The sequence below is a fragment of the Pipistrellus hanaki genome (genome assembly GCF_964339955.1).
Source record: "Pipistrellus hanaki genome assembly, chromosome: 14".
Classification (NCBI taxonomy): domain Eukaryota; kingdom Metazoa; phylum Chordata; class Mammalia; order Chiroptera; family Vespertilionidae; genus Pipistrellus; species Pipistrellus hanaki.
The window spans coordinates 53,514,353-53,648,690 of NC_140516.1; the positions used below are offsets into that span (position 1 = coordinate 53,514,353).

General features: G+C 60.2%; 10 protein-coding genes across 13 annotated transcripts in view; 5 read left to right on the top strand and 5 right to left on the bottom strand.

Annotated features, from left to right (window-relative positions):
• Nucleotides 1-11,077: 11,077 nt before the first annotated feature.
• On the bottom strand, nucleotides 11,078-27,585 carry ACADSB (acyl-CoA dehydrogenase short/branched chain). Its single transcript, XM_084904562.1, has 11 exons — nucleotides 27,437-27,585; nucleotides 21,196-21,355; nucleotides 20,924-21,024; nucleotides 20,038-20,244; nucleotides 18,674-18,844; nucleotides 18,003-18,128; nucleotides 16,579-16,671; nucleotides 14,563-14,652; nucleotides 12,865-13,002; nucleotides 12,242-12,341; nucleotides 11,078-11,581 (listed from the first exon to the last, which is right to left on the bottom strand). Exons 1-11 carry the CDS (start codon nucleotides 27,476-27,478, stop codon nucleotides 11,511-11,513), a joined length of 1,299 nt encoding a protein of 432 aa, XP_084760688.1. The 5' UTR covers nucleotides 27,479-27,585; the 3' UTR covers nucleotides 11,078-11,510.
• A 130-nt stretch (nucleotides 27,586-27,715) lies between these two features.
• On the top strand, nucleotides 27,716-35,248 carry IKZF5 (IKAROS family zinc finger 5). The gene is made up of 5 exons (XM_084904563.1): nucleotides 27,716-27,869; nucleotides 29,117-29,265; nucleotides 30,558-30,738; nucleotides 32,434-32,616; nucleotides 32,870-35,248. Exons 3-5 carry the CDS (start codon nucleotides 30,606-30,608, stop codon nucleotides 33,808-33,810), a joined length of 1,257 nt encoding a protein of 418 aa, XP_084760689.1. The 5' UTR covers nucleotides 27,716-27,869; nucleotides 29,117-29,265; nucleotides 30,558-30,605; the 3' UTR covers nucleotides 33,811-35,248.
• Nucleotides 35,249-37,001: 1,753 nt separating this feature from the next.
• PSTK (phosphoseryl-tRNA kinase) lies at nucleotides 37,002-43,030 on the bottom strand. The gene is made up of 6 exons (XM_084904588.1): nucleotides 42,807-43,030; nucleotides 39,598-39,892; nucleotides 39,241-39,439; nucleotides 38,957-39,032; nucleotides 38,593-38,686; nucleotides 37,002-37,481 (listed from the first exon to the last, which is right to left on the bottom strand). The coding sequence occupies exons 1-6, from the start codon at nucleotides 43,020-43,022 to the stop codon at nucleotides 37,285-37,287; spliced, it is 1,077 nt and encodes a 358-aa protein (XP_084760714.1). The 5' UTR covers nucleotides 43,023-43,030; the 3' UTR covers nucleotides 37,002-37,284.
• Nucleotides 43,031-43,496: 466 nt separating this feature from the next.
• LOC311632740 (ATPase PAAT-like) lies at nucleotides 43,497-49,115 on the top strand. Of its 2 annotated transcripts, none has more exons than XM_084904547.1 (6): nucleotides 43,497-43,745; nucleotides 44,616-44,819; nucleotides 45,651-45,723; nucleotides 46,227-46,433; nucleotides 46,765-47,222; nucleotides 47,379-49,115. In XM_084904547.1, exons 1-6 carry the CDS (start codon nucleotides 43,594-43,596, stop codon nucleotides 47,623-47,625), a joined length of 1,341 nt encoding a protein of 446 aa, XP_084760673.1. In that variant the 5' UTR covers nucleotides 43,497-43,593; the 3' UTR covers nucleotides 47,626-49,115. The 2 variants fall into 2 exon arrangements, with proteins under 2 accessions (XP_084760673.1, XP_084760674.1); XM_084904548.1 differs by lacking the exon at nucleotides 43,497-43,745 and adding an exon at nucleotides 43,890-44,505.
• LOC311632784 (protein FAM24A-like) lies at nucleotides 47,733-53,002 on the top strand. Of its 2 annotated transcripts, none has more exons than XM_084904641.1 (3): nucleotides 47,733-47,880; nucleotides 52,089-52,209; nucleotides 52,691-53,002. In XM_084904641.1, exons 2-3 carry the CDS (start codon nucleotides 52,100-52,102, stop codon nucleotides 52,878-52,880), a joined length of 300 nt encoding a protein of 99 aa, XP_084760767.1. In that variant the 5' UTR covers nucleotides 47,733-47,880; nucleotides 52,089-52,099; the 3' UTR covers nucleotides 52,881-53,002. The 2 variants fall into 2 exon arrangements, with proteins under 2 accessions (XP_084760767.1, XP_084760766.1); XM_084904640.1 differs by having other exon boundaries at nucleotides 47,749-47,880; nucleotides 51,987-52,209.
• Nucleotides 53,003-54,034: 1,032 nt separating this feature from the next.
• Nucleotides 54,035-59,033, bottom strand: LOC311632722 (ATPase PAAT-like). 2 transcript variants are annotated; one of them, XM_084904476.1, is made up of 6 exons: nucleotides 58,708-59,033; nucleotides 57,619-57,822; nucleotides 56,718-56,790; nucleotides 56,012-56,218; nucleotides 55,223-55,680; nucleotides 54,035-55,066 (listed from the first exon to the last, which is right to left on the bottom strand). In XM_084904476.1, exons 1-6 carry the CDS (start codon nucleotides 59,016-59,018, stop codon nucleotides 54,820-54,822), a joined length of 1,500 nt encoding a protein of 499 aa, XP_084760602.1. In that variant the 5' UTR covers nucleotides 59,019-59,033; the 3' UTR covers nucleotides 54,035-54,819. The 2 variants fall into 2 exon arrangements, with proteins under 2 accessions (XP_084760602.1, XP_084760603.1); XM_084904477.1 differs by lacking the exon at nucleotides 58,708-59,033 and adding an exon at nucleotides 57,933-58,526.
• Nucleotides 59,034-59,714: 681 nt separating this feature from the next.
• LOC311632785 (protein FAM24A-like) lies at nucleotides 59,715-64,727 on the top strand. Its single transcript, XM_084904642.1, has 4 exons — nucleotides 59,715-59,730; nucleotides 60,539-60,587; nucleotides 63,569-63,689; nucleotides 64,416-64,727. Exons 3-4 carry the CDS (start codon nucleotides 63,598-63,600, stop codon nucleotides 64,600-64,602), a joined length of 279 nt encoding a protein of 92 aa, XP_084760768.1. The 5' UTR covers nucleotides 59,715-59,730; nucleotides 60,539-60,587; nucleotides 63,569-63,597; the 3' UTR covers nucleotides 64,603-64,727.
• Nucleotides 64,728-66,011: 1,284 nt separating this feature from the next.
• LOC311632695 (scavenger receptor cysteine-rich domain-containing group B protein) lies at nucleotides 66,012-80,006 on the bottom strand (the record flags this gene model as incomplete). Its single annotated transcript, XM_084904399.1, has 16 exons — nucleotides 66,012-66,366; nucleotides 67,089-67,429; nucleotides 68,498-68,673; nucleotides 69,055-69,087; nucleotides 69,568-69,879; nucleotides 70,125-70,163; nucleotides 71,243-71,281; nucleotides 72,223-72,537; nucleotides 73,888-73,926; nucleotides 74,158-74,498; nucleotides 74,833-74,992; nucleotides 75,203-75,232; nucleotides 76,619-76,836; nucleotides 77,073-77,226; nucleotides 77,407-77,439; nucleotides 79,610-80,006. The coding sequence occupies 16 exons, from the start codon at nucleotides 80,004-80,006 to the stop codon at nucleotides 66,069-66,071; spliced, it is 2,925 nt and encodes a 974-aa protein (XP_084760525.1). The 3' UTR covers nucleotides 66,012-66,068.
• A 23,404-nt stretch (nucleotides 80,007-103,410) lies between these two features.
• Nucleotides 103,411-106,264, top strand: LOC311632764 (uncharacterized protein C10orf120 homolog). Its single transcript, XM_084904603.1, has 3 exons — nucleotides 103,411-104,080; nucleotides 104,654-104,729; nucleotides 105,557-106,264. Exons 1-3 carry the CDS (start codon nucleotides 103,908-103,910, stop codon nucleotides 106,244-106,246), a joined length of 939 nt encoding a protein of 312 aa, XP_084760729.1. The 5' UTR covers nucleotides 103,411-103,907; the 3' UTR covers nucleotides 106,247-106,264.
• Nucleotides 106,265-108,869: 2,605 nt separating this feature from the next.
• The window catches only part of DMBT1 (deleted in malignant brain tumors 1), a 44,741-nt gene continuing 19,272 nt past the window's right edge, over nucleotides 108,870-134,338 (bottom strand). The window contains exons 15-35 of the mRNA XM_084904400.1: nucleotides 131,942-132,271; nucleotides 130,360-130,407; nucleotides 129,645-129,974; nucleotides 128,064-128,111; nucleotides 127,349-127,678; nucleotides 125,768-125,815; nucleotides 125,053-125,382; nucleotides 122,757-123,152; nucleotides 121,176-121,223; nucleotides 120,461-120,790; nucleotides 118,880-118,927; nucleotides 118,165-118,494; nucleotides 116,584-116,631; nucleotides 115,869-116,198; nucleotides 115,460-115,486; nucleotides 114,741-114,770; nucleotides 114,131-114,281; nucleotides 113,003-113,211; nucleotides 111,428-111,612; nucleotides 109,769-110,163; nucleotides 108,870-109,133 (exon numbers count right to left, since the gene is read on the bottom strand). Of these exons, the coding sequence (XP_084760526.1) occupies nucleotides 108,884-109,133; nucleotides 109,769-110,163; nucleotides 111,428-111,612; nucleotides 113,003-113,211; nucleotides 114,131-114,281; nucleotides 114,741-114,770; nucleotides 115,460-115,486; nucleotides 115,869-116,198; nucleotides 116,584-116,631; nucleotides 118,165-118,494; nucleotides 118,880-118,927; nucleotides 120,461-120,790; nucleotides 121,176-121,223; nucleotides 122,757-123,152; nucleotides 125,053-125,382; nucleotides 125,768-125,815; nucleotides 127,349-127,678; nucleotides 128,064-128,111; nucleotides 129,645-129,974; nucleotides 130,360-130,407; nucleotides 131,942-132,271 (4,241 nt within the window). The 3' untranslated portion in view covers nucleotides 108,870-108,883. The remainder of the gene's footprint in view (nucleotides 109,134-109,768; nucleotides 110,164-111,427; nucleotides 111,613-113,002; nucleotides 113,212-114,130; nucleotides 114,282-114,740; nucleotides 114,771-115,459; nucleotides 115,487-115,868; nucleotides 116,199-116,583; nucleotides 116,632-118,164; nucleotides 118,495-118,879; nucleotides 118,928-120,460; nucleotides 120,791-121,175; nucleotides 121,224-122,756; nucleotides 123,153-125,052; nucleotides 125,383-125,767; nucleotides 125,816-127,348; nucleotides 127,679-128,063; nucleotides 128,112-129,644; nucleotides 129,975-130,359; nucleotides 130,408-131,941; nucleotides 132,272-134,338) is intronic.

A 134,338-nucleotide genomic window follows, 5' to 3' on the forward strand; every position in this document is an offset into this window, starting at 1 on the left:
AAAGAGAGGCGGGTTCGAGTGGGAAACAGGCCGAGTCCTTCCTGCCGACGGGGGATGAACGAACCTGCCTGGACCACACGTTTCTGCTCCCTCCCGACTCGGCGATCCCTGGGCAGAGTGGCGCGGCCCGCGTGCCGGGGCCGGGGCTCGGGGCGGCCGGCGGTCCCGAGCACGTGGCCCCGGCCGCGGGCAGCTCCCGCCTCCGCCGCCATCAAGGTAAATCACCCGCGGCCCCCTGAGCCGCCCTGTTGTTGCAGGCGGCCGTTCTGACGGCGAATAAGCCGCCGCACTGCATATGCGAGCGGGTGACACGCCAGCTCAGCTTTGTCGGGAGTGAGGCCTCGGCGACGCCGGCCGCAGCGCGGCCATAAAGCAGGGATGCGCGGGCATGTGTCAGCGCGGGGGCCGCCCTCCATCACCGGGAGGCGCCCATCCGTCCCCGTAATGGATTCCGGTCATGAGTGAGGTGCTCGCCGCGGACCGGCGCTCCCGGGCCCACATCACTCACCGCAATGGACTGCGGGCGCGCTGACAGCTGGAAAAATGCCCCCACTTTTCACTCCGTACAAATGGCGGGCGGACACAGTAAGTCAGCGCCGGACACTTCATTTCAAGTTTGGAGCTAGTGGCCCGGGCTCAAACCATCACTCCATCTTCTTTATTTGTGGGCCATGGTTTTGTACTCTTTAAGAATCAAATAAATACTGGTGTAATGGTTAGCAACTGCCAGTTCCACGAAAAATACTGCGGAATTCGCCAATAAGTCTTTCCCCCACACACACAAATTTATGCCCCGAGAACAGAGCCCATTCCCACCACGGGGCCCGGGCAGTTTTTTAATGGAGAGGGCGACTCACTTTAGTGATAAGAGTTTAAACCTGAACTCCTTTTTCCTCTCCCCTCGCTCATAGATCTCGCGCGGGAACAGGGGGAGGTAAACGATCAATATATGTAAGTGGAGGCCCGTTAGCTCGAGCCAGTCCGCGGCTGGGCAGGACCAGGCAGGGTCTCTCCCCGGCCCGGTGCAGCCCGGTCCGGCCTGACAGGCTCCTGGGACCCAGCGGGCCCTGGTTCGGCACTGGCTGGAGGTTTCCCGGGCGGCCAGAGCTCATGAGTCCCTGTCAGCGTCCACGTAGCATCAATGCTGCTGCAGTGGATAAAACTCTCCCAGCCCTGGCTGGTGTGGCTCAGTGGATAGAGTGTTGGCCGGCAGACTGAAGGGTCCTGGGTTTGATTCCCAGTCCCCGGTGAGGGGTGTGCAGGAGGAAGCTGATCAATGATTCTCTCTCATCATGGATGTTTCTCTCCCTCTCTCTTCTTCTCTGAAATTAATCCTGTTTTTTAAAATATATATATATTTTAAATATATATTTTATTGATTTTTTACAGAGAGGAAGAGAGAGGGATAGAGAGAAACATTGATGAGAGAGAATCATCGATCAGCTGCCTCCTGCACACCCCCCATTGGGGATGTGCCTGCAACCAAGGTACATGCTCTTGACCGGAATCGAACCTGGGACCTTTCAGTCCGCAGGCCGACGCTCTATCCACTGAGCCAAACCGGTCCTGGCTAAAAAAAATATATTTTATTGATTTATAAAACCGGTTTGGCTCAGTGGATAGAGCGTCAGTCTGTGGACTGGGAGGTCCCAGGTTCGATTCCGGTCAGGGGCATGTACGTTGGTTGCGGGCACATCCCCAGTGGGGGGTGTGCAAGAGGCAGCTGGTCGATGTTTCTCTCTCATCAACGTTTCTAGCTCTCTATCTCTCTCCCTTCCTCTCTGTGAAAAATCAATATATATTTTTAAAAATATATATTTTATTGATTTATTACAGAGAGGAAGAGAGAGATAACAAGTTAGAAACATTGATCAGCTGCCACCTGCACACCCCTCCACTGGGGATGTGCCAGCCACCAAGGTACATGCTCTTGACTGGAATTGAACCTGGGACCCCTCAGTCTGCAGGCCGATGCTCTATCCACTGAGCCAAACTGGTTTCGGCTCAATCATCTATTTTTTTAAAAATACCTCCCGTTTGAGTGCTTTTTCTTTTTTACTGTTTAAACAGCTTTATTGAGATATGATTCGCCCACTTAACATGTACAATTCATGGGTTTAATAAACCAACAAGCGTGTGCTACCATCACCACAGTCAGTTTTTTAAAAAGATACGCTTTTTACTGGTTGGCTTCAGAGAAACATCCACTTGCTGTTCCACTCACTGACGTATCCACTGGTTGCTCCTCGTGTGTGTCCTGACCAGGGATCGAACCTGCAGCCTTGCCTCATCGGGATGACACTCTAGCCAACTGAGCTACAGGCCAGGGCCGCCACGTCAACTCAGAACATGAAGCCCCTGCCCATGGCAGTCCCTCCTCGTCCTCCTCCCCCTAGCCTCACACAACCCTCTCCCACGTGTGTCTGTCCACCGCCCGTCTGCGTGTTCCATGGAAACGGAACCGACCAGCATGTGGTCCGTGGTGACTGGCTTCTTCCGTTTGGCATCGTCTTTCTTTCTCCTTCTTTTGTCATCCTCACCCAAGGATATTTCTTTATTGGTGTTTAGAGAGAGTGGGAGAGAGAAGGAAAGACAGAGAAATATCAACGTGAGAGGAACACATCCATTGGTTGCCTCCTGCATGTGCCCCTGACCAGGGCCCAGGCCAGGGAGGAGCCTGTAACTGAAGCACTTGCCCCTGCCGGAACGGAACCCGGGACCCTCAGTCCGCAGGCCGGCGCTCTCTCCACGGGCCTCGCCGGGCCACGCGGCGGGCTGGACGGGTGCTCTCGGCAGAGGCGGCCTCGGGGCCGGCGGTGAAGCACGGGCAGGGCCCCGGCGTGAACGGGTGAGGGACGCACAGGCCCGGGCTCAGCGCTCCTCTCCGTCCCCACCTCCGGGTGACAGCTGGGCTGTGACGAGGTCGCTGCTCTCAGGGCAGACGTCCCACCGGGAGGCTGAGCGAGACCCGGAGCGGCTGCTCCGAGAAGGAAGCCACAGCAGAGCGCCGGGCGCCGTGGCCCTGCCTCCTGTCCGGGCAGAGCGAGCTGGGAATTGTGCCCTGGGCACAGGCGGTGCGGAGCCTGGATTACATCCAGGCATCCGTAGGCCAGCCTAAGGACTACATTTCCCAGCACCCCCTTCTGCAAGGACTGGTCAGTGGCAGGGCAAGGATGATGGGAAATCTCTCTTTGAAACAAACCAGCTCTTGGTTAAGACAGCTGCCAACCATAAAGGAAGGTAGAGATGAGGATAATGAATATCCAGGTAACCCTCACCACATTCACCCCCCACCCCCCAAAAAACACAATGAAAAATAAATAGACATGATGACATTTTACATCTACACATTTCAGGATGCATCTGCAAAAAAGGACATTTTCTTACATACCCACAATACTTCTCCACCTAACAAATCATGGGGATTCCTCGGTGTTGGCAGAGCCAGCCCGGCCACGGAGGAAGAGGGAGGGCAGGTCTCCAGATTAGAAAAACAAGCAAACGAAAAGCCCTCAGCTGACAAGATGAGATACCAACAAGCAAAACAACAGCCATCGAACACACACACACCCCAACTCCGGTTTAACTTGAATTTCAGATAAACAGCTACAGCAGGTTCAGGCCGGGCCGACGGCTCAGCTGTTGAGCATCGACCTAGGAACCAGGAGGTCCCAGTTGGATTCCCCGCTCAGGGCAGGTGCCTGGGGTTGCAGGCTCGATCCCCAGCAGGGGGCGGCCTATCAATGTTTCTGTCTCCTCGTTGATGTTTTTATCTTTCTCCCTCTTCCTTCCTCTCTCTGAAATCAATAAAAACATATTTTTTAAAAATCACAGGTTCAGTATAAGCAGCCGCAGGCAGTATTTGGGGCACACTTACACTTACACCCCATTCACTGCTTCCCCGAGAGCGGGGCTGACTGGCGTCCTCCATGACCCTGTGACGGGCCTGGTCCCGGTGCCGGTGCCGAGGGAGCTGCCCACCTCCCTGCCCTGCCAGACGGAGGCCACACCCCTTCACCCGCAGACCCCCCCCACCCCCTCCTGGCAACAGCCACAGGCCTCAGCTCGGGAGCCAGCTGACCGGAGCCGCAGCGGGCAGATGGGCCGGGCGTCCTGGGAGGATTCTCTCACAGCCTTGTCTCCCTCTCTGTCCCCTGGGCACTGCCCACCCTCCCAGCTGTGGCCACTGCCAGCCCAGGAGGGAGCAGAGGGGGGCTGGGCGGCGGATCGCAGCCTCGCGGTAGGGGCGGTGGCCATGACACCATGGGAGCTGGGGGGAGGGTCCCTCCACCGGGGACGGGCGAGGACAGGCTGGACGGTTCCCAGGGGGCAGCCCAGAAGCGAGGCCCAGGGGACCACTGACCGGCTGGATGGCCTGTTATTTACCCATGAGGCCGAGGGGACAAGCACGGGACAGACAGGGCTCTGAGTGGGGAGAGGCCAGGCCTCGGATCCAAACCCGGAGCCCGTCCCCCTCCCCCTCCCCCTTAGGGCCCCCCTTCACCCCAGCCCTCCCTGAAGGCCGCTCTGCCCGCCGCCCGGGCCTGGCAGCACTGAGACGTCCCGGCCCCAGCGGCACCGGCGTGCGCTCGGCAGGCATCACCCTTCATGGCGCCAAGGTGAACGGAGAGGCAAGACAGATGGCGTTGCGTATGCTAATCCGCCCAGCGGACCAGCAAACGGCCGCTCATTTGCCGCCATCCGCCTCCAGGCGCCCTCAGCTCCCTCCTCAGCGCCGTCCCCGTCCCCGTGCGGCTCCTCGGGGGCGCCCAGCCAGTCTCCAGAGCTGCGGTCCGTCATGGTGTGGGGGTCCTCACAGAGCCGCCCCACCCCCCGGACCCCAGCTTCCCGTGTCCTACAGCCCAGCACCCCTGGGTGCCCTTGGCAAGGGCCCAGCCCCCCTCTGCCTCTGTGCCTCCCGGGCCGCTCTCAGGGCTGTGCAGGGCAGGGCGGGGGCCGGGGGGGGGGGGGCGGGGAGGCAGGACCAGGGGGCAGGCCAATATTGGAGACTGAGGCCAAGCCTGGGGCGGCCTCCTGGGCAGCCCCAGACTTGGGACCCACATCCAGTCCCCTGGCCCCCTCCTGACCGCAGCCACGGAGCTCACGGCCCTTCCCCGTGGGGAGGCCCCCCTGCCCGGCTCCCTCCCACGGACCGCGGGGACGGTCTGGCTGATAGGAGAAGGCGGCCGTTAGCCCGGCCGGTGCTCAGTGTGAGCACTGCCTGTGCACTGAAGGGCTGCCACAGCTGATGGAGGTTTCACTCTATATCGATCTTTCTCACTCCCTTCTTCTAAAAACAATTAAAAATCTTAAGCCCTGGCTGGTGTGGTTCAGTGGATAGAGTGTTGGCTTGCAGACTGAAGGGTCCCGGGTTTGGTTCCAGTCAAGGACACAGACTCGGGTTGTGGGCCCCATCCCCATTAGGGGGTGAGTGGGTGCAGGTGGCAGCTGATCCACGATTATCATCATTGATGTTTCCATCTGTCTCTCCCTCTCCCTCCTCTCTAAAATCAATAGAAATGTATTTTTTACAAAAGGACATTCAGGGCACTGCTCTGGGGGAACAGAGTGGGGTGACCCCGTGCCCTGAGGAAGCTAGGTGAGCAGGGACGCAGCAGCTGAATCCTAGCGCTGAGGGAGGTGGGGGGGCGCGGGCAGGGGGGAAGTTCTCCTGTTCGTATCCAGGTCTTCCTTCCGGCAGAGCCGCTCCCTGGCTCCTGGGCCGGACCTGGGATTCACTCTGCCGACAGGACCGGAGCCTCTGACAGGACAGCCCAGGGCAAACCCAGAGAACTCCAGCACAAAAGCTCCTGACTTCTATTTTTGTTTCTTATGTTTTTATTGATGTCGGAGAGGAAGGGAGAGGAAAGGGGAGAGAGAAACATCCACGATGAGAGAGAATTACAGATCGGCTGCCTCCTGCACGCCCCACACTGGGGATGGAGCCTGCAACCCGGGCCTGTGCCCTGACCGGGAATCGAACCCTGACCTCCAGGTTCCTAGGTCGGCGCTCAGCCCTGAGCCACGAGGCCAAGCCCAAGAAGAGCTCCGACTTAGCCAGAGCCTCCTGGAATGGGGCTCTCGCAGCCGTGCCTCCCGGGGACTCGGGCTACGGGCTCAGGGGTGGGGACCGGCACCTGGGAACCGTTTCTCAAAGCACCTCTGCCTCCCAGGCCCTCGGGCATCACAGTCCGGGAGACGGCGGTCTTTCCGCGCGCCAGGCCGATGGCTGCACAGCGCGAGAGGCCTCCCCGCAGGCCGCACCGGCGGTGACCTGGGGGGACTGCGGGCGGCGGTGGCCGCAGAGCCCTGCCCACAGCGGCATCACCGGACTGGCCTGGCGTTTCCCTGTGGGCTCCCTGATGCGGATGTGCGTGTGTGTGTGTGGGGGGGGGGGGTGCAGAACGGGTGTGAGCGGGTCACCCGCCCCTCTCCCCCGGGATAGGTGCAGCCCGCACCGGGGCCTCCTCACCCCCCGTGGGCTCCGTGTGCGGTTGGGAATCCGAGTGGAAAGTGCTGGCTGTGTCCCCGGGGAGGCGGCCGCAGGGAAGCTGGCGAACCCGAAGAAAGGAGGCGGCTGGGACCCGGAAAGGCACTTTTGGGGGGCTCAGCATCCCTCTGAGCTCACTGCCTCTGAAAGGGCGGCTCACAAGAGCCGGCTCCCGTTCCCGGGGCGGTTTCACGCCGGCACTGTCGCCGGAGAGCCGGCCTGGGCGGCGGGGCGGGCGCCCCCGACAGTGATGGACAATGGTGCCCGCTGGGACCGGGCGGCGGCTTTGTGGCCGCCTCGCCGCCGGCCCGCGGGCGCCTCTGTCCGGACACTTGTTGGCGGTAATTAGAGGCCCGGCTGCGTCTTTAGAGAAACACGTTTCCCGTGTAACGTGTGATCCCCATCGCCGTGCTCTCATCAAAGGTAGCAATTACACGCACACGCCGCCGGCACGGCGCGAGGACACGGAGCGGGGAGTGAATAAAAGCCCTCTCTGCCCCGCCCACCCCCACCCTTTCGACGCGGAAATCCTGGTGAGCGGACGGGAAATGAGGTCCTCCTCACCCTCCGGAGGGAGGCCCGGCGAGCCCGGGACAGTGCGCCCGCACGCCGATACAGGCCTTTCTCTGCCCTCCCGCCGGCGCACGTGCCCGAGCTCAGCTCACGCGGGCGCTGAGCCGCCGGCTGCCGGCTGCCGGCTCCCGGCTGCCGGCTCCCAGGTGGACTTGCTGTTCTCTCGCCCTGAACGGACCGGTTTGTGTTCCCCAAACACAGCCGGGCGCACGCCAGCCCGCTTCGGGGAAATGAGCCCCTGGCCTCTCTCTGACGCCCCTTTCCCTTCTCGTTCAGGCTTCCTGCTCGCCTGCCAGGGAACTAACTCCTCCCGGGGCAGAGCCCCGGCCCTGGAACCCCACGGTGCCGCTGGAGAAGTGGGCTCTGGAAAAGACTCTGTGTGTGTGTGTGTGTGTGTGTGTGTGTGCATGTGTCTGTATATGTGTGCGTGTGCTAGGTGCATGCATGTGTCTGCATATGTGGCGTCTGCCTGTGTGTATATGCTTGCGTGTGTCTGTATGTGTGTGCGTGTGTCTGTATGTGTGTCCTCCAGGCAGATGCTCTGTGTCTCCCCGCCCCCCAGACAGAAAGTCCTTCTGGGAAGATGTCCTTGCAATGCCTCATGGGCTCGGTGATTTCAATTTCCCTCCCGGAGCAGGAGCGCCCAGCGGGCCGGGCAGAGGCGTGGAAACCCCCTCCTCTCGGCACCCCTTGGGCCGAGGCGTCTGCGGGAATGACAGCGGCCGCAGAAACCCATCGGGGCCCCATTCCCGAGATTGGACACGCACGGCGGCGGCGAGAGCCATTCTCTCCGAATTGATTGACCCGAATGTCATGCAGATCCTCCCGGAGCGGAGCCAGGGGCCGCCTCAGCACTCCGCTCCCCACGCAGACACCCACCCCGCCCCCCCCGGCAGGCGTTTGCCCTTGGCGGGCGGCAGGCGCTGCTCTGGCACGGACCTGGCTCCGGAAGTTTCCTCACGTGGCGCTCGGAACTGCGCATGGGCTGCTGGTCTGCCGGAGGAGACGGGACACGGGCCAGGAGCCGGCGGTTAGTAGCTTGTCGATCACAGGTCTGGTTCTGGATCAACTGGGACCAGACGGCGGAGGAGAGGGAGAGGCCGTGGAGGGCGCCTGCTTCCCTCTGAGACCGCCTCTTCCCGGGCCGTCGCTGTGCTGTCACGGGCACCGCGGGCCCAGCCTGGATGGCCCGTGGGGTGGGCAGACAGGACAGCCCGGGCCCAGGGACTGGGTGGAGCTGAGGGGGTGTGGAACGAGCCTGGCCCCCGCTGTCCAGGCTCACCCCCTGCAGATCCGCTGTGTGAGTCTGTACACCGCCCGCCCCCTCCCCCGTTTCTCTAAAACGTGCCTCAGTGTCCCCAGCCACTCCAGCCACCCCCGGGACCGCAGGCAGTGAGGAGAGGAAGGAAGCCATTAGGAAAGGGCTTGTACATCGAAGCTCCAGCAGGACGGACGGCCTGGCCCCACTGCCCTCGGCCCTCCCTCCGCTCTCAGGGCTGCCCTCGGCCCAGCCTCCGCTCTCAGGGCTGCCCTCGGCCCAGCCTCCGCTCTCAGGGCTGCCCTCGGCCCTCCCTCCGCCCTTGGGCTGCCCTCGGCCCAGCCTCCGCCCTCGGGGCTGCCCTCGGCCCTCCCTCCGGTCTCGGGGCTGCCCTCGGCCCTCCCTCCGCTCTCGGGGCTGCCCTCGGCCCTCCCTCCGCCCTCGGGGCTGCCCTCGGCCCAGCCTCCGCCCTCGGGGCTGCCCTCGGCCCAGCCTCCGCTCTCGGGGCTGCCCTCGGCCCTCCCTCCGCTCTCGGGGCTGCCCTCGGCCCTCCCTCCGGTCTCGGGGCTGCCCTCGGCCCAGCCTCCGCCCTCGGGGCTGCCCTCGGCCCTCCCTCCGCCCTCGGGGCTGCCCTCGGCCCAGCCTCCGCCCTCGGGGCTGCCCTCGGCCCAGCCTCCGCTCTCAGGGCTGGCGTGGGCGGCGTCACAGTCTGTTGGGACGAACGTGGGGGCTTAGAGCACGAAGGCTCGTCACTCACGGTTCTGGAGGCTGGGAAGTCCAAGGTCATGGGTCGCGGGGCTGGGTGGGCTGCTCCCCATGCCAGTTGCTCTCCGGGGGCGGAGCCTGTTCAAACCCGCACCGCCCACGCACCCCCCCGGCCGCCCAGCACAGCCCTCCCTCCACTCGGCACGTGTACCGGGCACAGTCAGTCCGTCTGCAGCAGGTGAGAAAGATTCTCTTACCCAGACCCGCTGATCCCACAAGGCTGTTCGGCTCTAGGCCCCTCCCTTCCGGAGCCCCTGCCTCCCTCCTTCAGAGAGAAGCAGCGCCTCCTGGCTCAGAGCCTCCCGCTCACCTGACTCAGCCCCCCGCCCTGATGTGCTGGGCCTGTGGATGGACCAGCCTCCCCCTCCTCCTCCCCCTCCTCCTCCCTCTCCTCTCCCTCCTCCTCCTTCTCTTCCTCCCCCTTCTCCCCCCATCAGGGCGTGGCTGCGGCCGCCCCGCAGCGGGCTCCCGGGCCAGGGCTGCGGGCCTCGCCTGGGCTCTCCTCGCTCCTCTCACCCATGTGCATTGCCGGGCCCTGCCAGGGCTCGGGTCCCGAGGTGGCCTCCTGCCGTCTGTGGTTCCCTGCCACCCGCACCTGCAGGCCGGGCTGACAGGCCTTGGCTCCAGGCCCCGGCCCTCCTTCCCTCGGGGAACAGATCCGCCTCCTTTCCTGGGGCCTGAGCTGGTTTCGGGGCGCAGCTCCCGCCCACCGGGCAGAGCCTGCCCTCCAGCCTTCTCCCTGCCAGAACGGAGTCCCCATCACACCTGCAGCTTCCATTGTATTTTCTGCTCTCGAACGCTCTGAATGCAATTATTTCTTAAAACCCTGTGGGTCACAGAGTCACGGGAGATGGTCGTAGAAATAGAAAACACAAAAGGAGAGTTAGGAGACGAGAAAAGCTGGGGAGAACCAGGAACAGAAGACCTTCTGAGAGGGCCGTTTGGAACGTTAAAATCCATAATAACCAGCACACGCCGGACGCAGCATTCTCATCCATGAAAATTTAATTACCGCAGAACAATGGGATCCATATGAAACGCTCATCACCCCGCACGCGAGGGGACGTCCCCGCCAGCTCAGCCTCTTTATGAAAAATGTAATTACTCCTCGAAACAGTGCGGGCGGGGGGCCGTGGGGCTGCGGGCCTCGGGGGCAGGGGCTGCGGGCCTCAGGGGCGGGGGCTGCAGGCCTCGGGGGCTGTGGGTCTCGGGGGCTGCGGGCCTCGGGGGCTGCGGGTCTCGGGGGCGGGGGCTGCGGGTCTCGGGGGCAGGGGCTGCGGGCCTCGGGGGCTGTGGGTCTCGGGGGCTGCAGGCCTCGGGGGCTGCGGGTCTCGGGGGGGGGGGGCTGTGGGCCTCGGGGGCGGGGGCCGAGGACCGAGGGTCCGGGTGCTCCGTCCAGGGGCAGTTGCCATGGGTCTTAGGCAGGAAACCCACAGCCCAGGCGGAAGCCGGGCAGAGGGAGGCACCACGTGTGAGGAGTGAAGGGCAGGTGGCACCTGTGTGCGGGGGAGCCACAGGCGGCCTCACAGCCCGCCACCAGCCCCAGAGCCGCCTCGCCGGGAACAGAAGGACGGACGGACGGGGGCGCCTCCCAGAGCCCGCCTCCCACACGCCTGCCCGGGGACACGCATGCATCCTTTCCGGCGGGTCTGTGGTGAGCCACGCTCGGGCAACTGCTGAAGGCAATGGGCTCCGACACCGAGGTCCTCTGGAGGCCGGGGGGAGGGCCCGGGGGGAGGGGCCCCGGTGGAGGGCCCGGGTGGAGGGCCCGGGGGGAGGTACAGCCCTCCTCCGTCACAGGAAGTGACATCATAGACATGGCTCCTGGGGGCAGGCACCTCCCTCCTGAGAACCACGGGGCCACGGTGGAGCAGGAGCACCTCCCGTCGGAGGAGAAACCTGCTGGCGACGGTGCAGGACGGTGATAGACGGTGACAGACGGGCACTGATGGCCAGCCTGTGCTCGAGCTCCGCAAGGAGACGCACAGCCGTGTCCGATTCGCTTTATTTTGTTAAAACGTTTTCTTGGTGTTTGTGACTCAGGGTCTCACAACGAGAAGGAGTCCAGACCCCACAGAAAACGCCTGCCATTTCTGCGCGTTTAGCAGCTGAGGGCGGCTCAGCCCTGGAGACGTCCATGTCTCACCGACATGGCTGACGGTGCCGGGGGGACTGGGGACAGGAGCGCGGGTGCCTGGCGTCCAGATGCGGGAGAGCCTCTGGGCCGGCAGCGGAGCCGCCTCGGGACGGTCCGAGAGGACAGGGGGCGTTTCTCCCAGACTGAATGGCTCCTGTGCCCGCGGCAGAGCTGGGGGGCGGCACAGAGAGGTCGGCCGAGACCCACAACTACAGCTCCATCGGCCGCTGCGCTGCCGGTGCCGTGCGGCCCCCGAAGGCAGAGCCGGTGCCCCGGGGCGGCGCCGCTCAGTACTGCGCGTCCAGGTGCTTCCCGATGGTGTTGAGCTGGATGTTGGACGCGCCCTCGTAGATCGTACCTTAAACGCGGGCGGGGGAAGGCTCAGTGGGTTAGCCCTGCCCCCGCACGCCGTGCTCAGGCCCCTCGGCCCCTCGGCCCCTCAGCACGCCGCCGAGGGAGCGCTGTGCCTGCGGGACGGCGGCTTCCGCCCGGGAGTGAGACTCCGGCCCAGAACCCGCATCGCAGGGCGGCCTCTGCCTCCGCCTGGGACGGAGCCTCCGCCTCCGCCTGGGACGGAGCCTCGGACCCTCAGGCTCGTGGGCACTAACCTAGCCTTTCAGTAAAAGGAGAGTTACGGCAGATTTTAAAAATCCTCACCCAGGGTACGTTCTATCATTGACCTTCAGGGAGAGGAAGGGAGGCACAGATGGGTCGTCTGCCATATGTGCCCCCCAGGACCCGACCTGCCTGGGCTGTGCCCTGCCCGGGAGCTGGACCCAGCCGTTTGGTGAGGACGGAGGCTCCCACAGCCGAGCGCCGGCCGGCCGAGCGGGCTGTGGTGTAGCTCAGGCCTGCGAGGTGTTTACAAAGGCAGCCTGGTGCTTTTAACAGAACATGTGAGCCCAGGCTCCGGAGGAAGTGGTGGGAGAGCCCCCTCCCCCGCCCCGGGCGCAGGCACACTGCACCGCCGCTGCGACCGCACACCAGGAGGCAGCAGCGAGCGCACGGCCGCCCTTACCGATCTTGGCGTCTCGGAAGTACTTCTCCACGGGGAAGCTCCTGGTGTAGCCCACGCCGCCCATCCAGTCGATGCATCTGCTGGTTGTCAGCCCCGCGACCTGCCACCCACAGCGGGGGTGCCCCGTGAGATCCCCTTCCCGCTCCCGTGCCGTGTGGGTGCGGGTGGCGTCGACACGGGGTCTGGGAGGCTGGCCTCAGGGAGGCGGAGACAGGAGCTAATGGGGAACGAAGGGTTCAAGGGCCATGTGAGGCCGAGGAAGGAGGACAAACTGCTGAGGCTGGAAGAGCAGCCCCGGGGCTTGGCCGGGTTCTCAGTCCAAGTCTGTGTAACACGGTACACGTCTGTACAGGACAGAACACGTCTGTGTGAACACGGCGCGAACCTGGGCAGCCCCTCCCAGGTGTTTCCATTTCCCCGCGTCTCCGTGGCATTCGCTCCCCCACCTGGAGCCATGGCGGCGACGCCAGCACCGATGAGGCCGATTTGGGGCTTACGGGGCCTCCACCTGAACTGGGGCCTTGGCTTCCATGTGGGACCTCACAGAGTGAAGCCCTTTCCGGCGGAGGCACCTGCGCTTTCCTTGTTTCTCGAATCACGGCGGCAGCAGCCGAAGCACTCACCTCGGACGCGAAGTACTTGGCCATGGCCGCCTCCTTGACGAAGGGCCTCCCCGCCTCCACCAGCCGCGCGGCGTTGTAGGTCAGCAGGCGCGCCGCCTCCAGCTGGGTGGCCACCTGGGCCACCTGGTGCTGCAGCCCCTGGACAGGAGGCCGCGTCAGAGAAGGCCCGGCCCGCCGACGGCGACAGATCCACCCCGGAGCTCCCTCCACCCCTTTTGTGCAAACACTGCACAACCTGCCGCTGCCCGGCACGTGCTGCTCAACGCGCTTCCCAAGTTCACGGAATCCTGTGTCACCACCAAGTTAACTTCAAAAGTTCCACTTCTATTCAATAATGGCTTTCAACCCTCAGTATGTTCAAGTGGAGGGCAGACAAGTTCCAAAGGAGCAAACGGTGAGTATACACTCTCATCTGCTGAATTAGAACCTGTGGTCCTGCAGCTGCCCCTCCCTCCAGGAGCCTGTGGCCTGCGGAGCGTGACGCCATCGCGGGCAGAGCCAGCCCATTGCTCTGATGGGAGCCCAGCTTTTCAAAACGACCAAGCGGAATCCAGGCTCACACAGACAAGAAGCTGACACGCTGCTTTTCATGATCAAACTTTTAGGTTTTCTAAGAAGCATCTTTAGAAACGTCACCCTGGTCCTTCCCTCCACCCCACCCCCAACCCCCAGTCCACAGTATGCAGCTTCCTGTGTGCCAGGGACCAGCCTCCCGCAGCCCTGCCCCGCGCCTGGCCCTCTGCTGCTGTCTGGCGGCGGCCGGCTCAGAGCAAGTCCTGGAGGACCGTACAGTGACCATTTGACCAGAAGCTGGGGCCACAGACCCTGTAAATCTGGTACCACCTGCCTGGCCCTGGGAACTCAGCCTCCATGCAGAGGATGGCGGGGATCATGTGACTGCAGGGAGCCTGGGAACTCGGTCTCTGTGCAGAGGATGGTGGTGGTCACGTGACTGCAGAGACCCGGGCAGGCCTGCTATGCTCCCACTTTGCAGACCTTGACCTGACTGCACCCCCAGCCGGGGCCTCTGCACGCGTGCAGTGCGTGTGCTTGCGTGATGCCTGGCTGCTACGCACCTCGAGGGAGGCAGCGGGCCCAGCTCACGGGGATTACGCAGACGGCGCAGTGATCCCTCTGCATCCCCGGGGATGGACTGGCTAAGCTCCGTAAGCTGCCCTCCAGCCTCCAACCTGCTAGGACCTGCTGAGGGCGGCCGGGCTGGAGAGGAAGCCGCTATGGGCCCCAACCAGTCCCCTGGCTGCCGGGAGCGCTGAGAGCCAGGCCCGTGCCACCCACACGGGACGGGGAGCATCTCTCCGGCACCTTCTGTGCTGAATGAGCCGGGTCGGACAGAGCGAGTCTCGGCCTCTCACTGTCAGTCACCGAACACTGTCCGCCCCCGCTGCCCCGAGGACGGGCCTCACCGTGACCTGACAGACGAGGCCGGGAGCCCCGGGTGCGGGCCTTGCCTCAGGCCTGACGCCAGGAACACGGAGGACCGGGACCGAGCCCAGGAGTGACAGACGCGAGTCCGGAGCTCAGGCAGCTGTGCGGAGCCGGCCTTCAGGCTCTCCCCGACATGCCCGGGCCCCTCCTCTCCCACTGGAACCCGAGGGCAACCCCACGGCTGTGCACCGTCTTCACTAGCGGGAAGGCAGAGAGTTGGCACCGCACAGGAGAAACGCTAAGGGTGTGTACCTGGAAGTCAAACAGTCTTTTCCCAAACTGCATCCTTTCTTTAACGTACGGAACGGCGCAGTCAAAGCAGCCCTGGGCCAGCCCCAGCATCTGCGGGGAGAAGACCAGAATTTCCATTGTTAGAGCCGAACCTGGGTGGGGCCGAGTGGCCAAGCCAGGCGTCGGGCCCCCCATGGCGGAGTGCAGAGCTGGAGTCAGAACTGAACTCGGGAGCAGGCGCTCACCCCTGGAGGACCACCCAGCAGGTGGGCCGGCCCAGCCGCAGTTCCTCCTGGCTAACTAAGTCCGCACCTACCGACCGGCCCCAGCTCGGAAACGGTCACCAAATCCACGTTCCGTGGTCATTAAGTCACATGTCAGTGTGGCACGCCACACGGGTCAGAAAAGGGAGCGAATCGCAGGCTAAGCTTTGGGGGAAACACCCTCAAACACGGCGTCTCCTTAGAACTCATCACCTTCCCCTCCAGCCTTTCGCTGGGCGTTCTGGGGACAGAGGATTGTGCCAGAATTAGGGGCAAAGCACATGACAGAGCTCCAGAGAACCAGGGGAGTGCGCGGCTCCCTGCGCTCCGCACTGGCTCAGACGGTGCCATCGCCCTGGGACCGAAGTTCACGTCACCTCAGAGCAGAGTTTCCTGTCGACGTGAAAACTGAAATGGCTGGCTGTCCGATAACACAGACCCCCCCCCACTCCCCCGCGAAATGCTTTCCCTGCAAGTGCTCTCACTGGAAGACAAGTTCTCTGTGGCAGCAGAGGGTCGAGGACGGACCCCTCCAGGCCGTTCCTGAGCCTCGGGGCCTACGAGGCGCCCGCGGTATCAGCCGAGGAGCAGCCGCTCCCTGACCTTGACCGCTGGCCAGGCTGTGGGCGACCTGGGCCATTGGCGCCCACATCAGCTCCGGGTCTGTGAGGCGGAACCGCGGAAAGCCTTTCAGCAGGACAAAGAGGCCAGCTCTCTTCAGGAAGATGCTGTCTAGTTCTGTGGGGAGAAGCGCTACGACTTAAGAATATTCTGTTAGCAAACCGAACGGCGGTGAAAAAAACCTCCAGTGATGTCACAACATTTCAGTAACCCAACAGCTGAATCACATCTTCAATATCTAAAAGCTCTTCCAGCCGAAACCAGTGTGGCTCAGGGGATGGAGCGTTGGCCTGCAGACTCAAGGGTCCCAGGTTCGATTCCGGTCAAGGGCATGTACCTTAGATGCAGGCATATCCCCAGTGGGGGGTGTGCAGGAGGCAGCTGATCGATGTTTCTCGCTCATCGATGTTTCTAACTCTCTATCCCTCTCCCTTCCTCTCTGTAAAAAATCAATAAAATATATATTTTTTTAAAAAGCTCTTCTGTTTTTGAATCCAGATATTCACTGATTAAAAGTAAATAAATGTATCCTACAAAAATGACGTAACATAATAAAATCAAAGGCTTCATTCATTTTCTTAGCCTGAGAAATAACTGATATCACTTATGGAAATGTAATATGCACGGCACAGGGCAAATATGGTAACTGGATGGTTCTCACCTACACATCTATCCAATCAGAGCCACTCTGCCTCCAGCATCTCAACACGAAAGTCACCTGAACTCACGCAAAACCAAGAGCTCACACGTCCTCACCTATCGATCGGAGACTTTCACTACAGACTTCCAGACCACTTTTCTCCATGCAGAGCTTTCTCCCAGGAGCATTCCATGCTCCAAAAGCCAGGCTTAACGTGGAACGCTGCACCTACCTACATGCAGTCTGGAAGCTGTCGATGCGGCCCCGGGAAACGGCCATGTCCACCCACCATTTCCAGAAGCCACACAGTCCACGCTCTGAAGCAGGAGGCGGCCCCCTGAGCCCCTGCGGGGTCCTCAGTCATCTCCCGCCCGGGGCCCGGAGCCCGGAGCCCGGAGCCCGGAGCCCGGGGCCTGGAGGGGGCCCTGTGTCCGCCCGCCTCCCCCCCTGCTGGCCGCACTGCATTCCCTTCCTGGTGCTCACTGACCGCCCGGAGGGCGCGGCGCCACCCACCTGGGCCGCAATGCCTATTCTGCCTTCGTTGAGGCTCCCGATGGCGTACTTGTAACCGTGGCCCACCTGCCCCAGGACGTTGGCTTCTGGGACCTGGGAAAACAGCGTTATTTCTCCGCTTAATTCGACGTAACTCATTTTGATTGTGTGTGTGTGTGTGTGTGTGTGTGTGTGTGTGTATGTGTGTGTATTTTTTCTTTTAAATGTTACCATAGCTGGTTTGGCTCCGTGGATAGAGCGTCGGCCTGCAGACCCAAGAGTCCTAGGTTCGATTCCCGTCAAGAGTGGCAGGCACATCCCCAGTAGGAGGTGTGCAGGAGGCAGCTGATCGATGTTTCCCTCTCATCGTTGTTTTTAACTCTCTGACCCTCTCCCTTCCTCTCTGTAAAACATCAATAAAATATATATATTTAAAAACAAAAAAAACAAAGTGTCACAATACAAAATGCACCTGGAGAAAAAGCCAGGCCAGAGGCATGCACTCATGAATGTGCTCAAACAGCGTGGTCCTGGCTGGCGCTGGCCCTGTGGGTGGGAGGTGCACACGTGAGTGGGGGCACATGGGGGTGGGGTGCATGGGCCAGCGTGCAAAAATAAAAATGTTTCTATTGATTTCAGAGAGGAAGGGAGAGAGAGGAATAGGAACCAGGCGCCCCCGCTCCTGTCCGCAGGGCCCAGCGTGGGCGACAGGGCGTCACAGAGAACACGGACTCCCTGCGGACGCAGTGGGAGCTCCCGGGGAGGCTGTCACCCCAAGAATGCATCTGAGCACGTGCACAGGCGCCTGGAGAGGTGGGAGGAGGGGGGACTGTGTTCACTCATCGTTTCCAAAAGCCACCCTGACTCAGCCAAAGGGGCACTCAGCCCCAGGGTCCGGACAGCGGGAGACGGAGAGGGAGAAAGGGGAGAGTGAGCAGAAGGAAGGCGGTGAGCCCGACGGCTGCGGGCCAGTCCCAGCGCAGCTGTGAGCCAGGCCAGGCCTGGTGTGATGCAGAGAACTTGACGCCGCCCCTCTCAGGCCCGCCCCCACGGCCCCTCTCTCTCTCTCTCTCTCTCTCTCTCTCTCTCTCTCTCTCTCTCTCTCTCTCTCTCTCTTCTCTCTCTCTAAGTCTGACCCTCATTTTTAAAAGACTCCACTCAGAACCGAGGGGCTGCCTGGTGCTGTCTCCCTGAGCAACACCTCCCCCTTGTGGCCTTCACTGTACGGCACGGGCTCCGGCCTGAGCCCGGCCACAAGCGTCCTGTGTAAAAGGAGCTGCGGGCAGCCAGGCTCCCTGTTGGCCAGCCTCTCGGGACAGCACAGTGATCGTGACGCCCGAGCACGCCCTAGTCCTTGCACCCTGTCCCGCACGGGGGATGCCTCCCCGCACCCACATCCACGGGAGCTGGCTCACACCGGCCAGCGCGCTGGAACTCACTCCCACCTTGACGTCCTCGAGGGTGAGCGGGCAGGTGGACGAGGCCCGGATGCCCAGCTTGTTCTCCGCTTTGCCCACGTGGAAGCCCTCCGTGTCCCGGTCCACCAGGAAGCAGGTGATCCCCCGGTAGCCCTGGGGGAGGCGGGTGTGAGCGCACGGGCTGCGAAGACCCCCTCCCCACGGCGCAGGCGGCAGGACCGTCAGCGAGCCTCGGGGGCGGGCATGGCATAGGGAGGTCGAGGAGAGAGGCCGGCTGTCTCAGCCTCCTCTCCTCCTGCCTCCGAACCCGGGGCTGTTCCTGATCCAGTCACAGAATCACGTGATCATGGGACTCCACGCTTCATCTTCAACTTCATTAAAAACCTCAACGTCTTAAAACTTAATCCCGTTAAATGTCACGTTGGAGAAAAGACAAAAGCTAACGTGTTTATTTTGCTGAATGTCTATTTTCCAATTGAATAAATTAATCTTAAAGCTAAATGAACTAAGCAGGTGCTTAGCTTTCTCACCGTTAAATCGGGAATGAGAAACGAGACGACACGGGCGTGGCGGCCCGAGGCACATGCCAGTGTCGGCACCAGGAGGCGGTGCCGCCAGGGGGGGCACACACCTGCCCGTGGGAGGAGGGCAGACTGCGGGACAGGCCTGGGGGCTGGGCGTGGGCGCTGGGCACTGACCGCGCTCGGGTCCACGTTGGCCATCACCAGGAAGAGCCCCGCCTCCCGGGCGCTGGTGATCCACATCTTGGACCCGTTGAGGACGTAGTGGCCCCCCTTCTTCTCGGCTCTGGTCTTCAAGGCGAACGAGTCGCTGCCGGCCCCGGCCTCCGAGAGGCAGAAGCTCCCCACCTGCGGGGACAGAGCACCGCTCACGCTCACGCTCGGCAGAACACGCTCAGGCTCACACACCGCGGGACACGCTCACGCTCACGCTCGGCAGAACACGCTCAGGCTCACACACCGCGGGACACGCTCACGCTCACGCTCGGCAGAACACGCTCAGGCTCACACACCGCGGGACACGCTCACGCTCACGCTCGGCAGAACACGGTCAGGCTCACACACCGTGGGACACGCTCACGCTCATGCTCACGCTCCTCAGGACATGCTCACGCTCCACAGGACATGCTCACGCTCCTCAGGACACGCTCACGCTCCTCAGGACACGCTCACGCTCCACAGGACACGCTCACGCTCCACAGGACATGCTCACGCTCCTCAGGACACGCTCACGCTCCTCAGGACACGCTCACGCTCCACAGGACACGCTCGCGCTCCGCAGGACAGGCTCACGCTCCACAGGACACGCTCCCGCTCACGCTCCTCAGGACACGCTCACACTCCATAGGACACGCTCACGCTCCACAGGACACGCTCACACTCCACAGGACACGCTCCCGCTCACGCTCCACAGGACACGCTCACACTCCACAGGACACACTCCCGCTCACGCTCCACAGGACACGCTCACACTCCACAGGACAAGCTCCCGCTCACGCTCCACAGGACACGCTCACACTCCACAGGACATGCTCCCGCTCACGCTCCACAGGACACGCTCACACTCCACAGGACAAGCTCCCGCTCACGCTCCACAGGACACGCTCACACTCCACAGGACACGCTCCGGCTCACGCTCCGAGGGACACGCTCAGGCCAGCAGACACCCTCCCGTGCGGCCACGCTAACCACTGCACGTCCCGGGGCCAAGACGGCACCCTGACGGCAGTATTTCCGGACTCCCCTCTCCCCAGTCTAAGGCAGGCCGGGGCCCAGCACACATGTCCAATGGGAAGTGTAAGTGAATCGGCTCGACTCCAGGAGAAAGACAGTGTGAGGGATGTGAAACCTCAGTGCGGGCACCACAGATATCTTCAGGTAAAAAATAACTGTTTTTTCCGAGTGGAAGCGAGGGCAGTGTGTGTTTCCTGCGGCGAGAGCGCACCAGGGGCTTTGCCGGTCCTGCGGCCGGGCCTGGAGCAGACACGCCACACCAGCCATGTCGTCCCAGAACCCGGGCACGGAGCGGCCGCCAGGCTCACCGTGGCCGTGGCCAGCTGGGGCAGGTAGGTGGCCTTCTGCTCCTCCGTCCCGTGCTTCCGCAGCAGCCCGTTCACCACCGTGTTCTGGACGTCGCAGATCAGAGCCACGGATGCGTCCACCTTGGCCAGCTCCTCCACCACCAGCACGAGGGAGAAGAAGGAGGCCCCGGTCCCTCCGTACCGGGCGTCCACGTCCACGGCCATGAACTGCGGGGAGCAGGGCTCAGCGGCAGCCGCAGGCGAGCTGTGAGCACGCTCCGCCTGCTGCACGTCGTGTGAATGCGGTTATACCCACGCGTGTGAAACCGAGCACACGCTTCTGAGAGGGCGACATGGCGACCGCCACGCTGCCTGCGCCCACCTGTGACCACACCACTCCCCGGGAGGCTGCTGGGAGACCGGGAAGGGGCGCGGGAACCTGCCACCAACACCCTGACCGGCCCCGCTCAGGGGCGGGCGGTGGGCTGAGCGGCCCCTTCCCGCCGGCGGCCCCGAGAGGACACGGAGGGCACCTGATCGTGGGACTTCTCTCTCCCTCAGCACGGCCTCCCCGCCAGGAGCTGCCCGGCTCCTCAGCCTCCAGGGCCGCGCCATGAGCCGTAATTCACCCGGAGCTGGTGACAGTGGCGGGCGGCGCTCTGACCCCTCCACCGCCGTCCTGTGCTGGCTGCTGTGTGGTGAGTGGGGGGCACCGAGCTGACAGCACAGGGAGTGGACAGGGTCGGAGAGGGGCTCCGGGAGGAAGCAGCGAGGAGCGGGGCCTGGGGCCGAGGCGGCGGCTCCCCGCAGAGCTCGGACGCTATGTGACAGACCCTCCACGTCCACAGCACCCCAACCTCTAACCCGGACGTGTTTACGGGACGGAACCCAGAGACGTAAGCGTTACCCCTTGCTGGAACAGGCCTTGGATCACTGCCGGCTCCATCTTGGCGCTTTCGTCCATCGTGGAGACCAAAGGAGCCACTTGTTCCTGGGCAAACCTTTTAGCTGTGGAAACACCGCATCTGACTCTACGGCTGGGGCAGGCATTGCTTTTCCAAAAAGAATTTTAAATCCACGTCAAACAATTCCATTCACTAATGCAGATCCGCCCGCTGGCCTGGACCTCTTGCGCTGCCCCGTCCCGGCCGCGGGCAGCCGGAGGGCGGAGCTGCTCACCTGCGCCCTGGATCATCAGCTCCTCCTCGGACAGCGTCTGCAGGGGGGCGCCCGGGAGCCCGCCGCCCGCCGGCCGGGGCAGCGCCTGGGACTGGGAGGCCCGGAGGGCCCGGGGCGGGCTCTTCCAAGCAGGCAGGCAGGCTGGGAAGGTTCGTCTCAGCTGTAAAAACAGTCCCCGCTGAGTAGGGAGCACACAGGCACACGCGTACATGCCTACACACACTACACACACCGCACACACACGTACACACATGCACACGCGCGCACACGGTAGAAGGGTCAGAACGTCCTTTGTTCACAGTCGGGGAACGAGAGCACACGCGCTGTGGGGCCAGAAGCCCTTCACCAGCAGCAGCTCTCCGGAGGAGCGCCTTCCAGGCGGCCGGCTTTGCCGGCCAGCGGAGAGAACGTTCCAGATGCAGCTCATTCCGAACGCCACGGCCTGTGTTTCCTCGGCTTCTCTTGGGAAGAGAGCACGGCACAAAGGGCTGAAGGGAGGGTGCGCTGGCCCGGCCGGGGGCTCAGGTGAGCGTCTGCCTGGGAACCAGAGGCCACGGTCTGGTTCCTGGTTCGAAGACAGAGCTGGGCCACGAACACGCGGGACCAGAAAGGAGGGGGCACGCAGTGTGGGCAGGAACGTGCTCCCGGAAGAGACCGGGCTGCATGCTGAGTGAGAGGAGTTCATTTAAAAAAATGTTTTCATTGTTGTCAGAGAGGAAGGAGAGGGAGAGAGAGAAACACCAGTGATGAGAGAGACTCACAGACCGGCTGCCTCCAGCACACCCCTACGCGGATGGAGCCTGCAACCAGGGCCTGTGCCCTGACGGGAATGGAGCCCTGACCCCTGGTTCCAGGTCAACGCTCAGCCCTGAGCCCCGCGGCCGGGCTCGAGGGTGGCTCTGGAGAGCCCTGCCCGGCGTGGTGGCCGCAGCCTCTGCGCTTGGGGCCGCCGGCACACGCTTGTCCGAGGAGCACCCTGCCCCTCCTCCCGGGCCCGTGCAGACGGCGGTCTCCTGAGTGGAGGGCGTCATGCCTGCCCGCTTCCAGAGCTCCGCCATCTGTTCCCGCTCCACAGGCGGCTGGCAGACACTGGTCACTGTGACCTCGCCTGGGGGCTGGGATCCTGCGCCCGGAACCGAAGTCCAGGGGCTAGGCTGGGTCAGACTCACCCCTCACTGCCTCTCCCCGCCCCCTCCCCGCCCCCTCCCCGCCCCCTCACGGGGCCCCCTCACGGGAAAGAGCCTTTCCTTCCCTTCCCCGCGTGGGCAGCCAGCCGCGGGGGAGGCGTGGTCTGACGCCACAGAAGGAAGGACAGACACTTCCGCCACATGGGGGGTCCGGGTGCTGGGCTCGGGCTGCTTCAGGCCACGGCAGTCCCTGCTGCTGCCGGGTCTCCTTTAAGAGGCACAGACGTCGTATCACCAGTTAAAGTACTTTTACCACTTTACCGCCACTTCCTTGCTTTGTCACCCTATATATTTACACTTGTTGAAACATCCTTTTTAATATATATATATATGTATATATATATATTATTGATTTTTTATAGAGAGGAAGGGAGAGGGATAAAGAGCTAGAAACATCCATGAGAGAGAAACACCCATCAGCTGCCTCCTGCACACCTCCTACTCGGGATGTGCCCGCAATCAAGGTACATGCCCTTGACCAGAATCGAACCCAGGACCCTTCAGTCTGCAGGCCGATGCTCTATCCACTGAGCCACACCGGCTAGGGCTTGAAACATTGAGAAAAGTTTTTACACTTCTCTACACTGCCGGGTGCCTCACCCATGGCACAAAGCCAGTTGAGGTCCCGACTGCCGAATGCTCAGGTCAGTCTTTGGCCAACCTCATTACTTTGGCCACAGTGTGAGCCGTACCTCCTCCTGGCCGTCAGCACAGAAAGTGTTTACAGCGTGAGGCCACAGCAGACACATGACAAAGGGGTGCTGACCTCCAGGGAGAGCCACCCCCACTTTCCCCAGGAGATGGCTGCTGCAGCACAGGTCTGCTTCCCCTGCAGACAGGGGTGCGCGCCCCCCCCTCCCCGCCCTTTTCCCTGCAGACAGGGGTGTGCGCGCCCCCCCCTCCCCGCCCTTTTCCCTGCAGACAGGGGTGTGCGCCCCTCCCACGCCCCCGTCAGTGGTAACCATGATGTTAGACCCTGACTCTCCCAGGAGGTGCACTGCTCACACTCGCACACCAGGGAGGGGCTGACACAGCCCGAGAAGTGGTCAGTAGTGCGGGGCTCAGGGGGAGGGGCCCTCCTCGGCTGGCTCTTGTCCCTCTCAGGAAAAGGAGTTCTAACGAGAGACAGAAAGCAGCCCTGAAGCAATGCAGGCGGATGAGCGGACTCAGGAACACACGGCATAAAGCACAGCAGACGCCTTGGGGAGTCAGATTGTGCGGGGGCAGGGGAGGGGGGAAGAGGGGGTTCCAGGGGCTTATACCTCTCCCCCCCCAGATTTATAGCTCCTCCGTGGGAAGCAGCCCAGATTCCAAACCCCCCTCTGCTCTTGGTGGCTTCTCGCCAGGCACCTGCTCCTGCACTCACATCTGGTCATCTGGTCAGGCAAGTCCCAGGGCAGCTGCCTTCTGATTGGAGGGTGAGGCCCCTCCCCTCCGTCTGCCCCAGCAGCGCTCTGCTGTCCTGGCCGCCCAGGGGCACAGACGCAGAGTGGGATCTCCCTGAGCCAGGCCTTCGGCTCCCAGGTGTCCTCGGGGGATCCGGTCTTGTGACTCGCCAGCGGCTGCAGGCGGCCCAAACCGCTTGGCCTCGCTCCGTTTTCCGTCTCAGACCCCCCTTCCACTCGCCCAGGGACTGCCCAGCTTTCCCTGACGGCCACACTCTACCCTTGTGAGTGCTCCTGGAGCCTGAAAGTCAGGTTGATAAGGACGGATTAGAAGGAGAAAAACAAATTAGAGTTTAACGGCACGTCCCGGCCTGTACACAGGCAGACTCAGGAACACGGAGTACCTTGCCAACATGAGAGGCCAGCACCGGAGACGCCGGAGGAAGGTGTGGGCGGAGCCCGGGCTCGGTGTGACCAAGGCGGCACAGGCACAGCCCGCGGTCACCGGCGGGTTCCCAGGAGTGCGTGTGAGCCATCTGCCAGGAAGCACGGTCTCAACAGAGCGAGACAACGCTCAGAAAACTGCCGTTTTACCACTTATTTCTGCATCAGCATCCAAGGGGAGTGACAGGGCGTGTCAGGGGGCGAAAGTCACCTGGCCTGGCTCTCGCCGCCCTCCCTGACTCTTGCTGCTGCCACAATTCAACCAGCCCAGCCACAACGCTGCAGCTGCAGGCTCAGGACCTCACCCAGATCCCTCACAGCCCAGATCCCTCACAGCCCAGATCCCTCACAGCCCAGATCCCTCACAGCCCAGATCCCTCACAGCCCAGATCCCTCACAGCCCAGCCCCTCCGCTGCAGAACTCCCCTCTGTTCCCGTCCCAAGAGCCACACCCAGCTCCAGACGGGACTCCCCTCCATTCTGTCCCAAGAGCCTCACCCACCTCCAGATAGGACTCTCCTCCATTCCGTCCCAAGAGCCTCACCCAGCTCCAGACAGGACTCCCCTCCATTCTGTCCCAAGAGCCACACCCAGCTCCGGAGAGCCTGTCTCCCCGATGGCCCTGGCACCTCTCCCTGCTCCGAGCCACAGGCACCCGTCTGGGTGAGGTGAGGCCAGGTGGGTACAGTTCTAATCTTTCCACTAACAGATAAACTTATTTAATTTTTCTAAATATGCTTTTTTACCGATTTCAGAGAGAGGAAGGACGAGGAAGAGATAGAAACACCCATGAGAAGCACCCAGGGTGGAGATCGAGTCTGCAACTGAGCATGTGCCCTGACCTGCATCCGGGACATGTGCCCTGACGGGGAAGGGAACCAGGGTGGGTCCTCCTGATGCCAGAACTCACTCCACCAACCGAGCCACACCCTGGCCAGGCAAGGGAGCAACTTGTCAGAGCTAAGTGTCAGGGCCTTCCTTACAGTGTCTGCCACAGTGCTCACAGCTGGCGAGAATAGAGAGAATATTTAAGGACATCTACCTTCATGCGGGGCACTATTTTAAGTGCCTCACACGCACGTCATTCATTTAATCTTCACAACCCGCTGTGGCACAGGCGCTGCCATGTCCATCGTTTATGGATCAGGAAGCCAAGACCCGGAGGTGAGGGGCAGGTCCGGGATTATCCTCCAGGAAGGGACAGAGCCTGGGCCAAACCCAACAACTGGTCCCGTGCTCATCGCGGTGCGCAGCCAGCAGCCCGCTGGCGCAAATGCTTACAAAAGGAGGAAGGACAGCCGAAACCGGTTTGGCTCAATGGATAGAGCGTCGGCTTGGGGACTGAAAGGTCCCGGGTTCGATTCCAGTCAAGGGCATGTACCTTGGTTGCGGGCATATCCCCAATAGGGGGTGTGCAAGAGGCAGCTGATCAATGACTCTCTCTCGTCAATGTTTCTAACTCTCTATCTCTCTCCCTTCCTCTCTGTACAAGATCAATAAAATATATTTTAAAAAAAAAAAAAAAAGGAGGAAGGACGAAGCGTGGCCACCGAGCAGAAGTCCGTGGCCTCCCGTCTGCGCGGCACCTGCTCGCCCATTTCCTAGCTGAGTGACTCTGAGCTGGCCGCCTCACCGTGTTCACTACGGCTCTGCATCTGGGACAGGAGGCGGCCTTACTGGACGGTTGCCAGAGCTACCTGATTTGGCAAGAACTACCTGATTCGGCAAGAGCAGCGGAGAGCAGGCCACCACACGTCCGAGTGTGCTCCAGGAATACTGGCCCCGACACGGTCAAACTGTGGAACCCAGGCGATTCCGCTAAACCACTCAACAACGATTGAAAAACAGGACCACACAGCTGTCACAGCCACGTGCTTCTTCAAGACAATTTGCTAACATTGTTTGACTCATTTCTTTAATTACCCCTACGTGCAAAATAACTAATTATCCTAATGAAACAGAGTCCTGCCCCAGGCGGCGGCTGAAGAACTTTAAAATATATATATATATTTTATTGATTTTTTTACAGAGAGGAAGGGAGAGGGATAGAGAGTTAGAAACATCGATGAGAGAGAAACATCAATCAGCTGCCTCCTGCACACCCCCCACTGGGGATGTGCCCACAATCAAGGTCCATGCCGATGACCAGAATTGAACCTAGGACCAAACCGGTTTCGGCCCGATGAATAACTTTTACCTCATTCGAGCAAATAAGAGACCATGTAAAAAGTAAACAGTCGAAGTCAGCAAGGCCCCAGGGCCGTGAGGACAAGGCCCCAGGGCCATGAGGACACGGGAAGTGTGTGCACGGTGTGTGTGTGTGTGTGTGTGTGTGTGTGTACAGTGTGTCGGTGTGTGCGAGCGTGCCTGGTGTGTGTGTGCACGGTGTGTCTTGTGTGTGTGCACGGTGTGTCTGTGTGTGTGTGTGTGCACGGTGTGTCTGTGTGTGTGCGTGAACGGTGTGGGGGGGCCTGAATAGCCTGCCAGAGGGCTGCGGGAACCGGGTACCCAATGTAAGCAGCCAGACACCGGGCGCTGGAAGAATCAACAGGTGCGCAGGTGCAGCAAGCAGCACTGGGCGCGACAGGTGGGTGTCCCTGGGGCGGGGTTCCAGCTCCAGCCCGGCCGGCGGGCGGGAAAGGGCCCGGGTGCGAGGCGAGCGCATCCGGAGGATGCTGACCCCAGCCGCGGGAGGGGGCCAGGGGCGCTCTCTCCTGGCCGGTGGGTCTGACCGACCAGCCCCGCGGCCCCGCCTCACTGTGGGGCAGGACCGCGGCCGGGAGGGGAGGGGAGGGCAGGGGCTCCGCTCGCTCGGAAGGAGCCGGGTCACGCTGTGACCATCTTCCCTTTGGGAGGGACGGGAGGTTGAACAGAACCTTTGGGGAGAGGGGCCCGGAGGGCGAGCTGCCATGTCCGCAGTGTCTCCCTCCGCGGGTCCCAGGCGCGGGGGCCCGGGCCCAACAGCTGCAAGGACACCCGGCCCGCGGCCTCCGCCGCCTCGCAGGGAGCCGGCTCCGCCACAGGGGTCCGTCCGGCCAGCCCAGCCCCTTCCCACCGCCCGCCACTGCCGCCCGCCTTCCGGGGACCCAGGTCGCGGCCGGCCGCGGGGAACCGTCCGACACCGGCCCGCGGAGGGGCGGGCGTCCCGGTCCCGTTAGAAAACTCTGCCGCGGGGCCCAAGGTCGCCCCCGACGCTCAGCCCGCCCCGCCCCGCGGGGCACTCACCAGCGCGCCGCCGCGCAGCAGCCGCACCGCCGCGACCTCCATCGCAGCCGCAGGCCGGGCGTCTCCGGGCGTCTGAGCGCCAGCGAATCCCTCTAATCCCCGGCCGCCGCCGGCGCCTCAGGCCGCGGGCCAGCCCCTCCCCCAGCCCCGCCCCAGCCCCGCCCTCTCCGCACCCGCCCGCCAATCACTGGCCACGCCCCTCTGCCACGCCCCTTCAACTACGGAACCCCGAGAGAGACAATTCTCCTTTCCGCCTTGGCGCTACTCCCTGCTCGCGCGAGATTTGACGAAAGCAGCGGGGCGGGAAGGAAGCGGAGACGCACCAAACATGGCGGCGGCCGCGGCAACAGCGGCGGTGACGGGGGCGACGGCGGCGACGGCGGCGGCGGCGACGTACATGGCGGCGGCGGGGACTCGGGGCAGCTGCCAGGCGGTAAGGAGCCGGCGGCCGTCCGAGCCGGGGGCCACACGGCCAAGCGGGACGCTCGAGGGGCGAGGCGGGACGGGAGAGCCGGGTGGGCGGCTGAGCGGCTGACCCGCCCGGAACTCAGCCGGGCAGGCAGCGGGCGTGGTCGACGGGCCGGTGGGGTCGCGACCCGGGCCCGTTCAGGCCCCGGTGCTTAGGGCGCGGTGCTGGGGCCCGGCGGTCCCGGGTTTGGCGCGGCCTCGCTCTGACAGGTGGGCGTGCGGGCCCCGCGGTGGCGGCCGGCGGGCGGGGCCGGGGCCTCGGCTTGGGAGCGCCCGTGGCCTGGGGTCCGGGGCCGGCGAGCGCAGCGCCCCGGTGCCCGCCCCGGCCGGGGAGGAGGACTGGAACCCCCTCCGGAGCGGCGCCCGGGCCGGGGCCGGGCCGGCCGGAGGGACGCGTGCGGCGGCGGCCCCGGCGGGGCGGCCCCTCAGCGGCAGCTGCGCGGCGCCCGCGGCTCTGAGTCTCCGGAGGAACCGTCCGGAGCGCGAGTGGCCGCCGCGCTCCCCGCGCTCGGGGCGCGTTGGGGTTTGAATTCCCTGCGGCCGGGCCGGGCTCCTCCGGGCGCCGCTGGTTCCGGTGAGTGGCCCGCGGGCCGGGCGGGCGCTCCGGGTGGGGGGACGGAGGGACAGGCGGTGTGTAAGGAACTGAACGCCGAGGCCGCGTTTAAAATGTCTGCACTAACGACTTTCGTGGTTCCACGGGCATCGCGCCCTCGCCCTGGCCACGGCACTTACTCTCGGGATTTGGTTACAGCGAGCGGCGGCGCTGGGTGTCTGCCGCCCCGGGGGTGCAGGGTTCCCCTGAAGGCCCTGGGGAGGGGGCAGGTGGAGTCCAGATGTGCCCTGGTGGGTGGAGGTGGGCGTTCCGAACCCCCGCCCGCCAGCCTGTCCTCTGGTTGTGTGTTGTTTGCAGCCCGAGGGGGCCCTCCTAGCAGGGCCACGTGAACTGGTGAAATTAATGCTTGAATTTAGAGCGATGTTAGAGGCTTTGACGCGACATCCAACCCACCCGTTGAGAAAAGGACAGTAGTCGCAGGAGCGCGTGTTACTCTTGGGGGACTCTCGGGAGCCTTTGTGGAAGCCGTGCTCTGTGGTCTTTGCTGTCTGTTGACAGTTTTGCTGGGAGACCGGCCAGGGTATTCCGTGAGCTGGTTAACCCTGCAGGTGCGAACCCTCCTCCCCCAGAGGGTTCCTTTGTGCCTTTTCTCTCTGCAGACCTCCCTGTGGCGCTTCCATCTCAGCTGAACCTCCCTCCATGGCCGTGGGGAGCCCCGTGGGGTGCCTCCAGAGTAAACTTCAATTACTCCGCGTTTCATCGATGCTGGACTGGCGAGAACCAGGAGGAACTGATTTGGGGTGAAAAGGTTAGATTGTGTAAACTCCGCTTTTGAATTTCTCCTGATAACTTGTACTTATTTATGTCTTACTTTTATGTTTCCTGGTTTCCCAGTGCCCCCTAATGTCCCTTTTTGCCTTCAGGAATTTGTTTTTTTGACAGTTCTGTAATCGGAGGAAATGTGTTCTAATTCCCTACACAAACCAAACCTAATTTGTCAGACTTCTCAGCTGATGTCTGTTCTGTGGCCGAGTAAGTTTTTCAAGGACCATAATTATTTGTATGGAAGTAAGCACATCTATGGAACTGCAGTCACTTTTATGGTACAGGCCTATCTAACCCCTAGTTATTTCATTAGTACATTGCGAAGTATTCTATGATTAGACAAATGTGTCAATAAAATAGGTTCTATCACCTAATCACGTGTTCTCAAAATTCTCCTAGAACTTAGAAAAAAGATGGACTTGGAAGAAAGGTGGTTAGATCCCCCTGCCGTCCTGGTCATCCCAGCTGCCCCCCTGCTGGCCTGGTCACCCCTCATTGTCCCCCTCTGCTGGCCTGGTCGCCCATACTGCGGCCCCCCCCCCCCCGTCCTGGTTGACCCACGCAGCCTGCTGGTCAGTCGTTTAGTTGTCCTTCACCCCCTGCAGGCCTGGTTGCCCCACGTAGTCTGCTGTTCGGTTATTACTGTGCCGGTGTCATAATCAATTTGCACATTACCCTTTTATTAATATAGATATTAGTTACAGAAAGAGTAGATCAGGCTTGGGATATACCTCTCAAATCTATGGTAAAAGTGGACAACTCTTAAATGTGTTTCCTCTTCTGATGACATCATTTTACACGTTGAAATTTTGTGTAAGTTTTTTTTGGCTAACAAGCTCCAAGGTGTTGAATTCATGGCCAGTAGGAAAGATTCTTTCAATAAAAACATAATTTGCTAATTTCCAAAGTAGATTTTTATGTTATTTTTGCAAAGGTTTTAAAATTTATTAGTGTTTTAGAGGCATTTCCATGTATCAGTTAATTTGCAGAGTCCTTAGATTTAACTTTTAGTCCTGAGCCTATTGATTTTTTTCCCTGTCTTTGTAATTTCCTTCCATCCTCTGAGACTTAGGTTCGAATCCCAGTGGATGTCAGTATGAAATATGTTCATTTCCCACCATTCTGTGTGTCTCCCCCTCCCCAGGACGGGACACGTGTGTAAAGACAAGGGACCGTGTCCCCTGCTCTGCGTAGTGCCTGCAGCTGTGCTTTGTCACTGCTGTTTAACCCGTACTGGATCCTCCAAGTAGTGTCCCATTGTGTCCGTTTCCCCAGGTACAACGAACCGTGAACTGTCAAACAGCCCACACAGAGCAAACCAAGATGGGCGAGAAGAAGCCGGAGCCGCTGGACTTTGTGAAGGACTTCCAGGAGTACCTGACGCAGCAGACGCACCACGTGAACATGATCTCGGGCTCCGTGAGCGGCGACAAGGAAGCGGAGGCCCTTCAGGGAGGTAGCCTCTCCTCCTCCTCTCGCTCTTCCTCCCCCTCTTCCTCCTCCTCGTCCTCCTCATAAACGCAGGCCTGTCTGTCATTGCTGTCCGTCCCCTATGGGAGTCACTCCGTCCTTCCTACACAGTCAGGGCCGTGTCCTTTCTCTCTGTGAACACGTCAGAGTTTTGTGAGGGAGACCCCGGCTTCCCTGGCCGAGCGCTGCCTCGCGGTCTGGGACGATGCCGGCACTCCTGCCCTGTCCTCCAGCTTCTGCAGATAACGGGACCCAGGCACCCGGGCCCGCGTCCACTCACACCACGGCCTCGGCCACCGGGGTGCTGTGTTAGGCCTGGAACAAAGGGGGGTTTTGGTTTCTTCTCTCACATGAAGAGAGAGCGACGGGGAGGAGAAGCAGGGCGGAGAGAGCAGCGGCCATGCAGACAGACAGACTGTCTTGTTTGCTCCCACACGAGCTGGGTTCTGACCTCACTCAGGTCCGCACACGACAGCCTGTGAGCCCATCTGGCCCGCCAGCCATCTGTTTCCGTGTGACCCGCAGGCTGAGAGCGGTTTCTACCTAAAAGATGGTTGGGAAAAATTAGAATGTCGTAACGTGAAAATCATGAAATTCAAACGGCAGCCTCCGAAAATGAAGTTTCGTTGAAATACAGCCGCACTTGCTTGTTTACACTTTCTGTGCTGTGCTGCCAGCGCAGGGTGAGGAGTTATGGGAGGGACCAGATAGCCCACGGCCTGAAGTGTTGGCCATTGAGCCTTGTAAGGAGAGGTGCGGGCCCCTGACTGAGATGGCTGATGGCCTGTGGTCGAGGGCCGGCAGCAGAGTTAATTTGCAGAGTTTTAGATAAAACAGGAGCTGTGGGAGGTGCGGGATGTCAGCCAGTCCACACTCCCCGGTGACTCGCACACGCTAAGTTCAGAGAGCCCTGACCTGGGAGAGTGCGGCCGGCGGTGCTGAGCCCGGCTCCGGGGCGGGGGCGTTGCTGGGTCCTGGAGCAGCAGAACCACTCTCCCCCCGAGGGGGTGCCGCTGGAGTTCGCACGGCAGCACTGCTGCCTCCTGGGGATGGGACGGAAGTGCTTTCCCTGGAAGCTGGAATAAGCAGGTCCCTGCAGACGCTAGTGTGCAGGTTGCTGGACGGGGATTCGGGTACCGGGGCTCTTTCCTCCCTTTGCTGGTTTTCCTGGCGTGAGCGCTTGTCCTCATTTCCTCTACAAAGAAGTAGATTGGGTTGAGAGCCAAGAGCCAAGCATCTTTAGCTCTCAGTCTTGCAGGTCTAACATCAGAGGAATCCAATACAATGTTTTTTATGTGCTTAGAGGATTAGGATCCTGAATGCAACCCAGGATTTAGGACATCAGTACAGACTGAGTGGAACAACGCAACTCGGCATTGATTGGTTTAGGCTCAAGTAAGCAGTTAGGATCTGGGGAGATTTTCATGACTTCCAATTGTATTTATAGATAGAAGTGGCTAGAACGTAAACATGTGTAGCTGCCTTCACTACTTCCTCCCCTCTGTCTCCTCTTTGTCAGACAAGGGCAGCACCTGATCTGGCCACGAAGCCTGGCAGACTGGTGGCTTTGTGAGGAAGCTCAGTGAGCTGCGCTCTTAGGCAAGGTATTGGGCTGCTTCAGACTAGAATGCATGCTGCGTTCCTCTTGAGATGCACACTCTCTGCCGTCCTTTGTTTATAGCGGGGGCAGATGGCGACCAGAATGGCCTGGACCACCCCTCTGTGGAAGTGTCCCTGGATGAAAACTCAGGAATGCTAGTGGACGGGTTCGAAAGGACCTTCGATGGGAAGCTCAAGTGTCGGTATTGCAACTATGCCAGCAAGGGAACAGCCCGGCTCATCGAGCACATCCGAATCCACACAGGTACCGGAGCGGGCGGGGAGCGCGCTGGGGGCGGGGAGGGCCCAGGAGGTGGGTGGCCTGTGGTATCAGTAGTTCTGATCGTTTGAAAAGGAAGGTTGATGTGAGGTTTGAATGGACGGGGAGTGATAGCATAACAACACCCACCCAGGAAGTGAGGCCCGGTAAAGTTCCCCTTCCTCGGCCATCTTCCTTCCGATCCATCTCGTCTCTCAACCCCTGTCTGGCCATCTCTCCCGCTTTTCTCTCTAAACAGGTGAAAAGCCTCATAGATGTCACTTATGTCCCTTTGCCTCTGCTTACGAGCGCCACCTGGAAGCACACATGCGTTCCCACACGGGGGAGAAACCATATAAATGTGAACTGTGTTCCTTCCGCTGCAGCGATCGGAGCAACCTGTCCCATCACCGCCGGCGCAAGCATAAGATGGTGCCGATTAAGGGCGCCAGGTCTTCCTTAAGCAGCAAGAAAATGTGGGGTGTTTTACAGAAGAAAACCGGCAACCTGGGCTACAGCAGGAGAGCGCTCATCAACCTGAGCCCGCCTTCCATGGTGGTGCAGAAGCCGGACTACCTTAGCGACTTCACCCACGAGATCCCCAGCATCCAGACGGACTCCTACGAAAGCATGGCGAAGACCGCCTCGGCGGGGGGCCTGCCCCGGGACCCGCAGGAGCTCCTGGTCGACAACCCTCTCAACCAGCTCTCCACGCTCGCAGGGCAGCTGTCCAGCCTGCCCCCCGAGAGCCAGAACCCCGCGTCCCCTGAGGTCGTGCCCTGCCCGGACGAGAAGCCTTTCCTGCTGCAGCAGCCCTCGGCCCAGGCCGTGGTGTCCGCCGTGGCCAGCATTCCCCAGAGCGCCTCCCCGCCCAGCCCCGAGCCCCGGCCGCCCCAGGGCCAGAGGAACTACAGTCCCGTGGCCGGCCCCAGCAGCGAGCCCAGCGCCCACACGAGCACCCCGAGCATCGGCAACAGCCAGCCGAGCACGCCCGCGCCCACCCTGCCGGCCCAGGACCCGCAGCTCCTGCACCACTGCCAGCACTGCGACATGTACTTCGCCGACAACATCCTCTACACCATCCACATGGGCTGCCACGGCTACGAGAACCCGTTCCAGTGCAACATATGCGGCTGCAAGTGCAAGAACAAGTACGATTTCGCCTGCCACTTCGCACGAGGGCAGCATAACCAGCACTGACCGCAGCAGTCACGTTCTGCACTTGGTTTTGGCTTTGTGCGTTTTTTAGTTTTGTTTATCGTTGGTTTTTGTTGTTGGGGGAGGACCATCCCTAATATGCTAATTTAAAGTTTATACGTTATATTTATAGAAAACAAAGTTGACAATGGAAACAAATGTTTTCCTTTTTCCCCCCCATAAAAATTTGGTCAGGGTCATTTATAAGAACAGTTGGACACATTGGTGTCTGTTTTTTCCTTTTATTTAGACATTTGATGAAGTGCAATCTTAATCTTACAGGTATTCATGTAAACCCTATATGTATGGTCCATGTAGACTTCAAAGTTTGATCCTGGTGGTGTTTCACTATACGCAGCTAGATGGCATTTCTGCCATATTTAAAAATAGTGGAAAAATTACTTTCTCACCAACGTTGTTACAACTTATTTCCATGTTTAGCAGAGGAATTGCCTTTAAAATTGCTCTTTAGATAGTTGAAATTCTATCTAGTTCACTTAGTTTAAGTTGAATTGATAGTTTCAACTGATAGAAGTAAAGCTATTTCAGTATATAGTAAACCTTTCTTTTTTTTCCATAAGGGGAATGTAAAACAGTTAATTCCTTTAAAATAAAGTTATAAAAGTGTGAGAGGAATGTTCTGAAAAGAAATGAAACAAGGCTTTACATTGAAAGTGGAGTTTAATATTTGAAAACCTGTTTATTCAATCTCTTGTTTAAAAATGCATTAATTTTCCATTGGATTCGTTTTATTATACTTGTAGTTTATTTTTAAAACCACAAGTAAATACACAAGAATGCTAGAAGTATCAGGGTGATTATCTATGAAGATGCCTTTTTGTTCTTTTAGTTTGAACCTGTATTTAAACCTTTCATCTGACACCATTACTGTCAGGTGAGCTTGACAAGGACATTGAGTGTCTGTTCTCTTCTCCCTCCCGTTCCTTTGATGACCAAAGAGGTAAGTGCAAGTCCCATCTGGTTCCCGGAAACAGTTCTTCACAGAATCCCACCGTCCTGTTTCCTGCCTTGCGCCCATTTATTGTCCGTAATTTCTCCACTGTGTGTGTGGGGACACGTGGGGAAAGGTGAGGCGGAGGACGTTTTGAAAAGGAAGCGTACATCCAAAACGAATTGTCTCCTCTTCAGAATTGGCCCTAGGACACTTAGTGTGACTCCACGTGGTGGTGCTCACTGCGTGGACCAGTCTTCCTGTCAGTGACAGAGCCACGGGAGCTGGCTGCCTTGACGGCGTGGTGGGCAAGGACTTACTGTGAAAGCAGATAGCGGACGCAGACAGACGTAGTTAACTTGTTTACAGAAATAAGACGTGCTAATTAATCTAGAGGAATTTTGAATAGGAGGTTGCTGTTTATATATTATGTAATAACTCGCTTACCCTGAAGCGCACTTGGTCAAACAATAAACTTATTATTTCTAACTGTTGGTTTCTGTGTACTTGGCAAACATTTTATTTTTAATTTGGTTTAAAGCTTGAAAGTGTTACTTAACAGGTTTGCAAAGAGAACGCCCTAATGATTGAGCGTTTATTAACTAAAAAGTACACTATTCCTAAAAGGGAAATGTTGATGGCAAATGTCCACAAAAGCCCTCAGGGCCGAGTTAGTGGGTCATCTGCCCCCAGTGCTAGAAAGCCTTTCAAAGGAGCTCTTGTGGGCTAGTGTTCCGCCAGCTAATCTCGATGGCACTGTCCAAGAAGCAGCATCTCAAAGGGCTTCTCCAACTCCACCTCTTCCCTCAACCCTGAGGCTCCTGGGGCCAAAACAGTCCTGCTTCGCTCTCGCTCTGCTCACCGCTCAGACCAGGTCCGTGCCGCCATTTCCAGATACATAACTTCGCCCGAGTCCATTCATTCCCACAGAGCAGGAGGGTGCTGTCATTTGGAAGCTTGTTTCCCCCTCACTTTTACTTTATTCAAATAAAAGCAATACGAAAAATAGGAAATGCAGGTTTCCATTCAACAAAAGGGAGAGAACTCTCTTGTTAAAACAAGTTTATTAACACTACATTCTGGGCCAGATAGTGACAGCTATATTTTTTTCTGACAACTAAAGATAGATGTTTTGAAGGTACATTTTGCTTTCAATGTAGACTTTTTTCATAATTGCAAACTCAAATGTATGACTAATGTCTCTGAGACGGCGCAGTTGCTGTTTCCAGGCGTGATGCTGGAAAGCCAGTTACTTAACGCACGCGAGTCCTTGAAGCGAACCGCCTCAGCCGCTCTGTGATGCCCTGTTTTTTGAGATTTAGGGTTTCACTTAAATCTGTGTTAAATGTATCCTCCACTTATTGAGTATGTATGTCCCATTTTATATTTAATCCCGTTTTATAGAAATGAGGTGTTGGGAAAGTTTAACATGCAATGTTTATTTTGCTGTTAACAGGCAGTGTTCTGAAACTAAATTTATTTTTGTTCAGTGAACATAAGTTTAGATTTTTAAAGTTGGTAGATAATTTATCTCCATTAATATTTTTTTAAGAAACTGTGAAGGAATGAATATGGAATAACTGATTTCACTAATGTAGTGTGTAGCTACAACTTCTTGAAATTCAAGTCAAGGCTAGACTTCTACTTTGAAAAAATCCCACTGGCTATTTTCCTGCTATTTTATTTAGAAAAAGGTGTGTGCCATTCACCTGCAGAATTGTTTGACAAAGGGAATATAGCTAAATATATGTTTAGAGAGAAACCTCCTTTTAAGTTCTGCAAAAATATTTACCAAATGGCTGTATTATTTTTAAAAATTCCCTACTAAGGATTTTTTTTTATTAAGTAGTTTTAGAGGGTTATATGATTTCTAGAACGTGTTTTTGTTAATATGTACTTTGATGTAAAGGACATACTTTGTATGCAAAACAAAATGAGTCTGATTGCAAAAACCTGTCTCGGGATTCCAGAAAGCGATCAGCGCTGAAATGCCGGTGCCCAGGGTGTGGCTCATGCTGTTCAAGAAGCTCTGCCTCTGTAACACGAATAAAAAACTGACACTTCCTAATGATTTCGATTTTTCTTCTTTGAGAACTAGGATCCAATTAACTAGTAATTTTCCAGGATTTAAAACGTTAATTAAAACACAAGGTTTCTGGCTCCATTAGTTGGAATGTGTAGACTGCCTTACCCATGAGTAGATCTGTCACATGACTTAAAACCAGAAGCTCCACACATCCACATTGGTCTCCTCCCAGTTTCTCCGGTTTATTAAACATCCTTCCGGGGTGCCTCCTGCCCCACCCCGCCCTGCGGGTCATCTGAGGGAGGCAGCCGCTGAGGCTGCTGTCCAGGTCACCGGTGACAGGTGGATGGCCAGCTGTTTCTGTTACACAAATGGACCCGATTTTTGTGAACAATAAGTCTGGCAACTCCTGTCATCGGCCTAGAGAATGTGCAATAATGCAGAACTGTAATCGGTTTGTGAAATCCTGCCCACGATCACTCTGATTGGAAGTGGCGTCTTAATGCTGCTCTGAGAGGTACTTGCGCACGAGGCTGTCCTTCTCATCCTGAAAGAGAGCGACCGCGTCCGGGACGCCCGGGGCCTGCGAGCACGGGCCTGCCCTGCTCCCAAGCCTCAGGTCCCGCAGCAGCTCCGCTCGGAGCTGGTTCAGCGCCGCCGCCAGGAGCTTCAGGTCGGGAGGCCGCAGGCACGCATCTAAAACCAAGACGGTCCCGGTCATGGTCATGGTCATGGAGTCACACCAGCACCACTGGTGTTACTTCAGACAAGCAGTCAGACCCCATCAGTACAACTGAGCGGTGGTACAGACAGAAGGCCCGTTAATGGGGGATACAAGCCCTTTAAGTGACCGCGAGGAAGCTGTGGGCAGCAGAGACGAGCCTGGGGGGAGGCTTGCTGACGAGAGCTGGCCTAACCGTGCACTGAGGCCCTGAGGCCGCAGACACACGAGGACCCACTGTCCTGTGGCTCTCCCCCGGAGGGAGTGTGTGTCTGCCCCGTCCAGCCCACATGTAGTTTCCATGTCAACTACAACGCAGTGGCTGTGGGGTACTCCGTACGTGCACCAGAGCCAGGGTCTAGCACTGCGCCACGTTCACTATCACTGTCCTGCTCCCTCCCCGCCCCCGGCCCCCAGCCCCGACCAATCCGGCGGCTGAATCCAGGTGTCCCAGCCTCACGCTCCGGGGCTGGGGCTGCGGGCTGCTTTCATGCTGCTAACGTGTTCATGGCTCGCCACGTAACACGCGTCAGGGCTGCTTTCCTGTCTGGCGAATGGCCCGTGCTACGGGGATGCCACCTTTTCTCTAAGCCGCTGCCAGCTAATGGGCATCTGGGTGCTTCCGCCTTCCGGCTATTAGGAACGATGCTGCTAGGAGTGTGTGTGCTACGAGGGGCACTGCCGGCCTGGCCGGTGTGCTCAGTGGATAGAGCATCGGCCTGCAGACTGAAAGGTCCCAGGTTCGATTCTGGTCAGGGGCATACACTTGGGTTGTGGGTTCGATCCCCAGTGGGGACTTGCAGGAGGCAGCCGATCCATGATTCTCTCTCATCATGGATGTTTCTCTCTCCCCCCTCTCCCTTCCTCTCTGAAATCAATAAAAATAAATATATTTTTAAAGAGTGGCACTGCTGGGTCCCCTGGTAACGCTGCCCGTCCATTCCCGCGGTGGCCGTGAGGCCAGCCTCCCCACCCCTCCCCGCACTGACCTCTCTGACTGGGTGCCCTGGGCCTGGCCTGGGCCTCGCTGTGGTTTTTCTCTGGCGGTAGTGACCAAGCGCGCACAGCATAGAAGGACCTGCGTACCTTTTGCTTCCTTCATGGTCTGCGAGACGATCCTTCGCAGCGCCTGGTCAGCCTGGTGCAGCGTGCTGGAGGAGCAGACGGCTCTGTCCGCTTCCTGATGAGAACGGGGCGCTCAGGAGGGCCTGGCTCCGAGGCCGGCGGGCTCTGCTCCTCCCCCGCCCGGAGGAGAGGCTCCCAGTGAGCGCCATTTGCGGGCAGCGGTGCCGGGGCAGGGGTGCGGGTGAGTGACAGGGTGGGCTCGCCAGGAAGACACGGGGCGGCCACAGAGCTGTCAGTCTGGGTGAGCGCCCCCTCCTTGCCCTCCCAGTGACCCACAGAGGCTCGGCACAGCGCGGGGGCACCCCTGGCCCTGAGGGAGACACACCTTCTGTTCCACATTGTCCTCCACGTAGGTCACTGGGTTTTCCAGGGCAGCGAGCAGCAGGCCGGTCAGCTCGGGGCTGGAGGAGGAGGAGGAGGTTACATATCTTCACCTGCGGGGTGGGGGTGGGGGGGACTGTGCCTCCTCCTGTGAGCCTTAGTCCACGGCCAAGGCTGCGGAGAAATGGTCAGCGCAGGGCTGCGGGGGAGGCAGCAGCTACCTGGGGGGAGAGGCTCCCTGGGGTGGGGGGGCCCCTGGGGAGGAACTTTCTGGGGGGGAGCGGGTACCTGGCCTCAGGCGAGCAGGTGGCACTCCGCACGGTGAGGCTGTTGAGCTCCCAGGCGTTTTTCTGGGGGTTGGGCTCCTCCATCTTCCCCTGCATCAGGCGGATGGTGTCTGCGGGCAGCGCCCCGGGCCGCCGGCCATTTCTCTGCAGGCAGGTCTCCAGCGGGCAGTCCAGGAAGAGCTGGCAGAACCCCAGCGAGTCTGGGGACCACGGGCCGCGGTGAGTGGTGCCTGCTCCCCCGCGGGTGGAGGAGGCTGGACCCCGTCCCGCCCCCGCAGGAGGGCCGCCCGCGCCAGCCAGGTCACTGCCCCCATCCACCCCCTCCACCTGCTCCAGGCCAGCGCGGGGCCTCACTCACAGCGCCGCGCCAGCCGGTGCACCTCCAGCCGCATGCTGCGGTAGTAGAAGTTGTCGTCCAGGATCAGCAGTAAAGGGCCGGCCGCCGCGGCCGGGGTGGGCAGGAGGTGGGCCGGGCCCTCTGGGGCTGGGGCGGGATGCAGCAGGCCCTGAGCCTGCAGGCTGGCGGTGAAGGCCCCCCACAGGGCCCCCGTGCCCCCGGAAGGCGCCGACAGCGGGGCCCGGAGCAGCAGCGCCTGCAGGAAGCCCTCCAGGCACCCGAGCAGCTCCCGGCGCAGCGCCTTCCAGCTGGGCGCCTGCAAGAGACCAACGCACCGTCCGTCTGTCCGCACTGTCCTCGCGCCCCGCCTCCCACAGCCCCACAGGGACCCTGCCTGTGCACCCAGACTTTCCCATACACCAGATGTGCTGTGCTTTTGCGTATATACAGAGTGAAACCGTTAGGGCAGAAATAAGAATACTGGGGACCAGCTACAATTATAACAAACATTAACCACGCTCTGCTAGCAGTGATTGCTTTGTTGATTAAAGAAAGCACGTTTGGGCCAGGTGGGAGGTGCAGGAGGGACTGGGAGCTCACCTGGAAATGCAGCCCATCCCCCACTGCGGGAGCTGCCAGGGCCACAGGACGATTAACAGCCTGCCGCACCTGAGGCGCCAGCCCTCTGCACACCCGCCCGCATAGCCTGGAACTGCCCCCTCTTCACACTCCTCTCGTCCCGTGTGCCCACCCCCCCATGGAACCTTGTCCGTCTACCCAATGCACGAGGCTGGCTTATGGCGGGAGGCAGCAGGTTTTGTGGCTGACCAGCTGCTCCCCATGCTCCTGGCAGGACTGGAATAAACGCTCACACATGACTCACCCCGTCTCTGCTGAATTGGCTCCAGTGTGACAGGCAGCCCGGACCCCCTGATTGTCCGGTTTCAGAATCACATCATAGCTGTATTTTATTTATGTGAATTCATCTTCTGGACAAAAGGGGACAAATGCTAACCTGACTAACTCAGGGAAAGCCTGTGTGGCGGCCTTACAAACTCGGAGACCTAAAGTGACCATGAAAGATGATCTGACCATGGTAAGATAAGTACACATATAATACCTTAATAAAAAAAGAAAGAAAGAAAAAAAAGAATGGTCTGAAATGAAAACCTTTTAATTAAAAAGCGTTTACAGCCGAAACCAGTTTGGCTCATTGGACAGAGCGTCGGCTTGGGAACTGAAAGGTCCCGGGTTCGATTCGGTCAAGGGCATGTATTGTACCTTGGTTGCGGGCATATCCCCAGTAGGGGGTGTGCAAGAGGCAGCTGATCGATGACTCTCTCTCATCGATGTTTCTAACTCTCTATCTCTCTCCCTTCCTCTCTGTACAAAATCAATAAAATATATATTTAAAAAAAAATAGCGTTTACAGTGGGTAGTCCTGTTCTAGGCCAGTATCTTCCCTGACAAAGATCAACTTTGACTTTTACTGAGCATCTAGGATAACATACCTGTGAAATATCTAAGTTACTTATAACTTCCTCCCCCACGATCTCCCCCACCACCCGCCACCCCCTGGGCTCACAAATGGCACCTGGGCGGAGACATGTTCCCTCATTCTTACTGTCACGGTGTTAGCTGGACTGTTAACTATCCCGTGCCCACCTGGGCAAAACATGTGTGTCTATCATTTTGCTTTTTACCAATCCCAGAGGTCCCACCCCATCTTGCCTTCTCCCACCTCCCTCATCTGTCATGTAATCCACTGAGGTCTCCTCCTTTGCTGGTAATTTATTTTAAAAAAGGTGAGAAACCACCGTTCCCCGGAGCACTGCCTAGCTACACTGAGACTGTCAATCCTGGCAACTGTCGACGGTCTGGCTCAAATAAACTCACAAAAACTCTTTACGGGTTTGAATGTTTTTTTCTACGTTAACAATCTACACTCAGGCATAAACGACAAAAATGGCTACTTAAAGTATTCAGAATATTTCAATCAGTGTTTGCTGTAGAGTGAGCATGAGATGGGGAGCATAAATCTACTCTACCCAGAGGCCCCCGAGTTTGCACGCTTCTCCCGGGGGATGCATCTCACTGCAGAGAGCGGGATTTGAGGGCTAAAGCGAAGCATGGATTTGGAACACACAAGTTGATCCCTAAATACAAGCCATTAATTCCTTTGGTGCCACCCTCCCCTGTGCCTGCAGAGGCAGGTTTACCCAGAATGAATGAAGATGGAGCCGCAGGCCCTTCATGTACAGCCTCTTTATCGTCCTGGGAGGGACCCTAGCAATTTTGTTATTTTTATTCTTTTTTAAAAAAATTCTTAAATATATTTTTTATTGATTTCAGAGAGGGAAGGAAAGGGAGAAAGAGAAACATCAATGATGAGAGAGAATCATGGATCGGCTGTCTCCTGCACGCCCCCAACTGGGGATCGAGCCCGAAAACTGGGCATGTGCTCTGACAGGCAATAGAACCCTGACCTCCGGGTTCATAGGTCAATGCTCAACCACTGAGCTATTTCAGCCAGGTTGGTATTCCTTTTTCTTAAAAAAAAGGTTCCCCACATGATATCAACTCTAAACCCCACAAGCCTGCATTGGCACCTGGCTGGATGTTAAACTGGCTGTGGTGGAATTGTAAGAGAACCTTACCAAAGGATTTTCAAGAGTCTGTTTGACCTGGAGATTTCCACCTGAATGACCCCGTGAGAGTACACCGCAGGGAATATACACACATACCTGCTTCATACCTGCATAGTGTATAAGCCTCTATAAAATTACTCTACGATGGAAAATACATACCCGCCCCCTACGAGCATATAAGCCTCTATACTGAATTAGTCTTTTTTTTTAAAAAATATATCTTTATTGATTTTTTACAGAGAGGAAGGGAGAGAGAGAGAGCTAGAAACGTCGATGAGAAACATCGACCAGCTGCCTCTTGCACACCCCCCACCGGGGATGTGCCCGCAACCAATGTACATGCCCCTGACCGGAATCGAACCTGGGATCTTTCATTCCGCAGACCAACGCTCTACCACTGAGCCAAACCGGTTTCGGCCTGAATTACTCTGAAAATGCCCTCAACTCATTCTATACTACACCAGCCTCACGCTGCTCCAGCCTTGGGCTGCACCTCCCACCCAGGGTTCCCTCCAAGCCTGCAGCCCAGCAGGTGATTTGCTAAGGCGCCAGCCGAGGCCCCGCCCCCCCGCGCGCACTGACCAATGGCCCCGCGGCCTCCTCCTCCAGGAACGCCTCCGGCATGACGTCATCGTAGGCGACAACGCCCACGGCCCAGCGCCACTCGCGCCGCAGCCGGAGGCTGAGCGCCCGCGCGAGGGTGGACTTGCCGGCGGCGGGCAGGCCGCAGAGCACGCAGAGCGCCGGCCGCCGCGGGCCCTCGCCGCGCGCCGCCCCGGCGTCCTCGCCGGCTCTCATGCCGCCTGGGGGCCGCGAGCCGCCTTCCGCCCGCGCTCCCGCTCCGGCCGGCGCCGCGGGGCCGGGAGAGGCGCGTCTGAACCCGAGGGACCCGCGGCGGCGGCCTCGGTGCGGGTGCGCCCGTCGGGCCGGGCGGCGCCGCGATGCGGCCCCCGGCGCCAGGACAAGGGGAGTCTCCGGTTAGTCGTCCTCGCTGCCGGGCGCCTGCCGGGCCTCGGAGTCTGGGCGCCGCGCTGCTGGCGGTGAGGTCCCCGCCCCGGGAGAGGCCCCGCGGAGACGGCACCGCGGCCGCGGGGCGCCCGGTGACCGCACGTCAGGGAGGCGGCGCGGCCCTGACCTGACTGACAGGCGGGAGGGCAGCGCCACGGCCAGCCCCGCCTCCCGCCGCGCGTGGGCCGCCGCCCGCGCCGCCGCCGGACTCGCTCTCGCCCCCGCGAAGCCCGAGGCCACAGCTGCTGGGTGGCCGCTGGCACAACCGGAAGTTGCTCGTCGTCGTTCCCCGACCCTCGGCCCCGCCGGAAACCGTAGCTCCGGAGAAAGGTTCCGGGCCGGCCGAGCCTGGCGGGGGCCAATGGAGACTGCGCCTGAGGACGAGCGGTCGGCCGGACACCCCACGCTGGCCTCCTCCTGGGACGCCGCGAGCGGGGCGCTGGGCCGGAGCCTCCGTGTCCGCGGAGCCCAGGACTCGGACTGGGAGGAGCTGCTGGCGCCGCCTGCCTCGGGGTGCGCGGGGCCGGCTCCGTGGCGGCCACGCTCCGGGGAGGTGTGAGGGGACGTGGGGCCGGGAGGGGAGAGCGTCCGGCCCGGGGCCGGGAGCCCAGCCGGGGCCGGGCTGTGCGGGGAGCCGGCCGGACCCGCGAGGGGTGGGGCGGGGGCGGGGGCGGGGCGCCGGGCGCGGGGCGGGGGCCTGGCCTCGGGGTGGCAGCCGCTCCCCCATGTCCTCCCTCAGCCCTGCGGAACCCTGTCCCCGGCCTCGGCCTCTCCCCCACGAGCAAAACCCTCCTGTGTCCCAGAGGCGGACACTGTCCCAGCCCTCGGGAGCCTCCCTCCTGGAAATCTGGAAAAAGGTCCTCTGTCTTCTGTCCTGTTCTGCTCCCGCTCCTGCACAGAGCATGGCCCCTGAGCCTTATGGTAACCGAGAAGCCACTGCAGGGGATGGAGGAAGACGTCCCTGATCCAGGGCGAGAGCAGGAAACCCCGTGTCCGAATGCCCGTTCCTCAGAGGAGGGTGTTTCCCCATTGTCTCCTTTCCTTCTGTTTGGTTTAGAGAGAGGATGGCGGGAGGGAGAAGGGGAGGAGAGTCAAAGAGAAACACGCAGATGGTTCCCACCCTGACCTGGGCCTAAGTTGAACCTGCAACCAAGGTCCATGCCCTGGACCTGCGACCTCAGTCCCTGCGCTGGTGCCGCCGCTGAGGAGCCGGGCCAGGGCTGCACGGCCCTTTCTCTGTGAATCCGCTGAGCATGCGATGGCTGCTGGGAAGGTGTGTGACCCCAGAGGCCAATGGAAGTGAATGGAAGTCAGCCCCGGGCCCGATCGGTGGGGCAGCAGCAGGGCCGAGGCCACACTGTGATGCTGTCACTTCCTCCTCAGCCGGGACCTGGTGAGTCTGAAAAGGAGCCCCAAGAGCCCCGATGGAAAGCCCTGCTTCCTCTCCCTGAGCTGCACCCCGAGCGGAGGTGAAGAGATCGTGTCTGTGGGCATTTTAAGTTCAGCAAGAAACATGGAAGTGTACCTGGGCGAGGAGTACTGCGGCACCAGTAGGGGCAGGAGTGTTGGGAACGTGCTGGACTCCAGGTGTGTGACTCACCCATGCGGGGTGCTTCTGAGGAGGGTTTCTGTGGGCCCAGCTCTGGCAGCACCTCTTGCTTCTCTGACATTGGCCTTAGACCGGAGTGGGAGGAGCTGGAAACACCAGGAGCCTGGGAGTGCAGGCCAGGGTCCTGGGCACAGTCTGGGTCAGCCCTGTTGCCTTAGCAACTGGAATCTGACGGCTGGTGGGAGGGGGGTGAGCTGGGGAGGGTCCCAGCCAGCGCCTGGCAGAGGTTTCTTCTGATTCCCTTAGCTCACAGGGGCCATTTCCAACAGTAGCTGCCCATCAGCCTGGGGCTTTGAACATGCCTCCTGAAGGAAGCCCTTTGCAGACAGTGCGGGCGCCCAGCACGGCCATCCCGCAAACCTACCCGGGGGCTATGCTTTTTTATCTCAGAGAGGAAGGGAGTGGGAGAGAGAAGCATCAATGATGAGAGAGAATCCCTGATGGAATGCCTCCTCACTGCCCTCTCCCAGCTCATGGAGAAGCACTGTCCTGAAACCCTTATTTCTAAATGTGACCGTGCACAGTGAGCATGTGCCCAGCGGACGTGGCTAGTGGTTGGGCATCGGTCCACCCATGGCTGGGAGGTCACAGTTGGGTTCCTGGTCAGGGCACATGCCTGAGTTGCTGGCTCCATCCCCAGTAGAGGGCAGTCAGGAGGCAGTCCATCAGGGATTCTCTCTCATCATTGATGTTTCTCTCTCTCCCTTCCTCTCTCGGGAATACATTTTAAACATTTAAAATAATTTCTCAATTTTAAAGAGTGATAATGTGTGAAAACAAAGAAGTCCATTTTTATTTTTTATTTTCAGCGAACAAGAAAAAATTATTTTATACAAAAATTTTCTAAAACTGGAGCCCACTGCACATGCTTGTAGAATAAAGGTAAGTCGTGACTAGATCTGAACTAAGTTGGAAACTGCAGTTGTTTTGTTCGGTGCACATTCATGTTATGTGGGGTTAGTAATTCTCGATGTTCTCCCTTAAAACTGGCCCATGTGTTAGCTACGGCCATGCCAGGCCGCAGACTAGGTTAACACAGTTAATGCTGCTGTGCTCTCCGGCTTTGAGAAACTCAGTTAAAAATCATTTTTATTTTGACATAAAAGGTGGCAAGAAAAGCACAAGCAGATGTGGGACCAAAATCCTGAGAAAAAGACCCAGGGAGGGGATTGCAGACCAGGTTATTTTACATGTGATTGTTTAGTGTGGAAATAACTTTTTTACCTAAATGGTTGAGTATTTGTCAGACTCTCCCTATTCTAGCGAAACGGAAGTGAACTTGTAGACTCTTGACGGCTTCCTGTTACCTAGGTAACAGCAGGAAGTGACCTGCAGTAGGATTATTGCTCCACGTGGTTACTTTCCCGAACTTGTGTTCTCTGCAGCTGCTCTCCTTTGGGGAAAAGCCCTGTGTGTTCGTCAGCCAGGTGGTGGTGCACGTGCGGCCCAGCCTGGCCAAGCCTCCCGCCAGCTCTGCTGCCCCGGGGCCCAGGGTGGACCTGGAGAGGGTCCACAGCCTGCTGGCGGCCATGGGGTCCGCGCTGTCCCTGGGGGCTGAGCAGCTGATGAGTATGGTCAGATTCCAGCATCAGGTGCGTTTCCCTCCCTGAGTCGAGAAGGCAATATTAAATATGCCAGTGCAGCTTTCCCGGGTGTGCTGGTATCGACTTCAGTATTTTCTGGAGGAAAAACCAGTCAGGTGATAAAAGCCCAGACTGGAATCCCGTGGCCTCCCTAGCTGTGTGACCTCGGCCCGGTGACCATGACCTTGGTCTCCTCAGCTTGCTGGTGGCAGTCATTGCAGCTGCCTTCGAGGGGAGGGGGGGGGAGTCGGGGACCCAGCGGGAGAACGCCCGGCTGATTCTAAATGACTGCCAACTGCGCTCGGTCACTGCCATTGACAGCTGTTCCCTGTTCCCTCAGCGCGGCATTCCCCTGGGGGAGCAGCTGCAGGCGGTTTTGGGGAGCGCTGCCTTCCAGCGAGTGCTGGGCCTGCGGGCCTCGGCGCCCTCGGGAGCCTGGGACAGGCCGCCCTGCGCCCCTGCTCCTCTCAGAGCCGGGCCGACGGCGGGACGCGGGATTGAGGACGCGAACGCTCCCGGGGAGGAGAGCGCACGGCCCCCCGCGGGAGGGCCCCCCGCAGCCCTGGGAGAGAGGGACACCGCGCCCCCGAGCCTTCCTCTCCCCGGGGGGGAGCTGGACCTCCAGCCGGCGGCGTCTCTCCTACCAAAGACGGCGAGTGCCGGCCCCGGGGCCCCCGGCCCCCAGCTGCTGCCCATCCTCCAGGACGTGTGCGGTCAGGTGCGCCGTCTCCGCGGGGCCCAGGACGCCACGTGGCCGGGACACGTCCCCACGCCCAGCGAAGGCGGCCTGGGTGCAGGGTGAGTGTCCACGGGGACTCGGCGGAGGGGGCTGACGTGGACACTGGCAGGGACACAAAAGGCTGCTGGCTGCTGGCTGCTGGCTGGCTGTCTGGGTGGCTGTTTGGTTACCGTTTTCGCGTGATGGTTGTGTTTGGTCTTTCACTTCGCTCGTAGGATGGGAGAGCAGCCCGCCTGCTCCTACCTGGAGAGGATTCTGTCTAAGAAGCTGGAGCTGATGGAGAGGAGGCTGATGGACCACCTGGAGGAGCGGCTGCGCGCCCTGCAGGAGCACCTCGACCGCCAGGTGGCGCTGCTGGCGCGCGCCCTGCTCAGCCCAGGCTCCCCTCCCCTGTCCCCGCCCCCGGGGGTGCAGCTCCCCCACTGTGACTCCAGGGACACACTCTCCAACGGGGAGAGATAGGCGCTCGGGGCGCCGAGCACGCAGACATTGTGACCTATTTATTACCACGCAGCCCAAAGCTGGGCAGGTGTTTCTGTCAGTGAGGATCAGCATCCTACTTGCATCAAGTGACCTCAGCGTTTGTCTCCCTGTGCTTTTGATGTGACCTCGTGCCCCCGTGACGTGACCCCTGGGCCGCTCCTAAGAGCGGATGACCTTCCTGTGCTTGCGACGTGACCCCGTGACGTGCCCCCTTGCCTGAGTGTGCCTGATCGGGTTAGGAGTTGTTTTGTTTGCAGAGTTGGTTGCTCTCACAGAATTGTACACATACTTCTGTGTTTAAGACTTTAAATATTTAAGGATTGCGAGTTCAGTTCATCAGTATGTATTGTGACTGTATTTGAAATATGCAGTGTTTTATATAAAGGACTTATATTTTAGGGATATGGGGAAAATGGTTAGGGATTTTCTTTTCTTAATTGTTTGTCTCAGTAAGAAACTAGTTGCGTTTGGCATTTGTACATTGGTGTCCAGTAGGCCATTGGTTTTGCGTTCTTTCTTACTGTAGCTGCAGAAGGAAAGTAAGGCCTACACAGCCGCTTTGTTAGAGTTATTTAGGGTTAGTGGCTGACACAAAACGAGAGGACATCCTGTGTCCCCTTGCCGCGCCGAAGCCGGGTCCTCCCGGCCCCTGTGCTCGGTGTTGGGTGAGGCGTGTGGCAGCAGGTGCTGACGGCGGTGTGTCTGCATCCGAGAATGAGTGCGTCTGCTCTGGACAGTGAAATGGGAATAAAGTGGTGGTGCTCTGGACATGATGTCCCAGCACGGCCTGGTCTGTGCGAGCCGGTGTCCGTGGTCCCCGCTCTTTCTGCTGTTACGTTCTGTCTCTTAAACAGGAAGAATGGCCCGTGTTCCCTCCGTCGTTACTGCCCCAGTAAATGTGAAAACCCCGCCCCCTCCCCTTTCCTGTCTTGGTGCTGAGGGCCGTCATCTTCAGGCAGCACAGTCGTGCACACTGCACGCTGAGGAATGGCACTCTGGGTGGTTTCGTCCAATTGTGAACATGATGGTGCACCTACACACGCCTGACGGCACAGCCTGCCGCCCACCTGGGCTCCATGGTCCAGCCTGTGGCCTGTTACCTGCGCAGTGTGTTCCTGTGCAAAACAACACTAGACCAAGTGGGAGAAAATGATGCAATCAAGAGACTTCAGTAAACAACAAACAAGTGGCTGCTGCCGGCGTAATGTGGCTGCTCTTTCGTATCAAACTTTCTTTAGAAAGAGCACACTCTAAAATAATGATTAAAAGTATGACATAGGCCCAGCTGGCATGGCTCAGAGGTTGAGTGTGGACCCAGGAAGGCACAGTTCGATTCCCCGTCAGGGCACATGCCCAGGTTGCGTGCTTGATCCCCTATGTGGGACTTGCAGGAGGCAGCTGATCAATGATTCTCATTGTTGATGTTTCTGTGTCTCCCTCTCCCTTTCTTTCTGAAGTCAATAAAAATCCTATATAATAACAGCCTAATGTGCTAAGTGTCCGGTCATCAGGTTGGCCGTGCAACCAATTAAACAGTATGCTAATGTATGCTAAAGCCTCTCAACTGCTGACTATGACATGCACTGACTTCCAGGGGACAGATGCTCTGACCGGGGGGTTAGCTTGCTGTTGGGGTCAGGCTGATCAGGACTGAGCAAGAGGGGCCAGACATACCTGGAGTCCTCCTGCAGTCCCTGCCCGGTTGGCCAACCTCCCTCCCGATTGTGCACCAGTGGGGTCCCTCAACCTGGCCTGTACCCTCACAATCTGGGACCCCTCGGGGGATGTCAGACAGCCCGTTTTGGCCCAACTGTGGAATGACCGGTTGCTATGACAATCACTGACCACCAGGGAGTAGACGCTCAGTGCAGGAGCTGCCCCCTGGTGGTCAGTGTGCTCCCACAGGGGGAGCACCGCTCAGCCAGAAGCCAGGGTCACGGCTGGCGAGTGCAGGGTGGTGGTGGGAGCCTCTCCCACCTCCACAGCCGGCAGTCGGACATCCCCTGAGGGCTCCGGACTGGGAGAGGGTGCAGACTGGCTGCAGAATTTTGTGTACCTCAAGTGCATGAATTTTGTGTACCAGGCATCTAGTATATTAAACAAGTATCCTATATAATTCTATATAATAAAAGCATAGTGTGCAAATCGACCAAATGGTGGAACGACCAGTCGCTATAACAAGCACTGACCACCAGGGGGCAGATGCTGAATTCAGGAGCTGCCCCCTGGTGGTCAGTGTGCTCCCGCAGGGGAGCACTACTCAGCCAGAAGCCAGGCTCACAGCTGGTGAGCGCAGGGGCGGTGGTGGGAGCCTCTCTTCCCTCAGCCACAGGTGGGTGGTAAGGAACAAGGGTTCTGCCTGGGAGAGCCCCAGTCTGCAAGAGGGATGTCTGACTGTGGGATTAGGCCCAACCCCCGAGGGGGAGCGGGCCTAAGCCAGCAGGCAGACATCCCCCAAGGGGTCCCAGACTGCGAGAGGGAGCAGACCAGGCTGAGGGAACCCCAGTGCATGAATTCCGTGCACCAGGCCTCTAGTGTATTAAATAAACAACTACAATGTAATAAATACAGCAATCAGTAATAGTCATTTATTTTCATTATCAAGTATTGTGTACTGTGCACAGTCATGTGCTGTACTGTTATGCACCTGGAAAAGCAGGTTTGTTCACACCAGCATCGCCACAAATGTAAATAAATCATCACGACATGGTAGGAATTCCTCAGCTTCATTATCATCTAGATCACCATTGGACATGCGGTCCATTGATTATCTTTTTTAGAGAAAGTGGAGGTGGGGGAGAGAGAGAAACACTGATGTGAACGAGACATATTGATTGGTTGCCAGCTGAGGCCACCGAGGTTCGTGCCCTTGACACAGTCGCACCTGGACCCTTCAGTCCACGCCCGTGCTCTAACCACTCAGTCAAACCAGCTGGGGCTCGCACTGAGCTTTTACTATTAGAGTTTTCAGCCTCCCCACATTTCTGTCTTTTAATTGTAATATTGAAATCTTAAACTTGCTTTTGGTCAACAATCAAATTCTGAAAAGAAGGGGAAATACGATCTGAAAAGGCAAAAACTTAAGTGATTCAAAATAGCATGTCTGCTTCCTGGGGGCTGAGCTCCAAGTACAATGGGACAGAATTCAGAACCTCCGGGGGGAGCCGGGCAGAGCGGCGATGTCACAGCCCGCGCGCGGAAGGTGGCGCGGGGCCGTGGCTGGGCCTCCGACGTGCGTTCAGTCGGGAACCGGACTCCTCACAGGATGAACCGATAGCTCCCTCCTCTCCGCACAGGCTCGACCCTCCGGCCTTTCACTCCGTAAGGTCCCGTGTGGTACCACACGATGGGTTTGACCAAATAATGGTTTCCTATGGTCTTTAAGTACATGTTTTTTTCTAGTTGGCTGCCAGCCTTATCTGCGGATGTTTGGCAGTCATGTTGTCGTTTTATACATTTTTTTTAATTGATTTCTGAGAAGGGAGAGGGAGAGAAACATCAATGAGAGAGTCATCCATCAGTGCCCCCTACTGGGGATTGAGCCCACTTCCATGAGCCCTGACCTGGAGTCAACCATTGAACTGATTCAGGATGACCCTCAGCAGCTGAGCCACACCTGTTGGGCAGCTACCGTATTGCTTATTCTTTTTTCCTGGGTCATAGTATGTCAGCGTTCAATCAGACCAATTGCTTATTCCAACCAAATGGAATTTGCCGGGAAGATTTGGGAGGAAAGATGGCAGAAAGGCCCACCATCTCCCAATGACGAGGGCTCCTAGAATCTCCTTAAGCCATGAGGCGGCACGGCAATTCTGAGGACAGTAAAGTCCTTTTTCCAGAAAACAGCACAAGCGGGGTTGCTTGTGCTGAGCTGGGAAGCATGGCGTTTCGGAAGGAGCCGCGTCCTTAGTTCTGTTCTCAGAACAATTTAAATTTGACGAGCAGCAAGGGGCAGTCCTGACTCAGCGAGGGCATGTCAGGAGACCAGGCCTTGGGAGTGAAACCATGTGCGGCCTGTTTGTTACTCACCGCCAGCTGCACGTTACTGCCTGCGAGAGAGAGAGAGAGAGAGAGAGAGAGAGAGAGAGAGAGAGAGAGAGAGAGAGAGAGAGAGAGAGGGGGGGGGGGGGAGGGGGAGGGGGAGGGGGGGGGGGGAGGGGGAGGGGGAGGGGGAGGGGGAGGGAGGGAGAGAGGGGGAGAAAGCCCTTCGCTCCGTCTGTCCATTTCCTTCCTCTGCCTTTGCATTTCAGTCCCTTTTCCTCCGCGAGGAAACCCTCTACCTGCGTGGCCGGTCTGCTGGGCCCCTCGGCCGCCCTGGGAGACCCGTCCGTGTTCTGCAGGCAGGAGGCTCTGTGGCGGGGCTCCTTCCTTCCCGGGAGGAGGACAGGCCGCGCCGGGCTGAGGGCAAGGAGCCACTGTCCCACCTGCACTGCTCTGCCCAGGCGCCTGTAAGATGCTTGACATCAAGATTATGACGGCCATCGGGGTTGGCTTGCTGATCGCCATAGTCCTGCTGATGTTCTGTGTCACCAGCCTCCTCTTCAAACTGACTGGCATGTTGAAGTGAGTGACCGCCCACTCGCACAGGCACCGGGGCCAGCCGGAGCCGGGCCGCCGGGCCTGGGCCGCCCCGGGGTCAGGCGCGGGGGGTCGGGGGGTCAGGCGCGGGGGGTCAGGCGCGGGGGGTCAGGGGGTCAGGCGCGGGCAGCAGGAGGAGGCAGAGGCGGGTGAGCGCGGAGTCCTGGCCGCTTCCCCGAGGGAAAGGGCTGGGCCTGGAGCTCACAGGGAGATTGTAGGAAGGGAGGCTCCAGAGCCCGGGGCCGCTGAGGGGCGCCCGCCCCACCCGGGCTCCGCAGTTGGGGCCTCAGCCCCCGGGGCCCCCTCTGGGCCGGCTCTGACCTGGCTGCTGGCGGCTTGGAGAGCACGTGACCCGGAGCCGGGGCCAGGGCAGAGCTGTCCTCGCAGTGGGGCCCCGGACCTGCGGCTCCGACGCAGCCACGGCCAGCCGGAGGTTTCTAACCGCTGTGTTCTATCTCTCCTTAAGAGCTCCGAAGCTTCCGGTGTGTCTGGTCTTAAAAAGTTACCCATCCATGGTCACCAGGGACAAGATCACGGCGGCCACATCCCTCACGGCCAGCTGCCTCCCCGACCTCCAGATCCTCGACGAGTGCCAGCTGTGCGCTGACTCCAAGCCCCTGCCGCCCGGCTTCTGTGACGTGACCGAGGGGCTCTGACGCGGGCGGCGGAGCGGCCTTTTGTTTACTTCCAGATGTTTTATTCCAGATGTTTATCGTGTTCCCCGTGTATGTGCCTCCGGACGTTCGTGTGCTTTTGAATAAAAGCAGAATTGAAAGAACCTCCAGCCTTGGGGATGTTTGGTGTCGTTACTGATCCATGAACTTGAACTTGGGGGCGTGGAGCGACCGGCTTGTGACGTCGCGTCGCAGCGTCAGGCGGGCGACAGTCAGGACTACAAAGGCACGTGGACTGTGTGACAGGGCAGCACTGTGCTGAGTGCTTGGGATGAAAACCAAAAGCACCAGAAAGCTGATTTTAGACGAAAGCCTCCCAGCAGCCTTGGTGACGGGGAAATGTGTCTCCGGAGGAGACAAACGTTCCGGGGAAGGCCTGCCGGGATTTGGTTGCGCCCGAGACTCTGCGATTGGACTCGATGAGACTCAGGACAGATTCCCAGCCGTGGCCCGTGCTGACTGGAGGGCCCGCCGTCTGCCCAGGCGCCTGTCTCTCCCGGACCGGAGCCCAACGCTGGCTCTGGAGGGATAGGGTCTCCGTAGGGGGACCCTCCCGGGCAGCACCGGCCCTCACGGCAGGGGCGGGGCAGGTCCAGGTCAGCAGGAGGGGAAGGGGGAGGGGAGAGTCCTGGGCACAGGCAGGGGGAGCTGTGGACGAGGCAGAGATGACACCTGGCCAGATAGGAGCTGCCGGGCTCACCCCCGGGCCTGGGACCAGCTGCTTGCTGCCAGCAGAGACGCGATCCGAGTCCTAACCTGCGGACTGCACGGCCTAGCAGGGAAGCCGCCAACACGCTCTATCGTGCTGGCACACGCTCCGTGAGATGCTGACACTGCTGCCCGACTCGGTTCCTTCCCGACACGTGCGGGAGGAGCGAGCGCTGCTTTCCACACCGGCATCCACTGCGTCCGTGGTCCGTGCGCTGAGCGTGGTGACCCGGCTGCCACGTCAATGAAGACGCTGCACACCGGAGGCTGCAAAACTGAACTGAGGGACAGACCTCTCCAGAAGGACAAAGGAAACACACCTGTAGCTACACTGTGAACGCGGCTGCCCGTCCCCTGCACAGGACCAGGAAGGGGAGCGGGTTCCCACGCCGAGACCCACGGAAAAAAAGCACTTCTACTCATTCACGTGGTTTCCAAAACGGACGCATTTAATTCCAGATACAAATACAGCACCTTCAGCACATGCACAGCTCCGCTTCCTGACACGCGGCTGCACCGAGCACTGCCGTCTCCACACCCGCCCGCAGTGCGAGCCGGGACTCCGCCGCCAGGGCTCGCAGGTGCAGAAAAACAAGGTAACGTCCCGCTTCCCGGGCCACACAAACCCACAGCGACAGCCCCACGGGCGAGGCGGCCCTCCTGCCCTCACCGCGACGCTGGGGGCCGGTGCCACCGTCCCCTCTGCAGAGCAGCCTGCTGTGCTCAGGGCGGCAGCACCAGTGCGGGTCCACGGGCACAGAGGTCCGACTTCGCAAGAGAATCAGAAACCGTCACCAAGTCCTCTGAGCACCGTTCCTCTCCCCACTCCGAGGAGGAAGGAAGGCCTTTCAGACAAAAACACACTCTGTCACACACCCTGTGGGAAGTCCTTAACCATCCCAAACACCAGAAATACCACCAGGGGACACAGATCTGTGTCAGAGCGAACAACTGCAAGCAAACAACACCTGACCCGACCAGGCACACACTCAGGCACAGGGGCACGTCACGGGGGCACGAGGTCACGTCACAAGCACAGGAAAGTCATCCGCTCTCAGGGGCGGCTCGGGGGTCACGTCACAAGCACAGGGAGACGCTGAGGTCACTTGATGCAAGTAGGATGCTGATCCTCACTGACAGAAACACCTGCCCAGCTTTGGGCTGCGTGGTAATAAATAGGTCACAATGTCTGCGTGCTCGGCGCCCCGAGCGCCTATCTCTCCCCGTTGGAGAGTGTGTCCCTGGAGTCACAGTGGGGGAGCTGCACCCCCGGGGGCGGGGACAGGGGAGGGGAGCCTGGGCTGAGCAGGGCGCGCGCCAGCAGCGCCACCTGGCGGTCGAGGTGCTCCTGCAGGGCGCGCAGCCGCTCCTCCAGGTGGTCCATCAGCCTCCTCTCCATCAGCTCCAGCTTCTTAGACAGAATCCTCTCCAGGTAGGAGCAGGCGGGCTGCTCTCCCATCCTACGAGCGAAGTGAAAGACCAAACACAACCATCACGCGAAAACGGTAACCAAACAGCCACCCAGACAGCCAGCCAGCAGCCAGCAGCCAGCAGCCTTTTGTGTCCCTGCCAGTGTCCACGTCAGCCCCCTCCGCCGAGTCCCCGTGGACACTCACCCTGCACCCAGGCCGCCTTCGCTGGGCGTGGGGACGTGTCCCGGCCACGTGGCGTCCTGGGCCCCGCGGAGACGGCGCACCTGACCGCACACGTCCTGGAGGATGGGCAGCAGCTGGGGGCCGGGGGCCCCGGGGCCGGCACTCGCCGTCTTTGGTAGGAGAGACGCCGCCGGCTGGAGGTCCAGCTCCCCCCCGGGGAGAGGAAGGCTCGGGGGCGCGGTGTCCCTCTCTCCCAGGGCTGCGGGGGGCCCTCCCGCGGGGGGCCGTGCGCTCTCCTCCCCGGGAGCGTTCGCGTCCTCAATCCCGCGTCCCGCCGTCGGCCCGGCTCTGAGAGGAGCAGGGGCGCAGGGCGGCCTGTCCCAGGCTCCCGAGGGCGCCGAGGCCCGCAGGCCCAGCACTCGCTGGAAGGCAGCGCTCCCCAAAACCGCCTGCAGCTGCTCCCCCAGGGGAATGCCGCGCTGAGGGAACAGGGAACAGCTGTCAATGGCAGTGACCGAGCGCAGTTGGCAGTCATTTAGAATCAGCCGGGCGTTCTCCCGCTGGGTCCCCGACTCCCCCCCCCTCCCCTCGAAGGCAGCTGCAATGACTGCCACCAGCAAGCTGAGGAGACCAAGGTCATGGTCACCGGGCCGAGGTCACACAGCTAGGGAGGCCACGGGATTCCAGTCTGGGCTTTTATCACCTGACTGGTTTTTCCTCCAGAAAATACTGAAGTCGATACCAGCACACCCGGGAAAGCTGCACTGGCATATTTAATATTGCCTTCTCGACTCAGGGAGGGAAACTCACCTGATGCTGGAATCTGACCATACTCATCAGCTGCTCAGCCCCCGGGGACAGCGCGGACCCCATGGCCGCCAGCAGGCTGTGGACCCTCTCCAGGTCCACCCTGGGCCCCGGGGCAGCAGAGCTGGCGGGAGGCTTGGCCAGGCTGGGCCGCACGTGCACCACCACCTGGCTGACGAACACACAGGGCTTTTCCCCAAAGGAGAGCAGCTGCAGAGAACACAAGTTCGGGAAAGTAACCACGTGGAGCAATAATCCTACTGCAGGTCACTTCCTGCTGTTACCTAGGTAACAGGATCGCTAGAATAGGGAGAGTCTGACAAATACTCAACCATTTAGGTAAAAAAGTTATTTCCACACTAAACAATCACATGTAAAATAACGTTTTACATACTTAGGTGATTGCCCTGGTCTGCAATCCCCTCCCTGGGTCCTTTTCTCAGGATTTTGGTCCCACATCTGCTTGTGGTTTTCTTGGCACCTAACTTTTATGACAAAATAAAAATGATTTTTAACTGAGTTTCTCAAAGCCGGAGAGCACAGCAGCAGTAACTGTGTTAACGTAGTCCGTGGCCTGGCCCGGCCGTAGCTAACACGTGTGCCAGTTTTAAGGAAGAACATCGAGAATTACTAACCCCACATAACATGCATGTGCACCGAACAAAACAACTGCAGTTTCCAACTTAGTTCAGATCTAGTCATGACTTACCTTTATTCTACAAGCATGTGCAGTGGGCTCCAGTTTTAGAAAATTTTTGTATAAAATAATTTTTTCTTGTTCGCTGAAAATAAAAAATAAAAATGGACTTCTTTGTTTTCACACATTATCACTCTTTAAAATTGAGAAATTATTTTAAATGTTTAAAATGTATTCCCGAGAGAGGAAGAGAGAGAGAGAGAAACATCAATGATGAGAGAGAATCCCTGATGGACTGCCTCCTGACTGCCCTCTACTGGGGATGGAGCCAGCAACTCAGGCATGTGCCCTGACCAGGAACCCAACTGTGACCTCCCAGCCATGGGTGGACCGATGCCCAACCACTAGCCACGTCCGCTGGACACATGCTCACTGTGCACGGTCACATTTAGACATAAGGGTTCCAGGACAGTGCTTCTCCATGAGCTGGGAGAGGGCAGTGAGGAGGCAGTCCATCAGGGATTCTCTCATCACTGATGCTTCTCTCTCCTACTCCCTTCCTCTCTGAGATAAAAAAGCATAGCCCCCGGGTAGGTGTGCGGGATGGCCGTGCTGGGCGCCCGCACTGTCTGCAAAGGGCTTCCTTCAGGAGGCATGTTCAAAGCCCCAGGCTGATGGGCAGATACTGTTGGAAATGGCCCCTGTGAGCTAAGGGAATCAGAAGAAACCTCTTCCAGGCTCTGGCTGGGACCCTCCCCAGCTCACCCCCCTCCCACCAGCCGTCAGGTTCCAGTTGCTAAGGCAACAGGGCTGACCCAGACTGTGCCCAGGACCCTGGCCTGCACTCCCAGGCTCCTGGTGTTTCTAGCTCCTCCCACTCCGGTCTAAGGCCAATGTCAGAGAAGCAAGAGGTGCTGCCAGAGCTGGGCCCACAGAAACCCTCAGAAGCACCCTGCACGCGTGAGTCACACACCTGGAGTCCAGCACGTTCCCAACACTCCTGCCCCTACTGGTGCCGCAGTACTCCTCGCCCAGGTACACTTCCATGTTTCTTGCTGAACTTAAAATGCCCACAGACACGATCTCTTCACCTCCGCTCGGGGCGCAGCTCAGGGAGAGGAAGCAGGGCTTTCCATCTGGGCTCTTGGGGCTCCTTCTCAGACTCACCAGGTCCCGGCTGAGGAGGAAGTGGCAGAATCACAGTGTGGCCTCGGCCCTGCTGCTGCCCCACCGATCGGGCCCGGGGCTGACTTCCATTCACTTCCATTGGCCTCTGGGGTCACACACCTTCCCAGCAGCCAACGCATGCTCAGCAGATTCACAGAGAAAGGGCGGTGCAGCCCTGGCCCGGCTCCTCAGCGGCGGCACCAGCGCAGGGACTGAGGTCGCAGGTCCAGGGCATGGACCTTGGTTGCAGGTTCAACTTAGGCCCAGGTCAGGGTGGGAACCATCTGCGTGTTTCTCTTTGACTCTCCTCCCCTTCTCCCTCCCGCCATCCTCTCTCTAAACCAAACAGAAGGAAAGGAGACAATGGGGAAACACCCTCCTCTGAGGATCAGGCATTCGGACACGGGGTTTCCTGCTCTCGCCCTGGATCAGGGACGTCTTCCTCCATCCCCTGCAGTGGCTTCTCGGTTACCATAAGGCTCAGGGGCCATGCTCTGTGCAGGAGCGGGAGCAGAACAGGCCAGAAGACAGAGGACCTTTTTCCAGATTTCCAGGAGGGAGGCTCCCGAGGGCTGGGACAGTGTCCGCCTCTGGGGCACAGGAGGGTTTTGCTCGTGGGGGAGAGGCCGAGGCCCGGGACAGGGCCCTGCAGGGCTGAGGGAGGACATGGGGGAGCGGCTGCCACCCCGAGACCAGGCCCCCGCCCCGCGCCCGGCGCCCCGCCCCCGCCCCCGCCCCACCCCTCGCGTGTCCGGCCGGCTCCCCGCACAGCCCGGCCCCGGCTGGGCTCCCGGCCCCGGGCCGGACGCTCTCCCCTCCCGGCCCCACGTCCCCTCACACCTCCCCGGAGCGTGGCCGCCACGGAGCCACCCCCGCGCCCGCCGGCCCCGCGCACCCCGAGGCAGGCGGCGCCAGCAGCTCCTCCCAGTCCGAGTCCTGGGCTCCGCGGACACGGAGGCTCCGGCCCAGCGCCCCGCTCGCGGCGTCCCAGGAGGAGGCCAGCGTGGGGTGTCCGGCCGACCGCTCGTCCTCAGGCTCAGTCTCCATTGGCCCCGGCCAGGCTCCGCTGGCCCGGAACCTCTCTCCGGCGCTCCGGTTTCCGGCGGGGCCGAGCGTGGGAGGGGGGGGGTGAACTACGCCCAGCAACTTCCGGCTCGACTTCCGGCTTGACTTGCGGGGATAGAACCGATTTAAGCAGCGGCGCATGCGCGTCCCGGCCGGCTTCAGACGGTCCAATGCTCCCCCAGACCTCCAGGGCGACGCATGCGCACTGACCGCTCCTCGGCCTCCCGCGGGCGCTCTGCGCAGGCGCGGGGGAGGCGCGCGGGGAGCAGGTGGTTCGGGGCGGCTCCCGGGAGAGGCCGGCGGCGGCGGCGCGCGGGGCGGGCTGCGGGGAGGCCGCGGGCGGGGCGGCTCCTCGGGTGAAGAACTCCAGCCCCCCGGCTGGCGGCGGGCGTCCGGGCGCACTGGGGCGGGTCCTCCCTCCTCCCCCTCTGCCCGCGCGGCCTCCGGGGACGTGGATGCCACGCGGGACGGGGAGGGGGACCGGGCGGCCGGGCGTGGCCGGGCGGCGGGAGGACTCACACCCGGATGGGAGGTGCAGGGAGGAGGGGGCGGACGGGTGACCCGGTCCATCCAGGCGGGGAGGGAGAGCGGCTTCTGCTTTACACACACACATGGACCCCAGAGAGAGGGCGGAGAGGCCTCAGGGGTGAGGGAGAAGCACCGACCAGCTGCCTCCTGCACGCCCCTCACCGGGATGGAGCCGCAGCCCGGCCCCCAGTGGAGCTGTGACCTCCCGGTTCCAGGGGGACGCTCAGCCCCGGAGCCCGCTCCCAGCCAAACTCTGCTGCCTCCCTCCACTCCCCCAGGCTTCTGTGGCCAGAGGCGGGAGTGTAACCTGGAATGCTGGGTGCGGGTATCTCCATGGTATCTTTCATTTCCTGTTAGTGAAATAGCATTGCAGTTACAGTGTAGTTTTAGTTTTTGATAATTGCAGTGTTCACTTGCTTTAGGAGGTTATATTTACATGATTTCTAATGAACTTCAGTAAATATGAAATTATGAAAAAATTTCTCGTTGGCATCTTTTATTTTTGTTTTATTGAAATTATTTGGGGGGGAGGACATTGGTTAATGAAATTATATAGCTTTCAGACATACAGTACTACACAATCTGTAAATTATGTTGTGTATTCACCACCCAAAGTTCACAAAATTTAATATCCATTCAAGATAAGATAGCAAATTAGGAATAGAGGGGAACTTTTTAAACAAAAAGAAGTCATCATATACCTTATGCTTTATACAAAAATTAAAGGAACATGACGTATAGACCTAAATGTAATATATAAAACATAGAGAAGAAAATAGAGAATTTGTGTGACCTTGGATTTGGCAATGACATTTTTAAAAAAATATTTTTTTTACAGAGAGGAAGGGAGAGGGTTAGAGAGTTAGAAACATTAATGAAGAGAGAAACATCCATCATCTGCCTCCTGCCCACTCCCTATTGGGGATGTGCCCACAACCAAGGTACATGCCCTTGACCAGAATTGAACCTGGGACCCTTCAGTCAAAGCTCTATCCATTGAGCCAAACCAGTTAGGGCGGCAGTGACATTTTTGATAAGCACCAAAAAGATAATCCATGAAAGCAAGAATGTGGTAACTTGGAACTTACCTTCATGGGAGATACTCATAAACGAGACCCACCGCTCTCTGCCAGGTGTTGGTCAGAGCTGAGTGCTGCAGAAGGACCATCTGCACCACTGTAGGTGAGGGAAACCCGAGCATTCCCCCCGCCCCCACCCCCGCCCCCTCCCCCCTCCCGTGCCTCCTCCCTGCCCTCCCTGCGCTGTCCCCACAGCCTTAAGGACTGCCCCTGCCCTGCCTCAGACACTGCAGCCCAGTGGGATGTTTCTGCTCACACTGACGGGTCTCCAGATGCCCCCGAGCACACACTGCCGAGGTGGTTTAGGGGGAGACACAGGGTGGACAGACCTGAACTCTGTTCTCCCTCCCTCACGCCTGCTCCAGCGCCCGGCCTCCAGGGACACTCAGTGCCGGCCTTGTGGGTTTGTGTGAGGAGCCAGCAGGGGCAGGCGGGTTCGTAGTTAAAGACGCCAGGGAGGAAGCGCTGTTTGGGCCCCGTTCCCGGAGGCCAGTCCCCCCACCCCAGGCTCTGCCCCGGAATCGCACGCCTAGTCCCCCCCACCCCCAGGCTCTGCCCCGGAATCGCACGCCTACTGCGTAGCAGGCACCAAGGATTTGTCTACGCAGCCACATTGGCATTCTTGTCAGCCCACAACTCGGGCCTGTGCCCTGACCGGGCATCGAGCCCTGACCTCCTGGTTCATAGGTTGACGCTCAACCACCAAGCTACACCGGCCGGGCTTATGCCACTATTTTTTTCCTTAAATATATTTTATTGATTTTTCACAGAGAGGAAGAGAGAGGGATAGAGTTAGAAACATTGATGAGAGAGAATCATCGATCAGCTGCCTCTTGCACACCCTCTACTGGGGATGTGCCCACAACCAAGGTACAAGGTCAAGATGCCCTTGACCGGAATCGAACCTGGGACCTTTCAGTCCGCAGGCCGACACTCTATCCACTGAGCCAAAGTGGTTTCGGCTTACGCCACTATTTTTGTTGCTATCTCCTCTGCTTTTCATGGCCTCATTCAGGGTTTGGCCAGACCAACAAGGAATGGCCTCTGGAATTAAAGCAATTCCCTCCTCTAATTTAACCAACGTTGCTGAGTGCGGGGACCTGGAAGTCAGAGAAGCCTGCGTTAGAGCTGGTGTCCTCTCCAGCTGCTTTTTCAAACCTTTGTGTCTTAGCCACAAAGTGGTCCTCGGAAGCAGAGAGCTGTGTGCGATCCTGGTAAACGGCTCCGATGATGTACGGCTTCCTCGTGTGGCCCAAACCACGCCCGGCCGCCTTCCTCACTGAGCTTTTAGGCACTAGTCTCCTCACGGTTCACCTGGCATTTCTTTTTAAAAAATACTTTATTGATTTTTTTTTACAGAGAGGAGTAGACAGAAACATCGACGAGAGAGAATCATCGATCAGCTGCCTCCTGCACACCCCCCACTGGGGATGTGCCCGCAACCAAGGTACATGCCCTTGACCGAAATCGAACCTGGGACCCTTGAATCCTCAGGCCAACACTCTATCCACTGACCCATCCTGGTCAGGGCTGTCCTTGTATTTCATTTGGAACACAAATTTGCTTTTGACCAACAGTCAAACCTTAAAAGGCTCTCCGAGGGGCCCAGCGCCCGGAAGGGGAGGTGGAGTGACCCACAGTGGTGATTGGCGATCAGGTTCCCAGGGTGCTCACAGCGGAATTTGGAACTGCGGGCGAGGCTGCCTGCAGTGTGATGTCACACAGCCTCGGCCCAATGAGCATGGAGGGCGAGCGGGACAGCGGCTGTCCATTCTGCTGCTCCGGTGGGGCCGCGAGCGCTCCAGACGGACCCCTGAGCCACCCCCGAGGACAGTCAGAGGCTCCTTTCTCAGCGGAGGGGCTTGCATTCCCGACGAGATGTGCTGGGCCCTGAAGTTCGTGTTAGCCGTGTGCTTCCTTCTCTGCCGGCACCCACCCTGCAGGGGCGACTCGGACGGCACAGACAGTGCGTGGCTCCCGCGGGTGCTGTTCTCTCCGCCCTCCGGTGCCGGTGCCGGGTCTGGGGAGAGAAGGGAAGGGGGGGGAGACAGGCAGGTGTCGGGGAGAAGGGAAACCTCTCCTAAAACAGGATCACAGAAGGGTGGTGTGCTCTCCATCTTGTCGGATGCAACAGTTTGAAAAGCGATTCTCCTCGTCCTTCCACAGGAGATGCTTACGTCTCACGTACAGTGAGCGGCTGTCGCTCTGACTGAGCGCGTCTGAGGCCCAGGTGTTGGGAGTAAAGCACCTGCTCACCTTTGTTCCTCCCTTCGCTCCGGTTCCTCCTGTGAGGAGGCGAGCCCTTCCTTCCTTCCTCCTTCCTTCCTTCCTTCCTTCCTTCCTTCCTTCCTTCCTTCCTTCCTTCCTTCCTTCCCCCTCCCTCCCCCCTCCCTCTCTCCATCCCTTCCTCTCTCCCTTCCTTCCTCTTTCCTTCCCCCTCCCTCCCTTCCTCCTCCCTCTCTCCATCCCTCCTTTCCTTCCTTCCTTCCTTCCTTCCTCCTCCCTCCCTCCCTCCCTCTCAACACCCTCCCTCCCTCCATCTTTCCTTCCCTCTCTACCTCCCCCCTCCCTCCCTTCCTCCCTCCCTTCTCCCTTCCTCCCTTCCCCCCTTCCCCCTCCCTCCCTTCCCCTTTCCTTCCCCCCTCCCTCCCTCCCTTCTCCCTCCCTCTCTCCTTCTCTCCCTCCCTCTCTCCCTCCGCCCGCCCGCCCTCCCTCCCTCCCTTCCTCCTTCCTCCCTCCCTTCCTCCCTCCCTTCCTTCCTTCCTCCTTCCTCTCTCCCTCCCTTCCTCCTCCCTCCCTCCCTTTCCCCTCCCTCCCTCCCTCCCTCTCTCCATGCCTCCCTTCCTCCCTTTCTCCCTTCCTCCTCCCTCCCTCCCTCCTTCCTTTCCTCTGGGTGTTGCACGTGTGTCTCCCAGGCCTCCCTGGCCCCTCGGCCATGTTTCCCCGCAGAAGGCTCTGTGGTTTGGGGTTCACTCTTCCTTCCTGGGAGGAGCGCCCAGAGGCGGCTGCCGGGCTGTGGGGGGAGGAGGGAGGGGAGGGGGGGGAGGGGAGCCTGTTCACTGCCCACCTGCCCGTCTCCTCCAGGTAAGCTTTCTCAGATCAACTCCATCGTCATGATCAGCATCGGCGCCGGGATCCTGGTGGCCCTGCTGGCGCTGATATGTGTCACCAGCTGTCTTTACTTCAAAGTGGCCAAGGCATTGAAGTAAGTGAACTGTAAGAGTGCCGCCCCCCCGCACGGGCACCTGGGGGTCAGGCCGGGGCAGCTGGGAGGAGGCCGAGGCAGGGGAGCACGGAGTCCTGGCCGCTTTGCCGCGGGGCTGGGCGGGGAGCTCACAGGGAGGTGCCTGGCGGGCGGCTAGGGTCAGCCCTGTCCACTGCCCGGGGCCTCGGGGAGCTGCCCTCGGCGGGGACTCACCCTGGCCGGCCCTGCCTGTGTCCCGGGCGCGGCCTCTGCCTCAGTTCCCCCAGAGGCCGGGCTCGGTTGGTCTCCCCTGCCCGAGCTCAGAGCTCCTGGGGTTCCCTCCTGCCCTACCCGTGGCCTTAGGACAGGGAGGTGCCTGGAGGAGTGGGGGGCGGTGCTGTCGAACAGCCAGGGGACAGGAAAGGGAGGGGAGCTCAGACAGGTCACTCCGTTGGGGGAGAGGACCCTTCAAACGCAGGCGCTCTGTTGTAGGAAGGCCGTGCACTAGGTCAGCTCCAGAGCCCGGGGCCGCTGAGGGGCGCCCGCCCCACCCGGGCTCCGCAGTTGGGGCTCAGCCCCCGGGGCCCCCTCTGGGCCGGGTCTGACCTGGCTGCTGGCGGCTTGGAGCACGTGACCCGGAGCCTGGGCCAGGGCAGAGCAGCGGGGCCCCCGGACCTGCGGTTCCGACAGGGCCACGGCCGGGCCGAGAGAGGTTTCTAACCGCCCGTGTGTCTGTCTCTCCTTAAGGACTTCGAAACCGCCTTTTTGTTTGGCCTTAAAAAACCACCCGTCCATGGTCAATCAGGACAAGATCACGGCCTCGTCCGTCACCGCCAGCTGCTACCCCAACCTCCAGTTCTGCGAGGAGTGCCCCTTGTTCACCGACTTCGACTCCCTGCCGCCATGCCTCTGCGACGTGAACGAGGGCCTCTGACTCGGGCACGGGCCCTCCGGGCGGTCTTTCTTTCTTAGTAGAATGTTTTGTTGTTCCAGTCAGGTTTGTGTTGTGTATATTATGTACCGTGTAACGTATTTATGGGCTTTTGAGTAAATGCAGTATTGAACCAACCCTCTCCGGCCCCAGCGATGCTTTTGATATTAGCTGCAAATGTTCTTAAAACTGTGTATTACCCACTTTGCAACTTGGCAACTACTCAGTAAGGAGAGTGAGAGTAGAATGGATTGATGAACGGATGGATGGATAGATGGATGGATGGATGATTAATGGGTGGATGGATGGATGGACAAATGGATGGATGGATGAACGGATGAATGAATGGATGGATGGATGATGGAGGATGGATGGATGGATGGATGGTTGGATGGATGAATGGATGAATGGGTGAATGGATGGATGAATGGATGGATGGACGGACGGATGGATGGATGGATGGATGGGTGGATGAATGGATGGATGAATGGGTGAATGGATGGATGAATGGATGAATGGACGGATGGATGGACGGATGGATGGATGGATGGATGGATGGGTGGATGAATGGATGGATGAATGGGTGAATGGATGGATGAATGGATGAATGGATGAATGGACGGACGGATGGATGGACAGATGGATGGATGGATGGATGGATGGATGATTAATGGATGAATGGACGGATGGATGGATGATGAATGAATGGATGGATAGATGGATGCAAGAGGGCAGCCCCACGCTCCTCTTAAGCATGGCTTCCCAATGTCACAGGTGCTACACCTCCCACTACAGCATCAGTCTCACCTTGGAGACCAGGATTCTGTTCTCTCACCTGCCAAACACAGTGCCGGGGACTTGAATTCACCTGCTTCAGGCTCTCTGGACATGGCCAGCTAGAAATTAGTGGACGCTGAACCTCTTTCTCCTCCCTCCCCCTGCCCCCCGGTCCTGTGTCACCCCTCCTCTCCCTCGTGGTCAGCACCCTGGCAGCAACCAAGGGACCCAGCTGGACCCCAAGTTGGCCCAGGTGCCATTCCTGCTCCCCAACTTGATTCTTTGGACCCTCCCAGGCTCGTGTTTAGAGAAGGGCAGTGAAGGTGTCAGGGTCAAAGCTGTTACCCCCTCCGTGATCTGAACACGTCACAGGGCACCGGCCCCATTCCCCGTCGGGGCCAGGCAGAGCTGTGTGCCCACTGCGTGCCAGGCCCAGAGGCGCCTGGGAAGCGTTTTCGCGGGGTGCCGTGGCCAGGGTCTCCGGGCGAGGCCGAGGAGAGCGCGCTCACAGAGAGGATGGCGGAGAACAGGCGGCCACAGCTGCTGTGCTCACACCCATCGCCCCGACGCCGAGCAGCTGCAGACAATGATCAGGCGCTCGAGAGCGAAGAGTTTGAAAACGCAACCACCTGATGTGCCAAACGCATCGCTTTACTGAGGAGGAGCACAGGATTGAGGGGGAACTGGAGACATCACACCTCGACCTTGACCTGGTATGCTCCTCTGCGGATCTCCAGTGGCCCCAGCACCCGGAGAGGCCCGGCCTGCTCCCCCGCGGCCGCCACGGGGCCCGCAGCCCTCCGGCCCCGGCCCCGCCCGGCACAGCCCCGGGAGCAGCGGGAGGAGGGGTCGCCCGCCCTGCACACGGCGACCTCGCACCGCAGGTAGACCACCTCGTGGCCGCGGAGGACGCTGAAGGCATTGAACTTGAACTGGGCCGTGTTCCTCTGGCGCGAGGGGAGGCTGACGTAGGTGTCATCCGAGACGCACCTGGGGGGGAGGGCCCGCCCCGGAGGGTTAGCGGACGGACGGCACCGGTGAGCCACCCCGGCTCCGCAACCAGGCTGGGACCCCGACCTCTGCGTCCAGACGGAGCCTTCCCACCACCCGTCTTCGTTCGGTGAGAAAATGTTTACCGCCCGGCCGGCGCGGCTCAGGGGTGGAGCATCAACCTAGGACCCAGGAGGTCCCGGTTCAATTCCCGGCCAGGGCACAGGCCCGGGTTGGGGGCTCCATCCCCAGCAGCGGGGGGTATGCAGGAGGCAGCTGACAAATGATTCTCTCTCATTGATGTTTCTCTCTCCCTCTCTCCCTTCCTCTTGGAAATCAATACAAATATTTTTTTTAAAAGGGTCGCTGAAACCAGTGTGGCTCAGTGGATAGAGCGTCAGCCTATGGACTAAAAGGGTTCGATTCCAGTCAAGGGCATGTACCTTGGTTGCGGGCACATCCCCGGTAGGGGGTGTGCAGGAGGCAGCTGATGGAGGTTTCTCTCTCATCGATGTTTCTAACTATCTCTCTCCCTTCCTCTCTGTAAAAAATCAATAAAATATATTTTTAAAAAGTAATAAAAATAAAAATAAAAAAGGGCCTATCATTTCAAAACACAGCGTGCTCGTGCTGCCAGCCATTGCCCAGGGGGTGTTTCTGACCCGCAGGCCCCTCCCCAGGGGCCGCGGGAAGCCGCCGTCCGCCCGGAGCCCGCTCCTTACCCTTGCCGGATCAGGTCGTGTGTGACGGTGGCAAAGTCACGGGGGTCCGGGGAAGCCACGCAGGTGTCCACGGAGAGCCTCAGGCCGGGGTCGGGGGTGCGGAGCGTGGCCTGCAGGATCACCTCCTCCCTGGGGCCCCGGTCCTCCGGCCCCGCGCTCCCCGCAGGCGGGGCCACGGGCAGCTGCAGGAAGGCCACGGACACCTCGTAGGCGGCGCCGGGGACACGCTCCCCTGCCGACGGGGCGTCCACGGAGCAGGTGAGCGTCAGCTGGGGCACCCGGTGCCGCAGGGCGACGTGGCCGCGGATGGCGTTGGAGAAGCTGAGGGGGCCGAGGCTTTCCTGGAGGGGGAGGGGGAGGGGCGGGTGAGGAGGAGGAGGAGGCCCAGCCTGGGCATCTCGCGTGGGACACGTCACGTGACGTGTGTGGAAACGTGGCTGGGATGACACACACTGTCGCCTTCATGTCAGTGAGTGTTTTGTGACAGAAGCAGGTGGTTAAGGACAATGAGGTAAACATATGCATTTCATTGTACACACATGTCCGAGGTAGTTACTGTCTAGAATGGAAAACAGAGCCCGCTGCTGGGTTAGAAACACAGCAGACAGACAGACAGACAGACAGGCCCAGGCCCCCCCGAGCCCAGCAGCACAGCTTGCATGTGGCAGGTGTGCGCTAATCTCTATACTGTACATATAAAGACTGAATGATGGAAATGACCAGATGCCTGGCTGGTAGCTATGACGTGTACTGACCACCAGGGGGCAGATGCTCAATGCAGGAGCTTCCCCTGGTGGTTAGTGTGCTCCCACAGCCAACCTCTGGCAGCCGGGCAACCCCCACATTCCCTCCCCCCGGCCAGCCAGCCCCAATCAGCCCTGATTGCCCCAATTGGGACTGGGTGAGGGACCACCTGTGCATGAATTCGTGCACCGGCCTCTAGTACTGAATGAAGAAACATGTAAAAATTACTTTGGCTTTGGAGCTAAAGGAATAGCTCCCATCCATCCATCCATTCATCCATCCACTCTCCCATCCCCCCACTCCCCGTCCACCCCCCATCCTCAATCCACCCCATCCATCCACCTCCCCCATTCATCCATCCACCCATCCACTCACCTATCCCCCACCCACACGTTCACCCATCCACCCCACCATTTACCCCTCATCCACCTACCAACACCCACCCCCACACACACCCCCATCCACCCCCCCCATCGATCCATCAATCCACCCCATCCATCCACCTCCCCCATTCATCCATCCACCCACGCACCCACCCACCCCATCTATCCACCCACTCATTCACCCATCCATCCACCCACCAGCACTCGGCATTTCCCAGCCCAGCTCCAGCAGAGGGCACCGCGGCCGGGCCCGGCCGGGTCTCACCTGCCGCACGGTCTCACCTGCCGGACGGTGCCGCAGTGGCCGTAGGGGATGCTGAAGACCAGGAAGTGCCCCGCCACCCGGGGGCGGCACAGCTCGTCGTTCAGGTGGACGTCCCAGGAGGAGTAGCCCAGCCGCCGGAGGTAGCCGCGGTCCACGGTGACCCGGAAGAGGTGCGGCAAGCAGGACAGCTGGGCTGGGGGGGGGCGGGGGGAGCTCACACAGGAAGCCTGGTCCCCGGGCGGCGAGCCAGGGCTGTGGGCACAGTACCCGCGGGGCCCTGGGCTGGCTCAGCTCTCATCCCCCACTTTGGACTTGACTGTCACGGACTTTATCTGCCTCCCCCTTTCCCAGCCCGCAGCAGGCCCCGTGGGCGGGTCAGCGCCCCGTAAGGAGCTGGGGACGGGGCAGCTCCTTCCACGGCGCACGGGAGCCTGAGGGGCTGGAGAGAGCGGCCCTGAGGGTGGGCCGGTGCTTCCTCCCGGCCCCCGACGCCAGGGGACCCGCGAGGCCTCAGGGAGACCCAGAGGGGCGCCCCTTCCCCCCAGCAGCCCCGGGCCGGGAGAGCGGATGTTACCGTGGTCCCGGGGCGCGGCGGGGCCGGCTTCGTCTGGAGGGGGAAGAGGAGGGCGGGTCAGCGCACAGAAACCCAGAGAGGAGCCGGTGAGCCCAGGGCAGGTCCGAGGCCTGGGCCTCCGGGCGATGCCCGGGAGGGGCGAGGGGAGGTGCCCGCTGTCAGGACACAAGCCGGCAACACGGGGCTTTGCTGGACAAGAGCTTGGCACACAGGGGCTCTGCCGCTGAGAAGCTGTCCCGTCCGAGCGCTGGGGTCCCTCCCCTCCGGTGGCCACGTGGAGACGCAGGCCGGGGCGGGACGTGGGGCGGGAGTGTGGCCAGACCCCCTCAGCCTCCTGGACACCCTGGGCCCCAGCCCCGTCCTGCTGAGCAGGCAGCCCGTGGGGCAGGCCCGGGAGCGGAGAGGGAGGGTGGGTGTAACAGGGGCCCTGGCAGCGGGGGCGGGGGGGTCGGGGGAGGTGGGGGGGAGGAGGGGGCGGGAGGGGGGTGAGGGGCACAGAGGCCCCGGCGGTACCTGCGCAGACCACGCCCGCGTCCTCGCGGTGCCGGCAGTCGTGCCGGGCCCAGCCGCGGTGCCGGCAGCTGCCCAGCGCGCCCTCGGTGCCCGCGCAGCGCACCTCGTCCAGCAGGATGGGCCCGGTGCCGGGGCCGAAGCGGGCGCGGCCGGGGGCGGCGAGCGCGGGCCCGCAGCCCAGCAGGCGGCACACCACCCGGGCGTTGCGGAGGCTCCAGCCGTCGTCGCACACGGTGCCCCACACGCCCCCGTGCCACACCTCCACGCGGCCTGCGCAGCGGCTGCGCCCGCCCGCCAGCCGCAGGGCCGGGTCTGCGGGCGGGTGAGGGGCCGGTGAGCAGTGCGGACCCCGGTGCACCTGAGGCCCCGAGTCCGCCTCACTTCGCCCAGTGCCCGGCCACCCACCGGCCACCCACCGGGCCACCCCGGGCAGGAGCCCGCTGTCACCGCTCAGCCTCCCGGGCCCGCCCGCCTCTGCTGGGGGCCCGCTGGCCGGGGTTCTCAGGAGCGGGGAGGGGGGGAGGGCAGCCCCTGGAGGCCGGGGAGCAGGGCCGTACCTGGGGGCGGAGGCTCTCCGCCGGAGGTGGGGGTTGTCTCTGCAAACAAAGAGCCGGACTCACATGGCAGGACCGGGAGTGACGTGCAGAACGGTCCCTCTCCCCCGGTTCTCCAGGCACCAGAGTCTGGTGCTCGTTGGGGTGATGGGCAGCAGGCAGGTCACGCACTGCCCGCCCAGGTGGGTGTGGGCCCAGCCCTCCTGCCGCCCGCCACCCTGGCCCAGCTGCTGAAGGCTGTGTCACCAGGACCCAGCCAGCAAAGACCCTGCCTGTGTCTGGATGAGCAGAGAGAGCAGGAGGCTGCGTGGCCGTGGGAGGGCGTGGCCGTGGGAAGGGCATGCCCACGGGAAGAGCGTGGCTGCAGGAGGGTGTGGCTGAGGGAAGGTGCTGGCCTCCGCTCACAGTGGGCTGCACCGTGGGCAAATAGTAAATTGTGGGCCTCACTGGCGGACGCTCCACTGTGGCTGCCAGTCGGCTCTGCCACGGGGAGGCCCCGGCACAGGAATGGCCCCTGCCAGGACCCTGGCTGGGAGCCAGCCGCCCGAGCTCCTGCCCTGATGCCAGATAACCCAGTCCCTCCGGTCGTCCCCAAGGCCGCTGGGCTCAGAGGAAGCGGAACCTCGCGTAGTTCACCCCCAGGCCCAGAGGAGCCACCAGAGCAGCCCCGCGGAGGGAGGGCAGGACCAGCTGCAGGAGTGATGCCCCTGCCCCGGCCGCCAATCAGCAGCGGCCCCGGGCCTGAGAGGCCACGCCTGGAAAGCTGCGGAGTGCTCCATGGAGATCTTCCCCGGGCCTCCCTCCCCCCTCCCCCCTCCCCCGCGCTGAAAGCCCTCAGGACAGGACCCGGGACGTCCCCCGGAGCAGGGCCACGCCCCCCGTTTCTTACCCCCCCCCCCCCCGCACCTGACCCACAGCTCCCTCGTCCCCCGAGCTCCAAGGGCCCCCTTTGCCTCCGTAACTTGTTCCTCAGCCCATTTCTCCTCGGAATCACGCCCACCTCCTTGGTGTGCCCAATAAATGTCCCCTCTAAATCTGCTTGGTACACAGGCCCATTTGCCAAACAGAGAGAGGGGGGTGGGTCATGTTTAACTAAGAGCAGCGACAGCCGGACACCTTACCGGAGGGGCCGTCGGCGTCTGCGGGGGGCGACGGGGAATCTGTGTGGACAAAGGGAGGAGGGGAGGCTGCACGTGAGGGAGGACACTCCCGTCCTTCTCACTGACCGTGACTCTGTGGTCAAAATAGTCACTAATGCCGGCCGGCGCGGATCAGGGGTGAGCATTGACCCAGGATCCAGGAGGTCAGGGTTCTGTTCCCGGTCAGGGCACAGGCTCATCTCCAGTGGGGGGTGTGCAGGAGGCAGCCGCAGAAAGGGGGGACTCACACTCCGGGGCGGGGGTCGCGGGGTCTGTCGGTGCTGAGTCCGTGCTGGGGACGCGCCCGGGAGCAGCCCAGTCTGACGGCGGAGGCGCCGAGGGGAGGCCCCAGAGGCTGGACGGGGGGTGGCCTGGTGGGGAGGTCGGGGCCGTGGACATGGCCGCTGGAAGAGGACAGAAAGGACACGATGCAGGGAGAGGCCGCCCGGGCCCAGGGGACCGTCAGAGGCAGGGGACGGAGGGCGGCTTCCTGCTTCCCCGACGGGGTCCACACAGACCCTCCGCCCCTCCGCTGCCGCTGCCGCTGGCCACCCGCCACCCGGGTCTCCCTCCCCCATGCCCGCCCTTGGCCTCTGCCTTGAAGGCCCAGGGCAACACCATGGCTGCAAGTCTCCCCACCGTGTGTGGGCAGTCTGACCAGGGTCCTGTGGACCTCGGAGCAGGAGGTCACAGCTCCACTCCTGGTCTGGGCTCGTGCTGGGCTGCAGGCTCGATCCCCAGTAGGGGCCGTGCAGGAGGCAGCCGGTCCAGGATTCCCTCTCATCATTGACTTTGTATCTCACTCGCCCCTTCTCCTCTGAAATCTGGGAAGATTCTAGCGAGGGGCCCGGCTTTCCTGCCTGGCGGATGCGCCCTGCTGCCGGAGGGTCGCGGTGGGGGACACGGTCGGGGGTCACGTTGGGGGGACACAGTAGGGGGACGCGGTCGGGAGGTCCCCGTACCTGCGCAGACGGCCCCGGCGTCCTCCTGGTGCCCGCAGTTGTGCACCGACAGGCCGAGGTGGCGGCACCGCGCCAGGCTGGCCTCGCTGCCCGTGCACAGCACGTCGTCCAGGAAGATGGGGCCGGAGCCGGGCCCGAACCGCCCGCCCCCGGGGGCCGCCAGCGCCGGCCCGCAGCCCAGCTGCCGGCACACCACCTGGGCGGCGGGCAGGTCCCACCCGTCGTCGCACACGGTGCCCCAGGCGCCGCTGAGCCGGACCTCCACACGGCCCTCGCACCGGCCCCGCCCGGCCGCCAGCCGCACCTCCGGCAGATCTGCGGACAGCGTCCGGTTAGCGACTCCTCCCCCGCTCTCCCGTCCATCCCGGGCCCCCAGAACCACTGCCTCGTCTGCGTCGCTGTCCTTCCTGAGGCCGTTTCTCTAAAGATTCACAGCAATTCGGCCGAATGCCTGGGTCTTGGGCTTTGCGAGTCTGAGCCAGGGCGCTCTAAGAATACGATGAAACTCTTAGAACAAAACCAACCTCACGCCGAAACCGGTGTGGCTCAGTGGATAGAGCGTCGGCCTGCGGACTCAAGGGTCCCAGGTTCGATTCCGGACAAGGGCATATACCCTTGGTGGCGGGCACATCCCCAGTAGGGGGTGTGCAGGAGGCAGCTGATCGATGCTTCTCTCTCATCGATGTTTCTAACTCTCTATCCCTCTCTCTTCCTCTCTGTAAAAAATCAATGAAACACATATTAAAAAACAAACAAAAACCCAGTCTCCTTCCCTGGCACTCAGCCGTTACCAGGCGTTTGGGGAGGGGGGTGGGACGGCAAGCAGGGGGAGAGGGCGTGCTGCTCCTGCCAAAGGTGAGGAAGGGCCCGGTGACCCGGCCCTGACCCCAGAGCAGGGGCTTCTCAGATCCCCGGGGTCCCCGTGGAGAAGGGCCCGGGTCTGCCCTGAGGTGCTAGGAGGGCAGCGGACTTGTCTCCCTGGCGAGGGGGACCGGGCGAGGAGAGACCACGCCGTCACCGGATTGCCCCTGCCGGGCCACACCTACGGCACGCAGCCCCGGGCCGTGGCGGTCCTGCCAGGACCCGGCCTGAGAAGCCCGTCCCAGCAGGTGACAGCGCACACATACCTAGCGGGTGGAAACCAGGCGGCGGTGCCCCAGGAGCCGGAAGACCTGCACAGAGAAAGGAAACACACGTCAGCACGCTCCGAACAAACAGGCTTCTCCGATGCCGTCGACACCGCGTGCCTGAGTTTGCCTTAAATTTTTTACTGACGTCAGAGAGGACGGGAGAGGGAGAGAGAGACAGAAACATCCATGATGAGAGAGAACCACTGTTCGGCTGCCTCCTGCCCGCCCCCCACAGGGGATGGAGCCCACAACCCGGGCCTGTGCCCTGATGGGAATGGAACCCTGACCCCCTGGTTCGTAGGTCGACGCTCAGCCCCTGAGCCACGTCGGGACCACTTTCTCAATGACATTGGGGAAGGTTCCATAGTTTCCTGGTTACTTGTTAAAAAACGTTAATGGTGTTTAAAAATAAATTGAAAAATTTAAAAAGGAAAAAAAAATAAAATAAAAGCGTTCATGGTGGTAGAACACCCGCCACACTTTGTCTCAGAAACGCCGAGACCCTCCCAGGGAGGCTGGGGCAAGGAGGGCTCACCTGTCGCCGGCGGCGTCTCTGTGGGCTCCGGAGGGGGCGCTGCGCCGGAGGAGAGGGGAGAAGCAGTCACCCCGAGGTGCCGTCCGCCTGGGCGGCCTCGGCGTCACCGCAGCGTCTGCGTCTCAGTGGCGTCCCTCCCCACGTCCCTGCTCCGGGGCCTTCCCGCCCTCACCCAGAGGTGTGCCCACAGCCGGCGACACCCGCTCAAGAATGAACCAGGGGGAGAGGAGGCACCCGGACTGTGCCCCGAGGTCCCGCCAGGACACCCACCGCTCCCGCTCTCCTCGCTCTCCTCGCTGTCCCCGCTGTCCCCTCTGTCCTCGTCTTCGTTCTCCTCGTTCTCCTTGTTCTCCTCGTTCTCCTGGCTCTCCTGGCTCTCCTCGCTCTCCCCTCTCTCCGCGTCGCTCTGGTCCGGCCGCACGGCGCGGTACAGGGCGAGGAAGCCGGGGCTGTGGAGGGGCGCGTCGCTCCGGAGCACGAGGGTCAGGGCGTTGGAGGAGGAGAGGACGGTGATGGCGGCCCCGGCGCAGAACCTGCCCGTGGCCAGCGAGGCCTTCTGCCGGCCGTCGAACACCTCGATGGCGTCCGGGCACCCGAAGGCGTCCTCCAGCCTGGGGGGCAGCGCGCAGTGAGCCTCACGTGCGGCCGGGATTGGCCAGAGACTGCCGTCCTCCGGCCACCGCCTTCCAGCCGCCCCCCCTCCCCCCGGGGACATCACCCCCAAATATCGCTGGACCTGCGCTCCTGCCCTCCCAGGGGGACCCCGGGCCAGCCAGCCTCTCATCGCGTCCTGCTCCTCTCCTTCAGCCCCCAGCCCCCCACTCCCCCTCCCTCCCTCTCTGCCTCCCTCTCTGCCTCCCTCTCTGCCTCCCGGGGCCCGGGCTCCCTGCGTTGAGGGAGACAGGGCCCCTCTCCCGCCGGGAGCGGAGGAAGCAGGGCTCTCACCGTAGCCGCCGGACGGTCAGCACCACGAGGAGCCCCTGGGCCGCGCGGATCTGCCAGACGCACCGCACGTCTGTGTCCGCGGGGTAGCTGGAGGGGTGCCAGGGGCTGGAGAAGAAGCCCCCGGGGCCGGACAGGACCCCCCCGCAGGAGCTGCTCCCTCCTGCGAAGCAGACGGGCCCGGTGGCTCTCCCAGGCGTGGGAGCCAGAACTCCCCCGGGCTCCACAGCGAATGGGAACGGATGGAGCTGGTACCGACAGAGCCCCCAGTTCCTCCCTCGGGGCAGCCGGACACGGGCGCCCTCTGGGGATGGCTGACCAAACGGACCCCGTCCTTGGCAGGCGGTATGTGCGCTGAAAGGGACTTAGTTACCTGGTGGCGTAGACCCTCGAGGAAACACAGCTGCAAAAAGCAAAGCAGGAGGCAATCAGGAGAGCTCAGCACCCTCTGAGCGCCCAGCACCCAGCAGCCTACCAGCACCCAGCAGCCTCCCAGCCGTTCAGCACCCTCAGAGATTCTCTCTCATCATTGATGTTTCTCTCTCCCTCTCCCTTCCTCTCTGAAATCTATAAAAACCTATTTTTAAAAAGAAAGGGTTTCCAGCTCCCGGTTCGTGGCTCATAAATGCGGGGGCTGTGTCTCCAGCACGTGCAGTGGGCGGGGCCTGGCAGGGCCTCCGTGAACACGGGTGGCGAGTGACTGGTGACCTTACGTCAGGGAACGGCAGAGTCAAATGTTGGATCGTAGCCTCCCCAGTAAACGTGCCTCTGAGGGTCCAATGTACGGGAAATTCCTTGCCCATCTGCACCCCCACACCCCACCGCCCGCCAGGGCCTCACTACTTGGCTTTCTGGAAAAGTTACGTTTCCGCAGAGGCCCCTGGGCGTCCGAGGGCCCCGGGCGGCGGGTAGCGTCCTTGCTGGGTGCCCACCGGCCCTGGCCCTGCAGTGACCGCCTGTAGGGCCACGGCGGGGAGACAACCACGCCTCTGGCTCTAGAGGAGGAGGGGGGCCTGGGAGAGGAGCAGGCTCCTCAGGAAGGCGGCTCCCAGCTTCAGCACCCCGGACAGCTCCCGCCGGGCGGGCAGGGAGGATGGGGACGGACTTCTGCACAGGCAGCTCAGGGAGGAGCCGCAGCCGCCTTCCCTTCCCACACGGGCCGTGCACCGCCCTCTGCTACCCCTGCCCCATGGCACTCCGCGGGGAGAGCCCGCAGCTACAGGGCAGAGCCTGGGACTGAGCCGAGGGTCTTCTCACCCTGACCCCCGGCCTGGCCGGCATGGCTCTGGTTGAGTGTTGATCTAGGAACCAGGAGGTCACGGTTTGACTCCTGGCCAGGGCACAGGCCCTGGTTGCAGGCTCAATCCCCAGCAGGGGGCGTGCAGGAGGCAGCCGATCCATGATTCTCTCTCATCATGGATGTTTCTATCTCTCTCCCTCTCCCTTCCTCTCGGAAGGCAATAAATATATATATATTTAAAAAATTCCTTTAATTCTTCAAAAACAAACCTGAATCTTAGACATCTGCGGATAGGGGTTAGCAAACTGTCTCTCTCTCTTTCTTTTAATCCTCACCTGAGGATATTTCCCCATTCATTGCTAGACAGAGTGGAAGGGACGGGGAGATGAGAGAGAGAGAGAGAGAGAGTAGCATCGATTGGTTGCCTCCTGCAGGGTCTGGGGATGGAGTCCGCAGCTGAGGCTCCTGCCCTCAACCCCTTGACTAGCATCAACCGCTGAGCCAGCCGGCCAGGCTGCCCTGACGTTTCAGGACGACCGGGGCTCCCACCTGGCTCCCCCTCGCCGGGCGGGATCGCGGCGAGCAGAGCCTGGAAGCCGGAGCCGGTGACCACGGCGTCGCTGCGGAAGACCACGGCCACGGTGTCCGAGGACGAGAAGACCAGCACCGCCCCGGGCGCGCAGAACCGGCCCAGGGAGCGCGCGGCCGTCCGGGGCCCATCGAAGACCTCCACCGAGTCGAAGGGGCACCCCGGGATGTCTTCCAGGCTGCGGGGCAAAGCGGAGAGTCAGCGCCTCGCCGGGACCGCTCAGACTGGGATGCGCGCACAGTAGGACAGTCCCGGGATTCCACGTCCGGGTCGTGGTTTACGGGGCCCACAGACATGTGACATATCGGCTCCCTTTCTCGGATGCCTCGGGACCCCCCCTCTTGCTCCCTTGGAGGCATGAGTGAGGCTGGTGGTTACACCGGGTCCCAGGCGTGTTCGAGGCCGTGTCCTTACTGCAGACTCGGGATCCAGAGCTTGATGCGGGATTGTTTATCCGCGTGGACCTCCCAGACGCACTGGGTGTCCGTTGGGTAGTTTTCGGGGTACCGGGGGCTGGAAAACGAGCCGGGGAGCCTGGTCAGCACCCCTCCGCACGAGCGACTGCCTCCTGCAACAACAGGAGACACCTGCGTGACTGGCAGTGACTGGCCCCGCCCCCGGTGGGTGCCGTGGGCAGCAGTGCCCCCTGGTGGGCACGCACAAGGCCATCCGCTGCGAAGGAGAGTCCTTTCCATCTAATTCTGATGAGTCAAATGGAGTTTCCATTCCAATTAAAATGAGTGATTACCTGTTAGGTGATCCTGAGACGCCGTGGAAAGACCTAGAAGGAAGACAAGGGGGGATAACGTGGTGACCAGACAGCTCCTCCATCCCTGTCACCACGGAAGTCCACGCTGAGCTGAGTTACATGAAATGAGAGATCCACAGACGAATGTGCATCTGAATGTCGGAGCCCTTGACCCTCACCAGGGCCCTTTCGCATCAGCAGCCCCACCCCCTCAGTCACGGCAGGAAGCCGCCATCCCGGGAGCGCCCAGAACGCCGATGGCTGGTGGCCCAGTGTGCCCCTAAGGCTCGGTGGGCACAGCGGGCGCCTAGGAGGAGCAGGACATGGAGTTCGGCTGCTCCAGCCCCGCCGCTCGGGCGGGAAGGGGAGGGGAGCTCTCTCACTGGACCCGGCAGGATGCCGCGGCCCCGCAGCAAGGCCTGACTTTTCTCACTTTGTGTGTTTTTCAAATGTTGACTATATACCATGTGGATGCTTTATTTTTTTAAAAAATGTTTTTTAATGGATGTCAGAAAGGAAGGGAAAGGGAGAGAGAGAGAGAGAGAGAGAGAGAGAGAGAGAGAGAGAGAGAGGAACATCCATGAGAGAGGATCATGGATCGGCTGCCTCCTGCACGCCCTCTACTGGGGATCAAGTCCACAGCCTGGGCACGTGCCCTGACGTGCAACTGCTAAGCCACAGGGCCGGGCTAAACTTTGTTTTTTATTACAGGTGAATATCATTCGATCAATAAATTATAAGGTCATGGAACACAGGCGGAACTCACAAGGTCCCCAAGATCGTGGACGTAAGGGTCAGGCTGGTTCCACCATCACATTCCTGAGTGACCCCAGGAAAGTTACTCAACCTTTCTGAGCCTCAAACTTCCCTTCTGGGAAATACAAGAGCAAATCCCTTTTTGCAGGAGTGTCCTGGGGACAACCAGTAATCTGAACAAAATGTCGCCCCCTCTCTGTCCTGGTTCTGTCCGGTCTTTGTGTAGCCGGGGCCGGTGGACAGTGTGGTCAGTGAGGCTGGTGCCCAAGAGAGCCAACAGCTTGAGTTCAAATCCACTGGCTAGTCCTGGGTACATTACCAACTTTCTTGTCTCAATGTACCTATCTGAAAAACAGGAATAATTAAAGTCCTTACCTCAAGGGTTGTTGCGGGGATTAAACGAGTTACAAATGCAAAGAGCTCAAAACCGTGTGTGATTCTCAACATTCATCCGTATTTGATATTATTATTATGATGATAATTATACAAGTTGCTTGGACTAGAAAAACATGGACATACCTGGAGGTGTGGGAGGAGGCAGGTCTTCTGCATCTGGGAGCATAATGAGAAGAGGTCTCTCTCGTTAGTGAATCCAAAGCATGGAGGACACGGGGTATGGGCATGGGGGGGGGGGGGGGGGAGGAAGGGGAAAGGACCATGGTCTTTCTGAGACCAGAGCACCAGACCTGCCCCTGAACCAGTCCAGTCCTCCTCTGCCAGTGTCCTTGGTCTTGGGGGCCAGGGACTCAGGGCTGGTTTACCTGTCCCCTCTAATCCCGAACCACCTGGGATATGTGTCAAAATGCAGACCCCAGAGCCCCTTCTCAAACTGAGTTAGCCATCTTCTCCAGGGTCAGGATCCTGCATCCTGATTGCCATGTTCCCAGTGGGGCAGGTGCACACGAACATTTGAGACCCCCACCCACCATGTGCAATCGGAGCTGCCCTTGGCAGGGAGTGTGTCTGAGCCCAGGGCCAGGGAGAAGCTCGAGGATTGTGTGATGAAAGAATGAGCATATGAATGGAGGGATGGATGGATGGATGGATGGGTGGGTTGGTGGGTGGATGAATGGAGGGATGGAGGGAGGGATGGAGGGAGAGGGTGGATGGAAGGATGGAAGAATGGAAGGATGGATGGGTGGATGGATGGATGGATGGAAGGATGGATAGAAGGAAGAATGGATAGAAGGAAGGATGGAGGGATGGATGGATGGAAGAATGGATGGAAGGAAGGATGGAGGGATGGATGGATGGAAGGATGGATGGAGGGATGGATGGATGGATGGAGGGATGGAAGGAGGGATGGGTGGAGGGATGGGTGGATGGAAGGAAGGATGGAGGGATGGAAGGATGGGAGGATGGGTGAAAGGATGACATTCCATCTGGGATGCGTGGTTTCACTGCCTTCCCCACAACCGGAAAGGATCGTCGGAGGGGGAGGGGCTACCCGAGCAGGTGACGCCGGCATCCTCGTGGTGGCCGCAGTTGTGCTCCGCCCAGCCCGAGTGCGCGCATTGGCCCAGGTGGCGCTCGGCCCCCGAGCACTGGACGTTGTCCAGGAGGATGTCCCCGGAGCCTGGGCCGAACAGGGCCTTCCCCAGGGCAGCGAGGGCCCTGCCGCAGCCCAGCTGCCGGCACACAACCTCAGCCTCGTTCAGGTCCCACAGGTCGTCGCACACGGTGCCCCAGGCCCCCTGACGGAGGACCTCCACACGCCCCGAGCACGGGCCGGAGCCGCCCGCCAGCCGCAGCGCCGGCCAGTCCCCTGCGGACAGAGACCTGGTGACGACTACCGTCCAGGACGCTCCCCACGGGCTGGCCGGCTCCTGGCCCCGCACCACCATCAGGGACCGAGCCGTCAACTGGTCAACCTCCCGGTCTGATAAACATCGGGATTGTCAAAACGCCAGTTAGCCTAGCCCGGCTGGATGGCTCAGTAGCTGAGCATTGACGTATGAACCTGGAGGTCACGTTCCATTCCTGGTTGGGACACACGCCCAGGTTGCAGGCTCGATCCCCAGTGTGTGGCATGCAGGAGGCAGCCGATCCATGATTCTCTCTCATCATGGATGTTTCTCTCTCTCTCCCTCTCCCTTCCTCTCTGAAACCAATAAAAACATATTTTAAAACTGTCCACTAACTGACTAGTTATTGGACCACTCTGGGCAAATGCAGATGAACGTTATGAACAATGTGCACAGTCACCTGTGGTTTTGTGTGTGTGCACGTGTGTGTGTATGCGTACGTGTGTGTGTGTATGTGTGTGTGTATGTGTGTTCATCTTTGTAGTAACTCAGGAAGAGCATCAGTTTACCAACTTTATCTACGAGGAAACTGAGGCAAAGTGGCTCACCCCCAATCTCACGCCTGGTGAGTGACAGATCTAAATGCGGGTCTAATTCCAAAGGTCACTGCTTTTCTTTCTTCTCTGCCGCTCCATCTCACTGCCTCCAGGACGTCTGATACCCTGCTCCCCTTACAGTGTCGCTAGTGACACGGAGGCGTGTCAGCTATGACCACACGTGGCCCCAGACGGGAAAGACAGGGCCCCACTGGAAGGCCGTGGGACCTGCTCAGGGTCTGAAAAGGCTCTGGAAAAATGAACTCTGCTCCCCTGGATGCCAGAGCCGAACGTGGCCCATGGGTTTGAACGTGGCCCAGCTATGGCCACACGTGGCCCCTATGCACACAGAGGAACCACGTGCGGTTGGCCAGGGTCTGCCCAGGAAGCAGGCACAAAGGCCGGTGCACGAGGAAAGGACCCGGCGGCGGGCGGCTGCACGCGGCTCACCTGGTCTTGCTGTCACCGTCTTGGGTGCTGCCGCTGGGGTGGCTGTGGAAGCAAGAAAACGCCTTAAATAAAAAGGAGGACGCGGACGGACAAGGAGGCAGCGTTCCGAGGCAGAGACGCCGGCAGAGCCCTCTCCCCGTCTTCTCTACCAGAGCAGCCTCCGCCCAGCTGGCGTGGCTCAGTGGTGAGCATCAACCTATAAGCCAGGAGGTCAGGGTTCGATTCCCGGTCGGGGCACACTCCCGGATTGTGGGCCCAGTCCCCCATGTGGGGTGTGCACGGGCAGCCAATCGGTGATTCTCTCTCATTATTGATGTTTCTCCCTCTCTCCCTCTCCCTTCCCCTTTAAACCAATAATAAATGTTTGTTTGAAAAAGAAGGAACCTCTGAGATAGAACTTCCCTTCGTGGGGGTCTCGGTGTCTCTCAGATGTGTGGGGTCCCACAGAAGTGACCCCATTCCCTGCCCAGTCCCTGGACACGTGGAGCTAAGCTGTGCCGCCCTTTGCGGGAGGCACCCCTCAGCACTGCTGCGTCTGCGGTTTCCACGGTCCCCACACGGGGTGTCTGGTTGGGTGTGCTTCATTGCTTTTGACCGGAAACCAGATCAATGACGATCCATAGGCAGGGACCCGGTTGTCGCTATGTTCCACTGCAAGCGAGCATCCTACGTGTGCAAACGCGTGTGGACAGGCCTCCCGGCTGCGGCAGCTATGTGCAGGCGATCGCAGACGTGCGTGAGAGGGATCGGATTATGGCAGCAGCCGCACCAGGGGCGGGGCAGAGGCGGACACAGAAGCAGGAGCAGAGATTAAGCCACAACAGGAGACGGGACTCACCGGTGGGCCGTGGGGTCTGCGGAGCCGGCTCTGCAAACACAAGGAAACCGTCGTCAGTAACCGCCCCACGTGGCCCTGGCCGGGCCGCTCCGAACACGCCGAGGCTGCGGTCAGACCCAGCCAGGGCACCGAACACAGTCAACATGAGCTCACGAATAAACGGACCAAAAAGTGTCTCCCTCAAAAAAGTAAAACGTGGATCAGCAACGGGTCCTGTCAGTCACGGCGACCTCCTGATCTGCTGTGACCGAGTTGCTCCGGAACAGCTCAGTGCGGCACCCGGGCGCTTCCGAGGAGGAGGCTGCTCTGAGCAGCGGGGGCCGAGGTGGAGGTGGCCAGAACCGGCCCTGAGCTCAGCCCTCTCAGGGACACCAGTGCCGGAGCCATCGCTGGGGGCCTCGGGGCAGTGACTGACCCACCAGCCTCGGTTTCCCCATCTGTCAAAGGGGAGGAAGCGCTGGTGTGCGGGAGGGTTGGAGAAGGCAGCACAGGCAGAGAGCTCAGGACACTGCCCTGCTCAAATGAGGCATCGGGCCGACGCCAGCTGTTCCTCCGTTCACGGCCGCTGTCATCTGATCATCTATCATCCCCACTCTCGGGGGTAGGGAAGGGGAAGGGGGCAGGCAGAGGGGGGGTCTGTGGCTCGAGGTTCCGGCGCAGCGATGGGACAGGCCCGCTCCCCAGGCAGACAGGCCCGCTCCCCAGGCAGACAGGCCCGCCCGCTCCCGCGCTCGCGCCTGCCACCTCTTACCTTTGGGTGTGGAGTAAAAATACGCAATGAAGACCTTGCCGATGCTGTTGGAGCCCCGGAAGTACTTGAGGGTCATGGAGCTGGAGGAGGACGCGTAGGTGAGGTAGAAGCCGGAGCAGGTCCTGCCCAGGGACGTGGCCGAGGACGGGGGGCCGTCCAGGATGTCGAAGAATTCGTTGGTGCAGTCCAGGCTGGGAGGGAAGCGGACGGCGCCTCAGCCCCTGGCGGCAGCCTGAGGCAGGCCCTCACGTCGTGGCCACAAAGAGGCCGCGGGCAGATGAAACGCTGCCTTCAGACAAAGGGTGCATTCCTTTTATCCCACTTTCCCCTCCGAGGATGGGCCGGGCCGGGCGAACCAAGGCCACGGAGCTGCTGGGCAGACGCGGGCAGAGCCTGCTGGGTCTGCCGCGTGGACACGGCTCCCAGGCCCAGTCCAGCCATGGATGAGCTCTTGACCTGCCTGGAGGGAGGGAGGTCCCACGCCCGCCCAGCCCTCCTTGGGGAGCGATCTGATTGGTCAGCTGCTGCTCTCCGCGGTCAAGCTTAGTCCAGATGCCTCTAGTGCTCTCACCAGAAACCCGTGCCCATGCCTCGGCCCCTGAGTCTCCATGCCAAGTCACATTTTGGTCAAGAAAAATACAAGACTAATAAACAAGTTAAGTTGCTAGAGCTGTGGCTGTGGGAACCACCAGGGAGCCGTGTTGGCTCGGGCCGCGGGACCTACTTGAGGTAGGGGAAGGCCAGCAGCACGTGGTCGGACGCGTTGGCCCGGATCTCCCACACGCAGGTCACGTTGTCGCGCATGTCGCTCTGCGGCGGGTTCCGCACGGCGCCCGACCGGCTGGTGATGACGCCGCCGCAGCGCGGTTTCTCTAAAGGCGGGAAGGGGTCAGGTCTCCACGCTCCCTCATTCAGTTCACGCGTTTTATCACGCACACACTTTATCTTCTCTCCCCAGATTCAGACCGCTCGCGCCCGCAGTCTCACCTGCAGTGGCCGTCCCTGCCGTGGCAGCCGACGGGCGACCTGTCGAACACAAAGGGCACGTGTCTGTCAGCGGGCTCGAGGCCCACGCGGCCCAGGCCCCTCCCAGAGCCACGGAGCCAGCCTGGGGTGAGCCGGCGCCCGGACAGACGCTGGTGGGGAGAGGGAGGAGGCACCGGTCTAGACCCTTCCTGGATGCTGGCGCACCCTTCCCTCATCACACACACGCATGAGCTGTGTTTGAATCGGGGGTAAGAACATGAAAGATGTGAGATGCTGGCTTCTGACGCCGATGCCAGGGGCCCTGGGCCTGGTGCCACGCGGCTTCGATGGACAAACAGCTAGAGGCACCGGTGCGCTGCTCCCTTCCACTGGCTGCTCAGGGCCCGGGAGCCGGGACCAAGGACGCTCCGACCCTCCTCCTGCCCAATGCCTCTGCAACCAGCGGCAGCTGGCCCAGAGCTTCCCACTGGAGAGTCTCTCCCAGGACCAGGCCACTCCCGCCTGCCAGAGCCCACCACCCCGAGGGGGACCGAGCATCGCTAGACCACGAGCAGAGCTGGCTGATGGGCGTGGGACGGTCGGTGAAGGAGAGGGCACTTGGCATCTCTGCGTGTCGGTGCGGAGAGCAGTGGGGAAACCAAGAACTCGGAGCTCTGAGGGGCCGGCTGCACGGGAACGAGGCAGAGGCGAGGAGAGGGGGGCGGAACGAGGAACCCTGACCTTGGCCAGTTCCTTCCCCTGGGTGGGAAGTTCCTTACCTGCCTCTCAAGTCTTTTTAAAAAAAATTATTATTGATTTCAGAGAGGAAGGGAGCAGGAGAGAAAAAGAAACATCCATGATGAGAGAGAATTACAGATGGGTTGCCTCCTGCACGCCCCCTACTAGGGATCAAGCCTGCAACCCCAGCCTGTGCCCTGACTGGGAATCGAACCCTGACCTCCTGGTTCATAGGTCGGCGCTCAACCTCGGAGCCACGCTGGCCAGGGTTCTGCCTCTCAGATCTTAGCCTGCTACCCGAGTCTCACTGCCGTCCCCTCGCGCCCTCAGAGTGACGGACTGCGCGTGCTGTACGGGAGCCGAGCGCTTAGAGCCCGCCGCCCACGGGTGGCGTGTGCAGTGGAGGAGCAGAGAGGCGGACGTGAGCCTAAGGTGCTCCCCATCTCGCCACGGACATTCAGGGGCTCCAGGCTCTGCGCCGCGCCCCCCCTCCCCCAGAGGAGAGTAACGGACACCTAATTCCAGCACAGCCTCTGCCCCGAGGGGTGGGCACCTGCCCTTGGCGCCAGCGCCCTCCTACCTGGTGGCGTGCCCGCCGCGTGTGCAGCATCTGTAAGCAGAGAGAGGAGAGCGGCTGCTGTGAGCTCTTCCTGCCGTTGGTAGGCTCTGCCTGGGAGGAGCCCAGGCCCCTCAGCCTGGCGAGGGGCGGGGTACCTGAGCAGAGCACGCCCGCGTCTTCCCCGTGCCCGCAGTTGTGGGAGAGCCAGCCGCGGTGGGCACACTCCTCCAGGTGCCCCTCGTCGCCCCTGCAGCGCACGTCGTCCAGCAGGATCTTGCCGGAACCTTCCCCGAAGTGGGCCTCGCCGGGCGCTGAGACGGCCGGGCCGCACCCCAGCTGCCTGCAGACCACGCTGGCCTGCGGCAGGTCCCAGAGGTCATCGCACACGGTCCCCCAGGCGCCCTGGTGGAAGAGTTCCACGCGGCCCGCGCAGCTCCCCGGGCCGCCCGCCAGCCGCACGGGGGCCCAGCCTCCTGGGGAGAGCAGGGGTCACGGGGTGAGAACAGCGCCCTCTGCCTGTGGATGGCTGGACCGGCGTCTACCCGGCCTAGCCTTCCTTGCTTTCCATGACTTTGCAACTCACACCCTTCCCGCTGCCGGGAGAGACCCACGCTCGAAGGAGCACCTAGGGTCCTCCTCTCCCACACCCACTGAAGACAGACAGCTTGCTGGGGGTCGGTCCTTCACCCCAGCGGCCCCAGTTTTTCTCCTCCTCATAGCTTTGCTCTCCATGATGCGACATCGCAGCTCCCCCTCTCATTGTCCTACGCCTTCATTCTGGGCTGGTGGCTTTGTCAATAGAATGCAGCAGAAATAATGCGGTGTATAACCTGTCCCACCCAAAGCCATGCAGAGCTGAGTCCGAGAGGGCTGAGAGGCTCCCCTGGGCTCCATGGAAACTCTGGGACAATCAGAGAATAAGCCTGAGCCGGGGGCGGGGTAATGAAATACACGTGGCCTCGTCACCTCTGTCACCTCAGATAACAGCTCTGGAAATGGGAGGCCTGTGAGGGAGGCCGTCCTAGGCCAGATGGCCTTCCACTGACCTGCCAGCTAACCGGACAGGCATGTGGCAGCCCTGCCGCGATCAGCCGAGACCAGCCAAGCCTACCCAGATCTTCAAGGCAGCCCGGCTGACCCCCAGACTCACGGGCAATTACAGACGGTGCTGTCCTAAGCCACTGTGTTTGGGGTGCTTTTATGTGATGGTAGAGAACTCGAACATGTCCTCTTTACCCATATCCCTTTCTTAGATGACCTGTCCTACCCAAAGCCAGGAGGGGGCACCGGCCAGTGCCGTGTGCCCCATGCCTGAGGCTGCCCAGTGGGCTCCAGTATACGTTTGACTGCAGAGAACCAGTCCCCGTACTGAATCAGGTCAGGTTCTCTGCTGGGAATTTGGAACTAGAAGAGGACAGGAAGGTCATATGTACTCAGGAGCTGGTTCCCAAACCTGCAGGTGGAGGTGTTGGGGCCTCTGGGGCTGTGGTCAGCGAAGGCTCCGAGAAGCCATCCCCTAGAAAGAACAGCAGTGTGAGGTCACGGTCAGCAGTGGGGAAAGAACAAGTGGACAGTGCATTGCAAGACACTCTGCTCTGAAGCCTTTGGTTTTCTTAACATTCGTCTAAGGAAGACATCATCAGCGCCATCCAAAGAGGCTGCCTAACTTTTTATGCATCTATATTACGTTCATGGTAAAGGGGTCCTAGAATTCCTGGCCCAGTAGAAATAAGTCTTTAAAAAATAGGAAACAAACTTAAGAACATCATATTTGAGGAAACCTGAAGGAAAGGAAAGCAGCCTCTACAAATTGATAGTGCTGGGATGTATTCATAAATATGCTTCGAATGGGAAGAATAATATGAGCAAGTTGTAAAGAGCTTAGTGACCTTCCAGCCAAAAGGCATGATTATTCAATTTCGGAATCTAATTCTTGTTCTGCCACAGGCACGTGAGCGTCCGTTTCCTGATGTGTGCCTGATGAAGAGAAGGCCACGAATGCCACCTCAGCCTCTTAGCTATAAGTGGAAAATTAATTCATCCACAGAGACCTGTCTGTTTGAGACCTGTCTGTTTGCATCGTACCAGATGTTGGCAGATATCTTAATAATTCACCTAAAATATTCTTGTTTGAGTGCTTAGGTCTCCATATACATAACGATAAGAACACACAAACTAAAACTAGCCACGGAAGTGATTCACAAGCACGAAGTTTCACTTACCAGGTAAACTAGTTTCCCCTGATAACAGTGCTGCTGCTGGTAACAATGCTGCTTTTAACATCGATGACGGTGACACTGATGACTGTGTCAGTGGTGGAGATGATGATGACAGTGGTGATGGTGATGAAGACAAGGGAGATGGTGATAGTGGTGATGGTGATAACAACGGGGATGTTGATGATGGTGACAGTGGTGGAGATGATGTTGATAACAATAGTGATGATGATGATGATGATGATGATGATGATAATGGTGATGATGTTAATAATGGTGGTGATGGCAATGGTGATGACAATGATGGTGATGATGACAGGGGTGGAGATGATGATAATAGTGATGATGATGCTGAAAATGGTGATGATGACAGTAGTCGTGATGATAATGATGATGATGACAATGGTGATGATGATGACAGTAGTGATGATGATGTTAGTGGTGATGATGGTGATAATGGTGATGCTGCTGCTGACAATGGTAATGATGGCAATGGTGATGACAGTGGTGATAATGTTGATGTTGATGATGACAGTGCTGCTTTTAATATTGATGATGGTGGTGATGGTGATGATGACAATGGAGATGATGACAGTGGTGATGATGGTGATGGTGATGATGACAATGGAGATGATGACAGTGGTGATGATGATAACAACCGGGATGTTGATGATGGTGACAGTGGTGGTGATGATGAAGATGTTGATGAGAGTAGTAATGATGATAATGGTGATGATGGTGACAATGGTGATGATGATGACAGTTGTGATGATGATGGTGATAATGGTGATGGTAATGATGATGATGACAATGGTGATGGCAATGGTAATGATGATGGTGATATTGGTGACGGCAATGGTGATGATGATGATGACAATGGTGATGATGACAATAATCGTGATGATGACAGTAGTGATGATGATGATGATGATAGTGGTATTGATGACAATGGTGATGATAATAGAGATGTTAATGACAGTGGTAATGATGATGTTGATGATAACAATAGTGATGATGATGATAATGGTGATGATGTTAATAATGGTGATGATGACAATGGGGGTGATGATGATGATGGTGACAATGATTGTGACAATGGTGATGGTGATGATGACAATTGTGATGATGGCAATGATGATGACAATGGGGGTGATGATGACAGGGGTAGAGATGATGATAATAGTGATGATGATGCTGACAATGGTGATGATGATAATGGTGATGCTGCTGCTGTCAATGGTAATGATGACAACGGTAATGATGATAGTGGTGATAATGTTGATGTTGATGATGACAGTGGTGATGACGGTGATAATGATAATAGTGATGATGACAATGGTGATAATGACAATGATGATAATGGTAATGATGATGGTGATAATGGTGATGAATATAACGGTGATGATGACAATGGTGGTGATGATGATGACAGTGGTGATGATGATAACGGTGATGATGACAATGGTGATGATGATGACAATGGTAATGATGATGATGATAATGGTGGTGATAATGATGATGGTGATGATGACAATGATAGTAATGACAACAGTGGTGATGATGACAATGGTGGTGATGATGATAATGGTGATGATGATAATGACGATGGTGATGATGACAATGGTGGTGATGATAACAGTGGTGATGATGATGATGATAATGATGATGATGATGATGGTGATGATGATGATGATGATGATGGTGATGATGATAACAGTGCTGATGATGACAGTGGTGATGATGATAAGAGTGGTGATGATGACAATGGTGATGATGATAATGGTGATGCTGCTGCTGACAATGGTGATGATGACAGTAGTGATGATGGTGATGATGGTGATGATGGTGATGACAGTAGTATTGGTGATGATGGTGATGACAGTGGTGATGATGATGGTGATGACAGTGGTGATGAGGATGGTGATGATGGTGATGATGACAGTGGTGATGATGATGATGAGAGTGGTGATGATGGTGATAATGGTGATGATGATGACAGTAGTGATGATGATGATGGTGATAATGATGATGGTGATGATGATGATGATGGTGATGATGATGACAGTGGTAATGATGGTGATAATGGTGATGATGAGGATGACAGTGGTGATGATGATAATGGTGATAATGGTGATGGTGATGATGATGATGATGGTGATGATGATGACAGTGGTGATGATAATGGTGATAATGGTGGTGGTGATGATGATGATAATGGTGATGATGACAGTGGTGATGATGATGATAATGGTGATGAGGAGGATGACAGTGGTGATGATGATGATAATGGTGATGATGAGGAGGACAGTGGTGATGATAATGGTGATGTTGATAATGATAGTGGTGATGATGGTGATATTGATGATGACAATGGTGATGATGGTGATGATAGTGGTAATGATGATGATGACAATGGTGATGTTAATGATGAAGAAGATGATGATGACAATGCTGACAATGGCAAGGATGGTGATGATGAAGATGATGGTAACTCTGCTTCTGCATATCAGGATTATAAAAAAAAAATCCTCTTTGTTTTAAGACAGTGGTTTTCAAAGTGTGGTTCCCTACCACAGTATAAGCATCTGGACTTGTTGGAAATGCAAATCCTTACACCCCACTCTGGGCCTACTGAACTAGAAATGCTGGGTGGACCCACAGGGTAATTCTGATGAAAAGTAATGCTCAAAAACCACTGGCTTAGGATAAAAAGGAAAGGATTAGAATAGCCCCATGGTTTCTTCTAGTGGCAAAGTTACTCTAAAATTGCATAACTATAATTTTTTAACTGATGTTGTTTCACTGTCTGTTTAAAAAAAAATCAGGCATCACCGACTCAAGACAGATGATTTTCTGATCTAATCACTCTGGGACATAAATGGCAATTTTTCTCTCAAATAAGTGATTTGTGATGATTGATGGGCATAGTCACAGAAAACTATACCCTAAAGCCATTGACTGTTAATTCACTGGCTTTAGTAGTCCTTAAGTAGTCCTTCAATGGCCCCAGAAGAGCCCTGTCTGGCCCGGTAATGCAGTTCTGATTTGGGAGGTCCCTGCACCGGGGCATTGTGTCCTGCTAGCTAATTTCCAACCCGCCTTTGCTGATGTCACTCATCAATGCTGTGCTCTCCTCCAGGCCACACCCTAAGCAGAGCCTGGGACTTCTCCTCAGGCAGCCGCCCCGCAGAGGGGCTGTCAGGCCAGGATGAGCAGCTTTCCTGAGAGCAGGAGGCCAAGGTCAACACCACAGATCTGAGTTCTAAGCCCTATCCGTGATGGTGGGCAGACACAGAGACTGGGAAAGCTGGGTAGACGTCAAGTCAAATAGACCAATCAAACCAGCCCCTGTGAACTGTGTCAAGCTCGATTTGACAGGGTCATCTTCATTCCATTTCTACTGTGAGTGTTGGCCGGACAGAACTAGGGGAAGCACGGAGCCTACAAACAGCCCAATCGGCCTCACTTGGCTGGAAGGGGTCTGCCGCTAGAGGACCTGCGAGTGTGGAGAGAGGGAACCATCAGCCCCCACAGGAAGAGGCCCCGGCTTCCTTCCCACTTCCTGTCACAGCCCCGTCCGCCCCGAGTCCCGGGGAGAGCACAGGACCCTCACCCTCGCAGACGGCCCCGGCGTCGTCCTGGTGGCCGCAGCTGTGCGTGAACCAGGTGTCGTGGGCGCACTGGGCCAGGTGGCGCTCCTCACCACTGCAGTGCACGTTGTCCAGCAGGATCTTCCCATAGCCCGGCCCGAAGTGGGCGCCCGGCGGGGCCGACACCGCCCGGCCGCACCCCAGCTGCCTGCACACCACCTGCGCCTCCTGCAGGCCCCAGCTGTCCCCGCACACCGACCCCCAGGCGCCCTGGTAGAACACCTCCACGCGCCCGGAGCACCGCCCGGTGCCATTGGCCAGCCTCATCCTGGGCGGGTCTTCTGTGGAAACAAAAACAAGGTCCATTTGGGAAACTTGCCTTTTGCTCTCATCCGATTTGCCCAGCTCCCAAAGGAGGGGGGATTTTATTTATTTACTTATTTATTTAAAATATATTTTATTGATTTTTTTACAGAGAGTAGGAGAGAGTGACAGGGAGCTACAAACGTCGATGAGAGAGAAACATGGACCAGCTGCCTCTTGCACACCCCCTACCGGGGATGTGCCCGCAATCAAGGTACATGCCCTTGACCGGAATAGAACCTGGGACCTTTCAGTCTGCAGACCGACGCTCTACCACTGAGCCAAACCGGTTTCGGCAGGAGGGGGAATTTTTGATCACTCCCCAGCAATGAGCGCGTTCTAGAAAACCACCGCTCAGTAATCCCGCCGCTGCGTGAGGCGGCCCCTGGCGGTCGCGCCACAGAGCAGATCGGGGTGCAGAACATGCGCTGCTGAGCTGGGACCTGCCCTCAGTCGGGCAGACACGCAACATCACAGAAATGTACTTCTATCCGTGGGAAAATGCGCCCATTATGTGGTTTATTCAAAAAGGTCCAACACCCCGGCTGTTAAAAGCAGTAAATTATATCTATAAATCTTTATAGCTACCAAGACGGATACATCTCAAAAACCTGACACTGAGTAAAGAAAACAAGGGAGTGGATGACAGACGGAGACTAATAGCATCGGTGTGAAAGGAAAACACAAAATAACACACCTAGAGTCACACAGTTCCTATTTGTAAAAGTCTTCAAATGAAGTCCACTGAGTGGCCAGATGATGATGATCTCTGAATGCATAATCATCTGGCCACTCCGTGTCTATCCTATAGAATAAAAGGCTAATATGCAAATTGTCCCCTCGATCAGGAGTTCAACCAGCAGGCAGGCCAGCCAACTGACCATGTCTCTTCGCCCTGGCCAGGCTGGCTGGACCCCACACATGCACAAATGCATGCACCGGGCCTCTAATACACACACACACACACACACACACACACACACACACACACAGAGTGGCCAGATTATTATGCGTCCAGAGATCATCATCATCTGGCCACTCTGTGTAGAATGACACACCCCGCTTCCAGGAGAGTGCTTGTCTCCACAGAAGGGAGAGAACGGAGGAGCGGCGATGGGGAGTCTGGGGAACTTCAGAGCTGCCTGTCATGTCTTATTTCCTGACAAGATGGAACCCCGTGAGACAAACCCTGAGCGCCACCCCGGAGGCACAGGGGCACGCTGTTTGCTTCCTGTTCTCCTCATTGTCTGAACTTGCCAATGTGTCTGTGAAGCGGCAGGAAAGTGGGGTGCTCTGAGCTCAGCCGGGTGCTGGGGGCATGGTCCTCTCGCTCTGGCCCCGTGCAGCCCCGCCCCTCCCTGGCTGCCACGACCTCCCTGGGGCTCACACGCACAGTGGCGTGCCCTGTGAGCAGGTGGCTGACCTGGCGGGCTGGGCCAAGGATCGTCGGCTCTGCGACTCGAAGGTGGCGGGTCCATGACAGGTGTTTCTAGAATGACAACGGAAGCAGTGGTCAGGGCTGCAGCATCTGCTGAGACACAGGTGAGACCCATCAGAGAAGGACTCAGCCGGCCCCTGCCGAAGAGCCGCCGCCTGGCCACGTGCTCACAGAGAGGGACCTGCTGTCACGAGGCTGGGGTCAAGTTCAGGCGGCAGAGAGGACATACTAATGCCACCCTGCTTTCCCCAAATGCCTCGCTCCTTTTATTTAAAAAAAATAAATTTTGGGGGTTAATCCTCCCCTGAGGATATTTTTCTATTGATTTTTAGAGAGAGAGGAAGAGAGATGGAAAGACAGAGAAAAACATCAACGATGAGAGAGAATCATGGACCAGCTGCCTCCTGCCCGCCCCCCACTGGGGATCAGCCCACAACCCAGGCCTGTGCCCTGATCGGAATCGAACCGGGACCTCCTGGTTCCGAGGTAGACGCTTAACCCCTGAGCCACACTGGCCGGGCATGATGTTCTTTGAGAGTGAAATGGTGGATAAACACAAGGTGAAGCTGGACAGCGAGAATCCAGGCACCTCAGGGGGGTCCCTCTCTGAGCAGCGTGCCCTCTCCGATGGAACAGCAGTCACCAGCGATGGCAGCTGCGATGAACTCGGTCAGGGGGCGGGGGTCCTACCTGGCGATGCCGAGGGCGCCGCAGTCAGAGGCGGGAGCGGAGTGGAGCCGGCGGCCGGCAGCACTGCGGGAAAGACAGAGGCGTCAGTCTGGTGCATGCGGCACTGTGTGTGGTTCCTTAGCTTCCACAGACTGACGCGTCTCAGAGGGGAAGGGGGTTGGTGAGCGGGAGAGATGAACCACAGACCCTGTGGGCACCGGTGCCTAACACATGGACACGGGCAGCAGTGTGCTGAGGGCTGGGGTGGGGCAGGAGCTGGTAGGCGGGGTCAAGGCAGGGGCAAGGGGGACATCTCTAATACTTTCAAAAATAATAAAGATAAATTTGAAAACAAAAAATAGTAAGAATTCTCTCCCAAGAGCCCTATCCGGTGTGGCTCAGTGGTTAGAGCGGCGGCCTGTGGACTGAAGGGTCCCAGGTTCGGTTCTGGTCAAAAGCATGTGCCTGATTACGGGCTGGATCCCCAGTAGAGAGCGTGCAGGAGGCAGCCAATCCACTATTCTCTCTCATCATGGAGGCTTCTCTCTCTCTCCCTCTCCCCTCCTCTCTGAGGTCAATAAAAATATATTTAAAAAACAAAGAATCCCCCCTGAAAGGAAACACTCATGAACGGAAGTTCTCACAGCCACTTGAGCGGGCTGTGGCCATCGAGGGCCCCCAGGACCTCCCAGGTTGTGGTTTTGCCTCAACTCTGAAGGGCCCAGCTGGGAAGTGACGGGCGGGCTGAGTCTCCTCTCACCCACGGGCCCCGGGTCCTGTCCAGCTCCCTCCCCGTCCTCCCTCCCAGACTGTGTCCCAGGCAGGTGTTCGGTGTTTTGTGATGAGAATTAAGTGTTGCCTGGCCGGCGGGGCTCAGCTGTTGAGCATCAACCTGTGAACCAGGAGGTCAGGGTTCCATTCCCGGTCAGGGCACAGGCCCGGGATGCAGGCTCCATCCCTAATGGGAGGTACGCAGGAGGCAGCCGATCCATGATTCTCCCTCGTATTTTAAAAAATGTTTTAATGATTCTAAAGAGAGCGGAAGGGAGGTGGAGGGAGACAGGAACATCCATGATGAGAGAGAATCATGGATCACTGCCTCCTGCAGGCTCCACGCTGGAGACTGAGCCTGCAACCCAGGCCTGTGCCCCGCCTGGGACTCCAACCCTGACCTCCTGGAGCTGGGAGGACATTCAGCCACTGAGCCACGCCGGCCAGGCCACAAGCATTCTTAACAGTGGAGCTGGAGGTCGGAGCATCAGAGAGAAATTAGAAGACACGGCACTGCTGGCTTTGAAGGCGGGAGAAGGAGGCCCCAAGCCAAGGAGGGGGCGGCCTCGGACCCGGGAGAGGCAGGCCGTGGTCCTGCCCGCGGCCGCCAGGTGGACGGGACGCTGGACGGCGATTTCGCGCAGAGACTCATCCCGGACTCGGCCCCAGAGCCGAGGCAGCACACGGTGTGGCTCACGCACTAGGTCTGTGGGGACTGGTGACACGGCACAGGACACGCAGACACGGGCTGTGTTATCTGAGCTCCGATGCTGCTCCTCGAGGCACGGAGCACCGGCCGGGAAATGTTCGGAACCCTCCAGCAGCCGCTGAGCGACGCCGACCGGCAGCCTCGGACCCACTCTCGCCCGGAGCTCTCAGGACTCACTCCAACATCACAGGCTGGCCCCCTGAGGACGAGGAGGCCTGGGCGCCCCCTGAGAACCAGCTCCCACAGACTGAGCCACGGGGGCGCAGGGGGCACCGGGAGGGACCCCAGGCCACACCCTTGTGGATCTCCTCCCTGGGTCTGGGGGGACCGTGAGACCCCCGGGGCACAGCACCCAGTGGGTGCCCCTTACCTGAGAGGACGGTGTCCGACTTCCCGTCATCTGTGGGCAGGAGAGAACGGAGATGTTTCCGTGTGATTACAGGGGTGACGCTCACTCCGCCTGCTTCTGAGTGTCAGCGCCGCCCGGAGGGGCCGGGTGAGAAACGGCCTGAGGACCGGGACCCGGAGCGGTGCCCCGCGGGCAGCACGGGGCTCGCCCTCGGGGCTGTTCTGAAGGGACCCTAGATCAGCCGTTCTCACCCTGTGGGTGGAGACCCCTTTGTGGGTCGAACGACCCTTCCACAGGGGCCGCCTGAGGCCATCGGAAAACACAGATATTACATTACGATTCATAACAGAAGCAAAGTCACAGTTATGAAGTAGCAACGGAAATAATGTCATGGCTGGGGGTCAGCAGGAGGAGCTGCGTTAGAGGGCCGCGGCATCAGGAAGGGTGAGACCCACTGCCCCAGAGCTACAGCTTCACCCCGGGGCGGGCCAGCTCTGCAGAACCCGGGCCGGAGCGCCACCTGCCGGCCAGGGCAGCAGGCCCACCTGGGACCAGAGCCAGTGCCACGGCCCGTCCACATCCGAGCCCCTTCCCAGCCCTGCCTCTGGGGACCAGGGGCCCTCCGTGAACACGGCGGCTCTCCGTGTCACATACATGCATCCGCTACACGTGTCCAAGGACCGACACTGCGCACCGCGGTCTCTCTGGGCCCTGCAGCGGGGGGTGTGGGATGTGGGGGCGTGGGAGGCGAGGGGGGGTGAGGGAGGGGGGGGAGAATGGGAGTGCCAGGCCGAGGGGCCGAGGGGCCGAGGGGACTCACCCAGAGCCGGCCTCCGGCGCTCGGTCTCGGCGGCTGCGTGGGGAGAGAGGGTCACTTAGGAAAGGGCCGGTGCTGGCCCGGAACAGCTCCAGCCAGAACCAGCTTCAGCGGAGAGCACGTGACCCGGATAAAACATCGGCCTCCGGCCGCAGTGCAGGGGGCGGCTCATCAGCCATCACACACACGTGATGAGCCGGACAGCGTGCCCGGCCACACGTGTCCCACTCCCCTGGGCTGCGTGTGTCTGCCCTGCAGACTCCGTGACAACGTGGCAAACACTCCTCATGCCACCGGACAGGCGGCGCGCCGTGAGACAGACTCTGATAGAGCTCTCACCCCCCGACGGAGCAAACCGATCGAGGGGGAAAGGGAGGCACCAAAGGTGAGCGTAAGCAAGCCTCCCCCCATGCACACGCACACGCACACACACACACACACACACGCGCACACGCGTGCACACGCGCACACGCTCGGCCCAATGTCTGCGCTGTGTGGATGGACTTTGAAGCTGTATTAGTTACGTTAATGCCAGACACACAGGGCCCCTCGGGCTGCACACGGGAATGTCAGCTGGGACTTGCTCTCTGCTCCGGACCCACTAAGCCACTGCCTTCTCCCCATCGGCCGTGGCATCTTTCATCGTGGCCAGCTGAACACCAGCCACGTGTTTGGTGGAAATTCATTTCTGTATGTGTGTGGCTGTGTGCATGGGTGCGAATGTATGTATGTGAAAGAGTGTGCGCACATATGTATGTGAGAGCGTGTGCGCAGTGCGCACATGGATGTGTGCACATGAGAACATGTGTGTGACTATATGTATGTAAGAGAGCGTGTGTGTGTGTGTGTGTGTGCGTGTGAGCACACGTGTGTGGGGGTTGGAGGGGGAGGCTGGCCCGCAGAGCTGTCAGCTTGCCAGCGGCACAGCACGGCGTGATGCTGCTGAACGCCTGACGGGGGCCAATGCGAGCAGGCGGCTGGGGGCCCAGGCCAGACCTGACACCACAGACTCCCACCCCGACCTTGGCGCCAGGGGAGCCCGGGCTGAGTGCCCCGGAGAGGGTGGCAGTGTGGGACCTGGGCGGGAGGGGGTGGCAGTGTGGGACCTGGAGGCAGAGCAGGTGCGCCCAGCTGGTCGGATCGCAACTCGATCGCGCTGCGGTTTTGGAGAGCGGTCCCTGTTTGCCTTGGCCCGCGCTGATCAGATAACTCTGCGCGGGGGACAGCCACACCTCCGCCTCTGCCCTCGCTGTTCCCGGAAGCTTTCGGGCCCATTGTTTTCAAGGAGCTTGTGCAACCACCGAGGTGCCCACGGCGCCCACAGCGCCCCCGGCCGTATCGCATGGCTGACCCCACGCCCCGGCAGCTCCCGCCTGAGCTGTAGCGGGAAGTGCGCTGGGGGCAGAGGCGCGAGAGCACAGGTGGGGGAGCGGGGCGGGCGAGGCTGGAGCAGGGCCCAGGCCGTCCCGGAGGAAACGCCCTCCTTGGTTATTCGCCTGTCTGCACAGCCCCCCTCCCTGTGCCTCTCAAACGCCCGGATGCCGGCAGCTCAGGAAACACCCGAGACCCTGGCCAGCCTGTTCCGAGGAGCCGGGCCGCGGGCAGCGTGGGGGAGAGCCTTGGGCATTGTTCCCGCTCACTGGCTCTGACCATTCCGGAGTGCCCCTGTGGGCCGGGACCCGGGCTGCGTGTCGCCGTGTGCCCTGGGCGTGCGGGACTGGCAGGCAGGCAGGACGGGGCGGAGGAGGAGAGGGTTGAACCCCCTGCCCAAGGCCCAGCTCAGGGTGACAAATCGCCCGTTTGGCCGGTTTTGCGCTGGGACCTGATTTCTCGGGGGGGATGGGAAGAGGGCGGGACAGGAGGCGAGGAGACCTTCGACCTTCGCGCCCAGGGACCTGCTGGGGCCGTGTGCGGCGCAGCATCGAGTCATACCAAGGTGCTGGGTTTTAGGGAACTTTTTCCAGTTCCCAGCAACCTTTCACCTCACGTGTCCAAAACTGGGGGCTGTCTCCACCCGAACCCCCCACGTCTATTCTAAATCCTTTAAAACACGTACATTTTTAACATTGATTTCAGAGCGGAAGGCAGAGGGAGAGAGAGAGAAATATCCATGATGAGAGAGAATCCTGGATCGGCTGCCTCCTGCACGCCCCCCACTGGGCATCGAGTCCACACCCCGGGCCTGTGCCCTGACTGGGGATCCAATCCGACCTCCTGCGTCCTAGGTTGATGCTCCAGCACCGAGCCACGCGGCCAGGCCGGCCTCAAGCCCTTGGACACCCGACTCCACAGACTAAGTCCCCGTCCACGCCCGCCTGCCCAGAGCAGCACGCACATCTTCAGGCGCGGCCTGAGGGCAGAGCGCCCCGAGGACCCTGCCGCCAGCTCTGGGGCCCCCCTCGCTGTGCCTGTAACGACACCCCCAACCCGGTCCTGTTTCCCCTCCAGCATCACATTCCCCTCAGCGGAGCCAATACCACGAACCTGCATGTCTCATTCCCTCAGGCATTCGAAACTCGCTCTGCCTCCGGGAGCCCCATGCATTCCCTATTTATTTATTAATTATGATAATTGGTTTCAGAGCGGAAGGCAGAGAGAGAGAGAGAAGTACCACCCCCGAGTGGGGATGGAGCCCGCAACCCAGGCATGTGCCCTGACCAGGTTGTGGGCTCCATCCCCGAAGCGGGCGTACAGGAGGCTGCTGATCAACGGTTCTCTCTCATCATGGATGTTTCTATCTCTCCTTCCTTCCTCTCTGAAATCAATGAATATATATATATATATATATATATATATATATATATATATATATATATAAAAAGATAGAGATGTTCGGGTTAGAAGACCTCATGAGTCAGATCTACATAATTCTATGTCACATCAGCCGTCTCAGGCGAAGGCATTCGTTTGCGGTGCATTTTCCAACGCCGTTCAGCCACAGGAAAGAAACCGCGGCCGTAACTCAGTGCCTCCACTGCCTCAGTCAGTGTGCGGCCAGAGACCACGTCAAAACCCTGACGGCCCCCGGCCAGCACTCCTCCTTCTTCTTTAAAAAAAAAAATTTGATTTTTCTGGTGCCCTGACTGGGATTGAACCCGGAACCCTACAGGGGTTCAAAAAAAAAAAATCAATATTTTATTGATTTCAGAGACAGGAAGGGAGAGGGAGAGGGCAGAGAAGCATCAGGATGACAGAATCATTGCCTCCTCCTCCACACCCCACCCTGGAGATCGAACCCGCAACCGGCCACGCTCATGGGTCCACGCTCAACCACTGAGCCACGCCGGCTGGGCCAAGTGTTCCTTCTGTGCCCGCCTCTCTCCAGAACCCTCAAAGAGAGCCAGCCCTTTACCGAGCAGTCCGTGGGCCAGTGCCTCGCCCAGAGCAGAACCCACAGAAACCCTGACCCAGCGCCCCCGCCCCACCAGCACGGCCAGAACGTCCCAGCGGCGTCTCCTGCGAGCTGGGCTGCGTTCCGCAGGGAAGGCCTGTGGCCTGGTCTCCCTCTAAGCTCCCACAGCGGCGGGGGCTCTGTGGGGGTGCCCACACGTCCCCTGTCCTCCAGGGACAGGCAGGAGCGAGAAGCCTGGCACCCAGGCCGTACCTGTTTCCAGGAGAAAAACGCCCGGCAGGAGCAGCAGCCCCAGCAGGGGGGCCGGGCAGCCCATGGCGCAGGAGTCCGGCTCTGCGGCCGGGCCGAGCCTTATATGCTCCCGGTTGGCCTGCAACTCGATGCCTGCGCTGGATTGGACGGGCGGGGCACTCCCTGCGGGAGAGGGTGGTGGGTGCTACCTGCTGGAGGCCTGCACGGGGCCGAGGGGGTGGGAGGTGCGGCCGGAGGGGTGACCAGGCAGATGGGGAGCTGGCCCTGGCTGGGCAGGTGGGACCCCGAGTTCCAGGGGCCCCAGATGTCACGGACGCCCCGTATCCTCCCGCCCGTGGCACCTCCTAGGGGAAGAAGTGGTGGGAATGGGCTCATCTTTCTTTCTTTCTTTCTTTCTTTCTTTCTTTCTTTCTTTCTTTCTTTCTTTCAATATATATTTTATTGATTTTTTTACAGAGAGGAAGGGAGAGGGATAGAGAGCTAGAAACATCAATGAGAGAAAATCATTGATCAGCTGCCTCCTGCACACCCCCCACCGGGGATGTTCCCGCAACTAACATACATGCCCTTGACCGGAATCAAACCTGGGACCTTTCAGTCTGCAGCCCGACGCTCTATCCACTGAGCCACACCGGTCAGGGCTGGACTCGTCTTTCCACACCCACGCTGCCTCTCCTGCGTCCTCGAAGGCTTTCCCCATCCCCCAACCACCTCCCCGAATTCCCGCCGCTCCCGCTGGCCCCTCTCGGCTCCCCTGACCGCCCTGCCTGGATGGCAGCTCACATGTCTTAGTCATACGCCCACTAGCTGGCCGGCTCTCTGAGGGGCACTTCCCTGAGCGCCTCCCCGTCCTGCTGGCCGGCCTGCTCCCCGCCGAGGCCTGGGCTGCGTGTCTGCGGAGGGCCGGGGGCACCCGCTCCCCTGATGCTCTCAGACGCCGCTTCCCCAGTGGACGCTCTCAGCGGCGTGGCTTCCAGCAGCCACTCCGCCCGCAGCCACCGCGGTCTCTCTGCTCGGAGCCCCGGAGGCCGAGGTTCCCACAGAGCCCGCCCCCTGGATCCCGTGTTGGGGGCCTGGGCTGTGGCAAGACGTGGACAGGAAGTGCTTTTCCAACCGATAAGTGGCTGAGCATCCACCTAGGAACCAGGAGGTCAGGGTTCGATTCCCAGTCAGCGCACAGGCCTGGGTTGCAGGCTCATCTCCAGTAGGGGGCGTGCAGGAGGCTGCCGATCCCTGATTCTCTCCCATCATGGATGTTTCTCTCTCTCTCCCTCCCTTCTCTCTCTCTCCCTCTCCCGCCTCTCTGAGTTCCGTAAACACACATTTAGAACCGTTAACCCCTGATTGCTGTTCACCGAACCAGCGGGCTCTCGCCCTAGCTCGGCCCAGCCATGCGGGCTCAGCGCCCTGCGGAGACTCCAGCCCGGCCGCGCTGGCCTCTTCCCCGGACGCGGGTCCGAGGCACCCGCTGAAGGTCAGAGACATGTCCTCCTCCGGTCAGATCCCGCTGGGCGGCCGGCCCTCTCACCCCCCGGAGTCCCAGTGTCTCAGGAGCCGCTGCCAGCAGGGGTTTAAGATAAGCGGCTTCCGTGTGTGGACGCCGGTAACTCCCGGGCTTCCTTGGCACGCCGCCCGGAGCCTGCTCCTAGGGCCGCGCCTCCGGGAGGCCGGGGGTGGCAGGGCGGGCGCCGGGACCCCCGTCCCACAGCCTCTCAGCCCTGAAGACGCCCCTCGGCTCCCAACGCCGTGTGTGGGGAGACCCGGGTCCCTGCTGACGTCGGAAAACCCAGGGCACAGGCGGGAGGGAGGCCTGGAGGAGGGTGTGCCTGCATCTAATGGTGATACCGGCAAGGGTTCCTGAGAAACTGCGGGCGACGCAGGATGGAGGCCTGCCCCCCGAACAGACGCAGCCCCGCACCGTCCAGGGAGCTTGTGAGTCTTTCTTTTCTTTCTTTTTCTTTCTTTCTTTCTTTCTTTCTTTCTTTCTTTCTTTCTTTCTTTCTTTCTTTCTTCTTTCTTTCTTTTCTTTTTCTTTTTAAATATATATATATATATATATATATATATATATATATATATATATATATATTATTTACTTTTACAGAGAGGAAGGGAGAGGAATAGAGAGTTAGAACCATTGATGAGAGAGAAACACCGACCAGCTGCCTCCTGCACACCCCCCACTGGGGATGTGCCGGAAACCACGGTACATGCCCCTGACCGGAATCGAACCTGGGAAGCTTCAGTCCACAGACCTACGCTCTATCCATTGAGCCACACCGGTTTCCACAGCGAGTCTGTCTTGTTGGTGCGTAGCGAGCCCCCGAGCGCCCCCACCACCACGTGGAGCCCCAGCCCTTTCCTGGGCCCGACCTCCCCCCGCGGACTGACGGCGAGGACAGCAGCGGGTCTGAGGCTGAGGCAGCCCCGGCCCCACCAGTTCCCGGGTCACCGGCTCCGCACAGCGGGCCACGGCACTGTAATCGGGTTTGTTTTTCTGTTTTGTTTTGTTTTTTAGTTGTTGTTATTATTTTTTTAAGATTTTAAAGATCGATTTTAGAGGAAGACAGAGATAGAAACATCAATGAATCCACCATGAGAGAGAATCCTGGATCGGCCGCCTCCTGACGCCCCCCGCCTGTGCCCTTGGGCGGGAATGGAACCCTGACCTCCTGGTTCACAGGTCGGAGCCTCGGGAGCCGGGCTGATCGGGTTTGTTTTGGCAGCAGACGCCTCCAGACATGGACACCGTGTGAAACGTAGGAGGGACGGCACCGAGCGCCCGGGCCCGTGCCCACACGTGCCACCACACGAGTGGTTGTCCGTGCTCACCTCGGGGCGTCCTGACTGCAGGCACGCCGCCCCTGGCGGGCACACAGCGGGCACACAGCGGGCGCGGCCCCGCCTCCCGCCTTCTCTGCTGCGTTTCCGCCGTGGGTGCCAACTCCGGCGCCTTATCAGCCCATTTGCACGGTCCAGTGGCCACCGCCTCCCGGCGTCGAGCTGGCGGCCGCGTTGTTCCTTCTCCTAACGGGACGGTGTGACCTCGGCACAGCGCTGAGAGGCCCGCACACCGGCTCCTTTGTCCGAGTGCCCAGCGGCCTCCTCGCACCGCAGGGCACGCTGGGGACAAGGAGTTCAGCCGCCAAGGCCCCCTGGCGGGGCGGGCAGAGCACTGGCCCCGCGGCCAGGGGAAGTGGGGGAGGGAGAGGCCGAGGGCCAGAGCAGCGCCTCAGCCCGGGCGCTGGGTGCGGCCAGATGTCGGGGGCTGCGTGAGGCCACGAGGGGACGAGGAACTGGGCTCCAGGGTGGAGAACCCTCCCTGCACCCCGGCAGGTTTCACCTCCTCCCTCCTCCTGGCAAAGGCCAGCCGTGCCCGCTCCTGGGGAAGCCGGGCGGTGGGGGTCAGCCCTCCCCCGCCGATGCCCGCAGCCATGCAGGCCGCCCCCCCCCCTCCGCCGAGCCTCCACCCCGCCCGCCCCACTCCCTCCTGCTCCAGGCCCCACCGTCCACAGAGTGCGGTCCCTGCCAACATCACTGAGACCCGGGGAGGCCACACGTGTGCGCTGCCTCCACACGTGTCACATCTCGTCTCTGCAGACGCACAGCTCGCCCACAGCAGCGCGGCCAGGCCGTCCGTCACCCGGCCCATGGAGGGTGCCGGCCGTGGCCACTGCTCCCTGGTGGCTCCCTGTGGCTCGGGGGACCCAGCTCTGCCGCCAGGCCGCTGGAGCGAGCACCCCGATCCGCTGAGCTGGGGGGCGGGACGCACTGGGGGGGCACTGCTTCCCCCCACACTCTCCTTCCGTCGCCGCCTTCTCAGACGCGCACGGAGCAGCCCAGTCGGGGGCCAGAGCTGCATCAGAGCCTTGGGGAGGGGACCCAACGCGGACCCAGCCAGGCCTGCCGCGCCCTCCGCTGCCCCTCACGGTGCTGGCGGGCCTGGCTCCAGGGGAACGGTCTTTTCTGTCGGAGTTTTTAAAATTTATTCTGTTTTATTTTTCTTGATTCCAGAGAGGGAGTGAGAAACATCCATGATGAGAGAGAATCATGGACCGGCTGCCTACTGCAGGCCCCACACTGGGGTTCCAGCCCCACACCCAGGCCTGTGCCCTGACCGGGATTCGAACCCCGACCTCCTGGGTGGAGGCTCTGCCGCTGAGCCACACGGTGTCTGTGGCGGGTTTCAGGAGGCCCGGCGGGCAGGAAGTGGCACGGTGGACGCAGGGAGCCGCCATCGCCGCAGCCCCTGCCCCCGTGGGCGCGGCGGGGCCCGCGGGACCGGGTGGATTTGCCTGGCGCCGTCTCCATGCCCCACGGCCCCGGAGCCCTTAGGTAACGATAAGGGAAACCACGGCCCCGCCCCCTGCTGGCCGGGCGCTCACACCTCAGCCGCAGACCTCACAATGGCGCCTGGGCCACTTGTGATGCAAGACCAGGTGCCTGCCCTGGGCTCCCCTGAGGCTGCCAGAGGAAGAGCCCTCGGCCCACACCTCCCACCGGCCTGCGGACACTCCCACCGGTCCGTGGACACCTTCCACCGCCCGCGGACACTTCCATCAGCCTGTGGCCGGTCATGTTCCGAGAATGCGAGGACGGCGGCCTGAAGGCCGGCCAGCAGAGGGCTAAAGACCCCCGGGCCCCAGAGCGGAAGGCCCCCAAGAGCGGGGTGCTGGGCGCGGGCGAGGCTGCCAAGGACCAGGACCCCTTGTGGGGCCACGGGGACCGAGACTCCATTGCCTCCCTGAGGTGAGTGCAGCCGGACTTCCTATCCCCTCCTCTTCGTCCCCTCCTTCCTGTTTTCTCCTTCCTGTTCCCTCCTCCCCATCCTCTCCTCCTTGTTCCCTTCTTCCCGTCCCTTCCTCCCCGTCCCCTCCTTCCCGTCCCCTCCTTCCTGTCCCCTCCTTCCCATCCGTCTCCCACCGAGGCCATGTGGCAGCGCCCAGCCGGTGCCCAGAGGAACCTGGCCCGGCGATCTCACCTGGCTCCCTGAATCCCCTTTGTGAGGTTTCCATTCCCAAAGGGTGCACCAGGGAACCCCTTTCGGAAGTTTATTTTGTTAATCCTCCCCTGAGGACAATTTCCCATTGAGTTTTAGAGAGTGGAAGAGTGAGGGACGGAGAGAAACGCTGATGTGAGAGAGACACATCGATGGGTTGCCTCCCGTATGAGCCCTCACCAGGGTCTGGGCCAGGGAGGAGCCTGCAACTGAGGTAGGAGCCCTTGACCAGAGTCAAACCTGGGACCCATTGCTCTGTCCACTGAGCCAACCGGCCAGGGCCTTCCCCAGAGTTCTAACCCACCCGCCTCTGCACCGCCCAGGTCATGGACCAAAGTCCACCCGTCAGACCCCAGCATCGCCCCCGGGAAGTACTCCCCGCTGGAGAAGGAGATCCTGGTAAGGCCCTGACCTCCACGGGGTACTGAGGCAGGTGGTCACCGGGGAGCCGGAGGGTCCCGAACAGCCGAGGCCCAGACGGAAGGCCCCCAAGCAGGACGCGGCTGGCGAGCCGGCTGGTGGCTCCGGCGCCTGCAGAGCAGAGTGTTCTCTTGTTTCACGGCCCCGGAGGACGGGAGCGCCGGCGGGGCCGAGGGCAGAGCGCCGGCCGGGCCTTCCCTGGCGCCCACCGCGCTCAGGGAGGGTTCCGGAGGGTTCCCCGAGGCCCCGAGAGTCACACCCGTCCTTCCGGTTCATGGGAGGCGAGGAGAGTCCGGCCCTGGCTGGGGTGGCTCCGTGGACAGAGTGTAAGACTGCGGACGGAAGGGTCCCAGGCTGGAGGCCCCGTCAGGACTCAATCTTCAGTGTGCGTGCGGCTTCCTCTCTGAAATCAATAAAAATGTATTTTAAAAAAATAAAAGAAAGACACCATTTATTTATTTTTTAAAATATATTTTATTGATGTTTTACAGAGAGGAAGAGAGAGGGACAGAGATTAGAAACATCGATGAGAGAGAATCATCAACCAGCTGCCTCTTGCACACCCCCTACTGGGGATGTGCTCGCGTCCAAAGTACATGCCCTTGACCGGCCGATGCTCTATCCACTGAGCCACACCAGTTTCGGCAAAAGACACCATTAAGAGAGAGAGAGAGAGAGAGAGAGCGAGCTGGGATTTGAACCCAGGCTTGTCTGACCCCAAAGCTGCATGCTTGCCCACCCCACGGGCCTCTGCATGCTGCGTGGCGGCGGAGGAGGGTCTGAGCTAACGCCCCGTCCGGTCGCAGCGTCTAGGGGGCGTGCACACGGTGGCCTCCCGGCGGCTCCTCACGCGCAGGCTGGAGGAGGAGCGGAAGATGCTGCGGGAGCTGCAGCTGCGGTCCCCGGACTACAAGCAGGCGCTGGAGCACCGCAGGCAGTTCCCGCCGGCCTGCGCCGCCTGCGGGCTGCTGGAGAAGCTCTGGACGGCCAAGGTCACCGTGACCCCCGAGGAGCTGCGGGTGCCGCCGCGCGAGCGGCTGGACATCTGCCGGCACGTGGAGCGCATGCAGTTCGCGCGGGCGCTGCGCCACCGCCGGCCGCTGCCCGCCATCCGGAGGGCTGGGCCCCCCGGCGGCCCGCCCGCCGCCACGGGCGAGGGCGCGGCGGGCGGCGAGGGCCAGGACAGAGCCGGGCCGCGCCAGGAGATCAGGATGAAGGTCACGTTCAAGTCCAAGGAGCCGCCCAAGCCGCTCATCCACCAGCCCCGCGACCTGAAGCCCTTCTTCCCCCCCCGGAGGGCGGAGCGGGCCATCGCCGGCCGCACCAACCGCAGCCTCTTCCGCCTGGCGGACTTCCCGGGCGACCTCATGCTCATGAACCAGGACTTCCTCTCGCGCGGCCTCCGGCCCAGCGCCCCGGCCGGCGCCGGCCCCTGCCCGGAGCACGCGGGCTTCTGCAGGGCGCCCCCCGGCAGGCCTGCCTGTCACCAGCAGTAAAGTTTATTTACCCCTCGGGGCTCCGGGCGTCCTGTCTGCCGCTCTGGAACCCTCACCCCCACCCACCGTGTTCTCGGGGGACCCATCTCCCGGGGGGCCTCCAGGTAAGACCCGCCTGCGAAGGCTTCCCCGTCTCAGGCCTGGAGAGAGAAACATCAGTGATGAGAGACAACCATGATCGGCTGCCTCCTGCATGCCCCACACTGGGGATCGAGCCCACAACCTGGGCATGTGCCCTGACTGGGAATCACACTGGGACCTCCTGGTTCACAGGTCGAAGCTCTACCACTGAGCCATGCAGGCCGTGATTTACTGATGTGAGAGTGAGAGGAAGGGAGAAAGGGAGGGGGAAGGAGAGAGAGAGGAACGTCGGCCCACTGCTCCGCCCCCCCCGTTGTGTGTTGATTGGTTAATTCCTGCTCATGCCTGACCCTGAGGGACGCAGACCCTGAGGGACCACAGACCCTGAGGGACCGCGCAGACCCTGAGGGACGCAGACCCTGAGGAACCGCTGACCCAGAGGGACCGCAGGCCCTGGTGTCTGGGTGATGCTCCAGCCACCAGAGCTGCCGGCCAGCGTGGCCGTCACGTCTCCGTGGGAGAAGCTGTGGCCACTCTGCCAAGGGGACGGACACAGGGAGGTGGGCCAGGGTCCGGGCACCGCAGTCGCTCAGAGCCCTGGAGCTTGGCCTGCCTCCCCCCGAGGGGCCCCTTCTCCCCGAAATCACGGGACTCCCCCTGCCCTCGCGGGGAGGACGCGGGCGAAGCTGGGGACCCGCGCCAGCCTCAGAGGAAGCCGGGCGCTCAGCTGGCGCCTGCTGCTCGGGCCGTCGGGCTGGGGCGGGGCGGGGCGGGGGGGGCCGGGGGGAACATGCGCGTTCCCAGGCAGGACGGGAGATCGGCTCTTCCCTCCCTCACAGCAGCCCCGGGCTGGCCTCTCCCCCGTTTGGGCAGATTCACTGCCTTTTTGGAAAGCACCTGGTCCTTGTTTCCTCTCAGGTCCCAGGGCCACCTGTCCCTCTGCCCCCCCGGAGCCACCGGCAGGCCGGGCTGTGCCTCCTCTGGGTCTAACAGCGTCTCAGACTGGGGCTGGGAGGCTGGGGGGAGGTGCCCCCTCCTGGGTCCCGAGGACTTGGGCACCAGGCGAGGGCACGGCCCCCTGCAGGCCTGGTCACTGCCAACTGCCCTCCTCTGCAGGCCTGGTCACTGCCAACTGCCCTCCTCTGCAGGCCTGGTCACTCCCAACTGCCCTCCTCTGCAGGCCTGGTCACTCCCAACTGCCCTCCTCTGCAGGCCTGGTCACTCCCAGCTGCCCACAACTGCCCTCCCTGCCAGCCATCTTGTGGCGGCCATATTTGGCAACATGGGGGCAGCCATCTTGTGTCTTGGTGTGACAATTTGCATATTGCTCTTTCATTAGATAGGATAGTCTTACAGATATCTCCCAGCTTCCCCCTCCCCTTCCTCCGAGCCCCCCCCCCCCCCGGCCGTGCCCATGGCTCTGCCCATCGGTCAGTGGGTTCTTTGGTTTATCTCTTATTGTCCCGCCCCTCCCCTCCCCCTTCCCCCCCTTAGCTCAGTCTGCAGGGATCCAGGGTCTCAGGGGAGCCACCACAGGACCAGACAACACGTGCTGTGAAAATGCCCTTTATTCAGCTGTCCACGCCACGGCCGGGCAGGGGCGGCCTGGGGCGCGGGCTCTAAATGGCCAGGCAGGCCGTCCCCTGGGGAGGGCTGGCCGTGGGAGGAGTGGCTCACGGCTGCCCCGAGGGTGGCTCCTGCCTGACCCTCAGTCCCGGCACCCAGCCCCTGACTTCCCACCCCCACCCCAGCCACCCGCCATGTGCCTGGCAGAGCGGGCAGAGTCTCCTGGCATGAGGCTCGGGCACCTGGTGCTTCCTGTCCCCTGTGCATTCCAAGGTCACACGGCAGCATCAGAGCGGCCGAGGGCCGAGGGCCGAGGGGGGGTGACCCGCGAGGTGGCAGCTGCGGTGGCGCCCGCTGTGGCCGGCGGGTGGGGGTGGAGAGGAGTCGGTCAGGACGAGCCGGCGGAGACAGGACACGGGTGGGATGGTGGTCGCAGGCACGGCGATGCTGACAGAGTGGGTTGTCAGGGGGGAGGAAGAGGAGTGAGCGCGGGGAGATTGGCTCGGTGAATACAGCATCAGCCTTCGGGCTGAAGGCTCCCAGGTTCGAGTCCGGTCAACGGCACACGCTCAGGTGGCTGGCTCGATTCCCAGGGTGGGGCGTGCAGGAGGCAGCCGGCCTATGATTCTCTCTCATCATGGATGTTTCTCTCTCTCCCTCTCCTTTCCTCTTGAAATCAATAAAAATGTACATTTAAAAAAAGTTTCAAATGGCCCTTGGCAGAAGGAAGCCTACCCCCCCTGCTCAGGCCGGACCCCACCTGTGACCGCCTGGGAGGAAGGCGGCCGGGGGGCTAGTTGCGCTCTGTCCTGCCCACCGCAGCCCGGCAGCCCGGCCCGCAGCCATGCCCACCGCCCGGCGGAGCTGACCCCACAGACGTGTCTGCGTCCCCCGCGTCCCCCGGTCCCGCCGAGCCCCGGCGGGTGGGGGTGGGGGAAGGTGGGGGGGGGTGTCGAAGGCGACCACCTACCCAGGCTCCTGCTGTCCCGGCTACGGCTCCTGCAGCCGGACGGGGCCCAGGACCACGTCCACCTGCTCCTGGAAGGCGCCCACGTCCCGCCGGGGCCGGGGCTGGCAGCCGCCGCGGCAGCGGGAGGCGGGGTCGTGGGCCCGGCACACCAGCACCTTGCAGTGCAGGTACACGGCCGGGAGGCGGCGCAGGAAGTGGAAGGAGCGGAACCGGAAGCGGGTGAGGCCGGCCGGCGCGGGGAGGGTCTGGTAGGTGTCGTCCCTCACGCACCTGCGAGGAGAGGGCCCGTCAGCGCGCAGGGGCCCGGCCGCCCCACCGGGATCCGCCGGGCGTGGGACTGGACCGCCCACGCCTCCTGTGCCCCCCACCTGGCCCCCTGCCGCCCCCCCTCACCCCCCACCTCCTCCCCTCCCCTCGCACGTCTGCCTGGAGCATGGCAGGAACCAGGACAGTGAGAAGGTCCATTCTCAGATGATTTGGGGTGTCATGGGGCACCCTGGGCCACGCCCACTGAGGACCGCCCGCTGCATCCTCTCTGCCCGAACCCCACCTCCGCGCTCACTCATCCCCCCAACAGCCCCTATGTGGGGGTCCTCCTGCTCCCGTGGTGGGTTCACACTGGCTTGAGGGGTGCCACTGCCCCCCCAGAAGGTGCAGCTGGCGTCTGGCATCTCCTCTCGATCTGCTTCCACCTGGAAGCTTTCCCGCCATGCCCGCGCCCTGTGACGCCAGGGCCTGCCCGGGGCTCCTCACCCGGGGCCTCACCCCATGGACTGTCCCCATGCCACGCGCCAGGCACCCCGTCCTGACCGGAGCGGAACCCCGACGGGCTCGGCAGAGCTCCCAGGCCCGAGGCCGTGGCTCCCGCCCGCGGCGGGCTCTCGGTCCTCGAGGGCGCGGCTTACCCGCTGCGGATGAGGTCGTAGGTCACGGAGGCCCAGTCGTCGGCGGAGGGCGACGCCACGCAGGTGTCCACGAACAGGGCCATGGCGGCGTCGGCCCCGCGGACCTCGGCCTGGACGTACAGGTCCTGGCTCAGGCTCACGAAGTAGGGGCGCGAGGTCACGGGGTAGGCGAAGGCGGGCGACGTGTAGAAGGACATGTTGACGGCGAAGTGGCCGTACTGCACTTCCTGGACCGCGGTGTTGCCGTGGGCGACGTACATGAGGTCCACCCAGGTGTCCCGCAGCATCCGGCAGCTCACGTGGAGGTTCAGGCTGGGCCGCCGCTGGATGAGGCCGCTGGCCGCGGGGCGGGCCGCTTGCAGGGTGTTGGTGTAGGTGATGGTGTCGTTGTCCAGCTGGGGGGGAGGCGGAGAGGGGTCAGGCGGACGCCCTGCGGGAGGATCTCGCTGCCGCTCTCGTCAGAGTCGGGAGTAAGGGACTCTGAGCGCTTCACAACCCGCCCAGGCCCGGCCGGGTGGCTCAGGGGTGAGCGTCGACCTAGGAACCGGGAGCTCACGGTTCGATTCCCGGTGAGGGCACAGGCCTGGGTTGTAGGCTCCATCCGCAGTGGGGGGCGTGGAGGAGGCAGCCGGTCCATAACTCTCTCTCATTGTGGATGATTCTCTCTCTCTCTCTTTCTCCTTCTCCCTTTCTCTCTGAAATCAATACAAACTTATTAAAAACAATAAAAGCCAGGTGGCAGCCAGTTTCTGGGAAAGGACTTCCTGAGCTCAGATGGACAGCTGGGTTGGCATGGCAACAGGAGTACTTCCTGTCCCTCCTGCCTGCCCCTCCTGCACCGCAGGCTCTTTCTGACCGGGCTCCCAGCATGCAGCACGTTCTCGGGGTGTCGGTCTCGGGCCCCGGTGCTGTGCCCGCCGCCTGGTCAGGGGGATGTTTCTGGGGACCAGGCCTGTGAGCTCTCAGACAGGAGCAGCCGGCAGCATCGTGAGTATCCAGACAATGACAGGGGCGGGACAGACGCCGAGCAGAGCACCGAGGGGGGGTGGTAAGGAGGGAGGTGAAGGGTCGCTGCCCAATACCCCGAACGGCCCAGAGGAGCAGGTGAACGGGCCCCGGAGGCCCCAGCGAGGCGAGAGGGGAAGCGGTCTTCTTCCCAGAGGCTCCGAGGGTCAGAGGCCACGGGCTTGTCGGGTCGAAGTTCCCAGGCCGGGAGACGGGGGGCGCTTATGCAAGGAAGAGCCCCAAACAAATGCCATCACGGCTTCCATGGGGACCCTGATCGGTGAGGCCGCCTGGCACGTCACAAGAGGAAGAAGGGGTGTGCCTGCCCCCCTTCCCCTAACGGGCCCCACCCCGAGCCCCACCCAGAGCCCCGGGGGCTTCAGGCTCCCGAAGCCCTGGCAGCGGCCGTGGTTGGGACGATGGACGTGCCAGGCAGCCTGCCGAGCGCCCTCCGCTGGACGGTGGGGAGACCGCCCGCCGCCGCCTCCCTGTGGAGGGGTGCTGTGGTTTGGAAGTGGCGAGGGGCACGGGCGCCTTCACCCCGATCACGTTCCGGTTTTCCGGACTCAACCCCGTCCCCTGGCCCCAGGATCCGGGCCCCTCGGGGGCGTCGTGGGGAGGAACGGGCCCCGGGGGCGCGGGAGGGCGGCTCACCTGCTGGACGGTGCCGCAGCCCGCGTACGGGATGGTGAAGGTCACCTGGCTCGCCGTGACCCGGGCCTGGCACTGCTGCACGCCCTCCCAGCGGGGGATGACCAGGTCGCTGGCCGTGAAGCCCAGGTCCTGCAGGTAGCTCAGGCTCACGTTGGCCTGCATCCGGTCCGGCAGGCACAGCAGCTCTGGGGGCGAGGGCAGAGGCTCAGCGTGCACCCCAAACCTGCCGGGGGCTCCCCCCTCGTGCCCCCGAGGGGCAGACAAAGGTCGTCCCCATTAGGGCATTCTCACTCCACCCCCAGCTGCCCTGTGTGCACGGATGGAGAAATGGAGGCAGGTCCTGGCTGCTGTGGCCCAGTGAGTAGAGCGTCAACCCGTGGACTGAAGGGTCTCGGGTTCGAATCCAGTCAAGGGCAAGTTCCTCGGTGGCAGGCTTGATCCCCGGCCTCACGGAGGCAACCCGTTGATGTGTCTCTCTCACGTGGATGTTTCTCTCTCTGTGTCTCCCCCCCGCCCCCCACTCTCTTTAAACATCCATGGACAATGTCCTCCGAGGAGGAAAACAAAAGCAAAGGACATGGAGGCCGGTGTGGGAGGAGGTGTCCGCCAGTCAGGGGAGCGCAGCGTGAACGGATGCCCGGTGGAATCGTGGGGACGCTGTGAACCGGGGCCAGGGGCCGGGGAGCCAGCAGGGCTCAAAGTCCCGATGGAAAAGGGCTGGGACAGCACCTGCCCGCCGGTCACTGTCCGTCCGTCCCCTGCAACCTCCGCTCGAGGCCACCGGCCTCTGCTGGGCCCGGCACAGCGACCAGGGCCTCCAGGCAGCAGGTCTCAGGACAGCCCGGTACCCCTCACCTGGGTGGTCACAGGCCTCCCCCTGGGCCACCTCCCCCCGGGCACGGCGTCCACTCAGCTCATCCTCTTGCACCTGCCCTGACCACAGTGCGGCGGGCTCTTCCCACCCCAGTTCTGGCCCTGGCCCGCGTGACTGGGCAGCCAGAGTCCCCAGACCCAGGGCCCCTGGTCCCTTCCGGCGGCAGATCCGGCCCAGGGACCTGCCGGGCAGCTCTGGTCTGCCGTCCTGCCACTGAGGATGTCAGGGGAGGAGGAAAATGGGGGGCAGGCCCCCACCCGGAGAGCGGGACCTATGGGTGCTGTGGTTGGAGGGCGGAGCCGGGAGGTAGGGGTGCTGTGGTTGGAGGGGAGGAGCCGGGACGTAGGGGTGCTGTGGTTGGAGGGGAGGAGCCGGGAGGTAGGGGTGCTGTGGTTGGAGGGGAGGAGCTGGGAGGTAGGGGTGCTGTGGTTGGAGGGGAGGAGCCGGGAGGTAGGGGTGCTGTGGTTGGAGGGCGGAGCTGGGAGGTAGGGGTGCTGTGGTTGGAGGGCGGAGCTGGGACGTAGGGGTGCTGTGGTTGGAGGGGAGGAGCTGGGATGTATGGGTGCTGTGGTTGGAGGGCGGAGCTGGGAGGTAGAGGTGCTGTGGTTGGAGGGCGGAGCTGGGACATAGGGGTGCTGTTGTTATAGGGGAGGAGCCGGGACGTAGGGGTGCTGTGGTTGGAGGGCGGAGCCAGGACTCACGGGTGCTGTGGTTGGACGGGCGGGAGTAGTAGTCGGCCTGGAAGCCTCTGCTGGTGACGCTGCCGTCGCTGACGAAGCGGACGGACAGGAAGTTGGAGGAGGACGTGAAGGAGTCCCTGGAGCCATGGCAGACGCGGCCGAGGAGCGGGGCGCTGAGGGCGGGGCCGTCGAACACCTGGATGTAGTCGTAGTTGCAGTTGCTCTCCAGCCTGCGGACAGGGGCACGGTCTGTTAGAAAGCTGGTCTGTTAACCCAAACCTGAGAGCATTTCCCATTGGCCTTCAGGGAGAGCAGGAGGGAGGGCGTGGGACAGAGAGAAGCATCGGTGTGACAGACACAGATGGGCTGCCTTCCACACGCACCCCGACCTGTGACCCTTCGGTCTGAGGGCTGACACTCTACCCACTGAGCCAACTAGGCCAGGGCTTATCCCTCTATTTTTAAAAAATATACATATTTTATTGATTTTTTTACAGAGAGGAAGAGAGAGGGATAGAGAGTTAGAAACATCGATGAGAGAGAATCGTCAATCAGCTGCCTCTTGCACACCTCCCTACTGGGGATGCGCCCGCAACCAAGGTACATGCCCTTGACCAGAATCGAACCTGGGACCTTTCAGTCCACAGGCCAATGCTCTATCCACTGAGCCAAACCAGTTTCAGCCCATCCTATATTTTTTTAAAGATATGTTTTTATTGATCTCAGAGAGGAAGGAGGGAGAGGGGAAGAGAGAGAGAAACATCCATGATGAGAGAATCATGCATCGGCTGCCTCCTGCACGCCCCCTGCTGGGGATGGAGCCCACATCTCGGGTGTGTGCCCTGACTGGGACTCAAACCATGACCTCCTGGGTCATAGGTGGACGCTCAATCCCTGAGCCACGCCGGCCGGCTCATCCCTCTCTTTCGGCTGAGGACAGGCGAGTGATGATATGGCCACATGGGGCAGTAGTGACCACACTGACCAAAGCCAAGGCCCTGTCCTGGCCCCACTGCCTCGGCTGCCCCACAGGCAGAACGCCAGCGAGCAGCCTCTCTCCCATGGCGCCTGCTCTGTCCCTCCTCCCCCACGCCCCCGAGGTCCCCCAGGCCCCCCCCCGGCCCCGCGGCCGCCCTGCGCCCCACTCACTGCACGTCTCTGAAGACCACCGTCACGCGGTGGTTGTTCTGGACCTCGATGTCCCACACGCACTGGGCATTGTTGGGGTAGCTCGCGGGGTAGGACGGGCTGGTGAAGCGCCCTGAGGGCCGGGACAGGAAGCCCCCGCAGGCCGCCGCGGCTGCCGGGACAGACGCAGACGCTGGTGACCCAGAGCACACGGCCCCTCACCGCGGCGGGGACGGGGAAGTTTACTTTTTATTATCTTTCAGTTTTTATATTTATTGATTTTGAGAGGGAGGAAGAGGGAGAGGGAGAAATAGAAACATCCATGATGAGAGAGAATCATGGACTGGCTGCCTCCTGCACGTTCCCTACTGGGGATCGAGCCCACAACCCGGGCCTGTGCCCTGAGCGGCAATCGAACCCTGACCTCCTGGTTCCTAGGTCAACAGTAATCACAGAACAGTGCTGGAAGGGCAAGAGAGGGGCATTTTTAGACAATTCCCGAGACAGAAACCCTACAGGAGGGGCCCAGCGGGGCTCTCCCCGAGGCGCAGGGACACGAGGGAAGCCACGCCTCGCCATTCCCGCCATCTCCCCAGGTCACGGTCACGGAGGGGAGGGCGCTCGGGCTTACCCGTTGGCCTGGTGCTGGTGTAGTGAGGCCCTGCGGACAGAGAGGAAAGATCACGTCAGTTTCCTGCCGTCCTTGGTGCAACCTCTGAGCCCACGCTGTGGGCTACAGCGAGACGCTGGCCACGGGCCGCACCCTCCGGAGCTCCCAGCCTGAGCTGGGAGGAGGTGGGAGCGGCCGGGAGAGGCCAACGGGGGGAAAGGAGACACATGTGATACTTCAAACAATAGTTTAAATGCACACACACAGACACACACACACACACACACACACACACACCGGAAACCACCCGGCTGGCAGGGGCCACGTGGAGAGCATGTGTGCGTGTGCAGGAGGTAGGCTGTGTGCCCGCAGGCGGGTGAGGGTGCCGGGGCCGGCAGGGGAGCTGGGGTGCAGGTGGACAGGCAGCACCCTGTGGGCACCTCCACCATGGACAGTCGCGTGAAGGAACTGGTCAGCGGACGAACCTCTGTAGAGGCTCTACCCTGCCCCGTTTCTAGAACGGCCACCGTTAGCCCCGGGGTCGACCTGGACGGGCATTGGCCCCCGAACCGCCGTGGCCGGCTCAGAGGGGCTCCCGGGCAGAGCAGGGACAGCAGCGTCCGGGGCACGCGGTGCGTCCCGTGCAAACCCGGAGCCTCAGGGAGAGAAGCAGCCGGGAGCCCGCTGTCTCCTCCTGCACACGGAGCGGGGCTCCTGGGAGCCGGGGCCGTGGGACTCACCTGGGGTGGTCGCGTTGCCGGGCGAACCTGTGAGAAAGAGAAGCACGGGGTCAGGCTCGGGGCCCAGGGTGAGTCGCAAAGAGCCCCCCAGGACGAGGGCAGGGGCTCCTGTGTCCCCTCGTGGCCTGAGAAATGCTGCGGGAAGCGGCCCACGGGACCGGCCTGGAAAGGGTAACCTCGGGGCTCTGCTCCCAAAAAGGAGGTTGGGGCGTTTCTTCCTGCAACGTGAATGCACATCGAGCCGCTGTCTACCTGAGGGCCGGCCTGGTGACAGGCACCCCAAACTCCCAGGAACCAGGCAGCTGTGGCCATGGGTTGAGGTGAGAAGAACTCTCCTGGTTGGCTGGGGTGAGAGGAGCCCGGACTCCAGGAGACCACACAAAAGGGGAGGCCCCAAGATGGGACCCACCTGAGCAGATGACGCCCGCGTCCTCCCCGTGGTTGCAGTTGTGGGAGTTCCAGCCGCTGTGCGGGCAGCTCCACAGGTAGGACTCGTGCCCTGAGCAGTTCACGTCGTCCAGCAGGATGGGCCCTGAGCCCTGCCCGAACCGGGCACTTCCTGTGGCCGACCTGGCCCAGCCACAGCCCAGCTGCCGGCACACCACGTTGGCGTCGTTGGTGTCCCAGCTGTCGTCACACACGGTGCCCCAGGAGCCTCGGTAGAGGACCTCCACGCGGCCCTCACACCGGTCACTGCCGTTCACCAGCCTCAGGGCCAGACCCGATTCGGTCCCGAACCCTGGAGGACGGCACAAGGACACCCTCCATGTCTGTGCTGAGCTCCCGGCCCGAGGCAGAGTCCAGACTCAGGGCCAAGAACACACAGGGGAGGAGAGAGCCTCACAGCCTGAGGCTGAGCCAGCACTGGGATCTCAGCAATCCAAGGACCCTCCAGGGCTGACCCTGAGCCATGGTGGAGGACTCAGCTAAGCCTCCTCCCAGGAGCCACTGGAGACACATCATCAACCAACCATGTGGGACAAGGACCTGGTCAGAGACCCTCCCCTGACCCTTCCCTCCAGGGACAGGATGAGGATGGCCATGTGGAGCCTCTTCCTTTCACGTTCCATCCCGGCTGTGGCTCAGGGGCAGAGATGGGCCCTGAAGGGGGAAGGGCCCTGTACCTGTTGTTGTTGTAGGAAAGGCAGTTGATGGAAGAAGTGTCGGTACAGCTGGAGGGAAAACAAAGTGAAGGCGGTGGTGAGACTCAGGAAAGGAGTCCTTCCCAAAGGAGAGGGAGGCAGTCCCCTGACTTCCCCATGTGCCTCCTGCACATGCTCCCTGCCTGTCCACAGCCTCCCGCTCCCATGGGTCATTGGGGCCAAAGGCCTGTGAGAGACCACAGCATCCCTCCTCATCTCTGACCGCCATGTTCCTCCCATCAGAAGACCTCTCCCATCTCTCCCGCATGAGCCAGGCACACAGTGGTGGGATTGAGGCTTGGGCCTGACTACGAAGCTGGGATAGAAAGAGTCACGGCCTGGTGATTGAACCGGGAGACAATCACATGACCTGGAACCCAGAGGACCCTCATCACGTGTTCATTGTCTTCCCCAGCACTGTCTCTGCCTTGTTGGTATGCACATGTGACCACGCTGGCGCTCATGGGTCCGATGTGAGAGGAAGAGAGAAGCCAGAAGCCAGCTGTCCCTTCATCAGACAGCCAATGAGCATCAGAGCCCACTCTCCCACAATGCCCTCCTCAGCCTGGAGTCACGGGATCACCTTCATAGAAGGGGAGGCACTTCCCTTGACCAATGGCCACCCTCTCCCAGGTCGGTAGCCAAGTATCTGACATGAACTCAGAAGGAGGATGGACAGATTAGATCTTTGGAATCCCCCCTCTAGTTAAGGAGATGAGGGCAAAAGTGTGGTCCCAAAGGGGTTCAAGGAGCCATGGGCCAGCTAGAGAGGCCCACCAGCAGCAGTGGGCAAGGAGAGGGCAACCAGGAGACGTGGCCGAGACTCAACTGGCTAGGATGTGGGGGCTGAGCCGCTGGGGGAAGAAAAGAATAGTCAGACACCAAGCTCCCAGGTGCCCAGTTGAGATCCAATGTTGATGACCCTCAGCTTCCACACACAGAGCTGACAATGTGCACATGGCCTCGGGATTGACAGAACTCTGACACTGGGATGCTCCCAGTCCTTCTGAAGCAACGCCCTCTTTCCTCTGCCATCGACTGCCTTCCTTGAGCCCAATGACTTCAGTCCAGTGTAAGGAAGCCAGGGCCATGCTGGGACAGGCCACCAGGACTCTGGTGTTGACCCCAGAGAACAAGCAGAGGATGACCCCACCAAATGAGCCAATAGATGTGCACACCAACCATTCAGCCTTGACCCATTCTGATATTGAGAGGTTACACCCATTTCTGGAGTTTTCCAGGTGGTCACAATGCCCCATCCCCAAGGCCCTCACAGGTTCCTTCCTTTCATGGCCACCTGACATCTCTCACCTCCCTTCTCCCTCCCCCCATCTCTGTCCTTCACAGAGGACCTCTGTGCTCTCAGGATGTCCCCTCTATGTCACCATCTTAGAGCCACCAGGTGCAACCGTCCTCACAAAGGGAGGATCTTCCCTATATCCAGACCAGGGACGGGCTGCCCTGAAGGAAGCCCCAGACCCCTCCAGGGGGCAGTGAGCTGGCTCCAGGGGCAGTTCCCAGCAGCCTCAGCCCAGAAGAACCCCAGGGCTGGCAGAGACGCACCTGAGCAGATGACGCCCGCGTCCTCCCCGTGGTTGCAGTTGTGGGAGTTCCAGCCATTGTGCGGGCAGCTCCACAGGTAGGACTCGTGCCCTGAGCATTCGACGTTGTCCAGCAGGATGGGCCCTGAGCCCTGCCCGAACCGGGCACTTCCTGTGGCCGACCTGGCCCAGCCACAGCCCAGCTGCCTGCACACCACGTTGGCGTCGTTGGTGTCCCAGCTGTCGTCACACACGGTGCCCCAGGAGCCTCGGTAGAGGACCTCCACGCGGCCCTCACACCGGTCACCGCCGTTCACCAGCCTCAGGGCCAGACCCGATTCAGTCCCGAACCCTGAGGACGGCACAAGGACACCGCTCCATGTCTGTGCTGAGCTCCCGGCCCCAGGCAGGGTCCAGACTCAGGGCCAAGAACACACAGGGGAGGAGAGAGCCTCACAGCCTGAGGCTGAGCCAGCACTGGGATCTCAGCAATCCAAGGACCCTCCAGGGCTGACCCTGAGCCATGGTGGAGGACTCAGCTAAGCCTCCTCCCAGGAGCCACTGGAGACACATCATCAGCCAACCATGTGGGACAAGGACCTGGTCAGAGACCCTCCCCTGACCCTTCCCTCCAGGGACAGGATGAGGATGGCCATGTGGAGCCTCTTCCTTTCACGTTCCATCCCGGCTGTGGCTCAGGGGCAGAGATGGGCCCTGAAGGGGGAAGGGCCCTGTACCTGTTGTTGTTGTAGGAAAGGCAGTTGATGGAAGAAGTGTCGGTACAGCTGGAGGGAAAACAAAGTGAAGGCGGTGGTGAGACTCAGGAAAGGAGTCCTTCCCAAAGGAGAGGGAGGCAGTCCCCTGACTTCCCCATGTGCCTCCTGCACATGCTCCCTGCCTGTCCACAGCCTCCCGCTCCCATGGGTCATTGGGGCCAAAGGCCTGTGAGAGACCACAGCATCCCTCCTCATCTCTGACCGCCATGTTCCTCCCATCAGAAGACCTCTCCCATCTCTCCCGCATGAGCCAGGCACACAGTGGTGGGATTGAGGCTTGGGCCTGACTACGAAGCTGGGATAGAAAGAGTCACGGCCTGGTGATTGAACCGGGAGACAATCACATGACCTGGAACCCAGAGGACCCTCATCACGTGTTCATTGTCTTCCCCAGCACTGTCTCTGCCTTGTTGGTATGCACATGTGACCACGCTGGCGCTCATGGGTCCGATGTGAGAGGAAGAGAGAAGCCAGAAGCCAGCTGTCCCTTCATCAGACAGCCAATGAGCATCAGAGCCCACTCTCCCACAATGCCCTCCTCAGCCTGGAGTCACGGGATCACCTTCATAGAAGGGGAGGCACTTCCCTTGACCAATGGCCACCCTCTCCCAGGTCGGTAGCCAAGTATCTGACATGAACTCAGAAGGAGGATGGACAGATTAGATCTTTGGAATCCCCCCTCTAGTTAAGGAGATGAGGGCAAAAGTGTGGTCCCAAAGGGGTTCAAGGAGCCATGGGCCAGCTAGAGAGGCCCACCAGCAGCGGTGGGCAAGGAGAGGGCAACCAGGAGACGTGGCCGAGACTCAACTGGCTAGGATGTGGGGGCTGAGCCGCTGGGGGAAGAAAAGAATAGTCAGACACCAAGCTCCCAGGTGCCCAGTTGAGATCCAATGTTGATGACCCTCAGCTTCCACACACAGAGCTGACAATGTGCACATGGCCTCGGGATTGACAGAACTCTGACACTGGGATGCTCCCAGTCCTTCTGAAGCAACGCCCTCTTTCCTCTGCCATCGACTGCCTTCCTTGAGCCCAATGACTTCAGTCCAGTGTAAGGAAGCCAGGGCCATGCTGGGACAGGCCACCAGGACTCTGGTGTTGACCCCAGAGAACAAGCAGAGGATGACCCCACCAAATGAGCCAATAGATGTGCACACCAACCATTCAGCCTTGACCCATTCTGATATTGAGAGGTTACACCCATTTCTGGAGTTTTCCAGGTGGTCACAATGCCCCATCCCCAAGGCCCTCACAGGTTCCTTCCTTTCATGGCCACCTGACATCTCTCACCTCCCTTCTCCCTCCCCCCATCTCTGTCCTTCACAGAGGACCTCTGTGCTCTCAGGATGTCCCCTCTATGTCACCATCTTAGAGCCACCAGGTGCAACCGTCCTCACAAAGGGAGGATCTTCCCTATATCCAGACCAGGGACGGGCTGCCCTGAAGGAAGCCCCAGACCCCTCCAGGGGGCAGTGAGCTGGCTCCAGGGGCAGTTCCCAGCAGCCTCAGCCCAGAAGAACCCCAGGGCTGGCAGAGACGCACCTGAGCAGATGACGCCCGCGTCCTCCCCGTGGTTGCAGTTGTGGGAGTTCCAGCCATTGTGCGGGCAGCTCCACAGGTAGGACTCGTGCCCTGAGCATTCGACATTGTCCAGCAGGATGGGCCCTGAGCCCTGCCCGAACCGGGCACTTCCTGTGGCCGACCTGGCCCAGCCACAGCCCAGCTGCCTGCACACCACGTTGGCGTCGTTGGTGTCCCAGCTGTCGTCACACACGGTGCCCCAGGAGCCTCGGTAGAGGACCTCCACGCGGCCCTCACACCGGTCACCGCCGTTCACCAGCCTCAGGGCCAGACCCGATTCAGTCCCGAACCCTGAGGACGGCACAAGGACACCGCTCCATGTCTGTGCTGAGCTCCCGGCCCCAGGCAGGGTCCAGACTCAGGGCCAAGAACACACAGGGGAGGAGAGAGCCTCACAGCCTGAGGCTGAGCCAGCACTGGGATCTCAGCAATCCAAGGACCCTCCAGGGCTGACCCTGAGCCATGGTGGAGGACTCAGCTAAGCCTCCTCCCAGGAGCCACTGGAGACACATCATCAGCCAACCATGTGGGACAAGGACCTGGTCAGAGACCCTCCCCTGACCCTTCCCTCCAGGGACAGGATGAGGATGGCCATGTGGAGCCTCTTCCTTTCACGTTCCATCCCGGCTGTGGCTCAGGGGCAGAGATGGGCCCTGAAGGGGGAAGGGCCCTGTACCTGTTGTTGTTGTAGGAAAGGCAGTTGATGGAAGAAGTGTCGGTACAGCTGGAGGGAAAACAAAGTGAAGGCGGTGGTGAGACTCAGGAAAGGAGTCCTTCCCAAAGGAGAGGGAGGCAGTCCCCTGACTTCCCCATGTGCCTCCTGCACATGCTCCCTGCCTGTCCACAGCCTCCCGCTCCCATGGGTCATTGGGGCCAAAGGCCTGTGAGAGACCACAGCATCCCTCCTCATCTCTGACCGCCATGTTCCTCCCATCAGAAGACCTCTCCCATCTCTCCCGCATGAGCCAGGCACACAGTGGTGGGATTGAGGCTTGGGCCTGACTACGAAGCTGGGATAGAAAGAGTCACGGCCTGGTGATTGAACCGGGAGACAATCACATGACCTGGAACCCAGAGGACCCTCATCACGTGTTCATTGTCTTCCCCAGCACTGTCTCTGCCTTGTTGGTATGCACATGTGACCACGCTGGCGCTCATGGGTCCGATGTGAGAGGAAGAGAGAAGCCAGAAGCCAGCTGTCCCTTCATCAGACAGCCAATGAGCATCAGAGCCCACTCTCCCACAATGCCCTCCTCAGCCTGGAGTCACGGGATCACCTTCATAGAAGGGGAGGCACTTCCCTTGACCAATGGCCACCCTCTCCCAGGTCGGTAGCCAAGTATCTGACATGAACTCAGAAGGAGGATGGACAGATTAGATCTTTGGAATCCCCCCTCTAGTTAAGGAGATGAGGGCAAAAGTGTGGTCCCAAAGGGGTTCAAGGAGCCATGGGCCAGCTAGAGAGGCCCACCAGCAGCGGTGGGCAAGGAGAGGGCAACCAGGAGACGTGGCCGAGACTCAACTGGCTAGGATGTGGGGGCTGAGCCGCTGGGGGAAGAAAAGAATAGTCAGACACCAAGCTCCCAGGTGCCCAGTTGAGATCCAATGTTGATGACCCTCAGCTTCCACACACAGAGCTGACAATGTGCACATGGCCTCGGGATTGACAGAACTCTGACACTGGGATGCTCCCAGTCCTTCTGAAGCAACGCCCTCTTTCCTCTGCCATCGACTGCCTTCCTTGAGCCCAATGACTTCAGTCCAGTGTAAGGAAGCCAGGGCCATGCTGGGACAGGCCACCAGGACTCTGGTGTTGACCCCAGAGAACAAGCAGAGGATGACCCCACCAAATGAGCCAATAGATGTGCACACCAACCATTCAGCCTTGACCCATTCTGATATTGAGAGGTTACACCCATTTCTGGAGTTTTCCAGGTGGTCACAATGCCCCATCCCCAAGGCCCTCACAGGTTCCTTCCTTTCATGGCCACCTGACATCTCTCACCTCCCTTCTCCCTCCCCCCATCTCTGTCCTTCACAGAGGACCTCTGTGCTCTCAGGATGTCCCCTCTATGTCACCATCTTAGAGCCACCAGGTGCAACCGTCCTCACAAAGGGAGGATCTTCCCTATATCCAGACCAGGGACGGGCTGCCCTGAAGGAAGCCCCAGACCCCTCCAGGGGGCAGTGAGCTGGCTCCAGGGGCAGTTCCCAGCAGCCTCAGCCCAGAAGAACCCCAGGGCTGGCAGAGACGCACCTGAGCAGATGACGCCCGCGTCCTCCCCGTGGTTGCAGTTGTGGGAGTTCCAGCCATTGTGCGGGCAGCTCCACAGGTAGGACTCGTGCCCTGAGCATTCGACGTTGTCCAGCAGGATGGGCCCTGAGCCCTGCCCGAACCGGGCACTTCCTGTGGCCGACCTGGCCCAGCCACAGCCCAGCTGCCTGCACACCACGTTGGCGTCGTTGGTGTCCCAGCTGTCGTCACACACGGTGCCCCAGGAGCCTCGGTAGAGGACCTCCACGCGGCCCTCACACCGGTCACTGCCATTCACCAGCCTCAGGGCCAGACCCGATTCAGTCCCGAACCCTGAGGACGGCACAAGGACACCGCTCCATGTCTGTGCTGAGCTCCCGGCCCCAGGCAGGGTCCAGACTCAGGGCCAAGAACACACAGGGGAGGAGAGAGCCTCACAGCCTGAGGCTGAGCCAGCACTGGGATCTCAGCAATCCAAGGACCCTCCAGGGCTGACCCTGAGCCATGGTGGAGGACTCAGCTAAGCCTCCTCCCAGGAGCCACTGGAGACACATCATCAGCCAACCATGTGGGACAAGGACCTGGTCAGAGACCCTCCCCTGACCCTTCCCTCCAGGGACAGGATGAGGATGGCCATGTGGAGCCTCTTCCTTTCACGTTCCATCCCGGCTGTGGCTCAGGGGCAGAGATGGGCCCTGAAGGGGGAAGGGCCCTGTACCTGTTGTTGTTGTAGGAAAGGCAGTTGATGGAAGAAGTGTCGGTACAGCTGGAGGGAAAACAAAGTGAAGGCGGTGGTGAGACTCAGGAAAGGAGTCCTTCCCAAAGGAGAGGGAGGCAGTCCCCTGACTTCCCCATGTGCCTCCTGCACATGCTCCCTGCCTGTCCACAGCCTCCCGCTCCCATGGGTCATTGGGGCCAAAGGCCTGTGAGAGACCACAGCATCCCTCCTCATCTCTGACCGCCATGTTCCTCCCATCAGAAGACCTCTCCCATCTCTCCCGCATGAGCCAGGCACACAGTGGTGGGATTGAGGCTTGGGCCTGACTACGAAGCTGGGATAGAAAGAGTCACGGCCTGGTGATTGAACCGGGAGACAATCACATGACCTGGAACCCAGAGGACCCTCATCACGTGTTCATTGTCTTCCCCAGCACTGTCTCTGCCTTGTTGGTATGCACATGTGACCACGCTGGCGCTCATGGGTCCGATGTGAGAGGAAGAGAGAAGCCAGAAGCCAGCTGTCCCTTCATCAGACAGCCAATGAGCATCAGAGCCCACTCTCCCACAATGCCCTCCTCAGCCTGGAGTCACGGGATCACCTTCATAGAAGGGGAGGCACTTCCCTTGACCAATGGCCACCCTCTCCCAGGTCGGTAGCCAAGTATCTGACATGAACTCAGAAGGAGGATGGACAGATTAGATCTTTGGAATCCCCCCTCTAGTTAAGGAGATGAGGGCAAAAGTGTGGTCCCAAAGGGGTTCAAGGAGCCATGGGCCAGCTAGAGAGGCCCACCAGCAGCGGTGGGCAAGGAGAGGGCAACCAGGAGACGTGGCCGAGACTCAACTGGCTAGGATGTGGGGGCTGAGCCGCTGGGGGAAGAAAAGAATAGTCAGACACCAAGCTCCCAGGTGCCCAGTTGAGATCCAATGTTGATGACCCTCAGCTTCCACACACAGAGCTGACAATGTGCACATGGCCTCGGGATTGACAGAACTCTGACACTGGGATGCTCCCAGTCCTTCTGAAGCAACGCCCTCTTTCCTCTGCCATCGACTGCCTTCCTTGAGCCCAATGACTTCAGTCCAGTGTAAGGAAGCCAGGGCCATGCTGGGACAGGCCACCAGGACTCTGGTGTTGACCCCAGAGAACAAGCAGAGGATGACCCCACCAAATGAGCCAATAGATGTGCACACCAACCATTCAGCCTTGACCCATTCTGATATTGAGAGGTTACACCCATTTCTGGAGTTTTCCAGGTGGTCACAATGCCCCATCCCCAAGGCCCTCACAGGTTCCTTCCTTTCATGGCCACCTGACATCTCTCACCTCCCTTCTCCCTCCCCCCATCTCTGTCCTTCACAGAGGACCTCTGTGCTCTCAGGATGTCCCCTCTATGTCACCATCTTAGAGCCACCAGGTGCAACCGTCCTCACAAAGGGAGGATCTTCCCTATATCCAGACCAGGGACGGGCTGCCCTGAAGGAAGCCCCAGACCCCTCCAGGGGGCAGTGAGCTGGCTCCAGGGGCAGTTCCCAGCAGCCTCAGCCCAGAAGAACCCCAGGGCTGGCAGAGACGCACCTGAGCAGATGACGCCCGCGTCCTCCCCGTGGTTGCAGTTGTGGGAGTTCCAGCCATTGTGCGGGCAGCTCCACAGGTAGGACTCGTGCCCTGAGCATTCGACATTGTCCAGCAGGATGGGCCCTGAGCCCTGCCCGAACCGGGCACTTCCTGTGGCCGACCTGGCCCAGCCACAGCCCAGCTGCCTGCACACCACGTTGGCGTCGTTGGTGTCCCAGCTGTCGTCACACACGGTGCCCCAGGAGCCTCGGTAGAGGACCTCCACGCGGCCCTCACACCGGTCACTGCCATTCACCAGCCTCAGGGCCAGACCCGATTCAGTCCCGAACCCTGAGGACGGCACAAGGACACCGCTCCATGTCTGTGCTGAGCTCCCGGCCCCAGGCAGGGTCCAGACTCAGGGCCAAGAACACACAGGGGAGGAGAGAGCCTCACAGCCTGAGGCTGAGCCAGCACTGGGATCTCAGCAATCCAAGGACCCTCCAGGGCTGACCCTGAGCCATGGTGGAGGACTCAGCTAAGCCTCCTCCCAGGAGCCACTGGAGACACATCATCAGCCAACCATGTGGGACAAGGACCTGGTCAGAGACCCTCCCCTGACCCTTCCCTCCAGGGACAGGATGAGGATGGCCATGTGGAGCCTCTTCCTTTCACGTTCCATCCCGGCTGTGGCTCAGGGGCAGAGATGGGCCCTGAAGGGGGAAGGGCCCTGTACCTGTTGTTGTTGTAGGAAAGGCAGTTGATGGAAGAAGTGTCGGTACAGCTGGAGGGAAAACAAAGTGAAGGCGGTGGTGAGACTCAGGAAAGGAGTCCTTCCCAAAGGAGAGGGAGGCAGTCCCCTGACTTCCCCATGTGCCTCCTGCACATGCTCCCTGCCTGTCCACAGCCTCCCGCTCCCATGGGTCATTGGGGCCAAAGGCCTGTGAGAGACCACAGCATCCCTCCTCATCTCTGACCGCCATGTTCCTCCCATCAGAAGACCTCTCCCATCTCTCCCGCATGAGCCAGGCACACAGTGGTGGGATTGAGGCTTGGGCCTGACTACGAAGCTGGGATAGAAAGAGTCACGGCCTGGTGATTGAACCGGGAGACAATCACATGACCTGGAACCCAGAGGACCCTCATCACGTGTTCATTGTCTTCCCCAGCACTGTCTCTGCCTTGTTGGTATGCACATGTGACCACGCTGGCGCTCATGGGTCCGATGTGAGAGGAAGAGAGAAGCCAGAAGCCAGCTGTCCCTTCATCAGACAGCCAATGAGCATCAGAGCCCACTCTCCCACAATGCCCTCCTCAGCCTGGAGTCACGGGATCACCTTCATAGAAGGGGAGGCACTTCCCTTGACCAATGGCCACCCTCTCCCAGGTCGGTAGCCAAGTATCTGACATGAACTCAGAAGGAGGATGGACAGATTAGATCTTTGGAATCCCCCCTCTAGTTAAGGAGATGAGGGCAAAAGTGTGGTCCCAAAGGGGTTCAAGGAGCCATGGGCCAGCTAGAGAGGCCCACCAGCAGCGGTGGGCAAGGAGAGGGCAACCAGGAGACGTGGCCGAGACTCAACTGGCTAGGATGTGGGGGCTGAGCCGCTGGGGGAAGAAAAGAATAGTCAGACACCAAGCTCCCAGGTGCCCAGTTGAGATCCAATGTTGATGACCCTCAGCTTCCACACACAGAGCTGACAATGTGCACATGGCCTCGGGATTGACAGAACTCTGACACTGGGATGCTCCCAGTCCTTCTGAAGCAACGCCCTCTTTCCTCTGCCATCGACTGCCTTCCTTGAGCCCAATGACTTCAGTCCAGTGTAAGGAAGCCAGGGCCATGCTGGGACAGGCCACCAGGACTCTGGTGTTGACCCCAGAGAACAAGCAGAGGATGACCCCACCAAATGAGCCAATAGATGTGCACACCAACCATTCAGCCTTGACCCATTCTGATATTGAGAGGTTACACCCATTTCTGGAGTTTTCCAGGTGGTCACAATGCCCCATCCCCAAGGCCCTCACAGGTTCCTTCCTTTCATGGCCACCTGACATCTCTCACCTCCCTTCTCCCTCCCCCCATCTCTGTCCTTCACAGAGGACCTCTGTGCTCTCAGGATGTCCCCTCTATGTCACCATCTTAGAGCCACCAGGTGCAACCGTCCTCACAAAGGGAGGATCTTCCCTATATCCAGACCAGGGACGGGCTGCCCTGAAGGAAGCCCCAGACCCCTCCAGGGGGCAGTGAGCTGGCTCCAGGGGCAGTTCCCAGCAGCCTCAGCCCAGAAGAACCCCAGGGCTGGCAGAGACGCACCTGAGCAGATGACGCCCGCGTCCTCCCCGTGGTTGCAGTTGTGGGAGTTCCAGCCATTGTGCGGGCAGCTCCACAGGTAGGACTCGTGCCCTGAGCATTCGACGTTGTCCAGCAGGATGGGCCCTGAGCCCTGCCCGAACCGGGCACTTCCTGTGGCCGACCTGGCCCAGCCACAGCCCAGCTGCCTGCACACCACGTTGGCGTCGTTGGTGTCCCAGCTGTCGTCACACACGGTGCCCCAGGAGCCTCGGTAGAGGACCTCCACGCGGCCCTCACACCGGTCACTGCCATTCACCAGCCTCAGGGCCAGACCCGATTCAGTCCCGAACCCTGAGGACGGCACAAGGACACCGCTCCATGTCTGTGCTGAGCTCCCGGCCCCAGGCAGGGTCCAGACTCAGGGCCAAGAACACACAGGGGAGGAGAGAGCCTCACAGCCTGAGGCTGAGCCAGCACTGGGATCTCAGCAATCCAAGGACCCTCCAGGGCTGACCCTGAGCCATGGTGGAGGACTCAGCTAAGCCTCCTCCCAGGAGCCACTGGAGACACATCATCAGCCAACCATGTGGGACAAGGACCTGGTCAGAGACCCTCCCCTGACCCTTCCCTCCAGGGACAGGATGAGGATGGCCATGTGGAGCCTCTTCCTTTCACGTTCCATCCCGGCTGTGGCTCAGGGGCAGAGATGGGCCCTGAAGGGGGAAGGGCCCTGTACCTGTTGTTGTTGTAGGAAAGGCAGTTGATGGAAGAAGTGTCGGTACAGCTGGAGGGAAAACAAAGTGAAGGCGGTGGTGAGACTCAGGAAAGGAGTCCTTCCCAAAGGAGAGGGAGGCAGTCCCCTGACTTCCCCATGTGCCTCCTGCACATGCTCCCTGCCTGTCCACAGCCTCCCGCTCCCATGGGTCATTGGGGCCAAAGGCCTGTGAGAGACCACAGCATCCCTCCTCATCTCTGACCGCCATGTTCCTCCCATCAGAAGACCTCTCCCATCTCTCCCGCATGAGCCAGGCACACAGTGGTGGGATTGAGGCTTGGGCCTGACTACGAAGCTGGGATAGAAAGAGTCACGGCCTGGTGATTGAACCGGGAGACAATCACATGACCTGGAACCCAGAGGACCCTCATCACGTGTTCATTGTCTTCCCCAGCACTGTCTCTGCCTTGTTGGTATGCACATGTGACCACGCTGGCGCTCATGGGTCCGATGTGAGAGGAAGAGAGAAGCCAGAAGCCAGCTGTCCCTTCATCAGACAGCCAATGAGCATCAGAGCCCACTCTCCCACAATGCCCTCCTCAGCCTGGAGTCACGGGATCACCTTCATAGAAGGGGAGGCACTTCCCTTGACCAATGGCCACCCTCTCCCAGGTCGGTAGCCAAGTATCTGACATGAACTCAGAAGGAGGATGGACAGATTAGATCTTTGGAATCCCCCCTCTAGTTAAGGAGATGAGGGCAAAAGTGTGGTCCCAAAGGGGTTCAAGGAGCCATGGGCCAGCTAGAGAGGCCCACCAGCAGCGGTGGGCAAGGAGAGGGCAACCAGGAGACGTGGCCGAGACTCAACTGGCTAGGATGTGGGGGCTGAGCCGCTGGGGGAAGAAAAGAATAGTCAGACACCAAGCTCCCAGGTGCCCAGTTGAGATCCAATGTTGATGACCCTCAGCTTCCACACACAGAGCTGACAATGTGCACATGGCCTCGGGATTGACAGAACTCTGACACTGGGATGCTCCCAGTCCTTCTGAAGCAACGCCCTCTTTCCTCTGCCATCGACTGCCTTCCTTGAGCCCAATGACTTCAGTCCAGTGTAAGGAAGCCAGGGCCATGCTGGGACAGGCCACCAGGACTCTGGTGTTGACCCCAGAGAACAAGCAGAGGATGACCCCACCAAATGAGCCAATAGATGTGCACACCAACCATTCAGCCTTGACCCATTCTGATATTGAGAGGTTACACCCATTTCTGGAGTTTTCCAGGTGGTCACAATGCCCCATCCCCAAGGCCCTCACAGGTTCCTTCCTTTCATGGCCACCTGACATCTCTCACCTCCCTTCTCCCTCCCCCCATCTCTGTCCTTCACAGAGGACCTCTGTGCTCTCAGGATGTCCCCTCTATGTCACCATCTTAGAGCCACCAGGTGCAACCGTCCTCACAAAGGGAGGATCTTCCCTATATCCAGACCAGGGACGGGCTGCCCTGAAGGAAGCCCCAGACCCCTCCAGGGGGCAGTGAGCTGGCTCCAGGGGCAGTTCCCAGCAGCCTCAGCCCAGAAGAACCCCAGGGCTGGCAGAGACGCACCTGAGCAGATGACGCCCGCGTCCTCCCCGTGGTTGCAGTTGTGGGAGTTCCAGCCATTGTGCGGGCAGCTCCACAGGTAGGACTCGTGCCCTGAGCATTCGACGTTGTCCAGCAGGATGGGCCCTGAGCCCTGCCCGAACCGGGCACTTCCTGTGGCCGACCTGGCCCAGCCACAGCCCAGCTGCCTGCACACCACGTTGGCGTCGTTGGTGTCCCAGCTGTCGTCACACACGGTGCCCCAGGAGCCTCGGTAGAGGACCTCCACGCGGCCCTCACACCGGTCACTGCCATTCACCAGCCTCAGGGCCAGACCCGATTCAGTCCCGAACCCTGAGGACGGCACAAGGACACCGCTCCATGTCTGTGCTGAGCTCCCGGCCCCAGGCAGGGTCCAGACTCAGGGCCAAGAACACACAGGGGAGGAGAGAGCCTCACAGCCTGAGGCTGAGCCAGCACTGGGATCTCAGCAATCCAAGGACCCTCCAGGGCTGACCCTGAGCCATGGTGGAGGACTCAGCTAAGCCTCCTCCCAGGAGCCACTGGAGACACATCATCAGCCAACCATGTGGGACAAGGACCTGGTCAGAGACCCTCCCCTGACCCTTCCCTCCAGGGACAGGATGAGGATGGCCATGTGGAGCCTCTTCCTTTCACGTTCCATCCCGGCTGTGGCTCAGGGGCAGAGATGGGCCCTGAAGGGGGAAGGGCCCTGTACCTGCTGTTGTTGTAGGAAAGGCAGTTGATGGAAGAAGTGTCGGTACAGCTGGAGGGAAAACAAAGTGAAGGCGGTGGTGAGACTCAGGAAAGGAGTCCTTCCCAAAGGAGAGGGAGGCAGTCCCCTGACTTCCCCATGTGCCTCCTGCACATGCTCCCTGCCTGTCCACAGCCTCCCGCTCCCATGGGTCATTGGGGCCAAAGGCCTGTGAGAGACCACAGCATCCCTCCTCATCTCTGACCGCCATGTTCCTCCCATCAGAAGACCTCTCCCATCTCTCCCGCATGAGCCAGGCACACAGTGGTGGGATTGAGGCTTGGGCCTGACTACGAAGCTGGGATAGAAAGAGTCACGGCCTGGTGATTGAACCGGGAGACAATCACATGACCTGGAACCCAGAGGACCCTCATCACGTGTTCATTGTCTTCCCCAGCACTGTCTCTGCCTTGTTGGTATGCACATGTGACCACGCTGGCACTCATGGGTCCGATGTGAGAGGAAGAGAGAAGCCAGAAGCCAGCTGTCCCTTCATCAGACAGCCAATGAGCATCAGAGCCCACTCTCCCACAATGCCCTCCTCAGCCTGGAGTCACGGGATCACCTTCATAGAAGGGGAGGCACTTCCCTTGACCAATGGCCACCCTCTCCCAGGTCGGTAGCCAAGTATCTGACATGAACTCAGAAGGAGGATGGACAGATTAGATCTTTGGAATCCCCCCTCTAGTTAAGGAGATGAGGGCAAAAGTGTGGTCCCAAAGGGGTTCAAGGAGCCATGGGCCAGCTAGAGAGGGCCGACCAGCAGCGGTGGGCAGGGAGAGGGCAACCAGGAGACGTGGCCGAGACTCAACTGGCTAGGATGTGGGGGCTGAGCCGCTGGGGGAAGAAAAGAATAGTCAGACGCCAAGCTCCCAGGTGCCCAGTTGAGATCCAATGTTGATGACCCTCAGCTTCCACACACAGAGCTGACAATGTGCACATGGCCTCGGGATTGACAGAACTCTGACACTGGGATGCTCCCAGTCCTTCTGAAGCAACGCCCTCTTTCCTCTGCCATCGACTGCCTTCCTTGAGCTCAATGACTTCAGTCCAGTGTGAGGAAGCCAGGGGCATGCTGGGACAGGCCACCAGGACTCTGGTGTTGACCCCAGAAAACAAGCAGAGAATGACCCCACCAAATGAGCCAATAGATGTGCACACCAACCATTCAGCCTTGACACATTCTGATATTGAGAGGTTACACCCATTTCTGGAGTTTTCCATGTGGTCACAATGCCCCATCCCCAAGGCCATCACAGGTTCCTTCCTTTCATGGCCACCTGCCATCTCCCACCTCCCTTCTCCCTCCCCCCATCTCTGTCCTTCACAGAGGACCTCTGTGCTCTCAGGATGTCCCCTCTATGTCACCATCTTAGAGCCACCAGGTGCAACCGTCCTCACAAAGGGAGGATCTTCCCAATACCCAGACCAGGGACGGGCTGCCCTGAAGGAAGCCCCAGACCCCTCCAGGGGGCAGTGAGCTGGCTCCAGGGGCAGTTCCCAGCAGCCTCAGCCCAGAAGAACCCCAGGGCTGGCAGAGACGCACCTGAGCAGATGACGCCCGCGTCCTCCCCGTGGTTGCAGTTGTGGGAGTTCCAGCCATTGTGGGGGCAGCTCCACAGGTAGGACTCGTGCCCTGAGCATTCGACGTTGTCCAGCAGGATGGGCCCTGAGCCCTGCCCGAACCGGGCACTTCCTGTGGCCGACCTGGCCCAGCCACAGCCCAGCTGCCTGCACACCACGTTGGCGTCGTTGGTGTCCCAGCTGTCGTCACACACGGTGCCCCAGGAGCCTCGGTAGAGGACCTCCACGCGGCCCTCACACCGGTCACCGCCGTTCACCAGCCTCAGGGCCAGACCCGATTCGGTCCCGAACCCTGGAGGACGGCACAAGGACACCCTCCATGTCTGTGCTGAGCTCCAGGCCCGAGGTAGGGTCCAGACTCAGGGCCAAGAACACATAGGGGAGGAGAGAGCCTCACAGCCTGAGGCTGAGCCAGCACTGGGATCTCATCAATCCAAGGACCCTCCAGGGCTGACCCTGAGCCATGGTGGAGGACTCAGCTAAGCCTCCTCCCAGAAGCCACTGGAGACACATCATCAGCCAACCATGTGGGACAAGGACCTGGTCAGAGACCCTCCCCTGACCCCTCCCTCCAGGGACAGGATGAGGATGGCCATGTGGAGCCTCTTCCTTTCACGTTCCATCCCGGCTGTGGCTCAGGGGCAGAGATGGGCCCTGAAGGGGGAAGGGCCCTGTACCCTCTGTTGTTGTAGGAAAGGCAGTTGATGGAAGAAGTGTCGGTACAGCTGGAGGGAAAACAAAGTGAAGGCGGTGGTGAGACTCAGGAAAGGAGTCCTTCCCAAAGGAGAGGGAGGCAGTCCCTGTGACTTCCCCATGTGCCTCCTGCACATGCTTCCTGCCTGTCCACAGCCTCCCACTCCCATGGGTCATTGGGGCCAAAGGCCTGTGAGAGACCACAGCATCCCTCCTCATCTCTGACTGCCATGTTCCTCCCATCAGAAGACCTTTCCCATCTCTCCCACATGAGCCAGGCACGCAGTGGTGGGTTTGAGGCTTGGGCCTGACTCTGAAGCTGGGATAGAAAGAGTCAGGCCCTTGTGATTGAACCGGGAGGCAATCACATGACCTGGCACCCAGAGGACCCTCATCATGTGTTCACTGTCTCCCCAGCACTGTCTCTGCCTCGTTGGGATGCACATGTGACCACGCTGGCACTCAGGGGTCCGGTGTGAGAGGAAGAGAGAAGCCAGAAGCCAGCTGTCTCTTCATTAGAAAGCCAATGAGCATCAGAGCCCACTCTCCCACAAAGCCCTCCTCAGCCTGGAGTCTCGGGGCCACCTTCATGGAAGGAGAGGCACTTCTCTATCCAACAACCGCTCTCCCCCGGGCCCGCCACCAAATATCTGATGGGAACTCAGGAGGATGGACAGACGGGGTCTTTGGAATCCCCTCTCTAGTTAAGTAGACCGTAGGCAAAAGTGTGGTGCACATGGAGTTCAATGAGCTATGGGTCAACTAGACAGGGCCAACTGGCAGCAGTGTGCAGGAAGAGGGACATCCCAAGAGAGGTTTTCAGGACTCAATGGCAAGTATATGGAGTGCTGAGTAGCTGAGGGAAGGAAAGGAGAGGTAAACAGCAAGTTCCCAGGTGCCCAGCACAGATCCAATGTTGATGATCCCCAGCATCCATACAGGGTGCTGACACTGTGCACATGGCCTCGGGGTAGACACAACGCTACCACCCAGGATCCTCCCAGTCCTTCCGAAGCCACACCTTCTATTCCCTGACATCGGCTGCCCCCCCTGAGCCCAAGGACATCAGTCCAGTGTAAGGAATCCAAGGTCATGCTGGGACAGGCCACCAGGGCTCTGGTATTGACCCCAGAGAACAAGCAGACCACCACATGGGTCAACAGATGTGCACACCAATCATTCAGCCTTGACCCATTCTGATATTGAGAGGTTACACCCATTTCTGGAGTTTTCCTTGTGGTCACAGTGCCTCATCCCCAAGGCCCTCACAGGCTCCTTCCAATCATTGACCACCTGCCATCTCCCACCTTGCCCCCTCTCTGTCCTTCACAGAGGACCTCTGTGCTCTCAGGATGTCCCCTCTGCATGACCATCTTAGAGCCACCAGATGCCACCGTCCTCACAGCGGGGAGGTGCTTCTCAACCCCCACACCAAGGACAGGCTGCCCCGAAGGAAGCCCCAGACCCCCTTTAGGGACAGCGAGCTGGCTCAGGGGGTATAAGGGGGGATCCACTCTGTGCCCAAGGAAGCTGCCTGCTGAGCATGAGCCCAGAGTTTATGCCCCTTCAAGCCCTTTCCAGGCACAGACTTCATGGTGCTTGGCGCATAGACCAACCACACTGACGTGGAGCCTGGGCAGGTGCCCTAGACCCTGGGTGACCGTTG

What these genes read in the sequence shown, in the direction of transcription:
- IKZF5 (XM_084904563.1), top strand. Translation starts at nt 30,606, where the DNA reads ATGGGCGAGAAGAAGCCGGAGCCGCTGGACTTTGTGAAGGACTTCCAG. An exon ending in AGCGGAGGCCCTTCAGGGAG is followed by an intron (nt 30,739 to 32,433) that starts GTAGCCTCTCCT and finishes CTTTGTTTATAG; the next exon opens with CGGGGGCAGATGGCGACCAG. An exon ending in GCACATCCGAATCCACACAG is followed by an intron (nt 32,617 to 32,869) that starts GTACCGGAGCGG and finishes CTCTCTAAACAG; the next exon opens with GTGAAAAGCCTCATAGATGT.
- LOC311632722 (XM_084904476.1), bottom strand. Translation starts at nt 59,018, where the DNA reads ATGCGCCGCTGCTTAAATCGGTTCTATCCCCGCAAGTCAAGCCGGAAG. An exon ending in GGGAACGTGCTGGACTCCAG is followed by an intron (nt 56,791 to 57,618) that starts GTGTGTGACTCA and finishes TTTTATTTTCAG; the next exon opens with CGAACAAGAAAAAATTATTT. An exon ending in GAAGGCGGCCTGGGTGCAGG is followed by an intron (nt 55,067 to 55,222) that starts GTGAGTGTCCAC and finishes CTTCGCTCGTAG; the next exon opens with GATGGGAGAGCAGCCCGCCT.
- LOC311632740 (XM_084904547.1), top strand. Translation starts at nt 43,594, where the DNA reads ATGGAGACTGCGCCTGAGGACGAGCGGTCGGCCGGACACCCCACGCTG. An exon ending in GGGAACGTGCTGGACTCCAG is followed by an intron (nt 44,820 to 45,650) that starts GTGTGTGACTCA and finishes TTTTATTTTCAG; the next exon opens with CGAACAAGAAAAAATTATTT. An exon ending in GAAGGCGGCCTGGGTGCAGG is followed by an intron (nt 47,223 to 47,378) that starts GTGAGTGTCCAC and finishes CTTCGCTCGTAG; the next exon opens with GATGGGAGAGCAGCCCGCCT.
- LOC311632784 (XM_084904641.1), top strand. Translation starts at nt 52,100, where the DNA reads ATGCTTGACATCAAGATTATGACGGCCATCGGGGTTGGCTTGCTGATC. An exon ending in AAACTGACTGGCATGTTGAA is followed by an intron (nt 52,210 to 52,690) that starts GTGAGTGACCGC and finishes TCTCTCCTTAAG; the next exon opens with AGCTCCGAAGCTTCCGGTGT.
- LOC311632764 (XM_084904603.1), top strand. Translation starts at nt 103,908, where the DNA reads ATGTTCCGAGAATGCGAGGACGGCGGCCTGAAGGCCGGCCAGCAGAGG. An exon ending in GACTCCATTGCCTCCCTGAG is followed by an intron (nt 104,081 to 104,653) that starts GTGAGTGCAGCC and finishes TGCACCGCCCAG; the next exon opens with GTCATGGACCAAAGTCCACC. An exon ending in CGCTGGAGAAGGAGATCCTG is followed by an intron (nt 104,730 to 105,556) that starts GTAAGGCCCTGA and finishes GTCCGGTCGCAG; the next exon opens with CGTCTAGGGGGCGTGCACAC.
- PSTK (XM_084904588.1), bottom strand. Translation starts at nt 43,022, where the DNA reads ATGAGAGCCGGCGAGGACGCCGGGGCGGCGCGCGGCGAGGGCCCGCGG. An exon ending in GCACCGGCTGGCGCGGCGCT is followed by an intron (nt 39,440 to 39,597) that starts GTGAGTGAGGCC and finishes CGTGGTCCCCAG; the next exon opens with ACTCGCTGGGGTTCTGCCAG. An exon ending in ACCTGCTCGCCTGAGGCCAG is followed by an intron (nt 39,033 to 39,240) that starts GTACCCGCTCCC and finishes CTCCTCCTCCAG; the next exon opens with CCCCGAGCTGACCGGCCTGC.
- ACADSB (XM_084904562.1), bottom strand. Translation starts at nt 27,478, where the DNA reads ATGGAGGTCGCGGCGGTGCGGCTGCTGCGCGGCGGCGCGCTG. An exon ending in TGCTGCGCGGCGGCGCGCTG is followed by an intron (nt 21,356 to 27,436) that starts GTGAGTGCCCCG and finishes CTGTTTTTACAG; the next exon opens with CTGAGACGAACCTTCCCAGC. An exon ending in TCACCCTCGAGGACGTCAAG is followed by an intron (nt 16,672 to 18,002) that starts GTGGGAGTGAGT and finishes CTGTTTTCCCAG; the next exon opens with GTCCCAGAAGCCAACGTCCT.
- LOC311632785 (XM_084904642.1), top strand. Translation starts at nt 63,598, where the DNA reads ATGATCAGCATCGGCGCCGGGATCCTGGTGGCCCTGCTGGCGCTGATA. An exon ending in AAAGTGGCCAAGGCATTGAA is followed by an intron (nt 63,690 to 64,415) that starts GTAAGTGAACTG and finishes TCTCTCCTTAAG; the next exon opens with GACTTCGAAACCGCCTTTTT.